Raw genomic sequence first — 127,269 nt, 5'->3', positions numbered from 1 at the left:
CTCTGCAAATGAAGTGGTATACTAATAGTAATGAAATCTTTCCCAAAAGTAAAGCTAACTATGTGATCCTATCCCGATTAGGACAAGCTACCTATGAAACTAATAGCAAACCTACCTAGTAAGTCCTTAATTAGACCAAGCTCCAATCCCTTTTCATGTCATGCCATGTATGTTCCCAAGAAAGATGAAAATGGCAATGAACTAGCAAAGAAAAGGTTAGTTGTAAACTATAAGCCACACAATGTCTACCTTGAGAGCAATTAGCATCCTTTTCCAAGCGAGGACTATATTTGGCAACGAATTTAAGGATGTGATGTTTTTAGCAAGTTTGATTTGACAAAAGGATTCTGGCAAATCCACTTGCAAGAAAAGGATCATTACAAATCATCCTTTTTAGTGCCTCAAGGATTATTTGAATGGAATGTACTCCCTTTTGGAATCAAAACAGCACCATCCATATTTCAAGGTTTTATGGATTAGATTTTTGCACCATATGCAAAATTCATTCAACCATATATTGATAATATTCTTGTCTTTAGCCAAGATCATAAATCCCATATGGAACATCTCAAGAAATTCTTGTCTATTTGCCAAATGCATGGTCTTTGCCTCAATCCCACAAAGCTCAGTTAGTGTACTGGGAGTTTAATCTTTATTGGCACTTGAATTGAGCCAAATGGTAAATTGTATCCCCAAAATCATCTACTTTAGGCCATTCAGAAGGTAAAATTTAAAGATAAGACTAGTTTGCAAAGATTTCTTGGCATGGTTAATTATATTGTAGGATATTTCCAGAATATAGTAGGGGCTAGGAAAGAACTCAATAAGTTGCTAAGGAAAAATGCTCCACCCTAGACAGCTTAGCATAATCTAGAAATAAATCGCATCAAAGAACAATGTTAGAAATTGCCACCTTGTGCATTCTAGGATGAGGTAAAAATATTGTTTAAACCGATGCTAGCCATGAAGTTTGGGGTCTTGTACTTCTTGAGCAAGTCCAAATCAACAGTCAAATAAAAGAAGAAATTGTTAGGTTTGAATCTAGAGCCTTTAAAGGTTCTGAAATAAACTATCACTCTACTCATAAGGAGCTTCTTGCTGTAGTCAATGCCTTTCAGAAATTTCAGTTATTTATAGGTGACCAGAAATTTGTGCTTCGTAGTGATCTACAGAACTTGCCAGGATTCTTCAAGAAAGAGTCTAAGAATAGAGTGGTAAGAGCACGACTACTCAAGTGGGCTCAATTTCTAGATACATTTGAATTTGAGACCAACTACATTGAGGGAACCAAGAAAGTTCTAGCTAATTTCCTCAATAGAGAAGGTTGTACTGAAATTATCCATAATGTAAATAGTTTGAGTCAAATGACTTCAAATGAAACTGAAATTTTGCAACCACATCTTCATAGTTCTCAGATGTATAGCCAGCTTGATATTCTTCAAAACTTACACATCACTATCTATAATGAACTAGGACCAATAGAAGAATATACACAAGAATCCAGAGTAATCCTTGAAGAAAATGCTCAAGGAAATCTGGGTAAAAGATATTAGCAATAGAGGACACATCATCGAGGTCTTAATTAGATTATCACCAGAGAAAATGATAGAAAGTTCGTTCCTTAATGCAATCTTCTGATAGAACAAGAACAGTCTTAGGAGGATGTTATTCACAATCTTAATTGGGTCTTTATGATCTTGCTGGCAATACATGGGCTGAAAAAGATCCTTATGAAGAATGGAGGCATGTTCTTATTAGAGAATGAAATCATGTTCCTCCACCTCCAGAGCATAATGCTTGAATGATTTGTGAAAGAAAAGATGTATATAACTTTGTCAGTCATGTTCCATAGGAGCCTAATCTCTTTACAATGACCCAAAAAAATTATCAAGAATAAAGAGATCGCCATTTTGCAGCTTCCAGGAAGTTACTCACAGATTCCATTATTCAAAAGGAATAATGCCAGCCTATTGAAGAAGAAATTAGGATTTACCTTCATCACACAGCAACCAATGCAACCTCTTTTGAATGGCTTGTGCATATTCTCAGTAGTACTCATATTCCTAACCAATGTAGCTAGTTAATCCATGAGAATCCTATTGAAGACTATTTCCATGGACTATATCCACACTCGCATGCCCTAATGCCTACTACCTTTAATTGTGGATATCTACATAAACTAGTTTTTCATTCCTGTATTTCCAATCCCATTAACTAGTTTATCTTTGATCATTATGGACCTTCTCTTGCACAGGCTAACACCATAGAGTTGCAGAATTTACATCAATTTTCTCATCTCCCTAGTGGCAAACCTCTATGGATCTTTACCAAGTACCACACCTATCAAAGGCCTTTTGGATTTGATGTCCACAATCAACTTGCTTTTGTTTGGCTTGATCGACGAATCCATGGATGAACGGTTGGAAAGAACTCTTCAGGAATGAGACATGTCAGCATCTAGCTCTGAAGAAGGATTTGACTAGGAAGCTCACTCTCCATGTAGTCATCATTACTAGTACTTAATAAGTGGGGTTGTCACTTATCTGAGTTACCTAGCACTTAGTGAGTAAAATTAGGTATGGACCCTACCGTAGTTTAAAGGAGGTTAATTTAAGCCTAAAAGTTACTACAAGTTAACCTTCTCGTGTCAAAAAAGATGCTTTATAATAATTGACCCCTTGTCTCACATTATTTTTCACTCCTTTTCCTTAGTGGAGTTACTATGTGAGATTCCATTGTGATAAGGTTTCTAGAACTCGGACAAGTGTCCTCTTCCTATGGATGGATTTCACGTTACAATGAACTAGTTTGAGTTGCCCAAGACGACGCTTGAACCAGTCATTCACACTCAAACCAAGTTGAGATAAGTTGAGAGTAGTCCATTACTAAGTCCAGAAGTTCTGAATTTCCTTCTTTGTCTGTAATTGTGTCTAGTTCTGTTTTCAGCTAATGACATAGAGAGTATGCTCTCCTCAGACTTTGAAGGATCATAAATCAAACTGTCATCATTGATCTTAGTTGGTCATCTGTTTGTGTCAGTATGAATGTATAAGCACATGATTCAAGTAATGATAAAGGCTAAATTATCATCTCACAACTTTTGTAAAAATTCACCGACCAACTTTGGTAATCGACAATCATGAGTTCAAATCTCTTCCAAACTATATTTTGCCACCCAATGCCCAATGTGCCATGTCAACATGATGATGTCATGTTGATGTCATCAAGATTACCTTTTTTTACCCAAAATTCAAATCGTCATAACTTCCACACGTAGACTTTTTTTTCGACAAAGTGAACGCGTTGGAAAGCTTTTGATGTGCTCTTTAATTTTAGATCCATTATTGATCACTTTTAAGTTCATCAAATTTTCACCTTTTTACAGTCTTTGTTCCTAGTTTGACCAAACTTTGACTGGCCATAACTTGGTCATCTAGACTCTAATTTTGCCCGTTCAAGTTGTGTTGGATTCAGAATTTCAAGATCTTTAACATGGTGCTCATTATTGGAGTTTTGGAGATACTTCAATTTTTGACAAAAATATCCCCCAAATCAAAGGAAGAAGGCAAAGAAGTAAGTGGTAACTTCAACAAGTGTAGAAGAACTCTCCAATAGAATTGAAGATGAGTTTGCACTTATAGCTTGTATGGTGAGCTCAACCTCACAAACTATTTGGTATATAGATAGTGAGGAGTCATTTCATATGAAAGGAATTAGAGAGTACTTATCCAATTATAAGGAGGAGAACACCAATATCCAGATTTCTATGAGAAACTTGTCCAAAATCAACCCAGTTGGGAAAGAGACTGTTTAGTTTCAGAGGAAGAATGCAAAGATAATTCCAGTTCATGATGTGTTGCATGTGTCAGGCTTAGGTATGAGCTTGATTTTTGCATATGTTCTTCAAGATAGGGGGTATAATGTACTCTTTAGAGGGACACATGTGTTGATTAAGCACAAGGATTGGAAATCACCCATAACTATTGGAGTTAGGAGTGGTCACCTTTATAGGTTGCAGTTTGATAGTCCTAAGGCACTCATGAGCAGTTGTAATCCCAGAGATCTTGGAGAGCTATGGCATAGGAGGATAGGCCATATTCATAATGGAGCACTCAAATTGCTTCATGAGATAGTGATAGGGCTATGGCATAGGAGGGTAGGCCATATTCATCATGGAGCACTCAAATTGATTCGTGAGACAGTGATAGGTGTTCCAAAGGTGAGCATCGAGCATGATGATGTATGTAAAGGATAAATGTTGGGGAAGTTTGCTAAAGCATCTTTTCCAAGGAGTGATACCAAATCTGAAGGTGTTCTTGATCTAGTACATTCAGATGTATGTGGACTGATGTCAACAAAGTCTATCAGAGGATATGAGTACTATGTTACTTTTATTGATGATTTCTCTAGGAAGACCTGGATGTAGTTCTTGAAGACCAAGGATGAGGTTTTTAGTCGATTCCAAGAGTTCAAGGCCCTAGTGGAGAACTTGACAAGAAGGAAGATAAAGGTTTTTCAGTCAAACAATGGAGGCAAGTACAAAGAAAATAACTTCCAAGAGTTTTATACTAGGGAAGGAATCAAGAGAGAGTGGATTTTTCCTTATAATCCATAGCAGAATGGAGTTGCCAAGAGGAAGAACCATTCTATATCAGAGACAACAAAAGCTATGCTACATGACCAGGATATGCCCTACTACTTAGGGGCAGAAGCATGTAGTACAACAGTCTACATTCAAAATAGGGTTCCACACAAGGTACTAGGGAGGATGACACCAGAGGAAGCTTTCACAGGAAAGAAGCAAGATGTTAGCCATTTCAAAATATTTGGGAGTTTGGCATGTTGTCATATTCCAGGTGATACGTGTACCAAGTTAGATCAGACTGTAGAGAGGGGGTACTTTTTTGATACAGTAAAACCTCAAAGGCATATAGGATTTGTATTCCGAGACCAGAAGAATTATTATCATACGTGATGTTAAGTTCATGGAGGAAAAGTCATTTAGAAGGTCTAGAGATTTTCTAGTAGATGATCAAAGTGAGCAACCAACAAAAGCTCCAAGGCCTAGTCAAGGGCAACAAAGTACAAGTACAGTTACCAGTACAAGTGTAGGCTTAGGTGGTGAAGATTTATAGAGCATGGAGCTACAGGTGCAACAAGAAATGCATCTAGAAGACTTAGAGGTTGATATCTCATCCTCTATAGTTGGCAATAGGAAAAATGAGGTTCAAGAGACACTAAGGGATACTAAGGCGTTTGTGGGAGCTCCTAAGAAGAGTACTAGAAAATAGAGACAACCAACCCAGTTCAAGGACTATGTGGCATTAGTTATTCAGTTGGTAGATAGTGAACCTTTTAGCTATTAGGAGGTTGCACAACATCAAGTATGGTAGGATGCCATGGTTGAGGAGCATAACTTAATTATGCAGAACGATGTGTGGGAGGTAGTGCCTTGAGCAACACATAAAAAAATTGTTGGATCACGTTGGATCTATAACATAAAGCATGGTGCAGATGGTAGCATCGAGAAATACAAGGCAATATTTGTAGCCAAAGAGTTCTCTCAGAAGAGGGAATAGACTATGAGGATACATTTGCTCCAGTGGCCAAGTATACTTTTATATGGGTTGTGATTTCATTTGTAGCATAGATTAGATGGCAAATCCATTAGATAGATTCCAAGACAACATTCCTTAATGGTGAGTTAAAGGAGGAGGTATACATAGAGCAACTAGAAGGATTTGTAGCACACAACAAAGAGACCCACATGTGCATATTGAAGAGAGCATTGTATAGACTCAAGCAAGCTCCCAGAGCATGGTATGAGCGCATTGACACATACTTGCAAGAAATGGGCTTGGTGAAGAATGAAGTGGATGTTAACCTCTACTACTTGGTGGTTGGTGGTGGGATTCTTATTATTGTTCTTTATGTGGGTGACTTGTTTCTTACAGGTTCACTAGGGCTCATAGAAGACTGCAAGAGGGACCTTGCAAAAGAGTTTGAGATGAAGGACTTAGGACTTATTCACTACTTTCTAGGCATGGAGGTGTGGTAGACAATGGAGAGATTTTCCTTGGTCAAGGGAAATATTGCATTGAAATCTTGAAGAGATTTGGCATGGAGGATTGCAAAGCCATGTCTACACCCATGATCATGAATTGGAGAAAGGTAGATACATCTAGGGAGAAGGATGTAGATCCCACCTTATATAGACAATTGATTAGTTCCCTTATGTATTTGGTCAAAAATAGGCTAGATGTAGCATTTGCAGTAAACTCTCTTATCAATTCATGGTTGAACTAAAGAGAATGCATTGGACAACGACCAATCATGTATTATGTTACTTGTGTGGTACAACTGAGTATAGGATCAAATATGTTTGAGGTGAAGGTATCAGGTTGATGGGCCATACTAACATAAATTGAACAAGAAGTATAACAAACAAAAGGAGCACTTTAGGGTGTTGTTTGAGTTTGGGATCAGGATTTGTATCTTGGTTCAGCAGGAAGCAAATTTTTTTGGCTCTGATTTCATTTGAAGCAGAATACACAGCAACTAGCATGGCAAAATGTGAAGCTATATGGCTTTGGAAGTTTTTTGTAGCCTTGTTTTGTCAGAAGGTTGAGACTATTGTGATACACTGCGACAATTAGAGTTGCATTAAGTTGTCTAAGAATCCAGTGTTTCATGATAGGTCTAAAATATAGACATTAGATATTTTGTACAATAGGGGGTTGTTTAGCTACAGTACATACCTATAGAGGAGCAGGTAGAACACATACTAACTAAGGCGTCAAGGAAGGTGAAATTCATCTTCGTCAAAGATAAGTTGGGTGTCATGCAGAACAACTTCCTCGCTAAGAGGGAGTGCTAGTTTTAGGTAGCTTGGATAGTTGTTTATCCATATGTGATCAATTAACAAATATTTGTTAATCAATTGACTCCTTCTAGAAGCAACTAGTAACCTATTGGTTAGGTCATTATCAAGAAGTGACTAGAAACTTCTTGGTTAGGTTGTTATCAAGAAGCAACTAGAAACTTCTTGGTTAGGTTGTCTTCAAATAGTATAAAAAGGGGGGGGGGTGGTCAAGGGAGGCATTTGGAGAACACAACAGAGGAACACAAGTTGTAGAAGCATTTGCAATGATAACAAATGGTCTTGCAATGTTAGCAAGAACACAGTGATAGTGTTGGGGATGGCAGTGGGGAATATCAGTAAGAGAAATTAGGAGGTTGTTTGAATTCTGCCAGTGAGAGGCAAGGAATTTTGTATCTCTTGATTTGCTAAAGTTACTATATTTTCCATCTGCAGAATTGGTTTTCCCTTAGGGGTTTTTCCAGGGACAATTTGTCCAAAAATATTATGTTCATTGTGTTTTGAATTTCTTTCCGTATTTTATTGGTGAAGTTGCAGTTGTGTTATTTTTTGATATTAGCTGTGAATTTTTTTTCCAGCAGTTTAATAATCATTTACAATAAGAGATTAATAATCAGTGACTACGATAGTGTTAATTTTCACAAAATACAATTAAGCAATTAAGCTCTAGTAACATTTAAATTAGAAATTATATTTTATGATAAATATTTTTTATATTAAAGAATATGTTATTTTAAAATATTTAAATAAGAAATAATTTTAAAACATAGACTTATAAATTTTTAAATATTTCTATGTACAATTAGAATTTTATAAAAACTATTAAAATACTAATTAAACCATGTTAAATATTATCATTACTCTACTTAATTAAATAATTTTAAATATTACTGTTACTCTAGTTTAAATCTTTTTAATAATTAAATTTAATGTGGCACTTGTTTACTTATACTTGCCTACTATTACATTCACTTCTATCAAGTTAGTTAATTTGCACGAATGAAAAGATTTTATTTTTTCCTTACAATAATTAATTATAGTTTTTCTAAAATCTCTATTTAGTTTTTTAAATTTCTTTCAAAAAAAATATAATGATGATTGACTTATACCAATTTATGTTATAAAAGAATTTTTTGGAAGACGTTATTTTGCCTACACTTAACAATAATTTAATTTCTCATAATATTTAATCAACATAAACTATTTGTAATCTTATTAGTTTAAAACTTTGAGTTCATGAAAAAAATAGTAATATTTCATCTATTAAAAATTTAAAGCAATTAATATTAGTTTTTATTATTTTGAAATAATTATAATTATAATTATATATAGTCAAAAAATTATGTATATTTCATATTATGTACTATATTTTGAATCTAAATTTTCAATAGAATATTAAATTTATATTGAAAATAATTCGTTTAATCAATTTTTAAAATTTGATATTAATAAATGACTACATAATTTTTTAATTTAATTATAACATTTATAATTATTATTTTGAAGTAAAAGAGTTGGGAAAACTTCTTTTGTTTTTGAAATTTTCTATAAATGATAATTTTGATTAGAAATAGAATGTGTAAAACTATACAATATGATTATCTTATTAGTTAACTTACTAAAGCATACTAAAATAAATTTTGACAATAAAATTGATGATATAATGGACTCCAAAAAAGATATGTCCTTACATAATGTCTCATACTATAGATGAATAGTATATCTATTCATTCTATAGCTTGTTATAAATTTTTGTTATCTTCTCTTTTCAATCCTTAAAGTTTTAAAATAATATTTCATAATTACAAATTCATACAATATTCATATAGGTATATTTGCATTACAATTTATTATAATGACAAGTACAAGCCACTATGTGGTACTTGTTAAAATTTGTACATACTAAAAGTTGATTATTGTTCAATTATACTTTTCGTTAATTATTCATTTATGTCAATTGTTTGATTTTTATCAATTGTCAATATGTCCCTTTCTTTCATTGATTAGATAATTTTGTTCATTTAATTAATTATTAATTATGTCTTGTGATTTAATCATATCCTATCAATTTGTCCTTGATCACTCTTTTTTGTCGGTCCAATTAAATAATTTTATCATTTATTTAATCATTTCATCCATTTGATGTTGATCTATCCTAGGGCAAATAATTGTTTAACTAGTTTTCTCCCTATCCTAATATCTCTTGTACGAAATAAATATTGTATTTATTTATCCATTTTCTATATAATTAAATAAACAAGAGCTCTGAGAGAACTTAAGTCGTTGCCTTAGAGAAGAGTTGGAAGGTATGGAAAGAGGATAGCAGTTGTCATTGTACAAACTTATTTAGAAGTAAAAATAATTGGGAAATAATATAAAATGATCAATGTATGTGATTTATTTGATAATTTTGTATATGTGATAATTGCTATTGTTGGAAATATTCAAGATAAGGTAGGTTACTGAGAGGGGAGGGGTGAATCAGTAACTTATAAAACTTTTATCCTATTCAACATTTTAACCATTCACCATTCATCTAAACTACTGCATAATTGAAGAAACAAACATTCATTACACATGTATACAGAAATTTGGTGACCCAGAAACCTTCCAAAATAGAAAGTAAAACTGAGGTGGGGATGATACCCACAAAACTTCAATATTGCAGTATAAAGTTGGCCTATTAAGGCTTACAATGATCACTTCTAGTGATCTGCCCTATTAGGAGCAAGTAGGACTGCTAGATCCACCCTGTTAGAGGATTTACAAACATACAGTGAAGTATGCACTCTGTTAGGAGATTTACAAAAAGACTGTTAGGTCCACCTGGTTATAAAGGATTTATGAACTAATTCACCTATTAGGATGAAGCAGTGGATCTGTCTACAACTGTTTGCTAATAAGATCCTTGTTGCATTGATCACCTAATGTGATAGGTATAACTTTTCTACTCCTATGTTGACCTTGTTGTATTCCCTTTTATTTTGCTATTGATTTGCTTTCACTTTTCTCAAAATGCCTTCTTCATATGCGAATATTACTCTTATTTCTACACATCATACCATTCTACAAATGATATCATACATTTCATATATACCATTCCAATATTTACAATTACAAGGTCGGCTAAAACATAAGTGAACAAAACATTACTGAGTCGGCCAGATAGTAGAAAACTCGGGTTCCTCAAGCTAACTTGGTGACCTTCTGATACTCGGCATCTACTATATTACTCGGCATCGTCATGCACTCGGTAGAAGTAGAGGCATAGTTCATACTAGCCACACAATACTGCTTGGGACTCGGTAACCATTGGTGACTTAGTAGATATAGTGTCACTCGGTAAAAGGTAACTTCTTGCTTGTGCTTGATGAACACTGAGTCCTTCATTTACCTTCCTATGTTTGGTGAACACTAAGTTCTTCATTTACCTTTCTTTGCTCAGTGATTACTGAGTTCTTCATTTACCTTGCTTTTCTCAGTGAACACTGAGTTCTTCATTTACCTTGGTTTGCTTGGTGAACACTAAGTTCTTTATTTACCTTGCTTTTCTTGGTGAACATTGAGTTCTTCATTTACCTTGGTTTGCTCGGTGAGCACTAAGTTCTTCATTTACCTTGGTTTTCTCGGTGAACACTAAGTTCTTTATTTACCTTGCTTTTCTCAGTGAACACTGAGTTGTTCATTTACCTTGCTTTTCTCGGTGAACACTGCTGATCTGCCAATTCACTTAGTAACCTTTGGAATGCTCGGTGAGAACTGTTTACTTGCTAAACTTATAAGGTAACTACTGAATGCTTGGTATATACTGTAGACTAAGTGATGAGCTCAATAAGCATTCAGAACCGAATAAGTGTTTGCACTAATGACAAATATATCATAATTCCAACAATCTCCCCCTTTGGCATTAGTGACAAAAACACTTATGAGCCAAAGCTTATGTGCAAAATTTGACATCCTAATTTACATATATCTCCCCCATACAATATGCACATAGTATTTGCAAATATCTTTATCTTTACACATGGCTTCCTTATTTACATATGTCTCTATCTCTTCTTTTGGTACTTTATCTCCCCCTTTTTGACAATAATGCCAAAGTAAACAATATGTATTTACATAGAAACACCAAAATGAGAGATAAACTCATAATGTACCTTGAGAATAAGAGCCAAAGTCTTATCCCAATTTTCTTGCAAAATTCTGCAGGTGGAGAGTGTTATCTGAACTTTAGCTAAAAGTTCAATCACATGATCTGCAACTGAGAAATTGTTGTCATGTACCAATGTTTTGGAGTAGGCAATGTGTTTCTGCATTGTTTCCATGATAGGAAGAATCATATTCTGAATGTCAATCAATGTAGATCTGATCCTTGCTTCCTCTCTCAACAATTCTGCTTGCTTTTCTAACAAAAATCTAATTTTGAGATGATGGGATGAACTTGAATTGGGGTCAAGTTACAGCATTTGGGCACTGACCTTCATATCCTCATCAATTTTATTCAATTTTTCTTTGATTTCCTTGGTGTACTCAGTAACATCACAAATTTTGGCAAAAAGTGAAGTTACATTATTAAAAGAATTTTCAAATTTGACTAAAATTGTGGACAATTCTACCTGTTTTATTGCAATGTGCTGAGCAATGTGCTCAAGCACCTTATTATCAAATTTTATTTCAGCCTTTTCAATCATTTTTTCTTGGCCAGAGGTGTCCTCAATGAATTTATTTACAGTCTCTTCTAATTGAATCAAAATGTGTTGAGTAGAATCTACTTCAACACCTATAGCTTCTGTAATTATATTCCTGGCATTCTCAATTATTTTGTACTCCTTATCCCTTTCAGACCTTAACTGCTTCTGTGTAGCCTTCATCTCTATTAGTTGACTAGCATATCTCATTTCTTCAATGGTAGCATTTTCGTAGTCAATTTTTGGAATCACTATCTCTGTGTCTAAGTCAATATCCTTGGGAATTTCTTTTCCAATGAGCAAAAGTCTTAATGGTTGCTTTTGTTTGGCTTCTATAATGACTTGTTTGACCTTGGGAACAGACACAATAGTGGAGATGGAAGGACTAGCAGTGAAAACTGGGATGCTTGAGGATTGAGTGCCAATAGGAGTATTTATCGGATCAAAAATTGGAACATTTCCCAAAAATGATGGTACACTTGGTAATGCAGTATCTGATCTAACTGGATTTGAAGTAGATGTAGATAATGCAGGCAAAATTGTAGAACAAGCTGGAATATTTATAATGGGAGGACTAACTGGTGCTAATGTAGCTGACAAAATTGTGGAACTTACTGTTATACTGACTGAAGATGATGGAGTTGAGGAAGCTAGCTTGGTAGCTGAAGGAAAGGGCTGCAGCTCGGTAGATGAAGTGGTAGACACTTCCATTGATGATACCTGGAGCTGTGATGAGGCAGGTGCAGATGATAAATATGATGTGGATGTTATCAAACCTGCTGAATCTGACTCCACCCTTGATGATGTGACAGTTTTAGGTGGAGAGTCAGGAAGGGATACAATGACTGTTGCTGCAATTTTTACTGGATCATCTTCCTCCTTATATTCCTCTTCAGCTCCTTCCTCCTTGTCTTCTCCCATTAATGCATGTAGCTCACCTGGTGAAATTGTGATAGATGGAGTGCCATCAATGTCCTCACTGTCACTACTGTCATCATCCTTGATTTCTATTGGGTCTTCACTGGGCTTATGCAGATGATAGATGTTTTTTCACATGTTTGTAGCATCATTTACAACATGCTCAATGTCTTTGATCAAAAGTAAACATGTGTGAAATCTGATCATCATTTTGCCTTCATGGTTTTTCATTGCAGTTTTTACTTCTGCTCCAATGAGACTTGGTTGAAGATTCTTTAGATTTTTCTCATATGTGTCTTTTACTGTTTGGGTTGCTGACTCCCATCTTGGTTGCAATCTCTCCAGTAGTTCCTTTGAGATTTGGGAGGCAAGCTAGTCCGGGGAGTATTTCCATTTGCCCATCTTGCTTAGTACCAATTTCTCTATTTGCATTTTCTCAGCATCTGTTCTAGTTTCAAATTTCAATGCTTTGAAATTTGTGATGCCAACACCTTCTTCCAATTGTTTGAGCCTTTCCTCAAATGTAGGTGCAGGCCTGACCAATATAGGTTCCTGCTTACCTTTTCTAGTCCTTCTGGTAAATACTGCAGTAGGCTTCCTTTTAGGTTTGGTAATTATTACCCTACCTTTCTTCTTCGGAGGTTCTTCTTCAGTTTCTTGTTCTTCTTTTTCTTCTTCTCCTCCTTCTTCTTCATCATCTCCTTCGTCCTCACCTTTTCCTTCTGTTAGCATAAGAGGGCTAGATGCAGTTTTCAATTTTGCTATCTTCCTCTTACCTTTTCTTATGGCTTGTGGTAGCTTGATTTCAAGCTCAATTCTGGCCTTTGCTTCATCATAGGTTCCAAGAATTTGTTGCCTTGGGTCTACTAGCTCATTTACCAGTGCTTCTATGATGTCTCTAGCTTCATCAATATTTACCTCACAGAGAAGAGGTTTTACCCATGCAACTCGGGGTCTGACTGCCTGGATGTGCAACTTATCACAGTCAACCATGAAGCATACATCATCTTTGTAATCTTCAACTAACTTTGGTGGAATCCAGAACCTATTATTCATTCTCTCCTTGAAATCTTCAAAATAGTTGTCCATGATGCTATCAAAATTTTCACCCATCTCTACTATAAAATCATTTATTTGATACAAAATTGGAATGTCTTTTCTCCATACTATAGTTCCTTTAGATGGAAAGAATTTTTGAATGTAGAAAAATAAACAAATCAATAGAGAACTGAATTTGCAAGAGTTATTCTTGGAAGTCCTTATACTATCCATATTTTTATTCAATTGTTTCAGCAATACCTCGGATAGATCAAGTTCAAGGTTTTTCTTTACAACCTTGAGGGCTAAATCCACAGCTTCACAAGGTACACTATTCAATCTACTGGAATTGTATAATTTGTATGCAATTACATGAATGCTGAATCTTAGTTCAATATCAGATACAGTGTTTACGTTTAAACCTCTACCGTCCCATTTGGCTAGGGTTTTCCTTTGTAACTCCTCCCGACTTAGGGTTTTGGTGGTTTTGGATTTGCTGAGCATAGGGAGACCTGTGATTTTGTGAATCATTTTCTTAGTGATTAGCACTAGCTGCTCTAACCATAATTGTCCATTATGTACCCGACTCAAGATATACCTAATCCATTTGGTTTGGAAGTTTCTAGGCATATGCGAGATATGAGTCAATCCTTTGGTTTCAAGATGTTTGAATTCAAGTTTCAAAGAGCCATCTACACTCATTTCACCTAGGGCATTGTCCATTTCTAGGTTTTTGATTTCTTGAATAGAACATTTGAAATGAGTATAAATATCATTGATAAGAAGTACCTTAGGGGGTATTTGTGATTGAGCTCCAGTTGGGTCGAGTGATTCTACAACGGGCAGAACAATCTTGAAATTGGGCGCTTTCCATTCTGTACCCTTTACTAACATTTTTAACCTCTTTTCACCTTGCTACTGCTGGTGCTTGCAGATGCCATAGCTGCTCGATAAATATAAGAAAATCTTGAACAAACTTTTCTCTTGAAATTCGCTTGGAATCGCTTGAGATTTGCTCTGGATTCACTGGAAATCTTTTAGCTCTGAGTATTCTTAAGTCGCGATGAAAAATGAAATTGAATTCTTCCCTTTTGATGAAAATGTTGTCATTAATGCTTGGTACGAAGGTAGATGAGATGAGATAGTGCTTGCCATTCTATCATCGCTCTACTCGGTAAAGCTTTGCAACTTGGTGATCAAACAAAATCTTTGATACTCCCGACCTAGCTCGGTAAAGTCTTTAACCAACCTTGCTCGATAAATGCAACATGATGAATGATAAATTTCCTTTGGTTCTTAAACCTGAGATACTGATTTGATCATTTGCACTCTTTCACTCTAGAACTACTTGAGATATGGCTTAATGATGCAGTTCTTGATTCTTCTTACATCTAATTAGAAATGGTGGAGTCACCCATTTCTTGAGTGACATAACCATCATTTGAACTATCTTGCTTGGTAGATTTAGGAATCCATTGTTGTCTCATCTACTTCTGAATGTTATCAGCTTTAACCTTTTTTTCATATTCAATTCTTTGTGTATTCATGCAATTCTTGGCTATATGACCAAGTTCTATACATGTATAACATCTTATTGTTGTGTCTCTTTTCCTCAAGTGATGCCTTGAGCAGTCTTTGCCAACATGTCCATATTCTCCACAATAATGACATCTGCACCAAGTATTGTAGTCCCATCCTTGGGTGAACCCACAATAGTGGGTTACACTTTTTTGCCTAAACTGACATTGAACTCTGAATTTTTAAGAAAATGTTCACTTTCAAATGCAAATTCCTGTTTAACGGTTGGGAATTTGAAGATGAAGTAAACTAGAGTCTTTTAGGATTTTGTGTCTAGATTCTAAATCTATTTTTTAAATTTTTTTAAAAATTTATTTTATTGAATTATTTTTTCTCCTACGAAAATTGGTATGATATGAAAAACCTGATTTTTAAAGAGTGACACTATTTTTGACACATAACTTTTTTTCTATAATAGATATCAATGTGATTCTTTCAAATTTAGTTTTTTAACATCCATACCTAAACCGTAGAGTTGGTCTTATATCTTTATCGTTAGTATTTCATATTTTATTGTAGTTTAAAGTTGGCATAAAACTAATTTAGACATACGTGGCTTTTGACACATGTAACTTATTATATATTTACCCAATTTTTAAAAAGTAAAATTTGATTGAAAGGTGACTCAAATACGGAGACCGTACTTATTTTTCAAAAAATTTATTTTTATATTTACTATTTTTCCATGAGCGTTGAATATCTTAGTTTATTTTTTATAATAAACCTATATTTAATTCATGTTAAAAAATATATACCTAAAAATTTTGAAAAGCACCAAATTCATAGTCATTAGAAAGCTAGTTCAGAGTACTTCAATCATGTACAATTTTAGGTCTTTAGTGCTCCATTTGGACCTGGTAATTCAGCTCCGAAGAAAGGAAATCATTGAAAAAACTTCAAACTATTCATGGGGGCTTCTAACTAGCTAGTTTCGATAGAAACTTAGTTTCTATCGAAACTATTTTACAAACTTTCGATAGAAACAAAATTTCTTAGTTTCTATCGAAACTATTGGTGGTTTAACCATGCAGTTAGCAAATCACTTACATAGTTTCGATCGAAACTATCCACCTAGTTTCGATCGAAACTAGGAAAGTGGGATAACTCGCTCATGTTGTTGATTCAATTGGTTGATGTCTGTTTGAGATTTCATCATTCTTTCAGTGACTTTCCTTTCAGTGATTAAGTCATTTTCCAAGTTTTCATTGATTTGTCTCTCAAATCTTAGATCACTTTGTAAGCTTGCATTGATTTTTCTTTCAATGATTAAATCATTTCTTAAACTTTCATTCTCAGATCTTAGATTCATAACTTCTTCATTTGTGTTAGATAGTTGACCTACAAGATTTTCATGCTAAAGGAATTGATTATTTCTTACCTCCAGGTCTTCATTTGCCTTGTTTCTCTGTTCCAATTCACATAGCCTGATGGATTGGATTTCTTGTTCTCTTTTAAGCTTCCTTACTTCTTCTTGCAGAGAACCATTTTTAGCTAGGAGTTCCTTGATTGCTTCATTAGCTTCATTTGAATTGCTTGATGGTAAAAGGTCTTCAATCTTTTCTTCAACATACTGATGATCATTCATTTGTCTTGCAAGTTCCTTCCTTCTTTTTAGAGATTGAGAAAGATGCTCCTTTGCTTCTTTGAGTTGAGCCATGGCCATTTCCAGATCTAGCTTTTCATTTTCAATAGATTTGTCAAGTCTGAATATCTCCATTGTTCTTGATCTTTGCTCAAGCTGTCAAACTTTATCCTGAGAACCACAAAGCTCTGATACCAATTGTTGGAAATACTCAAGATAAGGTAGGTTACTGAGAGGGGAGGGGTGAATTAGTAACTTATAAAACTTTTATCCTATTCAGCATTTTAACCATTCACCATTCATTCATCTAAACTACTGCATAACTGAAGAAACAAACATTCATTGCACATGTACACGGAGATTTGGTGATCCAAAAACCTTCCAAAATAGAAAGTAAAACTGGGGTGGGGATGATACCCACAAAACTTCAATACTACAATATAAAGTTGGCCTGTTAAGGCTTACAATGATCACTTCTGGTGATCTTCCCTGTTAGGAGCAAGTAGGACTGCTAGATCCACCCTGTTAGAGGATTTACAAACATACAGTGAAGTATGCACTCTGTTAGGAGATTTACAAAAAGACTGTTAGGTCCACCCAGTTAAAGGATTTATGAACTGATTCACCTGTTAGGATGAAGCAGTGGATCTATCTACAACTATTTGCTAATAAGATCCTTGTTGCATTGATCACCTGATGTGATAGGTATAACTTTTTTGCTCCTATGTTGACCTTGTTGTATTCCCTTTTATTCTGCTGCTGATTTTCTTTCACTTTTCTCAAAATGCCTTCTTCATATGTAAATATTACTCTTATTTCTACACATCATACCATTCTACAAATGATATCATACATTTCATATATACCATTCCAATATTTACAATTACAAGGTTGGCTAAAACATAAGTGAACAAAACATTACTGAGTTCACCAGATAGTAGAAAACTCGTGTTCCTCAAGCTGACTTGGTGACCTTCTTGTTGGGCCCATTTACCGTTGCACCAAAAGCCATGACTGTTAGTGAACATGGAACACCACATAATTAACCACCTGTGGGCAGGGGAGCGCATCGCATCACCCAACAATCTCCCACTCGACGCGCATACCAGGTGCTTACGCGGGTCGGGAAGGCACCGGGGAGATTTGAACCCATGACCAGGCCAAAACCAGGCTCTGATACCAATTTTTGGGCCCATTTACCATTGCACCAAAAGCCATGACTGTTAGTGAACATGGAACACCACATAATTAACCACCTGTGGGCAGGGGAGCGCGTCGCATCACCCAACACTTCTGATACTCGGCATCTACTATATTACTCAACATCATCATGCACTTGGTATAAGTAGAGGCACGGTTCATACTAGCCACACAATACTACTTGGGACTCAGTAACCATTGGTGACTCAGTAGATATAGTGTCACTCGGTAAAAGCTAACTTCTTGCTTGTGCTCGGTGAACACTGAGTCCTTCATTTACCTTCCTGTGTTTGGTGAACACTGAGTTCTTCATTTACCTTTCTTTGCTCGGTGATTATTGAGTTCTTCGTTTACTTTGGTTTGCTCGGTGAACACTGATTTCTTCATTTACCTTGATTTGCTCGGTGAACACTAAGTTCTTTATTTACCTTGCTTTGCTCGGTGAACACTGAGTTCTTCATTTACCTTGGTTTTGTCGGTGAACACTAAGTTCTTCATTTACCTTGGTTTTCTCGGTGAACACTAAGTTCTTTATTTACCTTGCTTTGCTCAGTGAACACTGAGTTCTTCATTTACCTTGCTTTGCTTGGTGAACACTACTGAACTGCCAATTCACTCGGTAACCTCTGGAATGCTCGGTGAGAACTGTTTACCTACTAAACTTATAAGGTAACTACTGAATGCTTGGTATATACTGTAGACTAAGTGATGAGCTCAGTAAGCATTCAGAACTGAATAAGTGTTTGCACTAATGACAAATATATCATAATTCCAACAGCTATACAAAATTAATAAAATTTAATTGTATTTTTGTCATGAAACTAAATGAATACTAAATGAAAGATATTAAAATTTAAAAAATCAAAACAAAAAATATAATGGAAAAGAGTGAAGGTAATTAGTAATAAAAACAAAAAGAGTAAATATATCAGATTTAAGAATATAAGTCATGATCAAATTTAATAAAAAAAAAATTCAAATTGATTTCTATTACAAAATTATTTCAAACTATATCTTTGCATAAATTCAACTAAAATAGAACAAAATCCTTTAAGAAATTTATATACAATTTTCTTTCATTTAAATTATTTATACATATTTTTCTATTAAAAATTTGATAAACAATACATAAATTTTTCATTCTAATTATAATTCAAATTCTCCCAATTTAGAAAAGGGAAATAATTTTTAAACTCTATACTTCAGTTCTAATTAGATTACTCTAGTCCTATACTGATCCCATATTTAGCGTAAATCCTACATTGTCGTTTCAATGTTTTGGCTTTTCGATTTGCAATAAAAGGCCATGGGCTCATTTAAAAAATAATAATTCAACACCATTGTTACATCAGATTTCAGTATGCTGCAAGAATAATCGTCCTTATTAAAAGTGGCCTTGACTAAAAAAAATTGTTCATGCACAAAATAGCAAATTTCGACAAAAATTTCTAGCATCAAATTTTTTTGTGATGGTAAAATCTCAAATTTCCACAGCAAATACCTGGCATCCACATTGAAAGACAACAGAGTTCCGCTCACTTTTGTATTCCTGTCAGTTTTATGCACTGCATTTAATTCATGTCTATTCTTTTTCAATTTCATTTATTAAAATGCTAAAATCCAAGCAAAATCATCATTGACCAATCAAAATTTTGAAATTTCCACAGAAAAATTAATTTTAAAATAAACATACATGAAATTTTATGATTTTTGATTTTTCGAACTCCAAAAATTAATTCAACACGAAAACTAGGAACATTAGTTCCTAAGCAGGGACTAATAATCATAAGAAGTGATCCATAATACAATTTCTAGCTACAGATAAATGCCTTCTTTTGTACTATCTGCAATTGTTATCTCTTCACAAGTTGTAGTTGAGACTGAAGAAGAATACAATTAAAACCAATGTTGATACCATTGTTGTAATTATGAGCCACCCCAAGAAATTCTTCACCCCTAAACTCTTGGGAATCTATGTTATCACTATTATTTGGATAGCCCCAAGAGGAAATCTGCAACCAAGGGATCACTCAAAACTAAGCTATGAAATACAAGTCATTGTGTAAATCTATAAAAAATTAAGAACAATTTGCGTAGCCATGCTGCTCAGAATTCATTAAAATAGCTAAAACTTCTTCTTTGTTTGGACTCTTTGAAAGTGCCTTTGCACATTCCTTTGTTCTTGTATATGCTTTCAGATTTTGTATCTCTATGCTCAAATATTTGAATTTGTTTCTTGTGAAACTGGAGGAATAGCTAGAGGAACAAACCAAACAAAAATAAGAATTCAAGCTGACCTACTCTCAATTTTCATGTCTACAAAGATGGATATATTTAAATTAAATCAAGATTTTTTACTCAGTTAAATCAAGATTTTCTACCATACCCATTTAGGAAAAAAAAGAGTCCACATAATTTATTCACAAATGAATGTTCACACTAATACTGATTATTTCCAGAGAATAAAAATCCAGCTCCTACCATTCAGTGTAAAAACTTGTCTGGTTATTGATTCTAGCAAACAATGATTGAATGTAGCCATATTATGATTTAACTATACAAGTATATTAGTTTCATAGAGCACAAAGGACTAGTGAAAATCCACATTAAAACTCTATAGAACAAAAGAATCCAAAAAATTATAAAATAAATAAATAAGTTAAGACAACATATAATCACATTGTTTCTATAGCAAGACACAGGCGAGAAAAAAACTAGTTTGTGTCAAGTTTGTGTAGCACAATGAAGCTGCATATTGATAACAAACTATCAAATGAAATAAATGACAATGAAAAGCTAGTCCCCTGTGGATTCAATGGTCAGCACTGCTAGTACCGTGACATCATGCTCAACAAGGCACCTGAACAAGTTCTAGCAGAGATGAAGCACACAAATAGAAGAAACATAGAAGAAATATTTGTTTTCTATTTCATTTTATTTCAACTTATACAGAGATTTCAATTTTCTAAGAGAAGCATTATTAGGTTTCCACATAGTTGCCACTATTTAATAGAATAATTAAAAGTAGGTTCTTCAATTTTACACGAATCAATATCCCAACTTCTTCATTTTACTTCCACGCCAACACATGCAAATGAATTCTTTCAAACAAGTTACTTCCTCTGCAATCATTATATAGAACGCAATCATAAATGGACAGGTGGATAAAATGGAGATCCCATGTTATGCATGATGGACATGTTGCTTTGTTGATAAATGTCAGTTGCACTTTTAATAATTTTTGTGAAATTTCTATGAAAAAATAAAAGACTACTTGAGAAAAAAAATAGCTTCAATCAATAGGTAAAATGCAATTTCAATTTAATATCTATATAAAATTACAACATTTCTAAACAACTATAGATTTAAGCAAAAAAAATCATGAGCCCATTTTCTAAGAATTCAACTAATACTAGACAAGATAGTGAAAACTATAGTCTCCTACCTTAAAGGGAGGAACTAATTATTGATGGATTAATAAATCTATTAATTCACTCTACTTCTAACTTCAGATCATCTAATTTCCTTTAATTTCACTTTCACTTCTCATTCCTCTCTATCCACTCTCCTCAATAGTTAACTCCTACTAACTTTAATTTCCCCTTCCACTTGCAAATGGAACTTTCTCACTTTCTTTCAATCAACTCACTCTCTCAAGGGATAATAGTTGTTGATTGTCAATCAAGCTCATTCTTAGAATTGTTATGAAAATCTATAAATTACAATCAACTCCCTTATATTCGAAAACAATTAGTCTTTAATTTTTGTTATGTTATTATCATATCAAATTTTCTTGTGATTCTTGTTGAGTTTACACAACTTCATTTTGAGAGCAACATCAAATCACAGAATAGAAGAAATAATAAAATTATGTCAAATGGATGCTTAGGATTTGGTTGGTTTATTTATTGTATGCATTCTATTTTGAAAATTTTATTGGTTAGGTTAGGTTAATAACACATATCATGACTTTCATGGTTGGATTTTTATTTTGTTTTTTTCACTCCAATTTCTTGATCTACATTTTTTGTGAACCCATCGTGAAACTCTCTAAATGATGAATTTGTGAGCTTTTGTATTTGTAAGAATGTAAGAAGCCATTGATATGTTTCCTAAGCAATTGAACTAGGATAATGTGTAATTTTTCACTATAATTGTGCAATTGAAGTCCAATGTTCAAGAATTACAACTTATTACTATGCAGTCGATTCTATTTTCTATGCAATTGTTTTATTTTATATGAATTTTCCCTTTGTTGGTCCATCTTCGTATGTATGTTTTCTAATATAATTTGTTTTTGATTAATTAAAATAGGTTTTTTATAGGGGTTCCTGAAACCCACCAGTTATCAACATAATAAAGAACTAACAGTTTAGGTCTAGCTACCAAGCAATAGATAAAACAATAGGCCTGACCCAACCAACAAACAAAAACAAAAACCAAAAGGCCAAAAGCTAGGGAACAAGCAAAAACCAGGAGAAGTGATCAGGGGACAAGATCTTTAGCTAGCTCTTGTTTCTTTAACTCCATCTCTTCCTTCACCGCATCCTTGTTGGCCTTCAAGTGAGTATCATCTGGAGAAGCCTCCTCTTCCCTCTTTCTCTTTTCCACTCTCCTTTTTGTGTTTAGGCTCTCCCCCTGCAACGACACCTCCTCCTTGATCACCCCAGTTCTCTCTATGTCCTTATCTTCCTTCCCCTTTTTATTTTCCTCCATCATCCCGTGCAACTAAATGATGTTATCATTTAGACCTTTAATTATGTTAAGGCTCTGATTAGCCAAGCTATGTCTTCTAATCTAATTTGTTAAATCCTGCAAGAATTTTGGTTTTCTACTTTGTGTGCAACGTAGAGATTTCTATTTTGACATGTAATGAATCACATTTTACTTTTACTAAATTATTCAAATTAGTTGATTAAAGTGTTTTTAATGAGCTAAAATTTCATCTAGTCTAATTAAGAGGGTGGATAAATCTTACAAATAAATCCTACAACCTTATTACTATGTAGTTGATTCTATTTTCTATGCAATTATTTTATTTTATATGCATTTTTCCTATGTTGGTTCATCTTTGCATGTGTGTTTTCTAATCTAATTTGTTAAATCATGCAAGAATTTTGGTTTTCTACTTTGTGTGCAGCATAGAGATTTCTATTTTGACATGTAATGAATCCCATTTTATTATTAATAAATTATTCAAATTAGTTTATTAAAGTATTTTTAATGAACTAAAATTGCATATAGTCTAATTAAGAGGGTGTATAAATCCTACAAACTGGACTTAGTCATAAATAGGGTTTAAATCAAAACACATAAATAAAATTTTAGTTATTGATAGTTGCAAAGTTGTTTTAATAATGAAAGCAATTAGTTTGACTTGTTGCACAATTGTCCCCTTTGTTGTTTTAATAATGAATGCAACTAGTTCTATTATGTTAGTGTAAGAGCTCCAACAACCAGTATTGACTTTCCAACCTAGATTGTGCTTCTTATGTAAGAATTTCCAAATGTCATGACTAGTAAATTCAAACATGGGATGAGGTTTGGCCCTAGTTCTTACTCTAACTTTTCATAGTCAAATAGCTATTCTCTTTGATGTGTCTTACATAGCATTTCTAAATAAATGAAAAACTCAATTAGCATTTAGAATAACTTGTCACAACAAACTGATCAAACACATTGAAGACTCAAATTTATTCATTAAAAAACCAAAAGAAAAGTGTTGGACACTTTGAAAGATTTTTTTTGTCAATGAAAAATAAATGTGTCACCTTAGAGCACACTTTGCAGTATTATTTGAATATCATTTTCTAAAGTCTTAAAATTTTCATTCCAAATAGATTTTTCATACTTAAGACTTGAATCTTTCATATGATGGAATTTTTATTCCATAGGGCAATTATTTGGCTTGTATTTATATCCCAAAATCAGATTTTTGAAAATACCCAAAAAATGAGTCTTAGATCACACCTAAGTTATTGATTTCGAGATCTAGACCTTGTCTAACATTTTCTTTATCACCAACAATAAGTTAAAAATCTAGCCCATCAATCTAGTGATGGATGTGACTTCTATCAATTACCATTATTTTATCCCTTTGATCCTTTAAGCTCTTAGTTTATTCTCAGTCTTTTAGTGCTATATCCATAGGTTTGTATTCCTAAGGCTTTCTAAATTTTCAGAATCACAAAACTATAGGTTAATTTTTATATCCTTGGATCTACATTTTTAAATCCTCAAAAAAGGGTTGCATTTGTCATCCTTAGTTGCATTTCATTTCATCCAAAAATTTGACATTTATAATTATATGTGTGTGTCTAAGTTCAATAGGTGACACAATGATCTATAAACTCCTTGTTATGAATCACTTATAATTTTAAGATTCACTAGGATACAGATTTAAAATGAAGATCAATACTGATGTTGCTTGTGAATTGAGAAAATAATACTTCTAAATGTGAAAAATAACCAAGTAGACAAAAACATGCATCAAAAAGAACAAGAGACAAAGGGTTTGATTTCATAGTTCACCAAACTCTGGCTACATCTTCAGATCTACAAACTCACAATATCAATGTCTTTATTATGATGCAAAAATCTTACATCACCATGGTCTTCCATGGAGTCACAATATTCTTTCTGCTTCCACACTGTGATGACAGGAACTTGCTAGCAACATGTTCGTGCCTAGCTCCTTCGCCACTTTTTACAATGCTAACCAATATAAATGTGTTGGTTAACAATTCTTCTTCCTTCGATTTTGGTTTATACCTTGATTCTTAATGTGCCCAATGTAGTGAAAGACAAAGTAGTTAGAAACACAATGGGTCAATGTAGGTGCTCTATCAAGGACCCCTGAATTGAAAGGTACAACTCCCTTGTGTGCAAAGATTTGCAATGAATATTGTTTTTAGTAGATCAACAATATCTAGGGCTATGCTCTTGACTAGAGAGAAGAAGAGGTATGACTAGATTTCTCAACACTTCAAGCAATCCAAGCGAATTTTAGATGATGATTCACAACCTCCATAACTATGAATGTATATGAGTAAATTTTAAGCTCTTCTAATACCTAAAATGTAGTCTATTCTATATGTTGAAGGTGAGATGCCAAAATGAAAGACTAGCTACTGATGCACACTGCATAAGGAGAGAAAGTGTGATTAACTAAACAATACCCAGATTACCCAAGTTACTAAGATTCCACAACAACCGTTTGCTTCCTACTCAACACCTAATATTATCCCAATTCCAAACTTCTCATACAACCATGAAAATGCACATGAAACTAGCTTGCATGGAATAGAGGAAATACAAAAATACTATGAGTGATGGTGATAAGTCATATAACCATTGGAAAGAAAGCAACAAAACCCAGTTTGTGTTAAATCCTACAGTTTCCGTTAATAGCACATTTCATTTCAAAGACCATGCAAGAACTAAAACTAAACTAACATGATTGACATAATCAAAATTTAGGCACAAAGTCTCACGTAGTATTCCTAACTACACAGGTTTTCCCACATAAAATTTTTGCCAATCTTATTTACTTCCCAAAAAGTTACATTTATAGGCCCTTTAGAACTGGCTAGTTATGAATTCATCAGTTACAATTTGATACATGAAAGAAAGAAAGCAAAAGTAGTCAAAAAACCTCAAAACCTTAATAGTCTGGCATCATTACATGGTTTTGGTAATGTTCCTGACTCTGGGTTTGATAGCATGATATTCCTTATTAACCTCTAGCATTCTCCATGGCTTTTGCAATTCACCGTCGTTCTAGAATGTGCTCAAAATGCTTCATTTTCCCTTACTGTTTCAACAAAAGCCTTCGTACCACCTTTTCCATTTCATATTTCTAGCCAATTTTCTAATTTTAAATCTAAGTCACCAATGTACCATCTCCAGTTACCAAATCAATGATCAAGATTGGTCTTTGTGCTTGGACTGGGCCTTTAACTTTATTATTCCTTCCCTAAGAAAATGGATAGCCATGATTAATCCAGATCAATGACCACGATTGAGTCCTCGCATTTTGATTGGAAATTGCATGTTAATAAGCAAGGTCCACACCCCCATGTGGTATTACTCTATTTTCTCTAGGAGCATTTATCTTTTCAACTATTTTGCGACTGTTATTGATTTCCTTAAAATCTACAACCACGATTACACAAGCTCTTTGCCTTTATAATATGAATCTACAGTTTTCGCTCACAAGTAAATTTTTTATCCTTTTAATTTTTGGCCCAAAATGGATTTGAGTGTGGACAAGTGTCATTATTCTATAGACCTTCTCCAAAACTTTTTGTTGTTCAACATTTAGGCTTGAAACATGACAAGGACCATTTGATCTTTGTTGATCAAATGGTGTGTAACACTTTTTAAGGATGTGAATTCCATAATCGGTGTTATGTCAAGTATGCCACATGTCCTCTTTCTAGAGAATATGTGAATACAAGATAGTTGTTGCCCAAAATTGGCCCAATATTTATTTGGAGTGGGACATGTGGAACGTTGTCATTATGTCTCTATAACTAAAAACCTTGCAAGTTTCTATAATGACATAACAATGATCATTGATCTTGAGGTCTATGTGTGGCTGAATTTGTTTTTGAGTGCCACTGTAGCTGCCAAGTACCATTGGACACACATCATAATGTCGCTATGTCTATTTGGCTAAAGGACTTGCAACTTTTCACAATGACATAGCGAGATTCATTGATCAAGGATCCATCTAATAGTGGTCGACTTGATGCCCTGTCTATGCTTAACTGTTAGGCATAATTTTGTGACTTCCTCTTTGACTATGTGGCAAGCGCTAACATTAACTTTTCTAAACAAAAATTGTCCTTCAATATTTAGGCCCAAAATGGACTAGGGTCATTTGATCTTAGCTTTGTTAGATGATTGGAATGAATTGATGATCTAGGCCTACAACTTACTAGGTGGAAGGAGATCTACGGCTCCCGCTACACTGTGAAGATTAAAGAGTTTACATCTGGCTAAAGGGATAAAGTAAGGATCATTAGATTCAATTTCTTATTAACTACTTCACTTGGCTCGCTATGGTTCTACTTCCATGTGGATCTTTATTACTAGAGATTTGACTTCTTCAATGCTTAGTCACACAAATCCTTACTTATATGATATTTGACTTTTTTTCTCCCCACCTACCTGATCACGATTTGATCTAGACCATTTCTCTGATCACATCAATGGCCCAAAATCACCAACATATATCTTTTCTTTTCATGATCTCTTTGTTCAAATGGTTGCTTCTTCATCACTCTGGCTCTGGATCTTCATGGAATCTTTTCCTCTGTTGTACATAGAATTTATTCTTCACTTAAAGAAGGTTTTGAGCATGGATAGATGTATCAATAGAGCTCATTTAGATTTCTTCTCATCGTAGGAAAAGCTTGACACTTGCCCACCCATCCTAGAATCACCTATCTGAATGATAGCGCTTGAATTGCTCCATTTCCTGCATGGGTAGGCTCACAGGGGTAGATGAGAAGAAAAGCCATCCTAATGGAAATATAGACTTGACTTGACATATTTTGCATTGGATTACCATTCACTTAGGAGCTCAAAATTGGGAAGACCTCAAGTACACCAATAGCTAGCTCTATCTTAGGGACTTCGGCATGAGAATGTCTAAGAAGGGACCTAGAATATCTAGTTTTGCATAGCCAAAATGATAAAATATAGGGATAACAACTAAATTAAACACACAATAGAAAGGAAGCTAAACTAGGAAAACAAGAAGCTAAATGAAAGCACTCAGCAAGAAGGAAAACTACCTAGACTAACTCTAACTGTAGGGGTTACCTACTTTCAACTGTGTAAATGATACAATTTTAGGTCCTGGCAATTATAGGAAAGTTGCAGAACCTCACCAGTGGGATAGGAAAGTATGAAAGAATTATTCTGATTCACTTGCATAATTTTGAAGTGACCTTTCCAAAGAGAATCAAATTTATGGTGCTTAGCTTTGGGTTCATGTCTCTTATCCCACAATAAGACTATATCATCTTTCATGAATTTTCTTGGCCTTTCTCTTTTTTTAAAAGAATCTCTTCACATGCTTATGATGCTCTATGATGTGGTCAACCAACTTTTCATGCTCCTCTTCTAGCTTGGTTAGGTACATTATTTGTTTTTCTAGACCACTCTAAAATATAGGGTCTTCAATTGTTTGTTGTAACTTGTCGACTGATAGATCCAATGGAAGGGAAAGATTAGCCTCAACTCCATATACTAGCTCAAATGGGGAAATACGAATGGCCCTCTTAGGTGTTAACCTATCTACCCAAAGAGCTTCATGGAGCTTCTTGTGCCAATTCTTCTGTTTGTCAGAGACAAGCTTTCTCATGGTATTGACTAAATTCTTGTTGCTTGATTCTGCTAGACCATTTCCCCGAGGGAATTAATTTGAAGAGTGACTAAGGTGGATACTATTATAATAGCATAACTCAAAAATTTATGTTGAAGAGAAATATTTAGTGTTGTCCATGACCAACTTCAGTGGGACACCAAATCTTACAAGGATATTTTCTTTCATGAATTCATAGACAACTCGAGAGGTGGTTCTCTTAGTTGGCTTTGCTTCCACCCACTTAGTAAAGTTGTTTGTAGTAGTAATAATATATGAATGTCCAGAAGAGGAGGAGCGATTAATTTGGCCAATAAAATGAATTCCCCACTACTGAAAGGGGCCTTCTATGACTACTAGTCTTAGAGGCAAGGCAACCAACTAAGGTTAATCAGTGAACAACTTGCACTTTTCACATTGGGCTACCCATTTGTAGGAATCCTTATACATACCTATCCAATATTAACATTGCCTCAATCTTATATGTTGTGAATATACAAGAGTAATGCCCACCATAAGCTTCATCATGGAATGCTTTGAGCAACCTTTCCTACTAAGGTTTATCTACACATCTTTGGAATGTGCCACCAATCACCTTTTTTAACAATTGGTCATCATAAATGATATACTTAGTAGACTTGGTTCTAAGATTTCTTCTCTTCTTATAGGTTAGTCCATTGGGGATTCTCCATAAGTAAGGAAATAAGCAATATTTGAAAACCAAGGGTCTTGAAGGCTTACCATTAGGACTCTTGATACTTGTTCCTCTTCACTTACCTCCTAATTTTCTACAATTATTTTGCACAAACCATTTCCATAGACCAACTTGGTAGGTTTTAGCTCAATGTCGTACTCTTGGACTTCAGCTATCTAGGATCCTCTTGAATTGCATCCTATTTCTTACCGAGTCAAGATAATTTTGATTGTTGAATCAGGAACATAAATGATTGAATGTGAATTTAGAACATAGGATTTGAAGTTCTTAAGGGATTTGACTACACCATAGATATGTTTCTCCATTTGGGAGTACCTCAATTCATGCTCCTTGAGAGATATGCTCATAAAAGAAATAGGTACTTGGATGCCTTCCTTGTTTTCTTGCATGAGTATAGGAGACAATGTATGGGTTGATGCATTGTAATATAAAATAAACTCTTTGGTATAATTTGGATGAACTAGGATAGGGGCATGAGCTATAGCAGTTTTGATCTCATCAAAGGCCTTTTTTCCAAAGTCACTTCACTTAAAAGTATGATCACCTTTCATCATGTCTATTATGCATTTTTTAATTTTAGAGAAATTAGGAAAAAAACACCTTAAGAAATTTACTTGACCAAAAAAAGATTTAACTCGAATTTTTCTTGTTGGCAGGTTGAGTTGTTGGATAACTTTAACTCATTCTAGATCAATCTTAATGCCTACTTGAGCCACTATGTGACCTAGCAACTTGCCCTCTATAACACAAAAGACAAACATCTTTTCAACACTTTCTCCAAGTCCTTCAAATATTGTTCTCTTCTCTTGCAGAATACTATCAAATCATCCAAATAGATAATAATTATTTTGTCCTTTAAATCTATAAAGGATGAATTCATGGCTCTTTTAAAGGTGGCTCCAACATTAAATGGCCCAAAGGGCATTTTGTTACATAAGAAAATATTCCCCATGGAGTGGTGAACGTTGTTTTAAGCTGATCATCTAGGTGTTCTTTAATCTGATTAAAGTTGAAGAAACCATCCAACAATGACATCATTTTAGAACCTTCCATTGTTTGAAGTAAGTGATCCATGTTGGGGAGAGCATAGTTGTCTTTGAGAGATGCTTGATTTAGATATCTAAAATCAACACAAATTTTGATCTCCCCATTCTTCTTCCTTATAGGGACAACATTAGCTATCCATGTTGAATGGTGTATAGGATAAATGATCCTAGCTTCTAACATTTTATGAATATATCTGAAGATGGCATCTGAATCATTGAGTTGTAGCTATGTTGCTTTTGCCTAAAGGAACTACATTAGGATTAAGGGGAATCTTATGCTTAAACTCACCATTCCTAAAAGTTTTTAAATCCTCATAATCCCATGCAAAAACATCTTGATATTTAGAAAGAAACGCTTTAGCTCTAGTTCTTTCTTTAGTTGAACAACTATTACCAATGTTAATCATTTTATGCTTAAACTTAGTGCCTACATTTATTCCATCATAATCATCTGAGGTTCCACCTTTCCTACCTCTTTCTCTTCTAATATATGTATCATGTCTATTAAACAATTTTTCTAAAGAGATTAGGTGTCTAGGAATTTTATTACCTTTTAATTATTTTGCATCTAGCTCCAAATATTTCTTGTTATTAGGAGAGAACTCTTGGCAAGGACTTTTAATTCCTTCAAAGTACTAGTCAGTGAAAGGTTTGTCTCCCTCTAAAAAGCACTGGGTCTGCTTGTCATCATTAAAGACTTGTCATGATTCATCATTATCAGGTACATTAGGTTTGAAGAGGACTTCAACCTTGTATTCTTTGTCTTTGAAATTTTGGATGAGGTAATAGAAGGGATGAAGAGGCAGCTAACATATCAGCCCTTACATTTTTCTCCCTCATAACAACTTGTATAGAGAAGGCATCATGGTCTTCTATCTCATCCTAGACTATGTTCCTATTATTCCAAAGTCTTGGGTTTCTCATAGTATATTAACTTCGAACTTGTTTCACTATGAGTTCTGCATCACCTTGGGCTTTTAGAATTTTTACTCCTCTTTGATTTCCAATAGTAACACCTAAAAGTAATGCTTCATATTTAGCAATATTGTTTGTGTTCTTGAGTTGCAGCTTGAATGCCAGTTGTGTCAATTCTTCCTCAGAGAAAATGAGCACCACACTTGCTCCAGATCTAGCAGTTGCACAACTACCATAATACTCTAAGGTCCACATTCTTTGATCATTACGCGGGTCTAACCCTTCTTCTAGATTACTAAAATTAGTGAACATCATATAGTTCCTACACTCCATTTCTTGATACAAGATTTGAGCCTTGGGATCATTAGATTGCATTATAGTAAATTTATCCTTTTCTTCAGGTTCGAGCTTGATATTTTTGTTTCTAATAGGGATAATAGTGTGAGACCAATCTAGTTTAATTTCACCTCCCATATCTCTGAAAAAACTCCTACTTAGTAGCATGCCATAACTAGCAAGATATGAGCCATAAGAATAGTCCACTTCATTCATTTTTTTGTGTGTGTAACTAAGGCTACTTGGGCATCATGTACTTGACCTATTAGGGGAACTTGTTTTGCACCCATAGAGTAAAAAATCCTAAAGGTATTAGTTAAGGGAAAGCCTAAGGCACAAGCAACAATAGAAGGCATGACATTGTCCGATGCACCCGAGTCAATTATACAATAACTCAGTTTATGACCATTGACATACAAGGATACATAAAAGGGATTGGGTTTTTTGGCTAGGGGAGGTAGCTAGGATTAAAGATTCTTCTTCATTAAAAAACACAGATAGGACTAGTTCTTCATCAAGAGGGGGAAAAATATTGGTACTAGGCTTATTATCACTAAGAGAAGCATTAACATTTGAATGATCCCTATTACTAGTTTCTCCTTTATAATAGTTGACTTTGCAATTCAATAGGATTATACTTTAAGTACTCTAGAGGAGAAACTTGAATACAAGCATCTTTACAATATTGAATAATGTCAAATGAGGAATTAGGCTTACCACTTTTCTCTTCTCTGATAGTTCTCTTCTTGAAGTGGAGTGGGTAGAGGTACTAGCCATGGCTAGTGAAGTAGAAGGAGCATTGTTTTGAATAGGGACTGAGCTTTCCATACCTTTGTTCTTCTGGCTTCTTGTTGTTATGGTCATTTGTACTCCATCTAGGGAGGAAAAATAGTCACCTCCTCTTTCTGAATTTGATTCATACTCCAAATAAAATATTCCAAAGTAGTCAGGGGGAGTAGAATCATCTTCAATTTTAGGATATTCCACTGTTATCTCATTATTTCCATTCATCTTCTTATATCTATTCATTTCAAGGAAAGAGTCACCATCATGATCTCCTCTCAAGTGGAATATTCAAATGTTTTGGTTCTTAGGAGTTGCCTCAATGGAAAACTTTTTTTGAGAAGGTGGTAATTGTAAGGCCTTTTCTTCATGTTTTCTTATGGAGATATCATGATAAGATTGTCGAAATAAAGGAGTTGGCTTACCCATTTTCCTTTTCATGGCAATCATCTTATTTGAATTTTTTTGAAGAGTTGCTTCCATGTTGGTGGTAGTGCTAGTAGTAGTGCCTACAAAAGTTCCACTTTGAATGTCTCTCTTCCATTTCTAGGATGCTATCAAATCATCTTCTAATTCTATAGCCAGAGTCTAAGCAGCTAGGAGATTCACCACATGCACTCTTTTGATTTGAAAACTAATACCTAGAGGCATAGACCTAATGAAAAACATCTTATGATTACTTGTAGTTGGTCTACTTGTAGTAGGAATTATGTTAAGTAATGTGTTGAACTTTGCAACAAAATCCCTCATGGGAATACTTGGCTCCTTTTTTTTATCTGAGTGAGTTGAGACAACAATGTATGCTCATCTTCTATGCCTTTTTAGCAAGCTTCAAATTGGTTTCTCATATGATTCCAAGTCATGATGCATCCAATAGGAAGATGCTAGAAGAAATCAACCACATTTTCAACTAGTGTTTCAACAAACATTCTTATGGTTACATCTTCGTGTTGAGGGGAGACAACACTAGATGTTGCAAAGAAAACGACAATATGTTCATCTACAGAAAGATTCCCATCACCATGAAACTTGGAGAAATTCTTCTGGGAGGTTCTTGGTAAATCATTACAAAGGACCAATACCATTACCCTAGGTTACTGTCATTGATGCAGGTAAAATAACTCGGACTAGCTAGAAGATAACAACAGTTGGAGCTACAACTCCATGTAAGGTGAGAGTGTTACACAATGATGGAGTCTATGTTCAAAAAATAAGAGGGGAAGAGGACTGACTACGTCTGATAGCCATTATTTTCACTAAGCTAAATTTTCAAATTTTATGGTGAAAATTTTTTGGAAAGAGTGTTGTGTTGATTAAGGTTCATGTTTTATTTATTGTCATTTTCAAAGGATGACCCTAACAAGGTATTTTTGCCCTAGTCTGATGAAATAATGCTCTAGGATTGTGTTCTCATTTTCTCTCTCACGAAAAATTTCATAAAAATTCACAATTTGGCCGTAACCCTATGTCTTATTTCTAAGTGGGAGATTGTTTGTATTTTGAGCTATCTCTTACGATCTTACAATCAAAGGGGTTGGCAGGTGAGCGTAGGGTTAAAATTTGAGTCTCTTTATTTTACAATACAATGTGGTCATAATATCACAAGTGTAAAGGATGAAATTCTTGATCTTATGATTTTTTTGTGTCGTGCCATCGTAAGTCTGATGTAAAGGTTTTTTATACCATGGTGTGTGATGCTACGACAAATAGGTGATCATGGGATCTTAGAGGCAGAAGATAAGGATCACGACCATATGATAAGTGGCTTATTGTAGGATCGTAGAAATGTGAAAATATAAGGAAGAAGATAAAGAGTTTCGATCCTACAATAAAGGAGTGATTAAGGCATTGTAATAGTCTTTATGAAGCTTTTCAATGTTATGCTAAGGCCCTACTCATAAGATTGGGGGAGAAGAATTTGAAGCTCATTATGCTATAGGGATGATGATCGTAAAGTAACAAATGAAAAAGCAACGTGACAGTTTAGTGTCAGAGAAATGACACATGTTATATCCTGATTGGTCACAACTACAACACATAGAAGGTGAATGCCACGTTGGGCCGGTGGGGCCAAAAATGTCTTTGCATAAGTTTTATGGCAATATGACAAATCTCATTCTCTGATCTTATGATAAACAGTATTTCATAAGGTCTCAAGGGCAGCGATAAAGAGTCACGATGTTACGATAGGCAATGTATCAAGAGATTGTAAAGGTTAAAGTTAATGTCAGTGATGCTACAATGAAGAAAGGTAATGATTTGTTGTAACATCGTAGGGGTGAGAAGGATGATTGCCAAAGTTATGAAATGGTCAACTAAACCACGATCATAGGATTGTAAGGTGAAGGAAAGTGAGATAAAGATGCTATAGTAGTGAATGTAAGCCGCCTCTCATAAGATCATAAAGAATTTAAAGTGAAGTTATGATGTCACAGTAACTAGTGTATTGTGAGATCGTAACAGCTTTTCTCAAGGTTTACAATAGTATGATAAGGGTTTGATTTCAAAGGATCGTAAGATTATAGAACATTTCTTCCCCACCTAAGATTTTACAAAGGGTTTGACTTCTAAGTTGATCGTAAGATCGTAAATCCTAGTTTTGACCTAAAGGTATGCTTTTCGCTTTTCTGAGCTGGAAGCAACAAGCCACTCTTGACCAATAATATTTGAGTAATGTACAAAAAATGTAACACTATATAGTAATGGTGACGCTCCCCTAAGGTGACACAAGAAATTGATTTTAAGGCTCAAGCATGTTGGAAATCAATGCAAAGAAACGTTGATGATGTACATTGAATTATAAAAACATTTTGTCGATCAATTGTAGTTTACCATTCACAAAGAGAAGAAAATCCAAGCAGTTGCAGAATTTCTAGTGCATACAGATTATTACTTTTAGTGCCTAAGTATAGTTTTTCCAAGTGTTTTCCAACATACAATCTGAATGTCTGATAAAGAAGTTGACTCTATTCAGGCGGTGGACATGGAAATTGCAGAGACCTCCACTTCCAAAGGAGGAAAAATAAGACAAAAGAAACCTAATAGGTTTGTTGAGGAATGGATTAAGCTTTTCCCAAGATCCTCAAATGTTAATGTTGCACATGATCATGCTTGTGTGGACCAATATTTCCTATGCAGAGATGCTACATGTCCTAGAGTTACAGGTTATGAACTTTTCATATACTTTTACCACAACAGAGAGAAGAAGATCCCTATGTGCAATCCATGGAAGAAGAACTTGGCAAAATTATATTTTCTAGAGCCTTTCATTGATGTTTGTTTGGTGAAGGCTCTAATGAAGTCGTATAGTTTGGCCACCAAATTATTCCATAGCAGAGATGTAACTATTCTATGTACCTTGGACCATGCCTCATTCATTGAAGCATTTGGATTGGATGGTAACATGGGCCAACTTGTGGACTTGAAGGATCTACAAAGGAAGTTTGAGAGAAACACAAAAGCCTATACATGGAAGTCTATGCTACAACATATTCCTATGGACTTAAATAGTGTGGGTGATTACCCTAAGAAGGTGGAAAAAATGATGCCTTTAGATAAATTTAAGAATTATTTTGTAAAAACAACGTGGATTGTCCACAAGGTGGTTGGAAAGGATGGAATAGATATGGTGTATGGAGTAGATTTTATCATAGCCAAGGATGTGCAAGACCCATACCATGGAGGGGAAAATGATTAAGTTGAGTATGTTCTAGAGGTGATGAAGGAAAACATTGCACTGGCTTAGAGTGGAGAGATGAAAGATTTCAAATTCTATCACTACTCATTGTTGATGCACCTAATCCTATATAAGAATGTAGGGTACATAAGCCTTGATTTCATTGATCACACCTCTAATGCTTATGGAGAGTTTCCAGTTTAGCTGTGGACACAGGTATGGGATTGTTCATATCACTTTTCTAATTTTGTATCTTTTAAAAATAATTTTAGTGTTGTCATAATGCAAATGCTAGACCTAGGTTACTTTAGGGAACCTAAGATCTTGAAGAGTCTTTTGAGACTAGCCATGCTCCTAGAAAGAAAAATATTAGACCATAATTGGGGGGATATCTTTCTATTTCCAATCTTTTCTTTAATGAGAGTGTATGGTTGTCCCTAGCCACCCCACATATTACCAAAATTCATCCCTCCCAGATTGGCTATTATTGAATTTATGTGGCAGTTTTTTATGGTTAAAAGGGAGTATCTAGGGCCTAAGGTACATAGAGGAACATTCCTATGTAGATGTTTCAGGGTGGGGGACTTTTCAATTTGAAAAGAGGCCCTAGATCAGATTCATTCTTTCCTCCACAACTACAACCTGTCAACTAGTCCTTACAAGATATATGATCCTGATAATTGGATGAAGAACACCCTCAAATAAATAAGGAAATATATGTTGCCTAATGCCAAGGAGCTACCCCTTGAAGATGTTATCCCTAATACTATTGCGGAGGGGGAGGCAAAAGACAAACTGGCCAAACTTGATGATGTGTTGAGGGTTGAGAGAGAGATGAAAAGAGTAGATCCAAATCTCAAGGGATTTTCTATGGATGTTCCCTATCATAATAGGATTAGGAAGACGGTCACTAACCATGCTGAAATCATGGCCCAAATGCCAGAGGGACCCATAGGAGAAGAAGAAGACAGGGTATGTCCTGACAATCTTGAACCTGATGTGACTCCAAAAGAAGAAGAAGAAGAAGAAGAAGAAGAGCCTACTGAGGCATCATGCGTCTCCAAGGGGGATCAGAGGAAAAAATTTGTCCATATTCCTACAAAAGTTAAATAGAGGACACAAAAAATACTACCTACTAAGAGTAAGTATTTTTCTAACTTAAGGCAAGGTTATATACAAGATAGGGTCATTGCAGCTAAAAATACACTCACTAACCTAGAACTAGCTACAACAAGGTTGGATGATAGGATCATCCAAGCCCAATAGTTTATAGAGGATGATGAATTCATCAAGTCTGTAGAGTTCAATTTTTTTTTGTACAAGGTAAAACAAAGTGAGTTGGTGCTCAAGATGAAACTAGGAGAATCATATGAACAAAAGCTAGAACTGATTGAGAAATTGCAAGCCTATGATCCTGAGAGTGAAGTCATTACTCTGGAGGAGGCGAGAGATCTTGTACAGAGGAATGGGATGTTGTTGGTGCTTGGGTGGGATTTGGAGCAAGCATTTATTTATTGATCAGATTAGAAGAAAGGAAAATGCCATTTCATATGAGGCATATGGTGCTAATGGACTACAGAGAGGATCCAAATTCAACATTGACACCAAATCTTTGGTAGTATGGAGTATGGCTCCTTCATCAAAAAAACCTAAGCTGATGGATGTGCAAAGTACAAAACAGGGTAACATGGTTGTATGGACTTTGCAAGGTACTTTAGGTATAGAAATCTCAAAAGCCTTGAAGCATTTCTCATTCATGAATGAGGCCAAGGTAGAGGAGATAGAAACAAGACTTGCCAAGTTTGTACATGATTACATTGATGTAATGAAGCTTTATGAGGATGAGCTTAGGATGAGCCATGTCCATAAAGAAAATATTGAAGAACCTGAGGCCAAGGTTCAAGTCTTAGAGGTTGAGGTTGCATCTCTCAGAGAGAAACTATCCAATGCAGAGCAAGTCGCTACTATCGAATAGAGAAAAGAGCAAGATATCCAAGAGCAACTACCTACGGTTACAATTGAAGCCCCAACACAGACAAAAGAGTTGAGGGAAGAGGATAGAACAAAGCCTAGGAGAATGAAAATTGATGCTCCACCAACTTAGTAAGCAGATGAGGTAGGGACATCTATCCTTAGGTGTATGATTAGCCATAGGGTTGAAACTCTAAAGAGTATATCACAATAGGCTCATACATTCTATGTTTCTTTACAAGATGTTGAGTAATTTTGCAATGAAGCACTTTCATGGCTATTACCCACATTCAATTTGTGGGGGACATATACTCAGTTCTTAGAGAGGCTTATTATGTTGATAGCTAAGAACCTTGATTTACCTGATAAGATAATCACAATGAAGGAGAGCCTAGAGATAGTTAAGGAATTAATTGGTTTCTTCACTGGGAGATTACAAGTTATACAAGGCAAACTAAAAGTTTTACCTCGAGGAATTGAGCCCTGTATACCACCAATTTTGGATAATAGCAACATGTTGAAGGAATGGCATGAATGGTCTAATACATTCAATGATTGACTCAAGAGACCACAACGACAATTTTTGAAGTAGCAATGATGCCTCTTTTAATAATTTGATTGACTCCCTGTTTAGAGTTGAAATAGATTTGAATAAATTTTTAGTGGATTCTAAAGCCATAACGGATACTAGGTGGAAAAATCCATGAAGGACCTGGAAGACGTTAAAACCATAGAGTGGCCCACCAAGAGAGAAGTCCATGTTTGGGAAGTGGTAGGAGAAATAAAGGCTCTACCAACATGAAGAAGCTAAAAAAATTGAGATTAAAGGCAATGAGAGACTAAGGATAAGATTAGATACACTAAGAAATTCATCAGAAGGATAAATCTCTCATAAATATGCCTATGAAATTTTGAGACTTTTGAGGAAACAAAGAGCAGAAGAAGACAAAGTGGATTAAAGTTAAAGTTGCCATAGTAAAGTGCTACCTACTAACTTTTCAACTACCTTCTTATTTTTGGATCTCATGCAAGAGAATGTTTTGTGTATATATATATTTATGTCTTGCCTTTTCTCTTCCATTAAGGTAAGGACATGTGTCCTCCTCCCATTTGTAGCTTGTTACAATCATATATAAGGATTTCCATGATGAGGAGTTGAGGTCGGTTGTCTGTAGAATTTTCCTATTTCATGCCTTTTTTATAGTTTGTCTAAGTTTTTGTAATGATATGAATGTAATCAGTCTTGTATACTTGAGAATATAGTGAATACCAAGTATTAATTGTCAAGTTCTTAGTTGTACTTTGAGTTTTATCAGTATTGTATTCATTTTCAAACGAAATCAATATAAAAAGGAAATCTTGCATATCTACGTCTTTGAATTTTGCCTCCTTACTTATGTGTGTGATCTTGAGATTGAAATGAACAATCTTCTTTCAGTTTAATTTAATTTAGATGAATTGTGTATCTCTTGCTAATTACTATTAATTCAAAGAATTAAGTAATTGCTTTCTATAAGTGATAGGGTTTAGGGTTTATGAGAAGGATATAACAAGAATGAAATTTAGAGCTTACTATTGATAAATTCAATTACAAGTTGATTAAATAGGCCCAAGTTGTTGGTTTTGACTCTATTTAACAATGGATAAGACAATGGTCACTTAATTTTAGTTGTAAGTTGATGATTCATGTTGTTCTAGAGCATGTACAAAAATCAAACAATCAATTTAACCTTTTATGTAATGAAGAACTAAAATTGTTGGTTGTTACTTGTTTGCAATATCTTATTAGTTATAGTTAGCTACTATAATAAGGGAGTTATTTGGTGAATTATAGAAGAAAATTGACCACTTTCTACTGTAGGGGATAGTCTTGAAAAGAAGAATATCATAAAATTTATCATATCAATCCCTAAGGTTTGCTCACCTTGGCTCTGTAGAGCCTAAAGTGAAGGGAGTCCTAACGACTCTATTGAAGTTGGCCCAGAACTAAGATTTACCCCTGCTGAGTATAGGATTTTAGTTGATCCTTAGGCTTGTCCTTGTCTTATGCTTCCTAGTATCAGGTCCAAATTGGCCTAGTGTGTTCCTTATAAAAAATAACTCCAACAAAATGGCAACTCTACTGGAGAATGTATAAGCAATATTGTCATAAGAACTATAGTCTCTAGAGCATTACTTGGTGTGTAAAGTTAAAGCTTTCTGATTGGCCTTGTCTTAGATCCATTTTAAAAAGCTTTCCTGTGTTATTTTTCAGTCTTAAAAGTCATTATTTAAAATAATCTCACTTTATAAGATGGTGACTCAAGTCTAACATTTTGTAGCTAGTGCGATAAGTATTTTAAGAAATCCTAACCAATGGCTGATAGGAAGAAAAATACATGTGCTTTTACAAAGGACCACCCAGAAATACCATTATACACCAAATTACCTCTTGGCGGTAGAAAGAACCAAAACAAAAGAAACTTGATTCTAATCCTACGTAGATCCCAGAGGAAGTGTGTCAGTCCAATCACACTACCACCCTACGATAGAAAGGGAGTCATCTTCCAAAGGCTCTGACTCTGAGCATACTACATTATTGGGAGAAGTATTCACCACCCCGTTTAGAGAAGAAAGGATGTATCATGATTAAAAAGTGTTTTCTATGGGGGATGTGCCTTGTAGACCAAATTTGGTGAATGAAATGAACCACAACTGGGTATTTAGGGAAAATATGGATACAAGTTTCAGTCCTAGACAAGGACCACATGTGGCTAACCGTATAGATCTAGACCCAATGGATTCAGAAGACACTATTGCAAACCTTAAGGATTTATTTCCTGATCTAGTCCTTCTTAGGAGGAGGGTTGTAGAGGAGGAAGCCAAACACATCCATTTGGAAAAGGAGAAAGAAAAAATTACTTTGAATACTATGATTGAGAGAGTCAATCTTCTTAGGAGAATAGCTTCCCTACAAGAGCAAAATAAGAGATTAGGGGAGAAATATCCTGAGATGCACTCTGATATATTTGGAGATATGGAGGGTTTAAAATCTAAAGTCCATGAGAAGGAGCACCCTCTTGAAGAGAAGGAGGGTCCTGTTATTTCACAAGTTCAACCTTATAAACCCGTTGAACCTAAAATTATAGATTTGACTATGAAATACCTTGACAAAGGAAAACAAAAGATTGTAGGAGCACAAATCAATGAGCCCTAGGTTCTTCCTAATAAGCCCACTAGCCTTGTCATGTAAAAGCTTCATCAGGACTTTGAGAAGGCTAAAAAGGAAAAGGAAGATTTGGCAAACGAGCTTGAGAAAGTATAGAATGAAGCTCAGGCAGGTGAAACTAGGAGAAAGATCCAATTTATTAAATCTAACTCTACCCTATCTTTTTAGTCAAGCCAATCCTCACAAGTTGCCCCTTTTATCCCTACTCCTGGACCTATGATAATAGGCCAAAGCTCTTCATAGTTAGCCCCTACCTCAACTTCTTCTACTACTAGTCAGATCCCTGTTATTCAACAAATCCAGCAGATTCAAACTCCTGTCCAAAGCTAAAGTGTTGGAGCAAGTACCGAAAATGTTGCAGCTTTCCAAAGGAAACCAATTTATATGGAAAAATACAAACAAATATCCTTCTTAGGAACTCCTAGTTTCCCACATCCCATCTCTAATGACCTTAGAGATAAGGTCATAAAATTTTCTGGAAATAATATAGTCACCAGTGAGGAACACCTTAGGAAGCTCATTGACATGCTCAATGACTATGAGGTGGAACACAAAGATGTGGTGATGAAGCTTTTTGTTCATTCACTAATAGAGGATGCCAGAGATTGGTTTAGAAGATTACCAGATGATAGCTCAACCTCTTAGAGTAACTTAGAAAAAAATTGCAAAGAATAATATGGTGACAACACCAATGCCAACTTTGTGTTGAATGAGTTCAACAACATAAAGAGGGGTGAAAATGAGTCCACTTTTGATTTTAATACTAGATTTCAAAAGGAGTGTATAAAATTTTCCAAGTAATGAGGTTGAATGAGGATGTGTGTCTCACAACCTATTTCAATGATTTTGACCATACATCTCCATCTTTGGACACATCTACACATTAAGAAGGCTTGTTTGAGTGTTCTCCTTTGGTTTGCACACTCTTTGTTTACCTTCTTTGTCTGATCTATATGTGAGAAAATGTCTTAGTTTTGTGAATGTTATATCTTGTTAATGTTCTTTGCATGCTTACTTTCATAGCTCTACAACATGTAAATAACATTCAATGATCATAGAGTTTGTTACGAAGGTTGTTATGCATTTTGACATGGGTCATCGATCCCTATAAGGGATGAGCAACCCATTAGATGAAGAGACAAAAAGGGAAGCATCTAGAAGACTCTATAGATGTCTTAAAATAGGAAGATCTAAACCCTATTGTCATATATATATATATATATATATATATATATATATATATATATATATATATATATATATATATATATATATATAGAGAGAGAGAGAGAGAGAGAGAGAGAGAGAGAGAGAGAGAGAGAATGTGAAGTATGTGAAGTGTGCAAAGGGGTTAAGTTTTGGACGCTACATGCGAAAGTTGTGAAGAAAAGAGTTGGCAACCTAATGAAGTAGTGAAGGGCAGAGTAAAGACATATCAAATTGGAGATCAAATTAGAGATTGGAAGGAGGAGATCCGTAATCAACAATTGTAAGTGCAGACCAAAGGATCAAGTACTAAATTAGTTTTGATAGATTGAATTAGGGAAAATCTCTTAACATAATGGTTTTAATAGACCTTTGTAAATCTCCTAACAGAATCCTTAATTTATTGTAAGTGTAAAATTATTTAGTCAAAGTAGACCGAACAATCTTAAAGCTTTTAATAGAGCATACCCCTCATAGGGTAGATCATCAGAAGTGATCAAATTGTAGTCCTAAAAGGCTAATTTTTTTACTTCAATAATGAAGATTTGTGGGTGTCATCTCCACCCAAGTTTTACCTTCACTTTGGATGGTTTATGGGTTACCAAAATATTTTGTGTTATGTGTTTACATTTCATGAATGTGATGCATAGTTAGATTTATTTCAGCATTTAATTTTTCAAGTTATGTTATGCATAAACCAGATATGAGATGATTAATGCAGTGAATGAAATAAAGTTTTTTAGAAGGATAAAAGTTTTATAGATCCTAATTCAAGCCCCCCCCCTCAGTATCTCAGTTTCCCAATAAACTCCAAACATATATATATACATACACTATCCATCTCAAGTTCAATGGTAGTAGGCAAGTTTGTAAACTAGTCCTCTTTGTCATGTTGTATCCCTATATCATATGTTCCAGTTGATGTTTGGCCTTTGAAATGTGTCAAATTTGCTGCATTGAATATTGGAGAGAGGGATATGTCAAATGATATCAATGGTAAGTCAATCGTGTATGCATTGCTTTTGTATCTAGTGATTATTTTTCAAGGACCTATTTTTATCATCTTTAACTTGTTGTAGCTTTCTTTTGGGAACCTGCCCTTATTTAAATGGACCATAATTAGGCCATCTTCCTTTAGCTATACATCCCTTCTTCTTTGATCAACTTTAGCCTTGATTATTTGTGCATTTTGATGAAGGACCTTTGACCTATTCATGAATCTCCCTCATGTCTTCTGCAAAATATTCAAATGGAAACTCCTATTTTTTTTCCTTTGGAGTTCATTAGCTCCATGCCTCCCCTTGGATGACCCATAAACTATTTCAAAAGGACTCCTTCCTGAGCTTCTATAAGTAGAGTTATTATAGGAAAACTCTGCCTATGGTAGCACCATGTCCCATATTTGTCCCTGTTCTTTAGTCAAGCATCTCAAAAGGTTTCCCAATGATCTATTTACCACTTTATTATTCCCATCAGTTTGATGATAATAGGAAGAGCTAAAAAATAATTGTGTTCCCAACTTTTTCCAAAGGGTCCTCAAAAAAAGGATGACAAAATTTGAATCTATGTCAGTTACTATGGATATAAGCAAATTATAAATCCTCATAGTCTCCTTAAAGAAAAAATTGGATATTTAACTTTCATCATTGGTTTTCTTACAAGGGATAAAATGAACCATTTTACTGAATCTATCAATAACTACAAATATGCTACCAAACATTGACTTTGTTCTTTGTAATCCTAATAGAACATCCATGCTTAAGTACTCCCATGGTTTGTTTGGCACACGTAGGGGTTGATAAAGGCCTGCATTTATGGATACACCATTGCCCTCTGACATATGGCACATGAGTCAACCAACTTTCTAACATCACTATGTAATCTTAGCCAAAAGTAGTACCTACTTACCAAATCCAATGCCTTGTTGAGTCCAAAGTGACCCCCAAGATCTCCACTATTATTTCCTTTGATTATGTTCTCCCTCATGGAGAACTTTGGTACACAACATTGGCTCCCCTTAAACAATAAACTTTCATGCAACTCAAAATTAGAAAATTCTTTTTCCTGGCTAATTGTAAACCTTGTATGCTTCCTTAAAATATTCATTAGTTGAATATATATCCTTTAAGGATTTAATCCCCACTCTTTTCAACTACATCTCTTTAACTATGAGTTTCCTCCTTCTCGAGGCATCTGCTACCTTGTTTTTCATCCCTTTCTTGTGTTTGATAGTAAAGTTGTAGGATTCTTTACTCTCCACCCATTTCATATGTCTATGGTTTAGCCTGTCATATCCATTCAAGAAACTCAAAGCATGGTTGTCAGTAAAAGCAATAAACTCCTTGGGTAGAAAATAATGCCACCATTTTTTCATAGCCTATGCCATAACATAAAGCTCCAAATCATATACATAATATTTCTTCTTACTACCATTCAATTTCTCCCTAAAGAAGGCTATTGGCCTTCCCTCTTGACTCAATACTACTCTAATAGAAACTCCACTAACATTACGTTCAATTGTGAAAACCTTGTTGAAGTTAGATAATACAAGGATTAGGTATTTGGATACCTTTTGTTTCCAGTATTTAAAATTTCTTTCTACTTCATTTGTCCAGACATATTTTACATTCCTACCTCCTTTTATGGTCTCCAAGATAGGGGCACAAACTTCACCATTTTTTTTGACAAAATTTTTATATAATATTGCAAGGCCATAAAAACTTCTCACCTCCCTTGCAGTCCTAGGAGTTGGCCCATTGAGTGTAGCTTCCACATTTGAAGGGTCCATCTTCAAGTCCCCATTAGAAATAAAAGTCCCAAATATGTCAACTCAAGTCTCATAAACTTGCTTTTGTCAAGGTTTATTAACAAAAATTTTTGTTGCAATATTCTAATCACCATTTCAAGGTGTTCAAGGTGCTCTTTATGGTATTATTGTACACTAGAATGTCATCAAGGTATACCACCACAAACTTCCCTATGGAATCTTGCAAAACCTCATTCATCAAGCTCGTTAAGGTAGTAGGGGAATTAAACAAGTGATGCAAGTAATGGGTGTCAATCACTAGGTTATTCCCAATAACATTCCTTGAACTTCTCCTAATTTCAATCAATCCCAAATCACTTCTTTAGGATCTACTCAAGACTAGAGTGGTAGTGAATGGTCTCCTCAACATTCCCACTTCACCTCCCAATACCATCTCTATCTTCAAAGTAGCCTCAAGCCTCCAAAAAGGCACTCAAATATTCTCCACACCTCACTCCCTTGTACCCTCCAGAATCTTAGACTCTACTACACTTCCTCATACTCTTTTCCATCATTTCACCAAGTTTCATAACCCTCTGATAGGTTTTTGGGCTTCTTTCTAAGCTAAATCTGTAAGTTACTCTAGGAGGCCTAATAGGGGCTCTTTCCTAGTAGCCCTGTCCAACCAAAACCATCACCAAACTCCAAAAAATCCCACAAAACTCACCAAACCAGTAACATAATCTTTAATGGTATAAGAAGACCTAAAAAACTCCACAAGATGAGTTCTGGGTTGACTCTCCTGACCCCTTAACTCTCGAGCTCTAGTTTAGGACTAAATAGGGCTAATACCACTGTTTGTCTTAATAAACCTCCAATATTGAAACCCAAACCTGAAATGTCTTCTCCAACACTTAGGGAATCCTTCCATGTTGCCATCTACCAAATCTCAAACACCCATGACCTTCTTATTACTTTATGTAGTTTTCTTCCTGACTGTCTGCATGCTAAGCACATACAAATGCTTAGCTTAATAGCTACCAGTACTCCTCTAGAAGGTGGAAATTTTAAAAAATAAAAGATAAATAAGAATCTTCATCCTATATCCCTTCTATGACCCAAAAACTAGCTATTTCCACCATGGGGATTAGGAAGGAGAATCCATTTCACTCAAAACCCTGAGTACAAATTAGGGTAAACAACATATACAAAAACAAAGCAAATCTACTTCAACTAACGCAATTCACTTAAAACTAATTAGTACACTCACAAGTAAGTCAAAAAATAACTTTTCACAATCAACACATGTACCTACTATAACTCGGCAAGGAAATCCAAAAATAGTACTTGCTGTTTGCACTTGTTTTCCCACCAGAAGTTGCTTTATTGTTTCAAATTCTGTATGTCCAACTCCAACCCCTTCCTAGGTTGAAGAACATACATTTTATAGGCCAAGCCTCTTGAACTCACACATTCACCCTTATGTGTTTGATGAACACAACAACCTGATTGTTGACATTCCATTTTTGCAAGAAAAGTTGCTCAACAACAATTTTTATTGCACAAGCAACTTTTTTGACAACTTTTTGCAATTTTTCCACATTTCAAAACAAATAACCTATAATGTCTACCAAACCTTAACAAATAATGCAAGAATACTAAAAACCATGAAAATGAAGATTTTTGGTCAACTCATAGCATTGACCAATGTTGATTGACCTTTGACTTGCCCATAGGCCTTATTACAACATGTAAGAAATATGCCTAAAAACATTCTAGGAATGCTTGAGATTGCTTTATTGTCTTGTGTCATCTTGGACACTTATTGACCTCCTAATCTATCCAAAATTGGTGTTTGACCACCTTGTTTAGGACCTTAGGCTCCTGCACCAACCCACTCATCCTCTTCTCTGATTCTAATTTGGTGATACCCACTTTTCAAGTCAATTTTTGAGAAATATGAAGCTCCTCCCAAATAATCCATTAAATCTTCTATTCTACAGATATGAAACCTATACCTAATTGTTATGTTATTGATGACCCTAGAGTTAATGCATAACCTCTACTTTCCATCCTTCTTAGAGGCCAAAAGAGTGGACACAACACAAGGGCTCAAACTTTTCCTTGTCAAACCTCTTCCAAGTAATTCTTGTACTTGTTCGAAAACTTCTTCATTTTGTTGCAAGGTTAACTCGTAAGCAACTTTGTTAGGGAGTAATACACCTAGTATGAGGTCTATTTGGTGTCTTATGCCTCTAATAGGGTGTATAGAGTCTAGCACATCTCCTTCTATGGCTTCTTTATATTTCTCCAATAGATGCCTCACCTCCTTGGGACCTATGTCACTAATCTCCCTCTTCCTATCTTCTTTGGAATTCAAGACTCAAGAATACCCTACACCTCTCTCCTTCAAGATGTAGAGGAACTCTTTCTCCCTTACCAACATCACAGTATTGCCCAATTTTTTGGAACTTCCATCTTCTATCATGGACTAGATCTTAGAGGTTGTCCCATCTTTTTGAAATGTATAGGCATTCCTCTCACCATTTAGGTGTGCCTTTCTATCAAATTGCTAAGGCCTGCCAAATAGCTAGTGGAAAGCATCCATAGGGAGTATGTCACACAAGATCCTATCCTTATACCCCCCAATAATGAACTCTACCCAATTTTTATTATTAATAACTACATGTTGCACCTTATTAAGCCCAGATAGCTTGCATGAGTACTAATGGGGTAATATTTCCATCTTCAACTTAATTTGCAACTTCTAAGGATACATTATTATTAGTGGAACCATAATCTATGATAAATTTACATGCCTTTCTTTAAATCTTGTAGTTGATTATGAATAATGCCTTCCTTTGTTATGGCTTTGTCTTCACAAATTCTTTGAGCAAAGTCCTTCTCATCATTAGATTTTTGTGCCAACTTCTGAATCCAATGTGACTTCAGTGGAAGTCACACTCCTTCATCATCATGTACTAATATGTTTCTTCTATCATTTGTTTGGGAAGTTGATTCCTTTTATGGACACCCATATGCAGGGAGCCTAATCTACCCAAAGTTGTATCACTTCATACTAGAGAACTTAGATCCTCTCCCTGGTCCATTTGATCTACCTCCTCCATTTGGTCCCCTTCCTATGTAGCCTCCTCTAGTACTTGAGTCCCCTACTTTCTCTCTAGGAATAGACTCACCTTGAGACCCTTGGCTCTTTCCTCTACCTCCAAATCTACCTCTGCCTCTAAATTTTATTCCACCTCTACCTCTTTTATTTTGCTCACTCTTCCACCTCAACTTCTCTTCCACTCTAAATGCAATTTGAAATCACTTATGCATTGTCTTAGGTGCTAGGAGAATAATCTCCTCTTGGATATTCCTCCTTAGGCTATTAAGGTATCTTGCTACCTTCTCTACCTATGTCTCTTATTTCTTGAATCTAAGCGTCAATTTGTGCAACTCTTCAATATATATGAACTTACATCTAAGTTCCCCTGCCTTAAATTCTGCAACCTATAATACATCTAGACCTCATAATCTAAGGGAAGGAATTGGGCTATTATGTTAGACTACATTACCTCCCATGAGGCTATAATATCCTTGCCTTCTTGTATCCTTTCCCCTTGAATGTAGTTTCACCATGACAGGGATGACCCCTTGAACTTTCCTTTTGCAATCCTCACTCTATCCTTCTTCTACACTTGATTCACCTCAAAGTAAATTGAGGTTGTCTCTAACCACTCAATGACCTCCTTTTCCTTTAGGCCGCCTCCACTTATTAATATTTTATCAGTCTCATCTCCTTTCATTGTTTTTATAGAACCTACAAACATCCTATGTTCTTCTTGTATAGGAGTAATTTCCTGCTCCTCTATTTCAAAGGGTTCTTCCACTTCTTCATCTCCTCCTCCTTTGGCGACATTATTCTCTGCAACTTTCAACTAGTCTCTAAGTCTTTACAATTCCCTTTTTAACCATTTATTGTTTGCTTCCTAATCTTGCACCTTTTTGGGAAGCTCCACACTAGTCACCATATTGGATGTATCTCCTTTAGACTCTTTAAGTGACATAAACCTTTCCTTCTACTAATCCCACAATCAACTATGCTTTAATACTAGCATGATGGGGAGAGGCTAGATAGCTCAACCAATTCAATTTAGGGGTTATGCATAAGCTCAAGTCTAACAAAACACTACATCTTTCTTACTATGCAAATGGTCCAAGGCCTTGGAAAGATCTGTAAAAAGACTCTAAGCCTCTAATGTGAGTAACTCAAGACCCCTTTGAACTTCAAACTCTTCCCATCTATTGAACACTTACTAAAAAACACATTTCCTCCAAGTTTCAAGCCTCAACAAACAAGGAAAACTATCATTATAGTATTGAAAACCATCTACAAGAGTTTGTGTCAAAATGATCTATTTTGTATGGTATTATTACAAAGGCCTATGAAAATTCCTTGAGCTTATTGATTGGTTAATTTAGTTTTTGAGTTCAATGTTCCCTTGGTTGACAAGTGCACACATCTACCTTATGAGAAACACATTCCTTGTCTCTCATCTTGATTTTTTTTAATGGGGCTATATATATATATATATATATATATATATATATATATATATATATATATATATATATATTATGTAGTAGTATAGGGTCTATCCTCCTTTGGTTTATGAGATCAATATTTGAATGATTTTTTTTCTTTGTATCTTTACCCATCACACTTTTCATCAAAACTTAGGGTCTTTACATCTGTGTTTTGGATTCATGGAAGTTAATATTTAGGCTTCTTTGTAAAAGTATACTTAGGAAACAAAGGTCTAAACAAATATAATAGTAAGCTAATTTGATCATGTGGAGATCATAAATCACATGGTTTGTGTTTGAAGAACAATAACATCATAGTTGCAATATAAACTTAAAAAGTGTAAATGGAATTCAATTACTTGGCTTTGAATTATGAATGAAAAATCTACTCTAAAGTAATAATTTGTGGTTAGTCCTAATTTTTTGCTCTTTACGATTTTACCATTTTACTTTTTAATTTTGGTGGGCTTTTAGTAAATAGTAATTAACAAATGCCATGATTTCAAAATAATTACATAACATTTTTTTAATTGGAAGAAGCTTTTATAAACAAAATTACATTATTACAAATTAGACAAAGTGTTGAGCCCAACCGATATGGAAGTAACATGTAAGATTGATTGTAATATTGCTATTAAGATTCAAATATGTATTTTTTTGAGTCAAACTCATTGACTCATATCTTGTGAGTAGTGGTTCACAAGAACCCATCTCTCATGAGAATGAATGGAAGACTTGACACTAATTGCATCTAAGTGATCCACATAAAGGTGAGGCACTAAGACTTCCCTAGAGGGCACCCATCCCATCATCATTCTAACTCAAGTACACAAACAATTATGAAGTTTCCTCCATGATTAAACCCTTCCTTGTTGCAAAAGAACCTATATTTTTCAAGTTGAGTGGTTTACCCATGGAGAAAACTTCACTGTTATGCATACTTGAATTAGAGTAATACTGGGATGGGTGACCTCACAGGAAGTCCTGATGCTTCACTTATGTGAGCATTACCTAATTGTAATGAGTGCTAGGTGTTCCATTCATTATCATGAAAGTCCATTTGCAAGCAAAGTGAGTTTAACCATGGAGGAAACTTCATTGTTAAGAACACTCAAGCTTGAGTAGTATTGAGATGGATGACCTCTCACGAAGAATTCTTGGCACTATATACCTCTATGAGCATTACCTAGATTATTTCTTTAAAACATAATTTTGGTGGGAAAACAATTTTTTACTTATTTTTCTTACACATAACTACTAGTTTCCTTAAGTTAATATTTCAAAAAATAGCAAGCAACTGTTATATCTTTCACATGAAACCCTAAATACTAAACAACTACATACAATCAGATCTAAAAATTCATAAGATAATTGATATACATTTTTTTTTTAAATCAGTAAGATGCCAAAGCCAAGACTCATTATTATCATGTGTGATTAATTATTATTACTTATTAAACTTGTGTAGAGTCGAACCCAAGACTTCTTAAATAAGAGACTTACAATTTACCGTTGTGTTGTAGGCTCTTGCCTAATAATTGATATACATTTATTATAGATCCTCTATACTATTTAAAAAAAAATTCTATTCCTTTCACAACCATTACACTTCCTTTTTTATATTAGATTTAATATTAGACTAAATTGACATTTAAAATTCAAATGAATCGTGTTACCGTTGGAAAAAAGCCCTAAAGTAAGGAAGACCGCCCTCGAAACCCGAAAAATTGTGGCTTTATCTATGATATGATATGATATGATAGATTTTAATGACGTCCACGAGACTAAAGTAGTCTATGGGACCCATGCAATCGCCCTCCCGAGTCAGGAGCCAAACTAGTCAGTTGCAAAGTTTTGGTTAACTTGTCTCTTCTTCTCTGAATTTTGATAATCAACTCCGCTGTTCTCTTCACTTGATCTTCCTCAAATAAATAGTTGAAGTCCTTGTTCTGCAGAATTTTTGTATAATCAGATCTGATGTCGTTGTAAGCCAAGCATTCCATGACAAAGTGTTGCTCTGTCTCCACTGTTCCCATATTGTAAAATAAACATGTTCTGTATGCCCACTCTTCCTTTGGAACTTGCCATCTACCAGTTTCACATCGCAGCTAATGTGAACTAGTTCTAATTTGTGCCATCAACATTTTTGCTTTCCAGTTAATAGGTGCCCTTAATTCATCCATACAAATATTAAATAATAGCGTGGAATATAGGCTATTTTCGTTTCGTTCTTGGCAGTACTTAAACGCAAATACAGATATTGGGAATCGGAAGGAAGATTAGTAATGGCGGACTTAGCAGCAAGACTCAAACCAGTAACTTTTGTCACAGGAAATGCGAAAAAACTCGAAGAAGTCAAAACGATCTTTGGCCAAATTGTTCCACTGCAATCTTTGAAGCTTGACTGTAATTCCCTCTCTTATACTTCATTTCATTTCATCTCGTTTTTACTATTTTTCTCTATTTTTTAACGAGGAACTATACCACCGAGGCAAAGTTTTTATTCATATTGATTTAGTATGTCTTAATGTTTTAGAAAATGTTTTATTTTTTTGTTTTTTGTTTAATACGTGAAGCTAATCCCACTGCCTTATTTTAAAAAAAACTGTTAGATAAATAAAGCCTGTAATAAAAAGGCCATTTTGTCAATCAGATAACAAGGGTTTGTCCAAATTTTCACAAGAAATGTAAAACATTTCGTCCACTAAAATTCTGTTACAGAAATAGAATGATCCCATTTTTTTCGAGAGAAACAACAAAATGGAAGCCCTAGAAACTCTTTTAAGAGACGAGTGAGTACTGAAAAAATTCTTGAGAACTGAAAAATTGAAGTCAGAAGAAAAATTTCGTTCCTGTTATTACATTGTAAGATGACAAAAAGCTCGCATTATGTTATAGCGAATTTTGTTCGAATGATTTGAATTATACATGGTTATGTAACAATGCATTAGGAATGCTCGGGCATTAATCGCGGCAAATGCCTTTACAAAGAATTTTTAATCGATTGCGCGTCTCTTAAATAATGGGACAACCCAAGAATTTGACTTCTAGTAAATAACTAGTACGGAGAGAGCGAAGGGTAGTAATAGCTACTGAAATATCAACAGCCCTGAAGTATGCTGCAGACTGTACCCAGAAGAATTAGAGTACTTTCATGGATAACATTCTTTACGAGTACATAGCATGCCTTTCAAATTACTACAAAAATTTGAGTTTCTAGTTAAAGTACTATTGCCGACAGAGCTAAGACTGTCAAATGGTAGTTGTAGGAGCTACCTGAATATTGATACCCCTGAAGCACGCTGCAGGTTGTACCCAAAAGAAATATAGTACTTTGATGGATAACATTCTTCTGGATTAGATTGCTTGCTATTTTAATCATTGGGTAAACCAACAATTTGGGGCTCTAGAAATAATTAGGATGAGAGATCTAAAACTATAAAAAGGGCAGTGATAACTATGGCTACCTAAATACCGACACCCCTGAAGCATACTGCAGCCGTTCTCTAAAAGAAATAGACTACTTTCATAGATCCTGAATATTGATACCCCTGAAGCACGCTGCAGGTTGCACCGAAAAGAAATATAGTACTTTGATGGATAACATTCTTCGGGATTAGATTGCTTGCTATTTTAATCATTGGGTAAGCCAACAATTTGGGACTCTACAAATAATTAGGATGAGAGAGCTAAGACTATAAAAAGGGCAGTGATAACTATGGCTACCTAAATACTGACACCCCTGAAGCATACTGCAGGCGTTCTCTAAAAGAAATAGACTACTTTCATAGATAACATACTTAAGTATTAGATTTCACACCACTTAAATCACTGGACAAACCAACATTTTGAGTTTCTTGTAAAGAGGATAATTGATAGCTACCTAAATATTGACACCCTTGAAGCCCACTGCAGGCTGTTGCTAGAATAGATTACTTCCAGATAAAATACTGCAGGATTATAATGATGGACTGTAATACAGGTAAAACAATAATCTGTCTTCGGCATAAATTCACAGCCACTATTATGGAGTGTGGATGTTGCTGGGTTTGTTCATCTAAGGTGTTAAAGAGCAACGTGTGAATGATTTATATATGTTTTTAACAAGTTGGAAACCTGAGATAAATATTAGTATTTGTTCATATAAGTCAGTGGTTCCATCGTTTGTAAGTCCTCGACTGGTAATGAATATGAATATCCATTAGAAGACAGTCGATTCTATAGTGCGTGAAAGGGCATTTAAATATACAGGATATTCAAAAGATTTATATATGTTTTGAACCAGTTGGAAACCTGAGGTAGATATTAATATTTGTTCATATAAGTCAGTGGTTCCATCGTTTGTAAGTCCTCAGCCGGTAATGAATATGAATACCCATCAGTGGGCAAAAGGGCAGTAAATATACAGGACATTTAAAAGAAATGCCACAGATTATGGTCCATCTATTGAAGGCATCATGAGAGTTCTTTTGAAGTCAAAATATTTTGTAATATACACATTTTTTAGTTTAATAGGGATCTGGGTGCAACACATATTTAATATGAACTTTTACTTGACTGTCTTTACTTCTACAGACTGCAATTCCCAATAGGGTACTGACACACTCATCCAAGGACATCAAAGGGTACACAAAGAACAATGGAAGCTATCATAAATTCTATTACTCTACCATCCTAAGACCATAGCTTGAAGGTCAAGAACTTAGCAGCAGTTGTCTTTTAAAATCATAATCTAATTTTTTCTGCATGCAAGTAAACTAATCTCAAGGACTTTGTTTGAAAATTCTAAATTGCATCAAGCCACGATTTCATAGAGTTTTTGGCATTTTAAGGGCTAAAATCAAGAAAGAATTGCAAGGGCAGCATGGCTAGAGTTTCAAGAAATTTTGCAGTTATCATTTTAAGAAAATGTTGGCAGCAATGAGCTTTACAAAGCTTTTTGGGGCCGTCAGCCCTCCATGGAGTTGTGATATCTGTTGCAACAAAAACTTTGTCAACTGCACCCATAATTTTTTTCTTTTTCGACTTCAATCTGTATATTTATCTTGTTTTCATTGTTTTTCAAATTATATAATATTTATTAACGTATTATAACAATAATGTTTTTTATAGTTTTTGATTCATAATATGCAACCAAAGTTGTGAGAGTATATATTAATTTAAATAAAAATTTACTTTGATAGTTACATTGCCTTCCAACCAAAAACAATTTGAAAACAGGGAAGACATCAAACAAGGTTCCCAACTTCAGATCCCAAAACCAGAGAAAGATTGTCATAGTTCAAGAAAATTCAACAAAAATCCAAACCTCCATACCCCACCCGTCACAAAAATGACACAAAGAAAGAGGATAGTACAAGTTTCAAAAGTGGCCTCCAAAAGATGGAAACCAAGCTTCAACCAGACCGCAAATCTGATCCAAGAAACTTTTGATGAAATGGGCCTTTGAGAGCCCCAGCCTAAGTTAAAATGCACTAATGCCTCTCTATGAAGAGAAAACTTAGCCACAACATGCAATGGAGGTAAACAAAAAACCAAAATGAAGGCTCTGTTTCCTCATTCCATGTAGTTAAATTGGTCTGAACAAAGCACTTGCACGATCCTATCAATCAATCACAAGCTAAGTTACCTTGAGTTTCTAGGATGGGGGGATGGGGAAATGGTTTTTTTTGTTGGAGCAGTGGATGACAAGGGATGGCAATGGGCAGGGCTATATAAAATGTAGAAAAATTAAAATATATAGGGAAATCTGAAATTTCAATTATATTCATATGATATAATATTGATAAATCTAAAATCGTTCATCATAGAACATAGCAATTTTGTTGAAACTTGAAGCGAGAGTTCAAATTTTAATTTCATACATTCATAATTTCATACCCATTGATATGATTCATTGAATCTAGAATCAAAATGTCCAAAGGCTGCAAGTTTCAACAAAATAGAGAGTATCATATAATATATCAATTAACATTTCATTATAAATTAAAATGTATCTTATAATATCAAAACTCTCAAAAGACTCAAAGTCTCAAAGTCAAAACTCAAAAGTTAAACAAAGATAGTATGTTGCTGCCCCCAATCTTGATCCATATAGTGTTACTGCCATTGTCAGTCTGAGCCTCAAAGGTTACACCATCCAATGGAATGCCAAGCAATCCTTTTGGTGTTGTCCTCATCAACTTGAGTGGCATCTTCAGGAATAAATATCCCACCGTAAAGATATAGTCCGTCGACACATTGGAGTCTGACAATCCCTATGTTGCAAAGTAGTATGCACAACCACTAACTTCTCCGCTTGTCGAGAAGTAATACTATTCCTCTTTATGGAGTGGATAAAGCCATATATAGACCAATCCATCTTTGCAGCAAAAGAATTAGCAACTTGTGAGAGGCGGCGAATGGCAAGTGTTTTGAACTTTGGTGCATTTGTCCCATGTCATTGCCACCTTTTACTAGGTCTTTTTTGTGCCATTACTGCTCTTAGTATGTATAGATGCAATGGAAAAAAATTGATCCTTTGTTGATTCCAAATAGTGTCCTTAAATAGGCATTGTATAGAGACAAAATTGCCAACAATAATAAGTGTTTAAACATATGCAACTTTAAACTATATAACTAAGTCATTAATGAAATATGTGAACATTTCTCCTATTATTACATAATTCAAACAAGAGTGGAACATTGCAAGGGCTTTGGACCCGACCCTTTTGGAAACTCTGATGAAGCACCTTCACCAATCCTCCTCACTGATGCAGAAACCACTGAACTGGTTGCATTGGTGGATCTTCTAACTATAAAGTCTCCAGTAAACACCAAACTAATTATATTAATGGATCTTCTGATTGCAGAACCCACAACCTTTTGCACAACATGAGAGAACATAAAAGTGTTCCCATTCCTCGTGATTCTTCATGCACAATGAGACACATTTCCTCCTGAGATTCTGTATTTCCTCTGAGCGTCTTTAATGTCGCCTCTATTGCTGCCTAATGAGACACATATCCTCCAAGATTCCACATCTCCAAGTGTCTCTAATGTTGAATTTCATGGATCTGCTGCAAATTTATTAAGCACTGCCTTATGTGGTATGTGTTTTTCAAATGCAACAATCACTTTTATTTATATTGAGTATAAGCCATGTTCATTAATTAGGTAATTAATATAATAACAAATTTAATCATATATATTATTTCATTTTTCCTATATAATAATAACCTTATATCTCAAATATAAAGAACACATATAAATCATATCTTATATATAGTAGGTTTATTTGATTGAAGCTACCAAACATCAACACTCCCTCTTAGCTTAGAAGGATAAACACATAAGAATAAATATTATTTCAACGTAATATTACAAATAACAATTTTAAGAATATCTCATTTGATTATTCATTAATCAGGTAATTAATATAATAACAAATCTAATCATATATATATATATATATAATATTACTTTTCTATATAATAATAACCTTATATCTCAAATATAAAGAACACATATATAAATTATATCTCATTTATAATAGGTTTATCTGACTGAAGCTACCAAACATCAACACTCCCTCTCAGGTTAGAAGGATAAACACGTAAGAATAAATATTACTTCAACGTAATATTACAAATAACAATTTTAAGAATATCTCATTTTATATCTCAAAAGATTTCCACCATTTGATATTGCATTCGATATATCATGAGTATTGATTTTCCAAAATATCAACACATAATATTCACCAAGTTAATGTTTGATATCACATTTGATATCAAAAGTATTGACCTCCTAGAATATCAACGATATTCACCAAGTACTCAAAATAAGGGTTGATATCACATTTGATATCAAGAGTATTGGCCTCTTAGAATATCAATAATATTCACCAAATACTCTTTGAGTGATGGCCTTCCAAAATGTTGAGATGCAAGACATTCACCATATACTCAAATTGTTTGATCTCATAATACAAGTTATTGTAAGATCGTTACCTTACGGTAACTTCTGCAAATACAAATGACATCATTTGAAAGTCGTCACTTCCTCATGATGTACATAGGGGCTAGGTCCATTAAAATTATAGTCATGAGGTATATTCATGAATTAAAGTCCTCTTAATTGCTACAATTTATTGATCATTGGAGAATCCATCTCAACATGGTTTACTCCCTCTGAATCAATATGATTGAGATCATTGAAGGTTCACTGAATCGTATCCTATATTTTGCTCCCTCTCTTTCAAAGTTCCCTGAAATGTCAAGCTCCCTCTGAATCTCAATCTCCCTCTTTTTGTAATAACATTCTTGGAGGAAAAGATCAAGGCAAATAATTCTCACGTATAATAAATAAGAGAGAAAATACAATGAATATACAATTGTAATGCTCAAGGAAAATAAATACTTATCAACATCCTTGATTGTTCTTGTCATCCCTGATGTGGTAATTGTACATATAACACCGAATTTCTTTCACCCTTCTTCTAAGATATTATATTGATCTCATAAAATATCAATCATTTCTTAAATTAGCATTATATATAACTTTAAGAAACTCACAATGCTATATAGGGATGGGAACAATCCTTACACTTGTTCTTGATTGATTACTTTCAACAAGAAATCATATCATTTCACTCTATTTACCTTTAATAAACATAATATCATTTTTCTAAATTTAATAGTTTCAAAACTTAAGTACTCTTCCTACACTTCTATCTTTATATGTGTTGCTTAATTTTAACACATGTTAAAATTCTGACATGAAAATTTTATTTTGATAAAATCACATTTCATTTTGATATTTGAAAGAATATAAATGTCCTTGTATTATTCGTCTCTTGAATATACAATTGATATTTTACAAAAATAATGAAATGTTGGAGGCAAAGTATTTCACACAAGTCGTGAAAAAAATTGCTATCTTTCATATGTACTCAAAACAAAAAAAATGAAACATATGAGAGAAAGTCAGAGATAACCAGTCATTGCCTTTCAGACTTTGACTGGTTAGATGTTCCGTTGTTGCATTGTCGCCCGTGGTACAACTCTCGATCTGGTAAAGCTCCTGGTTCATCGTTCCCCTGCAGGTGAAAAAGGTGGGGTTAGATCTTTTTGATCTAAGCAATGACTAATTACCTACAGCTACATTCTTGCACATGTTACATTTCTCCTATTCTGAATACATACAAAAGACGCGAAGCATAATGTTAAAGGGACGTATTATTTTGATACGAAACCTTTCATTATAATCAAACATAGGTATGTTCAGTTTATAAGAAATAACTGCAAAATACAATACGGAATGAATTATGACTGTCACGAGCCCGTGCTCGAACATCATAAAATATTCTATTTATTGTTTGTGCATATGCTGTAAGTAAATAGAAACGACTCTTTAAGCAATACAATGCAAGGGAATGCAGGGAGCTACAGTTGTAGAGAAAATTCTTGCGTGTCTACGTAACAGATACAAGGAATCTATATTGCAGACAATGATATCTTCCAGAAAATTCAACACACCAGTTACCCCAACCAATTCAAGTTCAAGTTCAGCATACTCAGCAAAACCTACATCATGGATATCCTCCGATGAGCTTGATTCAGCAGAGAATGCTTCTGGATATACACATCAAGCACAAGTTCAGGCTTTAATGCTATTGGTGACCAAGGGCAGTACTTGAATAAGTGGGAAGATACAGGTAATGTACATTATAACAATGCAAGATTAGAGAGTCCTGAGGATTTGACAATTCATCAGATAAATACTTTAGATTGGGAGCAGTTGTTAGAACCACAAGGCTCTACTGAAGTGATTTCCACCAAAAACAACACAGAGAGTCATAGAAAGACACATCCAAATGGTCAGTTTGAAACAACTGAAACTTTGAACAACAGTGGGAGTTTCTCAGCTGATCATTTGATTTCTGAATCTATCAAAACAATGAATGGAAATTCTTTTAAAAAACAAGATAGCTTTGGAAGATGGTTGAGTTCTGTTCTTGAGGATTCACCCAAATCGACAGATGAAAGCAAAAAACGTGCTCCTAATACTGAATTTTTAAAACGTATCTGTCATATATAGTCACAGATATTAATATTAAGAGTAAATAAAACGTTGTGACTGAATATAACAGATGCGTGTTTCCAGCACAACAGCAAAACGTTTTTAAGAATAATAATAATAAAAACGTTACCTCCAGCTCAACAGAAAAAGCCAGCCGCAAGAGATCATAGTGACTCTAGCACAACAGAAAAAAGCATTAAAAATCATGCTTCCAGCACTCACCCACGACACAGAATGGATAAAACAGTGCGTTTCCAAGTGCTGCGACAAACAGCTGCACCCAGCAAATGGCGACGAGCAAACATCTTCATAGCTTTCGCTAGGGTTTCCAAAACCCTTTTACCGGCCGCCAAGCTCTCTCTCTAGAGCTTTCTAAATGTGAAATGAAAAAAGATCGCGTTGTTTTAGGTTAAGTTTTTACATTTAACCATTTTTTCATTCCTTTTCAAATCCGCAAAAGATGTGTCGGCATTTCCAAAACTTTGGAAATTTATGTTTTTGTTTTATTCATTTTTAAATAGTGTAATAATGTATTACTATTAGACAAGTAATATGTGATTATATTATTTAACTTTTGATGAGTGATTTTTTAAAAAAATTCAGATTTGCAAATAAATTGTAATTAATAGCAATCAATTGATAAAATTATAAATCAATTGATTGTTATTAAGTTGAGCAAATCATTTTTAGATCAAATAAATCCATTTTCGGATTCAACAGAAAAAGGGGGAATCTGATTTAATCTTTTGATTAACAAGTCATTGTGACATGTGTGTTTCAGACTAAGTCTTAGAAGTTAATTTTTTTCAAAGACTTAGTAGCTTCATTTAAGGTCAAATTTAAGAGCTTATTGAGTCATTTCAGGACTGTGGGTCGAATTTTGACCTTTGTCCTAGCTTTTAGGGCCATGTGTTGATATTTTTGAATTTTTTAAGGGCAGTTAAGGTGAGTCATAGGTTCTTTTATGACTTGGTGCAGTTGTTAAGCTGTGAATCAGCTTTTTGATAGGTGTTAACTCCTTTATTATAGCCTTTTTTCCTGATTTCGACCAGGAGTTTTGGTATTTAGTTTTTCTAAAACTGTAATACCAAAAAAGGATGGATACAGTTTTGGAGGGAGAATAGACTATTGTGACATCTTACCGTCCTTTATATACTCATTTTTTCTGAGTTGTATCTCTAGAGTGATGTTTTGTTTTGACCTTTGAAGGCATAATACAGTTGGCAGAATCTATTTTAGGACTCATTGTTGTGTGCAATACAGGTGATTTGATGTTAATTTTCTGTGTTCTATCAAGAACCTCTAAAATCTATGTCTCATTTTCGCACCTATATGTCTCAGTAAAACCTCTATGCATAGGTCATAAGTCGTGCATTTTAATGAAATTATATTGATTATGATCCATATCTTTTTGATATTATTCATTAAAGCCCTCTCCTGAAACACTTTTATGCAGAGATTTTCATCAAAATAGTATTCTCAACTGCATGTCATTTCATTGTGCTTTTAGACATAAAACCATTTCGTCTTTGGTGTATCACCTTTCTAGTTCAGATAGTACTTTTCCATTTTCATACTTTCTCTTTCCCTTTCCCTCACAAGTTCATACCATAGGTGAAATATCATAACCTCATACAGGAACCGGCCTAGAATCCGGAGGTTCAGTCACCTGAATAGTTTACCCACAAACTCGTGATTGTTCCAATGTTTCACCAGAATTTCTAAGTGTTTAAACGCTTATTTTGAGGGTGCAAATTCTGGTGACAACAATATGCGCGTACACAAATATATATATATATGAGTGAAGTGAGGTTTAATACATATAATAGCAAGGTTTGAAACATATACTATACCACTTGCTTGTCAATATGTATAACATTGCAATCTTTGTTTAAAGCTTGTTCAAATGGGCAAATATTTCTTGATGAACGTGCCAAAAATTTAGAATGGTGATCCATCATGAGTAATCAATGGTCATCTTTGTTTGACCTCATTCCTCTTGCTTATTTAGATTGCTCCCAGTGGCACAGTGAGCTAATATAAATGGTTGCCTTTTCTTGATTACGTGAGCCAATGCAACAAAAGAGACTATATTCCCCATCTTCATGCATGGTGATTCCTTTCCTCCTTATTTTCAACTCCACATGGGCACGATTGCAATGTGAAGAAGTTCTATTCATCTTCTTTCCAAAGATCATATCATATTTCCAAAGACCACACCACCTCTGTCTTAATCGAATATGTTGCGAGGTAATGAAACATCCTTCCAAACTAGAACATGAATACAAATCACCGAGCATTTATCAGGGAAGATACTTGAAGCCAAATCAATATGAATTAACAAAGAATGAGTCTAGACGCCAATAGGAAATTTGTCTGTTTTCTCCATTGAATATTCAAACATGAGTGCAAAGTGTCAACCCAAAGATGTCACGGTAATTCAAGAGTTGGGAGTTTCCCAGTGGTTACCTCCGTTTGCCATGATATTAATCTAATAACGACATGTAGCACTCTAGGATTTTCTCAACATCTTCTCAAATCTTGTTCATGCCATGGCGTCCAGGTTTATGTGTAAGCAAGTTATTGAGTAACATTGATTACATTTGAATCAACATGACATGCATAAGGAAGTTGGACCAAACATTGATGGCATCTGTGTTGGCATTTGAACATTTAGAGTTTGAAGAACAATAACTATCTAGTTGAATAGAGAAAAATGCTTTTGGTACAATGTCTTTCACTTTAAATCTGCCAAGGGTCTCCCTTTCACCTTTTTTTCATTTCCAATTTGGCTTTGATACCATGTTGAATTTCTTGGATTTGCTCCAAATGTATTAAGCACTGCCTTATGTGGTATATGTTTTGTAAATGCAACAATCAAAATTATATTCATATTGAGTATTGACCATGAATAGACATGTCCCTTCATCGAACATGTATATTCATTAATCGGATACTTAATATAATAACAAATTTAATCATATATATATTATATTAATTTTTCTCATATAATAATAACCTTATATCTCAAATATAAAGAACACATAAATTATATCTCATATATAATAGGTTCATTCGATTGAAGCTACCAAACATCAACGATGCCTCCTCTATTTCTGCACAAGACGCCTTTCCTTTGAAAGTTCACATCTCCTCCAAGTGTATCTGATGCCTCCTTAATATTGTGAAAGCAATCTCTCTGCTACACAAATAACCAATTAATGTCTACGCATCAGACAACCTTTCCTCCGAAAGTCCACATTTCCCTTGAGTGTGACTAATATCTCCTCAAGTGCTTGACAAATCATCAACCAAATCTTGCCCCCTTTTCTCTTTGAGGGATAACCATGATGCCAAGCCCCCTCTTTTCTTTAGGGAGACAAATAAGATGCTTCTCATTTAACGAATCATCTTTGAGTGAGAAGCTAACTCAAGATGATAGATGTCCTACGTTTGTTGCCTCCAACCTCTAATAAGATCCTCCAATAATACAAGCATGTGAGTTTTACAACTCTTTTTTATGTACTTACAACAAAAATTACCTGAAAAGCACAACTGATATTTGACACGTGTGCGGCCATTTTCAAATGCTAAAAAAGAAATGATGTTGATTGAAACCAATAATGGACCCAAACACAAAAATAAATATTCATGAATTGTTAATTCTAGTCACTAGCACATCAATGTTGTCACTTTCAACCAAAGTTTGCAACTTCAAATTGTTAGCTCCATGCACCAAGTCACCTTGTACCCCTCGAAATGTAACAATGCCCTAAAAGCATGGGCCTCTACTCTTAACATCAAGTGCATCCAACAAGCTATTTAAACATTTCAAGATTTTGACACAATGAGAATGTGGTATTATTTCCCTTAGGGTGAAGCCACAATCACATCTTAGACTTCCCTTTAGCTATCAACAATTGAATCAAACGATAGGATGAACTTATCCAAAACATAAATGCACAATAACAATACCTTAAATCTGTCAAATGAAAATTTCACTCATGTACTTCTCCATACACTACTAGTCTCAAGCGCTACACACCAATCTTCATTGCTCATACTAGTTTACAAAGTTGTTCTCGAGTCACATTTGCCCCAACCTTCAGAGATAAATATAAATCAATTCTTAATGACTCCACTTCATGAATATTAATTTTTCTCGAATCTCCTGCATAGCTTGCCATCTTTATTGGCAATTACAGGGAAAAAACACAGAATTTCCACAACTTGATAACTTGTTACATCACGTATTTTATTCTAATTTAAAAATGTTTTAAATGTAACTCATAATTGTTGAGATTTCATGTGAGTTGGAAATAGTTGGTTAATTGTTTAATTGTTATAATTTCACGTGAATTGGAAATGGTTGGTTAAGATGGTTGTTTGTTATGATTATATTATTTGCATTAGAATTTCGTGGAAGTGTACTTTCACTATGTTATTTTCTCTTGCAAGTGCACGACGAAGGGGTGGAAGCACTGAGAGAGAGGGACTAGGGCACGAGCACTAACCTACCATTGAGTTTGTCAGGTTTTTATCTAAACCACTTTGGCCAAAGCAGACTAGGGTAGACTAAGTAATACCAAGGTCCATTATGAGCTGACTAGGTTACCTAATTAAATAAAATATTTATATAAATAGCAAATGAAATAAAATTGTTATCTTTAAATTGGAAGCTAGATACTCTACATTATTTGATGTCGGATGTGTTGATGTTTTGGTAGCTTTAGTAGGATAAACTTGTGAGATCAGAGAAAAGTTTATATATAACTTTGATCAAGTTACTAATATATTAATTATATTAATAGACATGTCCCATGAAGGAACATGTCTCTTATCGGTTTAGTCCTCATACAAATAGAGATAAATGCAATTACTTTGCAGCAGATCCTGAGAAACTCAACATGGTATAGAGCCTAGTTGCAAATGATAATTGTCAATGACTATTATTTTGAAGGAAAATAATCCTTTCATTATTTGCATAAACTAAGAGTCACCTGTATAATTATTGTACTCCAAAAGCCTTCCGCTCTCGACCATTCTAATGTATAGAGCTTGTATATGAAGTCGACAATTTTTGAAATTCTGAAGTCTTGCGCAAGAACTCAGGAATGAATGTCCACAAGTTGATTGCAGGATTGAACCTCTCTATAGTGTCTGCAAAGGGAAAACGACTATCAAGATGGGATATTGGCATTATGGGTTTATTTCAGAGATTGGTAATCGGCGATGGTTCTTTTGGATTTTCCAAGCGTTGTTGAGCAGGAAACACCATCAAATTTGTAGGATGTTAGGCTCGACTTGATGAGATGTGATGAGTCATGTCTACAGTGGAGCACCCAATGTTAGAGCTTAACATTTATATCAGGGCAATCTAGAAGTTTGTAGCACAGAGGGTCTTGGGAGCCAACATTAAAGAAAGTGTTGTGCCATTCAAATCCGTGCAGTTTCGACTTGTAGAATACTTGAAAATTATTGACCAAGCAGTGACATTCACAACACAAGCCACAAAACATTAAGCTTAGTAAATGCGTATGTGGAGGAAAGTTGGGAGGTGCAGGGGTTAACGGTAGTACAAAGAAGAGACGATACCTCGTTACTAAAGTTACACCCTTTAGACCAGTGGCGACGTTGTTTTGGAGATTTTGTGTGATCGTGTGTGCGAATTGGTCATTCACATCGGATATGCAAGAATCAATAAAATGTGATCATTTTAACTGACCACAAGCTTCATAGAATTATAAACAAAGCTAAGCACGTGACTTGAGTTCCACTTGGCACATGCTCCACCAAGAATAAAGGTCCTCAAATGAGAAGACTATTGTAGGAAGAATTGAATTATTCAAAAGCATTGTAGATTGATGCGGGCTTTCAATGCCAAGGGTGATCCGGCTCCATTTTCACCAAGGAGGTGACAAATTTGGTTAAGGTATATTGTCATTGTGAATGTCAAGTAATTAATAAATGTATGTAATTCCTCTCATAAGATACTACACGTGATTACCGCTAAAATGGAGGTAAGGGCAATTACAAATTGAGAGTAAGTAAATAAATAATAAAGTAAGTTTATGTTTCTTTCCTCATTTAAATGAAACATTATATGAGATATTATCATTGAATATATATATATATATATATATATATATATATATTCTAAATAAATTTTATGATTATAAGTGAAACTGTTCACTTTAAATTTTTGTGGCATTAATAAGAAATTAATATGTTAAAATATATATTAGAATGACCTTACATAATATAATTATTGAGAATAATTATTAAATGAAATTTTTATTATTATAAAAGCTATATGCCTTGATCTTTTCCTCTGAGAATGTTCTTGCAGAAGAGGGAGATTGAAAGAGAGGGAGCAAATAGAGGATGTAACTCAGTCAATCTTCGGTGATCTCAAACATATTGATTCAGAGGGAGTAAACCACATTCAGATGGATTCTCCAGTGACCAATAAATTGTAGCAGTCAAGAGGACTGAAATTCATGAGTATACCTTGTGATTATGTGATTTTAATGGGCCTACCTCCTATGTACATTATGAGGAAGTGACGACTTCCAAATGATTATCACTTGTATTTGTAAAAGTTATTGAAAGGTGATGATCTTACAATAACTTAATTTTTCTATTATGATGGATATCTTATGATATCTATGAAGATCATGATAGATTATACCTTGCATGATGGATGTTTATATGGTAGCATTATGAGAATGTGTTTGCACATACCTTATAAACATTTTGAGTATATGGTGAATCTTATGCGAATTTGATGTTCTAGAGGCCATTACATAGAGTACATGGTGAATATCATATGACTTGATATTCTGGAGGCCATTACTCAAAGTACTTGGTGAATATCTTACATCTCATTTTGGAGACCACTACTCAAAGAGTATTTGGTGAATATCATACGTTGATATTCTGTAGACCAATACTCAAATATGATATTATAATGGTAATAACATATGTTGATGTTATACAGACCATTACCTTATTGAATACATGGTGAATATCCAGTGTTGATATTCTGGAGACCATTACTTATAGTATTTGGTGATTATCATATGTTGATATTCTGAGGGTCAATACTTATGATATTAAATGTCATACCAAATGATGAAAATCTTTTGAGATATCCTTAAAATTGTTATTTACTCTTTTATTTATCCTCCCTAGCTAAGAGGGAGTGTTGATGTTTTGGTAGCTTTAGTAGGATAAACTTGTGAGATCAGAGAAAAGTTTATATATATATATATATATATAACTTTGATTAAGTTACTAATATATTAATTATATTAATAGACATATCTCATGAAGGAACATGTCTCTTATCGGTTTATTCCTCATACAAATAGAGATAAATGCAATTACATTTGCAGCAGATCCTGAGAAACTCAACAGGATGTATCATAATATATAAGTAATACCCATGGTATTTATGTATATTTGTACATACTACAGTATATAAATATATACGTGTATATTTATAATTTAATATACACATATATAGAGATAAAATAATACGTAGAAGTATATGTAAATAATATGAGTACTTTATATATAATAGTATGGGTGAAATTCAATTCCCATATCAAAATAATTTTTAATCCAAAGAAGTCCATTGACCTTTTATAAATCTTTTTATTTTTTCGGCCTTTTATATTTCTTCCAAATTTACATGTTCATCAACCAAGATTGCAACCTTCAAACACATGTCTCTTCCATTCTTAGTAAAGAATGAGTGGGGATTACACTAGGTTTGTGGTTGGGAGCTTAAGCCTCTGTCAATGCTTGTCCTCTACTTAAAATGCCTAGACTTGCATAGAAATATCAGTTCCTACTTCGTTTGACATGGTGTGATCTAAACCTTGATAGTATTCCATTATTTCCTTCAGTAGCATCTTTATTTCAGTTTGGCTATATATCTTATGCAGTTACTTTCCTGTGTCATATGAAAAGATAGTTAGGAATTGCAATTAGATTTATTTTACTTATCATGTGTATATGATTAGTTAGTCTATTCTGATCGTTCTTTCCAGCTTATCAAAAGATAGTTGAATCTTTTAGTTGGTAGTTAAGATCTTATCATGAAAATGCGGTTAATTAGTTAATTTTTGTTATTCCTTTCGCTTTACTTATATTCGATGAAAGAAAGAGTTTTAAGGTTTTTAGTCTTTAGAAAAATTTAGTTGTTACATATGGTATTAGAGCTTTGGGTTCGACACTAAACCTCAGATTCACAATTAGCTGAAAATTGAAACAAAAATATTTGAAAAAGAGCATGAGGAGGACCCCAATGACGCCTTGAAAAAAACCTTGTTGTTCAGTTAAGGAATTCAAAATGAAATGACTTTATGAAGTTCTCGACTTCTTAATGTCCTGAAATCAAGAACTAGAATCTGCCTAGGGCACAATCTGTAAAAACCTAGGTTAGTCCGCATAAAACTATGTAGAGCACAAAAGTTAAACCAATGTACATAATAATTCCAATACTTCCTAGGGAAAATTAAAACCATGGTTTTAATAATTCTTACCCGCCTAGGGCGCATTTATAAAATCAATGTTCAAATGAGAAAAATTAAATCTAGGCACAATAGCATGAAACGTGTAACATAGTAGTCTCAAGAAGTGGGTGTAACAATGAGCGAGTCACAATTTATCACAAAGAGAATATAGTTGCAAACAATAATGGCACTCAGATTTGCCAGATCCTTGTAAAGTAATACAGAGAACGGAATAGCGTGAGGGAGTCCCACCGAAACTGTGATAGCCAAGTAGGGAAGGTCTTGCACTTTTGAAATGGTGAACAATACCAAACTCCAACAGGAATTCTCAATACAATAAAAATTATCCAAATCGCATACTAATAACTTCCTACATGCCACACATAAATACCCCTTCGGAGAAAACTCTCGGGGGTTTACATAAGAATGCCAACACTGCAAACACCTATGGACCCCTTTATTAATTAAATCAATTAATTAAATAAGTCCTTGTGATATTATTTAATTTTTAGGACCATTTAGTTAATTGACCTAATTAAAATATCTTAAAGAAATTGCGGACATTACAATGCATCCATCACAACGGAACAACCTATCCTCATCCAAGAATACCTCGTGTCTTCTATTACCAAACTCACATTCAATTATGCTTTGTTAAGATGGGGTAGTGCGCAGCTTATGATCTCTAGGGGGGTTTACAAAAGAGGGACCAACATTAGCTACATTTTGGATTATTTTTTGAGATAAAGAGAATGAGCCACATGAAATGGGATGGAGAATGGGCATAAAAAAAAATGAACAATGGAAGTCTCTGTCAATTCCTATGTCTGTACATTGAACAAATTTGAAATTAACCATGGCTGCCCACTATTGCTAGCCTTCCTGTTTCCTTTTTCAAGTTTTTTGGTTTCCACACTATGCATGGCACTACTACTAGATGACATAGATGGCCGTTAGTGCTGATGCATTGGCAAGTGAAAACATTTAGACTTGTTTTCAGCCTCTATATGTAATCTATGATACTCTAACTTCACATCCTTCTCTAGATTTTTACAAATTTTAACTCCTTTGCCTGAAACACCCAAGAAATGGGACCACACCCTTGTGCAGTTCCCTCTGATTCCACTTTTTCAAATTTGACACACACACACCCGACTTCCACCTAATACTTTCTCTATGACATGTATAAGATGAACAAGGCAAAGGAGAGGTTTTTTGGGGTTCAAAGGGCCTTGTGCAAAGTCCATATACAACAACCAAGGGGATCTCAAACTTGTTATCTGCATGGTGCTTCACTCACAACACTTCTACTACCACCCCTAATTGCAACTTCTTGCCCTTGCGATTCTTCATCATTATTACCATTGCTACTGCTGCTCATGTTAAATGAGTGTAACGCAAGCTCAAAATACTGAAATGTAAAGTATGTAATAAAGTATTATTGAAAACATCACCTTTGAGGGGCCATTTATAGAAGTATTCAATGAGGTTGGAAAAAAGGAATATGATTTTAAATAATTTGATTTGCACATGAACAAAATAGAATCAAGTGGGAAAAAATATATGAAGCGTCTTTATGGAAATGATTTCATTATGTGATTGATGAATTTGCTTGTGTTCTTGTGAAGACTTGGGGTTTCCAAGGGTTTCAGCATTTTCTTGAAGAACTGAGAATTCTTCTATGTTATTGCTGCCATTTGAGTTGGTGAAATATCCAGTGATTTTGGCACTCAAGTGAGCTTCATTCAGAAGTTCTATTTGTGCTTTAAAATGAAGTAATTCTTCTAGGGTTTGAAGGATTAGAAGGTATATCTACAACAGACCTGGAGATTCATTCTTGGCAGCCATTCTTCTCAGATTTAACTATTTAATAGAGGCTACAGTACCTGTGAATAGCGATGCTACAATACTTTGAACAGTAGCTGCTATAGTAACTTCCTTTTGGCATGTGGGGTTTCTATCAAGCTATGGTTAAAGTTTGTCAAGTACAGATTGCATACTTGTTGGAGAAATGCCCATTTGTAGTTCCAAAATTTGCTGTTATAAAAGTTTCAGACTTGCAGTTAATTTCAGTTTTTCTCTGTTCTTTATATGTGCAAGTATCTACATTGTTATTACTTGCATCTCTTTCAATTAAAGGAAGTTGGGACTTAACATGTCAAGTGTTCATTAAAATGTCCTTTGGCTGTAGGTTTATTAGATTGCATGCCAAGTGTTTGTGAAAATGCCCTTTGGCTATAGATGCTTATTTTACATGTAGAAATCATATGTTTGCATTCAAAAAATAAAAAAGGATTGAATTTGCATTCTAGTTCTTTGCCTGAACTTCTCAATAATCATTTGCAAACATCTAAACTACATTGGAAACTATTTCAAGCAAGCAAAAACAATCTGAAAATATATGGTGCAAGATAAAGGTTTCACACAAATTGTTTTACAAAATGTTACACATCTAAAAAGTAAAGCAATTTGGTGTTTGTCAGAGTTAGAATCAGCAGGGGTACATACTGTAGAGATTGAAGAAGAAATAAATGCTCAAACGAAAACTAAGTGTCTATGTAGAGAACCTAAGAAGTTTTAGGAGAACTTAGTTGTTATAGATAGTAGAAGTGCCAAATGATGAAGAAAAATTAGAGGATGGAACCCAAACATGATACTTTACATGGTGATGGAAATTTCTCCCACGAGTATCAAGGTTTTATTGTCATCTCTCCTGGTATCAATTGTGGTAGTGGGTGGATCCTCAGAGACAGGTGTTGCATCTCCTACATTTAGGTGCCTAAAAAATTGTTATAAATTGTTATTTCCATTAAGTGATGAGTTCTTTATTCTTCTGCAAATGTTCAAATGTATTCTGGTCAGTTATGAATTCTGAAGGCACTTCCTTTTCCTGACCATCATCTTCATGACTTCAACTGCCAGGGGTTGAAAAGACAAAACATTAAAATTTAACTATGGTGGTGATGTGTGAGCCTAATGTTAAATAGATATTTTTAAGTAATAAGGTTAAAAGGGTTAAAACTATAAGGCTATGAAAGGCTGTGAACTTGCAATGGTTACAATTGTGTAATGTCCCCACTTTAGCAGTAAACCAAGTGTGTGTGCATTAGCCTAGTTCTACATGGTTCCGGGGGCTAACGAAGGGTTTAAAGCTAGGTTGCCGGTTCGTGGTTCGGTTTTGGGTTCGGGTTCAAGAACTGGTTCGCTGGTTCGACGAAATTTTGGAAAGGGGTTTGGGTTCGTTTGGGTTCGTTAGTACAAAAACATGTAAAAATTAAAAAAAAAATATATATATATATACATTTTTATGAAGCATGAGTTAAAATTAGAATATAGCATAGTACCATAAACACATTTAAAACTTTAAAACAGCATAAACAATAACATATCAATGTATAATGGTGAGCATACCATCATATAGTAACATAGTTCAATCAACTTCAACATCAAAGATGAAAGATTCAAAACATTTAAAATGGTGTCATTGTTTCACGTTCAAGTGTCATTGTTTCACGTTCAATGTTTAACAGTAACTAATAGAATGAAAATCTATTAAAATTCTGAATTTCTAGTTCTAAGTTCTTCATTCTTCATCTTCATCTTCTTCATATTCATCTTCTTCTTCTTCATCTTCTTCTTCATCTCCTCCTTCGCCTATGCTATTACTTGCACCAAGGCCAATGGGATCAGCAGTAGAATCAACAATGGTATTGACATCAAAGTCATCAAAATCATCAATTGTAAGCGCAATGGAAGCATCCAAGTCCGCAATCTCTGCATCTACATCCCACTTCTTTGTCTCCCCTTCTTTGTATTCTTGACTCTTGTGCGAAAGAAGGCGCAAGTTGTTATGCACAAATACCAGGTTCTCGGCTCTTTTTGATTGCAACCTATTGCGCTTCACCAAGTGGATGAAAGAATAGGTGCTCCAATTTCTTTCTGATGTAGAAGAACTAGCAACCTATAAAGACAACATAAGGTAGGCAATTAAAAAGGAATTAATTCAATCTTATTAAAAAATTCTTTTGAAGATAAAGTGAGCTAATTAAAAAATAAAATAAAACTTACTTGTGATATAACTTTGATTGCAAGGGGCTGCAATGTTTGGAATTTTTGGCCATGGAGGTACCACCAACCATGAGCATGCTTCTTGAACCGATGACGAAGAGCATCATTACTTAGACCTGTAGCATTGACAAATGCTATGAACTCATCCATGATTAGATCTCTTATATCATCATCAGGAAATATTCTTCTAAATGCTGCCTGGTACCCCTTAGACACTTCCATATCTCTATATGGTGGCAACCTTCCTGGTAGATCACAATATTGTGAGCTATAGTATTTGGGGGTCAAGGCATAGGCAAGCAAATGTAATGGAGTGGTCATTTTGTTCCATCTTTCATTAATAATTTTTTGCACTTGTTTGAAAAATGTCTCTTGCGGATCTTGCTCCTGCTCATTTATAACTTGCCTGATCTTCTCAATCATTGAGTCTATGCCATCATAGATCTCTCCAAGGCAAGGCCTATCCATGTTAGTGTACCTAAGCATGCTCATAATGGGCTCGGTGATCTTAAGGAGATATTCCACACGTTCCCACCATGAGTCAGCCAATAGCCTATCCTTTATTTTGTTTGCCCTTTCAGTGTTCTTTTGCTTCCATACACCCCAATTGTTGCTGATTACCATACCTTGAAGTGCATCTTTCACTTGCACAAGTCGTCTTAAGATGATTATATGTGATGCAAAACGGGTCTCAGCAACCTGTGACATAAATTAGAGCAAAAAACAACTATTAGATACATATTTTAGAAAACTAAGAAAAGTATACACATTGGCAATTGCACAAGTAAAATATGAAAAATCAGAAATTGTCAAATATTAAAAATTAAATTACTAATTTGAGTTCAAGTTCATTTACTTTCAATAGCTCCAATTTTGAGTAGTTCCTGAAAAGAGATTGAGTCATGTGGTGGTTTGTGACAAACATTTGTATGTCCTCAGCCTCTTCATACATTGTCTTGATCCACTCAATTTGGTTCCCAATCTTTTTTAGCATAAGATTGAGTGAATGGACTGCACAAGGTGTCCAAAAGATATGTGGATATCGTGATTCAACCAACAAACCTGCTGCTCTACAATTCTTTGCGTTGTCCGTTATGACTTGGACAACGTTTCTTGCTCCCACTTGTTTCAATGGCCTCAATTAAGATATCAACAATAAATGGCCCATCTTTTACTTTGCCCTCACAATCCACCGCTTTCAGAAACATTGCCCCTTTAGGGGACACCGCAAGGACATTGATCAAGGGACGGTTCCTAGGATCCTTCCAGCCATCTGAAACAATTGTCACCCCTGTCTCAACCCATGAGTCCCTTATGGGCTTCAATTGATTTTCAACCCGTTGGACCTCATCATCCAACAAGGTGGTGCGAACTTTCTCATACCCGGGGCCACAATACCCTTTTGGAGCTTCATTGGCACCCCTCAACATGTCCTTCCAAAATGGAGAGCGGACAACATTAAAAGACAACCCATTTGTATAGAGGCATCTTCCCACCTTAATGTCAGCAATTTCCTGGGCCTTGTTTTGAAAAGAAGTTTCTATTGGCCCCTTTCTTTTGTGTACAATGGGGATAGATTTAGTGCCAGTGTCCATTGTAGTATTGAAGAAGGGGTGGTCTTGTACAATAACATCTGAGGGGGCCTGCATTCCCTTAGCTTTTTTACTTTTATTGCTACTACTACCGAGTTCTATTGCCCTGCGTCCTTCTCTCTCTTCTGCTGCCTCATGCTCTTCAATATATTTTAACACGGTGTGATTTGGTATAGGGACACCATTTTTGCCAGGGCATTTCTTGACTCCTCTTCTAGCATAACCACATAGATGGCCTACCACACGATAATAAGAACTATTTCTTTCTACATCACATCCTCGACATCTCCAACGGAATGCACCACCTCCTGGAATGGGTTTTATAATGTCTACATACTTCCATAGAGGAGAATCGGAGTTGGTTTCCATTCTTTGTTCGGTGTTGCCTATTGATGAAGAGGTAGATGACATTAATTTCGAACCTTTCCCTATGGCAAGAAATTACTAATTAGATATATGTTCATAATCTATATGCTAGAAAATGACGAATTTTGAAATAATGGAAAAGATTCAAGAACTTAGAACATATAAAGATTGAAACAGAAATGAATTTTTTTTGGAAAAACTAGAACAAAACAATAGTAAATAGAATAAGATCTTACCTCTTAGTCCTTTTCCAGCCATTGCAAGTTTGCAAATGTGTATAAATGATGCACAAACACTTCAAGAACACCAACAAGTATTGCTTCAAACTCCTCCTTGCACAACCGGATGCTTGCTCAAAAACTTATGTGCTCTCCTTCAAGGCAAAACAACCTATTTAGAAACATCAAATGACTATGAGAGAGCAAAAAACCAATTCATAACACCTTTTTAGGGTACGTGGACTCCAAAAATTATAAAAAAATGCAAATAAGTCACTTTATTTCCGCGTCCATGGGTGGGTTCTTGGTTGGGTTCGAACCTGGTTCGATTTTCCCAGCCTGGTCCGCCCGGGTTCGAACCATGGTTTGAACCAGGATTCGAAAATTGAACCCTGGTCGAACCCTAGTAGAACCGGACCAGAATCTCGAACCGGTTCGAACCAGTTCGAGGTCCGGAGGGGGGGGAGGGGTACCCGTGTAACTTAGGTTTAAAGGGATCCTAGAGTGTTTTGGCCTAGTTATCTCTAGTTTTGGCCAAAACGGAGTTGATTTACTTAGTCTCAGGCATACTTACTATTTTTAGTAAGTCAACAGGACACAGGGGAGGCTAATTTTGGTGATTGGATTTGATACTCCTCGGTGAGAGCTTTCCAACAAGCTATCACTCGTGTTGTTCAGAGTCCGATAGCTAATATATTTTTATGCATAAAGTATTATTAAAGTAACATTTAATTTAGTTGTAAAATATTAAAGTGTTACTTTAATATTAAATTTTATGGGAATGTGTGCAAATCAAAAGGGGCGCCTAAAGGGAGACATAAGTGAATATTTTAATATATTTCATATTGCACATCTTTTATCCCACATTGCTCATGAGAGTTGAATCGACCCTTGGAGAAAGAATAAAAGAGAGCGTTAGTGGCTTCATTCGGTAGGTTGAATATGAGAAGAAAATTGATGTGTGAGTTGCAGATCCATTCTTGGCATTTGAGGACGTCTATCCTCTTTTGTGACATTCTAGATGTCATTCCCTCAGGGTTTGGCCTTTGAAATTCATTGCTATCAGCTTCATTAATAGGCAGATTGGGCACATTTCCAGCTACAGGCAGATTGGGTGTTTGCTCATATCATCCTCGCTTCTTGTCCGATGCTTATGCCATTATGAAGGGATGATTTTATGAGGATCTTGGACTGATTGAAGATAGATTATATTGTAGTAGCACTGTAGCACAGCACTATTCATGTTATTGTAGCGCAACACTATTTACGTTACTGTAGTGTGACACTATTCACGTAACTGTAGCACGACACTATTCATGTTATTGTAGCAGCAAGATCGGAAGTCATAACTAGAACATTATATTATAATGCTGGAGTAATTAGTGAGTTGAAAAGTCTGTTATGTATTTGATTTTATTAGTTTGAAAAATAATATTATTTTAATAGTAGTTCAATCTTCAGTTTGCATATTATTATAAATTCCTTCTTGTTCATGTTATGTGATTTCAAATCTATGCAAAGACATAAAAACAAAATAATATTTTGCTTCCAGAGCCATTGCTATAAATGGGTTCAAACATTTAACGTAGAAATAAAAGGTTGGATGCAAATTATCTGACTAAATTCCTATCAGCAGTTGATTTAGTTTTTGGGCATTTCTAAGGTGCCCATTACAAATCGAGCAAACGTTATTGGCTATATCCAACAAGAGAATAAGGGAAGACCCTTGTTCTGTGCATGAGTATTTAAGTCATAATGCAAGGGAGTCGACAAAACAATCAGAAGAAACAAAAGAACTGAAATAACAGCTCATTACAGCTGAGAGGCAAGTAGCAACTGAGCCTAAGAACATCTCAACAGAGATAAAATGTGGCCCTAATCAATGATACATTGTCTACATGCTTTTGTTTTGTTTCAATAAAAGGTTTCAGATAATATAATCTTGTTTTGTCTCAAAAGAATTTATATCACGCTAAGACCATACATGCACAGTAGAATTTGGTTGTCTATAGAGGGTTCAATAGTGCTACATTGCCATCATTGGTAAAGAAGCCTGGGTTTTCTGTTTTGGAAGTGTGACAACAATGGGTGTTTCATTCATTGAGCAGTATGTTTATCAATAATGGGTGTTTCATTCATCGAGCAGTATGTTTATTCATTGTGGCTAAGCCTTGGAACAGTTTCCTACCCTGTCTAAATCCCATGTCCATACTTCATAATCTTCACCAGAGTGCTTGGTACTAAACACCTTTTCTTGAGTGTAGTTTGTTTATAATTCAATTTGTTCTCTCTCTCTCTCTCACTGCAAAGATACATTTATTTATTGTTTACACTCTCATTAGTTGTAGATCTGCTCCTAAATATAAGTATCATTGCATATTCACTGTTGTGATTTACTCATATACACCTTAACTTATCCTGTTGTGAAAATGAGCTTATGAATTAGAACATTACTGGGTTAATGATGATGAAACTCTCATTGCTACTCATAATAGAGTTGAATTCAATTTGATTTATGGTCTTTCTACTTGCTTTTACTGTAGTGATGGTTTCTTCTTTTCTAAAGATAATCTCAAAAAATAATGCTCTGTAGTCCTTATTTGATTGGTTAGTCATATTCCTTATGTTAATGAAGACTAAGGCTTTTTCCTGGAGAATGTGTTCAATGAAGGGCCCTTGTATGCCATGGGTGCAGTCTGGTCACTCAAGTTAGAAGCAAGCAATTTTTTTTTGAGCATCATGATTCTTCACTAAACTCAGCAGCACTGAAATTGAAAACAACGAAGCGGCAGCAGTTAATCAGCTTCAGTCTATGGGAGTTTCTGTGCTGTTTGATGTCGCTTGTCCTGTTAGTATTGTTTTTACTTTTTTGTTATTCTCTTGTCTCCGCTTTGCTTGGGTTTGCTGTTTTTATTGCTGCAGCTTGGCTGCTTCTGGACTGTTTTTATGTCATTTATGTTGGCATAGCTTGTAAAAGAGTGGAGGCCCTTTCAGAAATCTCTTTTTTCATCTTTAGTAAAAAAAACGATAATACTTTTTTGAGTTTCAACCTTTTGACAACAGGACATATCTATTTTTTTGGTTATATCACCATCAGACATTATATGCCATTGTCACATGTTCAGTGTACTTTAGTTTCACATCCATTGTTTCTTTATTCCAAATTCTATTAGAAGGATTCATTTAGTTCCTTATATATTTGTTGGCATTCATTCTTAGGACATCAACTTGTTTTGTTCAACATGTTTTAGCTTGGTAATATGGAGATGCATCTCTCACCCGCTTAGGTGCATCTCAGAGGTGGGGACATGTCTTCAATACTGAGATGTCCTCAGAAATGTCTTGACGTGCATGGTTCTTTTGGCCACTGTCTCTCACTCTCTCTTGATCAGAAATTGATGTATCTAGCCTTAAAACTTAGGGCAAAACATGTTAAAAGGCAAAAAGGAGACAAGTAAATAAAATAAACCTGCATAATGTTTCATGCTGATACTTTGGACGATACGAAAATTCATGCAAAGTTATAGTGATCGGAGTTACTGATGATGTAGACTTTTTGAGAGGGGCATAAACTGTTTTATGACTGATTTCTTGTCATAATAGTCTAAACAGATATTGCCTTTACTACTTACCATTCTTGTATGATTGATATACTATTCTTGTTTCAAAGTTCTATTTCATGATATTTTCTCAAAATTATTAAATTGTATTTAAAAAATATGTCACCTCCAAGTAACTTGGTTTCTCAGTTTTGAAAATTGGATACACCATTATGGGTAACAGTCTGTAGTGTATCCAAGTACCTGGTGACCACGCTTCTTAGATACCTCTAAGTTTGGCTTTTCTGTTTCCGACAAGACATTGTGAATTTTCTTTCCGTCTAAAGCAGTGTTACCCCGACGCGGGGGTGCGGGGGGACGTCGGGACGAGTTTCGGGGAGGGAAAAAAAAAGCCTCAATTTGGGGACGGCGGGGGTGCGGCGGTGGGAGAGCGGAGGGGGGGTGGGGGGGGGGGTAGGGGAGGAGGGGGAATGGAGGGAGGGGGTTGCATAATATATATATATAATATATATGACTGAAAATGCTAATTATGAAATGATACTTCAATATATTATATAACATTAACATACCAAATATAGTTGAATACAATGAAAAGAGAAAATTGAAATTTGATTCACAAACCATAAGTTGAAACTTGAAACTTGAAACTTCATAACCATTACTAATGACCATTTAACAAATCAACTTAGTTCAAGATGCAAGATTCAAAATTCATTCTTCAAATATGATTCAATGAATATCATATATCATAAAGATGCTCATGATGACAATGAGCCGAATAGCATGAAACAATGAAATAATAATAATGTATTATAGCCATATCAAAGTGAGTACCCATGAAGCACCCTGCAAGCACTCGGGAATCACCCAGGAAGCACCCCGCGAGCACCCAGGAAGCACCCTGCAAGCACTCGAGAAGCACCCAGGAAGCACCTCGCGAGCACCTAGGAAGCACCCGCGCACCCAAGCACCCAAGCACTGCATCCCCCCCGGGTGCTTGACGGGTGCGGCGGGGGTGCGGCAGCAGAAAAACTCCCGGCGGGGGTACTCGGGTGCGTGACGCACCTGCACCGGGTGCTTACGCGCACCGGGTGCGCCGGGGTTTTGACCTGGGTGCACTCACCCGGGTTACACTGTTTTTGAATGAAGTTCTATTCCTGTTTTATTCATGTCCTGCAGATCATGTTTATTATAATTAATGTGGATTTGACAAGTATCAATAGACACATTGTGACCTGATTTCCACTGTGTGATTTTACTTGCAGTGCCTGAACTCCAGGGTGAACCTGAAAACATTTCAAAGGAAAAGGCTCGCTTGGCATCACGACAGGTTTGCTGTTTCATTGTATTTTAGCTAATCTTCAACTAGTTTATGTGTATAAAATAGTTTTTTAAATATCTAAAATAATAAATAAGTTGTGCTGCATGATGCTCTATTGGTTTCCATACTACAGCTGAGAAACCTGAATTCCTATAAATATGTATATTTTCTTGTGCTTGTTTTTTAGTTTTTGAATTGTTTTAAATGTTTTCGTCATGTTTTCCAAGTTAGCTTGTACATGCATTGCACAACTTGGCTTGACAAATCTTGCTCGACTTTATGAAAGGTAAATGGACCAGTGCTTGTTGAAGACACATGCCTCTGTTTCAATGCTCTGAAAGGTCTTCCAGGTAAGATCACTCTATTTTTTCCATTGTTCATTTGACTCAAAAATAAGCTTGGATTTATTTATAGACTCAGATTTCTGGGATGAATTGGTAATATGTCTTTTATTTAACGACATAGTGATTCTGTCTTACAGGCCCCTACATGTAAGCTCTTTTATAACCATACGAGTTTCAACACCTATATTGGCTGTAAGATAATGTATAAAATCAATTCATAGATTTCCAATTGATTATGATGGATTTGAGTAGTTTGTCTTACTGTCATTAGATGTAACCTTCCTATTTGTCTCTCTATTTTATTCCATAACTCATATGGATCTCCCAACATGCTTTATGTACATTCTTTGAAAATGATTCTGGATCTTTGTATGTGAACAGATCATATATAATATTCTAAGGATTTGATTTCAAGACCTGATTGTTATATATTGTTGTTTTGACTGCAGTTCCTTTTTTGTCCATCAGAAACTCTCTGTCTGATTTTCTCTGAATTACGTTATCATTTGTAGTTGAAAATCTTTATTTAATACTACAACTTCCATGATTGTGTCACTGAATGCAGAAAGTGGTTCCTTGAGAAGATTGGTCATGAAGGTAATCAAGGCTGTGATTAGATTGTGGTCACATTCTGTTTTATCCTCTATTACCAATCCATAAATCTATTATCACTCATTAAACACAAAATTTTTGCAATTGTCATGTTGCAGGATTTCTGAATGTTTTTAATTGCAGGGTTGAACAATTTGCTCCATGCATACGAAGACAAATCTGCTTATGCTTTGTGCATCTTTTCTTTATCACTTAGGCCCGATTCTGAACCTCTAAGTTTTGTTGGAAAAACTGAGGTATGTTTAGCAGTTAGCTTATGCTTCAATAGTTATCAGAAATGTGGAATTAAATTTGTCATCTAAACTGAATTTTCTATGTGTTTTTTTTATGGAGTTACTAGTTAGTCCAATCTGTGTCAAAACTTCCAAGTTTCATGTCAATGAATGGGTTCTGATTTATTGTTGTTTCTACATCAGCAATTTCTGTGAACTTGACATAGTGCATCCAGGTGTAAAATTATTAACTGTGATCCTGCAATTATTTGTATTAATTATATCTGATATTATGTGCATGTTTCGTGAAAGAACCATATCTGGTAAATATTGTTCATTTAATGCCGGCTATAGGCTACATGGAATCTATTGATTTGCATTCTCTTTCCCTCGCAGTGTGTGGATCTTGTTATCTTAATTGGAAAATATTACTACTTCAAAGTTTCTATAGTAGCATCGCATATGCTTTCCAGATACATTTTATTTTGTATATAAAGTAGCCCTCCCATGATGTGCTCATGTATTTTGTTATTTTTCCTCTAGATTCCCTGAACTTCATAGTTTAGATTTGCGGTGATTCATTCATTTATATGTACCACTATCATATTTTTATCTTTAGGTGGTATTTTCACTGTTTGCTACGATGTAACGTGCAAACTGTCTTGCACCACCAAGGAACCCTTGGACAACAAGGCCAAATATGCACTAACAGATGAGCAACAATTTTTTTTGTTTATAAATGTAATCATTATACATCACTTATCATAATTCAGCTATCCAAAAGCAAGATCGTGTCATTAATCACACACACAAGAAGATCACCACAAACACATCCAAGAGCCCAGTGGCTCCAAAGAAAAAATTCCATAACAAGGTCCAAACAAGAATATTCCATGTCTAATATGCATGCTTAGTCCCTCATTCAGCATGTGAGTTCATCTAGGAACATTATGGAAAGATACCTAAACATCTTGGACCTTGCAACTAGCTAATGACACTAACTAGGAGGAGACGCTGTCAATTCGTGAAGGTGTCAATTGTCAGTCAAATTCCTGGACTGAGGTGTCTCAGAATAGTGAGGTGGAGGCAGGGATCCAAGGGTTGCAAACGTTGAATAATGTAGGCGCCGATTGAGTCAAGCATAGATGTTAGTTGACAAATAGGCTGTATGTGATGATTGGAGTGTCTTATTTTAGCGATGCAGACACTAAAATGCAGTCAGAGATGTTCATTGCCAGGTGGAGATGTCAATTAGTGTGATGGAGCCCTAATTTTTGCAAAACATTAGGGCTTTCATTTGTGAAGTAACCAATTTGATTGAAATATTATCATTGATGTCAAAAGCACTAATACATATTATTGATAAAGGCTCCTAGGAGTCACATTTGGCAAAGGTAAGTATGCTAAGCTCAGTCAATTCAGATTCTCCATCAGTAAATGCACACAAGCTTCAGGAGTGTTATACAGATCTCTCTACAGAGTTGAAAATGATCAATCTTCAGCATGAGCAAATTGGAAAAGCTTTTGTATATGGAAATGAAAACCTGGAGTTGCCAGCCCTACCCTGTCAAAGAATAATCACCGTAGGAAGGTAATATCAAAAGAGATTTGTTAGAAGAATTTTGATCTTCTAAAGTCAAACTTTTAGAAGAATGCATTACAAGGGATTGGACCTCGAACTTCTTCCTCATACTAGTTGAATTTTGATCTTCTAAAGTCAAACTTTTAGAAGAATGCATTACAAGGGATTGCAACTTGAACTTTTTCCTCACAGAGAAGAACCCATTAACAAGGGAGTGCAGCTTGAACTTCTCCCTCACAAAGAAGAATTCATTAAGTAGATATCAACCTTTTGAGTTCCTCATCCGAGGTTGCTTCTGATGAACTGTCTGACTCACTCTACATCTGATATCAACTTTCTGTCCCCCTTGTTCAATGTTCCTATCATGGATTGTTAGACTCACTCTGAATCTGATATTAACCTTCTGATACTAGAGAAGCGATCTTGACATGGTCCACTTCCTTGAAGGTCAACTGAAGCAAATCAAGGAAGGATACCCTTCTTACATGAACTCAATCATAGAAGATATCCCACAACAACAGACTTGCATCATCTAGCATGATCCACATAATTACAAATCTCCTCAGTTGTTACCGTCCAATTACAGTTTGTAATTACAGATCTGCGCATTGTACCATACTTTATAGTTATTAGTTGTCTTTAGACTAATCATTATTCATTAGTTTCTAATGAATAACCATTCCTGAAACTCAAACACTGTCAACTTACTTTTATTCACTAAAGTGTATCTTTCATGCTTAATGATTATTTGTCCACCTCTGTTTGAGAGCTGCCATTAATTGCACAAGTTCTCGTCAGTTGTTGCCATCCAATTACAGTTTGAAATTACAGATCTGCATTGTACCATACTTTATGGTTATTAGTTATCTTTAGACTAATAATTATTCATCAGTCTCTATACTCTATTCTGATCAGTCTTGTCGATCTTCTCATGTACTTATAATTGGTCTTGATTTGATCAAACCCAGCAAGGTGTCTTGTTTGGTCTTAAAGTATGATCAAGTTTTAATATGCAGCAATAATAGATCCAAAGCACTCAGATGCTTATGATACCTCCCTTTATTGGATACCAATTCGACTCGATTTTTTAATATATGACTGATATGCTAAATGTTTGTTGTCTGTTCGTACATCATTACCAAGTCTATTTATCTGATTAGGTTGCTGATTGATATTCAAGGATGAGGATGATTATATCATTTGACTTGCTGATGGTAGTAATGACCTGCGTATCCAATGACCCTGGACTGCTTTGCAATGATTGGCTCATTATTATCATTATTACACCTGTTCAATGATAATTATCCTCTAATAAGTTTAGATGCAATTTTCCTCTCTATGATATGTATTCCAAGTTCTCTAGATTGAATCTGAGCATTTCCTTCTTATTCAACTGTAAAAAATCACAAGCTAGTAGCGAATCCGCTCTAATACCATGTTAAACTTTTGTCTGCTTTTAATTCGATATCATGGTTGTGTACTTACAAGATCTCTTATCTCATTATAATATATATGCAAGAGGTGCCCTTTCACCAAGGATACCATTAATATAAAAATTATTAAATTAATTATTTAATCTAATATAACATATTTATAATAATTATATTTATTAATATAATAATATAATCACAGTTATTATAATATTAATATAATATGATAATTATTATATATGTAATATAATAATTTTATACTGTAATTAAACAGTATAATTATAATATCTCAATTAAATAATCACAACCTTTGTAATATCTAGGATGGCTTTGTGGATTTTGACCACAACTACAATAAAATCAACAGTCCCTCTTAGTTAAGGAGGAATCCATTAGGTTGTGTCACAATCCTTGAATAGATTAAATAGATTCTTTAATAATCGAGAGATATTGGATAAGTCATAATAAAATAATTGATTAAATAAATAAATAATCAATTAATTTGTATTATTTGAGACATCACTGTGAATTGGATATGTAAGCCTCTTGAAGCTAACTTCATCATCCTATCCCTTTCATTGTAGTTAAACTGGTCTAAGCTAACTTGGGTTTTGGTTCAACTGGCTATGCAATTAGGCTAAATACCACTATTGCATAAACTCCCAAAATCCAATACTGCCTTATGGTCATTGCACAAAGAATCCAAATGTTGTATCTAGCCAAACATATGAGATTGTAGCTCAAGGCCTAATGACAACTATAATAACCACAACTGGTTATAACTTCACAACCCCAATTCCCTTTACTAATCAGTTGTTTGACATTTTGTCAAACACTTGGCAAGCAAGCTCTGATAGATCTAATATGTTGTTTTTTCAGTGGTGTTGTATTTTATTTAAGAAAATTTCTTTGCACATAAGCATGAAATGAAAATTCTGAATTGAAATAAAAATCTGCAAATGCAATTCAATTCACACCAATTCTGGAAAAACTGAATGTTTACAGTTCACTTAATTAGCAAAAACAAATGCTCATGAGATAAGAAGATCTGCAATCAAAATAGAAGAACCTGTTTACAATCGATTTCCTTCAAATGCACCATCTTCCAATATTGCCGCTTTGGTAAGGTTAAAAATGGACACTCAAAAACCAAACAGCAGGCAGAAACTCACACCAATAAGTTGAAATATTGTGTGCTCACTGACAAAAGTGCTAGCCACTTAAATCACAAATTTAACAAACACCAAATAACATTAATAGCAATGTCGGGTAGAAGATTAAAAGGGCACACACACCAGTACTTCCAACCACCAAAATTCTTGAGCACACAATCTCTTCCTAGCCATAGTAAACACAGTAAAGGAAGATGTCAAATTAATTTCAAGAAAATTCAACTACTTTACCTCAGCAAACTCATTACTTGTCATTCACAGTAGTGACACTATGAGAAGGTGCTAAGAAATTCAATCCAAATCCATTATACTTCAGCAATGGATTGAAATTCATAAACTTAAGAAACCCTCACAAGAGATGAAGAAAAAGCAATAGACAATTGGATGATGAATTGTCATAATGGGAGCCATATTTGTATTCTTTATTGTCATAATGGGAGCACCTGTCTTGCAAAAATGACTTAAGAAGCATCAGAATTGAGATTTGACAACACAGGGTGACTTATTAATAATAGACGCTCCCTCCAAGATTCTTGGAGCTCAAACTAGAAGCGAAAAATAAAAATTGAGAGCATCACTCAACTCCTCTAAATCATCTGAACTCATTAGAACCATTTGATGACTTACTAGAAATAGTAAGTCCCTCAAACAGAGCCAAAACTTACCATAGGCTATTGGAAAGCCTAATAATCCACAATTGAAACCCTCAGATTCCACTGTCAGCTCACAATGGTCGTTTTGATGAACTGACCAAGCCAACTGCAGGCACCTTCTAAAAATGGGGACATTGCAGTCCTCCCTCCCTAAGATTTCTTGTCCCCAAGCAATCCTTGAGCAAAAATGTACACCATAGTCCACGTGTAATAACCTCTTCTGGTACACTATGCCAATTATTTGTTATTGCTAATTTCAAACACAATATTGGAATATGGAAATAATTGATTACAGCTGGTTATATGCAAATTATCACAAATTGCATATAAATCAGGCTATTGAGGTTTCACTAGTCATTTCTTTATTTATTTAGTGAGATTTGGTTAGTTCAATATGAAGACAACATATTAACAATTCCAACTCAAATAAGGCACTTCTACAATAATCCTCTGCTGAGCATGCAAGAAAACTCTATCAAGGAACAAATAAATTTCTCAGCTTGTGCCAACTAGCTGCTATTAATAAACCACTTTATTATTCAAGCAAATTAAATTTGAAGAACTTGGTATAGTCGATTAATCTCCACTTGTGAATGCAAACTGTAAATGCCAAACCGCCCCTTATAATCCCCTCTTAGTATTGATTCCTCTTTCAATGGACAATGCAAGTTGTATGCCAAAAACCAGGCTAAGGAGGTGAAACATAGGCCCAAGCAGCAGACTTGCAGCCTTTGAAATCTCAATTGCAAGCTGGGAAAATGTCGGCCAAACCCCCAACAAACAAACACAACCATTCCCAAACAGAATTGCAGATCCGTAGCTTCTAATCACTGGCTTCAAACTCCTCCAAACCAGGCTAGTTCACTTGCATGAAACGACTTTACTCAGCAGCAATTCTCCTTAGATATAGTTAGAATAGTAGGAGAAATTAGCAAATAGATTTACCTCAACAACTAGTTGTAAAGCAATCCTTCAATAAAATCTCAAATTCAAATCTACAATACTTAAGCTGTAGATCCAATGAAACAACTCAGAATTCAAACCCTTATACTTCAGCAAGGGCATTGAAAATCAGAGTCTTAGAAAAGCCACGAAGGCAACAAAAGAAAATAAATATTCAAGCTTGCATTTCTCAACAAATGGGCTTGTATTTATAACCTCCATATGCCCTTTTTGTTGCCAAAATGTAACTTCACTCAACAAGCTTCACCACACAACATTAATTAGAAGCTTCTATTAGATTCTTTCATTTGACTTGGCTTAACTAATTAATAATTGGCTCTTTCCAATTATAACTCAACTCTCAACTTAAGTGAAATTGTGAATTTAGATTATAACTTTATAATAAGCCATTTAATAAATTAATAATAATTTGACCACTAAAAATCAAAGTTGTACAGGGACGGGGCTACTTTGGGTTCGTAGGGTACTGGTACCGGTACGGGTATGACTATTTTTCATAATAGGGGAAGAAGGTACTTGGTATCAATATTTATTTTTAATTATACTTTTATATTCATAGAAAATCTAAATTATGAGTCATGAAATGGTTTTTTAAAACAAGAATAGTGATAAAGTTTGCTAATGCAATGTATTGTTTTTAGTTTCAGGTTTGCTGTATGTTTGTAATAATAATATATGATAACTATTTAGATGCATAACAGAGAAGTCAAACTTTAAACATGAATAAGAAGATCATAAATCATATGACAATGACTTATTGCAAATGATAAACTTCTGACTTGAATAGTGATAAAGTTTATTGTTAATCAATATTGTATCAAAGTTTCATATTGATTAGGTATTGAATTAAGCTTGATAATCAACATGCTGATACGCAAATAAAAAATTAAAAAAAAAAATCAGAAATCTTAATCAAGGTCCTTAGCTATGATGCTCTCCACTGAGTACCGATACTTAGGATACGTGTACCTAGTACTTGGGTATGTGGGTATGAGTACCAAGGCTGTGGGTACAAGTACCCATGCAACCTTGCTAAAAAATATAATAACTCCCAAAATACTCATCATTTAAATATGCCGTTTGAAATAGGAGTCATACCTATTGTTTCTCCATGTGACCAAATGCACTTTCCAAAAATAGAAAGGGTCCATCTCAACCAACACCCAACTTACTACAAATAGCAAGTACACAAAACTAAGCCCGAGCGAAAGTCCAATCAGAGCCAAACGAAGACCAACGTGTAGCTTATTGAATTGTGGAGAAGACAAGACCCTCCCAAGCCAAGTCACTGCCTCAGAAGACGCTCTATCCACAATAATTAGCCTACGAGGATCACAATGATAGGCTAATCCCTGGAACTCTGATGCTGGCAAAAATAGGGACATTGCAGTCCTCCCTCCTCGAGATTGCTTGTCCTCAAGCAATCCAGCAACACTGTGAACTCCAACCTCCACTTGGATCCCAAATGAAGAAGTGCGTGGCATCCCTATCAACATTGAACCAACTGCATGCCAATATCATTAGGACCATCAACATTGCCTGCAATGTAGCACCCAGTACCTATGCTGATAATGTAAAAGTTAGGGCATTACCAGAAGACAACTCTACGGGAAATCTCAACATACTCTTCTTCTCGATCACCACCCACATAATATATATTGGACTGGAATCCTAATCATGACCAACAATCCCTTCAAATGACATAGCTACAGGAGAGTCATATGTACTAATGCCAATTGTGTCAATAATAAGTGTAGCCATGTCAAAATATGTGGACACAGGAACATCACCAACTACCACAACAAAAAATTGAACCAAATGTGCTGTTGGTGAAAATTGAGTCCAACTCCACTCAGGTGAGTGATAGACATCAATCTCAAATAGTCGATTGTCATAAGACAATGTTGCATCCATGCCAAACATAGGATTGTCCATGAAGCGAACCTCACCATTGTATTGATCTGAACTACAACATGACTATGCCTCGACACCACTTATCTCATCATCAATAACATGTATACTATGATCAGAGCACACATCAACAACTGTATGCATATTGCTAAACTGCTCGCTAGATGGATGGACAGACACAGAAGTGGACAGTATCCTTGCATGCTCCTATTCCCACTATTGTTGCATCGCCATCAAACACATGATCCTGGGAATTCATGCCAACAACTGCATCTAACTCAACCTGATGTGAATTCTTATCACATTCCACCTCAATCGTGCTCAACTCATGTGGTGACTCATAAGAAATGTCCTGCACATCTGTTGCTGCAATTATATCATCACATTTTGCTCTTCGAAAAAGCGATATCATGCTTTGCTCAAATCTCGGATTCGAAATCAGTTGGGTCATCCTTTTGTGATTTTGATTCAGCTCATTCACTAGCACATCCAACTGTTTCACAATACCCCGTATCTCATATTCTCTATCCCTAGGTGGAGAAGTACGCCCTCTATGGGTATAACGAATACCAAACCTCTTGTCACCATCCATAATGCTAAAAATTGAATCACAAAATCAATCTAACAATCATCGAAGTAAGCACGGATCAAAATAATAATTGAGTGTAGTTCCTGTAGGCTGGTAGGAAACCGCTCTAATACCACCGTAATAACCCCTTCTGGTACGCTATGCCAATTATTTGTTATTGCTAATTTCAAACACGATATTGGAATATGGAAATAACTTATTACAGCTGGTCATATATAAATTATAACAAATTGCATATAAATCTGGCTATTGAGATTCACAAGTCATTTCTTTATTTATTTAATGAGATTTGCTTAGTTCAATATGAAGACAACATAATAACAATTCCAACTCAAATAAGGCACTTCTACAATAATCCTCTGCGGAGAATGCAAGAAAACTCGATCAAGGAACAAATGAATTTCTCAGTTCGTGCCAACTAGCTGCTATTAATAAACCACTTTATTATTCAAGCAAATTAAATTTGAAGAACCTGGTACAGTCGATTTATCTCCACTTGTGAATGCAAATTGTAAATGCCAAATCACGCCTTATAATCCCCTCTTAGTACTGACGCCTCTTTCAATGGACAATGCAAGCTGTATGCGAAAAACCAGGCTAAGGAGGCAAAACACAAGCTCAAGCAACAGACTTATGGCCTCTGAAATTGCAATCACAGGCTGGGAAAATGTCAGCGAGACCCCCAACAAACAAACACAGCCATTCCCAAACAAAATAGCAGCTCTGTGGCTTCTAATTGCTGCCTTCAAACCCCTCCAAAACAGTCTAATTCACTTGCATGAAACTAGTTTCCTCAGCAGCAATTCTCCTTAGATACAATTAGAACAGTAGAAGAAATCAGCAAATAGTTTTACCTCAGCAATTATTTGCAAAGCAATCCCTAAATAAAATCTTAGATTCAAATCTACAATACTTCAGTTGTAGATCCAATGGAACAGCTCAGAATTTAGACCCTTATACTACAGCAAAGGCAAAATAAATATTCAAGCATGCTTTTCTCAACAAATGGGCTTGTATTTATAACCTTTGTACTTTTTGTTGCCAAAATGTAACTTCACTCAAGAAGGTTCACCACACAACATTAATTAGAAGCTTGCATTAGATTCTTTCACTTGGCTTAACTTAACTAATTAATAAATGGCTCTTTCCAATGATAACTCAACTCTCAACTTAAGTGAAATTATAATGTTAAATTATAACTTTATAATACGCCATTTAATAAATTAATAATAATTTGGCCACTAAAAATATAAGAACTCCTAAAATACTCATAATTTAAATATGTCGTTTGAAATAGGAGTCATACCTATTATTTCTCCATATGATCAAATGCACTTGCCAAAAATAGAAAGGGTCCATCTCAACGAACACCCAACTTACCAAAAATAGTAAGTACAGAAAACTAAGCCCAAACGAAGACCAATCTGAGCCAAACGAAGACCAACGTGTAGCTTATTAAATTGTGGAGAAGACAAGACCCTCCCAAGCCATGCCACACTGCCTCAGAAGACTCTCTATCCACAATAATTAGCCTACGGGGATCACAATAATAGGCCAATCCCTGAAACTTCGATGATGGCAAAAATGAGGACATTACAACATGGATCCCAAGAGTGAAACTGTGCAATATCTTTGTTACACACAATTGGCTCCCGTTGCACCTGACGAGCATACAATTATACTGAGGGGGGTTGAATCAGTATTATAACAATTTTGCCAATTTCAAACTTCAATCCAAACAGTAACTTCAAATACTAAAATTAATAGTTATGCACATGAACACAATGACAAAATGTTTTACATAGAAACCCGATTTGGGAGAAAACCACGACAAATAAATGCTTTCTTATATAAATTGTTCTTTTACAATGGGTTGTAGGCTCCAACCTACTAGAGGCTATGACCTCTATATTAATGAGCACCAACTCACTAGAAGCTCCAACTCCCACACTTTGCAGGCTCTGACCCACTAAAAGCACCAACCCTCACAGCTGTCTTCGTGAGCACCAACACACTGCACTTGAATCTGATTTTCCACCTATTTCTCTATTTCTTTCTCAACTGATGATGGATAACTTTATCACACAATTTCTCTTATCTATTTATCCTTCTCAATTTACATCTACATATTCTGAGTATGTATCACTTTATATCTGCACCACTCCTCTTTTGCATTTGCATATACTCCTCTTTTGCATTTGCATATATTCCTTTCCTATATCAGATATACCTGTCTGCATTAATTTTGATAGTCATATAATATTATTAAATATGAAGATATGTACGTATGTAAAATTACTCTATTAACCATCAATATCACTCTATTCGAACTTTACATAATTCCTTCTAGCATACTCCTCTGTGCATATATAAATCAGATCAGAAATATGATTATATAGAAATATATCTCTATATTCTTCTTGTACTCATACTTCTTCCACTTCTCTTATTTCTCACCTCACACATTTTCTCATTCAATAAATCATTCCTTATATCTTCAATATATTTAGATGCGACTTTTTCATTTGAAGCGATGCTTCTCTTCAAAACTAAATCACACTTCTTCCAGATAAAATATTAATTATGTGCTAACTTAATCAATATTGGTTATGTTTGACCGCTGCACTTTCTTGGATCATATTTGTCAACCTTTAACTATTTTAAATATTGTTCTCATGGTTGCCATCGACTCTTCCGTCAATTTCATCGCTATCAATTCTTGTTTTATCATGCTGCATATATATTAATCTTCTAAACTTGTTGTCTCTATAACTTCAGAAATTTATGACTAACGCTATGCCTTAGTCTCTTTGTATCCACCGTGTCTTTGGAAATTTGATCGCTCTTTATTAAAATTCAATTTTTATTGACTTGTATTGTGCTGAAGAAAATTGTCTTAACTATACAGCTTATAGTTAAAAACTGGACTCTGTACTCTGTTTATTATCGACATCCACATTAACTCTGTTTATTATCGACATCCACATTAATATTATTTTAATTTCTGAAGACTCCCAACTTGATAACTATTATCACTTGTCCAAGTGTTAATTGTTTCTATGGGAAGCAGCTCCCCATAAGCACTTATTCATCCATTGCTGACCAGAAACTCCCATGTCATAAAATTCATTTTATATCATAGGATGATGGACTATCGAAAGCATAAGTGTTGTGTGCAAACATCAGTCAATTTGTTTTCCAAATCGCTGATCTAACCTCTTGTGTGACTTTCATTTGTCTTGTTTTTATATACCTGATCTTGAACCTTCCGACTCAATAATTTTACCACCTTCGAATGGAATGTTTGACAAGTTCTTTATCATCACTGCTGTTATCCAATACTCCATACGTATCTTTCTGGTGTATATATATACATCAATCTTTCAAGAGATAATCCTCAGCGCTGCCTTCATGTGGCTGCTTGAAGCTGAAGCAGAATCTTCATCGCTATCTAACAATGATACTATTGATTTGAACTTGTCTCTTTTTTATGCTTTCTAAAATGATGTTCTTGTATTCTTCATATTATTGTCGCTTCAATTTGACCCGATAGTGCTTTTAGCAAAATATTATTAGTCTCCAAACTGACATATATTCCATGCTCACTTGTTTGGGCCATTTGTTCCTTCATCCTCTTCTTATGCTGCTTAAGTGTATTACCGCTTTTAATATTTTTGACTATCCATGTCACCGTTGACTTCATCACATTCATATATGGACTTTGTGCTCTGCTGTGTACTCTTTTATGTTTTGTTTGCAATCTCATCGTTGTTTATTTGCATAGCAGATTTATGTCTTCGCTATTCCTATATTGCTGCCAAATTGACTTTGTAAGATCATTGTTGGCAGTCCATAATCTGCTGTCTTTGTATTTAATTGCTCTTTGTATTTCATTTCTTGTTCCTCTATTATGTACCATCGAGACTTGCTTCTAATCATTGTTCTGTAGAATATTATTACAGTATATACTTCTGTTTTTGTGTATTCTGTATAGGTACACATATTGTCTATATTATTATCTGTGCATTTTGTAGAGTTCATCCTTTGTATTTGTCACTGTATATTTTGTTGCTGCATAGTCTATGATGTGGACTCCTTTATCTAATCAAGCTGCCGCTTTTCATAATAGGATCAAACATATTTGACTCTTCATACTAAATCTTCAGATGCACATATTCAATTTGTCATTCCTTACTTTGTTTCTTGTATATGACATGGAACTCCATTTCTGACCCATGATGAATTTATGTCTATATTCCTTTTTTTTGTCCCTATGTCTATGTAAGTGTTATCTTCTTCATACATCTTGATAGCAATCTTAACAAAATGACTTAGACACAAATGACCTTCTGATTGCCTTGTGTTTTGATATACTAGCTTATGAGTCATGATCAGTAATTGATTGTCTTTGTATCATGTTTGCTTCATATATACTTCATTATATAAAAGTTATTTATATCATTTATTTCACACTAAATGTATGTATATTCAACTATATATTATGTGTGGATCTCCTTGCTCTTCTTTTGACATCAATGACAATATCTCATCATCACCAACACCCAAATAAAAAATATCAATAACAAAATCATCTGAAAACTGACTGTAAATGCTAATGGAGGCAACAACCCATCGAAACTCAATCCAATTGAAGCAAAATCACTATCAACACCCAAGCCTGAATATAGCTGACACTCACACCCAACTGCATTGTGGAGATAGTAACAACCATAGGTACTTGAAACACTACCACCAACTCCATCCTCAGCTAAACCATCCTGGGTGTGTCAACACTGCAAGTGATCTACCATGTAGCTGTGGATCCCATTTGCAAAAGATGGTGCTAACCCATTCCATAATGGAATGAAAACAGAGCCAACTTGTATCTGTGTAAAACCAAATCTTCTACTCTGCGTCAAAAGTGAAATGATGAGCACTCCTCACTGTGTAATGCTGGTAAAAAGCTCCAATCTCTGTCAATGGCTCATCAGTACCAAACTGGGAATCATGAGTTGACTTTAATCTCCAACTCCAACTACTAGTCGGGCAGGATCCTGGGCAACCCTCTTAGCAAAACTGACCACAAAATCCCTTTGGGGAAGCATTGCACTCAAGTTCTCCTTTGAATACCACAAGAGCCTTGGATAAGAGTACCCTCAGGCTTTGTATAAATCCTCCCACAGATCCGAACTCTCAAGTAAATACTCTATGAACAACTCAATGTAGTAGAAATTATATGTGAAAGAGTCAACCAGCTCCCCTACTATCCACAGTTGATCCCTTTGAAATCATGGCACTACCAACTATCCAATGCTGTTAACTGAATGAGATGAAATAACCATAGTTACACAACCTTGGGGGACGGGGGGACGGTGAAACGGGGGGACAAGTTTTCGAGATAGAGGGACAGAGTGGCCTTAATTTGGGTACGGTGGGGGATGGTAGGGGGATTGTGGTGGAGAATAGGAGGGGGTGTGTATATATATATACATATGGTACATTAAATGCTAGTTATGAAAAGATGTATTGCACTAGAAGATATAAGGATATAAAAGAGTAAATACTTGAACATTGGATGGAATTGGAACATCAAACATTGAACATAAATAGTCAAATCAGCAAATAGTCAACATCAGGACTTCCCCCATCCTCGGCGGAGGTGGCAGAATTTAGTGGCGCCACTAGGGACGAGGGGACGGAGTCCCCAAGTCCTTGGTGCGTCCAAGTCTCCAGGACGTGGGGCAAAAAGGGGGGGGACGCGTCTCCGTGTTACTATGGAAATAAGAGATTTGCTTCTAGCAGAGGGAAACAAATCTCGATCAAATGGTATACTGCCTAAGTCTTGTGAAGAAGTGGGAATAGTGTCAGGAACTGGCAAATGACTCTCCAAAGGATCCACAACTGTCGTATTAAAACTATCAATAACCTGTTCTGCACCATCTATCAGTGTACTAACTATTGGGGACCCTGGCACAACAGGAATCATTGCACAATCCTCTATTGTTGCTCTCATAACCTCTGCATCTACTGCACTTTCATCCCAGAGGGATACAACCACCTCATTATCATGTTCATCACCGCTATCCGTGGAAGTAAACTCACGACCAACCACCACTATAGGTAAGTGAACTAGGTTTGTGGTTTGTGTAGACTGAATGCTCTCTAACTACACCTCATCCAACTGTGATTGTGACTCCTAGAGAGCCAACTGAGTGAAGAGATTCCATAGTCACCTCAAGCTCACGAATGAGCTCAACTACCTCCTCTTTCCCAAACAATGTCTCATAACAGGTGCTACCCCACTCTAGAAGATAATCCCTATCAACAACTAACTGTGAATAATTATGCTTCAAGATCGTAACAACCTCTTGAAGTGCATGAACCTCTGCTAGGGAAAGACTACTATCACTATGCTTATCTGTCATAGGAACAGCCCAACCTGATGCAACTAACATATGATGAATAACATCTAATGCTCAAGAGTTGAAGAGATGCCACTGTCACTCACCTTCAACTGACTAGTCTCATGATGCCTCTGTAACCCTTGTTTAATGAGCCCTAGTGGTTCTCAAAACATGTTGAAGAATTGATTTTTTTTTTGCTTAAGGTTTTGAAAATTTTGATACAATAATATAGCAGCAAAATAGGAGATATTTCAATAATAATTTCAACTCAAATATTTGGATATTGCATAGGGAATACTGAGTATTTTCACAAAATACTAACAACCCATTTGATAAAATATCCCTTGTTATCTTAATCAACAATATCTTGAAAAATTAGAAGTTACAATCTATGAACTTATAGGTAAGACATGCCTTGAAACCCTCTGAAATGGAGACTATCAACAGCAAAAGAATACTTTAACAAACAAATGCAGTTGTAGATACGGAAATTGTTGCTCCTGAAGTGCAAATAAAAAATAACACCAGCAACAGATATAAATGGGCGCTCAACCAACTTCAAATTAACGAGCACACAACCGCTTCTAAACAACAGTAATAATAGTATGAGGAGATGCCAAAATCAAGTTATCAAAATCAGTATACCTCGGCATCGAATTTGTATAATTAATCCAGCTTCAGACACCAATTAAACTGCTTTAAAACAACAGCAATTGATAAATCATTCAAGAGGAATCAACCCTTAAGAATCTCAGAAAATCACAACTCCAAAACCCTCACTAAGAAATATATCAAAAGTAATAGACAAGAATGATCAATTCTCATAACTGGAGCCATATTTATAATCTCCATTGTGCAACTTAGCTTCAATTACACACCTTTCACTTAAAGGCCTTTTGCTTTATACTTGGGCACATAATATAATTTATTAGTTTCCTTTTTGGCTCCCAAACTGACCTTTTCAACCATAGCATGAAATTATGACACATGGTTATTGCTTCTTGTGCCCAAGATTTAAAACTTTTCAACCCGGTTCTAACAAGCTATGATAGTAGGGCGACAAATATACAATACCATAAAAAATTAGCAACCTCAGCATATTTAGTTGAATAATAATAATGCGCCCATCTTGTGAAACTGACTAAAGAAGCATTAAAATCGAAATCTAATAACACGAGTGATTTCGATGAAGAAAATGCTGAATGAACATGATGATGTGACTTATGAAAACTAGATGCTCCCTCCAAGATTCTTGGAGCCCAAACTAGAAGCCCGAGAAAAAAAATGTGAGCATCACTCAACTCCTCTAATTCAATTGAGCTCATCGGAAACAATTGTTGACTTACTATAAATAGTAAGTCACTCAAAATGAAGCCAAAACACGCCATAAGCCACTGGAAAGCCTAATAACTCCACAACGAAGATCCTCAAATATCACTATCAGCTCATGAAGGTCGCAATGATGAACTGACCAAGACAACTACAATAACCTACGAAAAATGGGGACATTACAGTCCTTCCTCTGATTGCTTGTCCCCAAGCAATCCTAGAGAAAAAAAAGTACACTACAGTCCACCTGGATCCCAAGGGTGAAACTGTACAATGTCATTGTTGCATACAACTAGCTCTTGAAGCACCAACACCCAAACAATGGATATCAATAATTGAATCTTTTGAAAATTGATTGTAGGCATTGATGGAGGTAACATCTCGTTGGAACTTATCCCAATATAAACACCAACTATGTCGACGCCCGAGTCCTTATCCAACTGATAGACACCCAATTGCTTTGAGATGTTGGTAACAACCATTGGTACTTGAAACACTTCCACCAACTCCAACCTTTGCTAAACCGTCCTGGGTGTGTCGATATTGCAAGTGAAACTAGCTTGCACCTGCTGATCCCATCTGCAAGAGACGATGCTAACCCATTCCATAATGGATGGTGTGAATCTAGAGCCAACCCATACTAACGTGAAACCAACTCCTCTTTCTGTGGGTCAAACATGAAATGACAAGCACTCCTCACTATGTAATGCCTGTAAAAAGGCTCAATCTTTGTTTGTGGCTCATCAGTACCAAACTACGAATCAGGAGATGGCTCCAATCTCTGACTTTGAACTATTAGTTGAAGGCAACTCTCTCAGCAAACCCAACCATAACATCCCTGTGGGGAAGCATTGTAGACAAAGTCTCTACAATCATTCCCACTATCCTCCAAATAACATGAGAGCCCCAAATCAGAGTACCCTTAGACACTGTATGAATCCTCCTGCAAATCTGATCTCTCAAGTAAATACTCCATGAACAATTCAGTCCAGTAGAAATTAGATTTGTAAGCATTGACCTACTTCCCCACAATCCACAATTGATCCTTTGAAAATGTGGCACTACCAACTGTCCAATGCTACTAGCTGTAAGAGATGAAGAAATAGATTTGCTTTTAACAAAAGGAAGCAAATCACCATGAGAGCTTGTTTCCATTGATACTCTCACCTCCTCTGTACCTCCTGCACCCATATCCTGGATGGATGCGCTTGCCACATCATCACATCCATCATCCCCAACCATGGAAGCAAACTAACCATCAATCACAATATGCAACTGAACAGGGTCTGGGGCTGGTGTCAACTGTACCTACTTCAACTCCACGGTAGCCTCATCCAACTGTGACTGGGACTCTTGAAGAGCTAACCGAGTATACTGAAGAGAGTCCACAGTCACCTCAAGCTCCTTGGTGAGCTCAATGCCTTATAACAGGTGCTACCCCACTCCATAAGATAATCCTTGTTAGCAACTAACTATGGGTAATTATGCTTCAAGATCTAGGCAGCCTCACGAAGTGCATGAGTCTTTGCTAGGGAAACACTACTATGACCATGCTCATCTGACATAGTAGCACCCCAACTAGATGTAGCCAACATTTGACGAATAGCATCACAATGCTCAAGAGCTGAAGAGATGTCATTATCACTCACCTTGAGATGACTAGACACATGATGCCTATGTAACCCCTACGCTCTATGCAAGCTCACTGACTCACTTTTTGCACTTTGATAGGAAACTAAATCAGGATTGCTTACCACAAGATCGCTCACATGTGTGCTACTGTCCTCGCACACATCCGCAACTAAGATGCAACTAATTGGTATTTCCACCTTTGAAGAAGCAAAAACCCTTGCTGTATCGTACTCCTCGTATGACTTGATTTCCCCCTCAACAGACGTCCCTATAAATCTTGATCCTGGGACTTGTCCAAAACCTCCTTGGAATCATGACCCAATATTTGACAAGGAATATCATACTTGGTGCAGCTCGTAGCATATACCTTAGTGTTGGTCTCCTAAAAGCGGAAACCATATACCTTGCTGCCCTCTCAACCGTCTCTGGATCCGATAGTCTCGCAACGGATCTTTACTGATGAAGCTTAAGTTTTTCCAAACTCTCCCTCAAAGCATTTATTTTCTTGCAATCTTCCTCACTACTTAGCCAGCTCTCAGAACTAATAGGCCTCTTACTCTGTCCATAGCTGGAAAAATCTAGAGTGCAAGTCACTCCCACTACACCAACAGATCTGAAATAAAAATAACTTTCCTACCCCAAAGGATGGTAAGAAAGCACTCTAATACCACTGTATTGAACTCTGTTGGCACTCAAATAATTTGTGTTGAAGAATTGAAATCTTTTTTTTGCTTTAAAGGTTTTGTAATTTTTGATACAACAATATAGTGGCAAAATAGAAAATATTGCAATAATAATTACAACTCAAGTATTTGGATATTACATAGGGAATGTATAGCTAAAAATTCCAGATTTTAATATCAACATAGATTCTGAATATTTTCACAAAATACCAATAACCCATTTGATAAAATATCCCCTATTATTTAAATGAACAACACCCCAAAAAATTAGAAGTTACAATATGTGAACTTACAGGTAAGACATGCGTTGAAACCCTTTGAAATGAAGACTATTAGTAGCAAAAGAATTCTTCAACAAACAAATGCAGTGCCAGATATGGAAAACGTTGCTCCGAAGTGCAGATAAAAAATAATGCCCAACAATAGATATAAATGGGCGCTTAACCAACTCTAAATCAACCAACACACAATCGCTTCTCAACAACAGTAATAATAGTATGAGGAGATGCCAAAGTCAAGTAATCAAATTTAGTATACCTCAGCACTAAATTTGTATAATCGATTCAGCTTTAGACATCAATTCAATTGCTTTACAACAACAATTGATGAATCATTCAAGAGGAATCAGCCCTCAAGAATCTCAAAAAATCACAACTGCAAAACCCTCACCAAGAAATATATCAAAAGCAATAGACAAGAATGATCAATTCTCATAATGGGAGCCATATTTATAATCTCCATTGTGCAGCTTAGCTTCAATTACACACCTCATGAGATATTTAATGCTATGTTCTCTGTTATTATTGATAGATATAAAATGTTCAATATCACATAAAGTGGTACCTAAAGAACATGCCATAATGATAGATATAAAATGTTCAATATTACAAAAAGTGATATCCGAGGAACATACCATAATGACGGATAACTAATGTTCAACATCACATAGTGATATCCAAGGAGCACGTACAAATGATATTTAATGTTCAATATCACTTGAGGTGATAACAGAGAACATAGCATTAAATATGGATATAATTTATTTGTTCATTATATTTGAGATATAAGGTTATTATTATATGAGAGAAATATATATATTAAAATATAATTATGATTAGATTTGTTTTTAATCTAATTATCAAATAAACATGTCACTTCATGAGATATGTCTCTTCATGGCTTATTCTCAATATAAATAAGAGGTTGTCATTTTCAACACACTTACCAAGAAGGCAGTGCTATTACACCTACAAGCAATCCTCATAAAATAACATGTCATGTCCCCTTTTCAAATAATTAAAAAATAATAATCTTTGCTAAGGCAGGCAGGCCCAAGAAAGTGAAGTTTCGGAAAAAGGGGGTTAATCTTTGGAAACCGTTGGACTAATAAATGAAAATTATTATTAAAATATGTTTCATTAACCTCTCTTGGATGTGAGTTACAGTTATGCTCTCTTTTAAGGGGTTTTGGAGGCATTTTGGGCTCATTCCAGAACTTGATTTTTGGCTCATTCTTTGTTATTCTTCAGAGGCTGCCAAACCTGTGGAGAAGGAGACCCAAGAACGGGAGTTTGCAGGTTTCCAGGGAGACCCAAGAACGGGAGTTTGCAGGTTTCCAGGAAGGCTAAGGACGGGAGTTTGAAGCCATTCCATGTGCATGCTCATACAGAGTTTGCCTTTGTGCTGAACAGTGCAGATTTGTGAGTTTCCGGGTGTATTTTTGTGAGAGTTTGGTGTTTCCGGTTGAGTATTTCATATCAGTTTTGGTTGCTGCTGTATTTTATACTTTAAGCTGTTAAAATAGATCTGAATATATATATTGGGACGTGATTAAACTTCTGAGATAGATTATTAGTGTTCTTGTGGTGTTTTCGGGCATATTTTGTGCTATTTCGGGAGCCCGATGAGCATAGTTTTGGTCCTACATTTTCGAGCTGTTGTGTAAAGGCTATACGGATCTGGAAATGTCAATTTGTAGGCTGTTATGCTGCTGAAAGTTCTGTAAAAATTTTCATTTTCAGATTTATTAATAATTGGTGAAGCTGTGAAGCTTTTGGGCACAATTTCTGGCATACCCGATTTGGGGTTTCTTGAGAAATTTGGAGGATCTTTGTGATATTAGTTGTTTGATCTTAAAGATCTGATTAAAGGTTGGAAATATCATGTAAAATCAGAAAAGGGACATTTCATAACAATACCCAATTCTATGCAACCAACACGAATATATAGGATTCTCCTTGCTGATTGTTACGCATATTTTCGATGAATTGATAGTCACAAATGCATTGTCTTTTTTGTTTCATTAATATTGTTGTTACCCATATATTTGATGATCATAAATGTGTTGTCTTTTTGTTTTGTTGAAGCTGCAACCATCAACTGCTCTAGAAAATCACCATATTCACAAGTCACGATACCTACACGACTTTGCACCATGAATAAAAAGAGTCGAAAGTTGAAGAGACATCAACAAAAGTTACAAAGGAAAAAAACTAGCATCCTCCAACGATGCCACATCCATGCGAGCATGAAAGAAAACCACATGTCATTTATTTTGATGTTTGATAGCTTCTGTTAGATAAACATATATATAATTATATGAGATATAATTTACATATATATAATATTATATTAATAATTTGATTAATGAATAGACATGTTCCATCATGGGACATGTCTAATCATTGCCTATTCTCAATATAAATCTAATAGGATGTTGCATTTGGAAGATACATACCAAATACATGGCAATGCTATTACACTTACAGTGATTCTTTCAAAATTCAACATGGTATCAAAGCAAAAGATCTACCTGTGTGCTAAAGATGAACAAATATAAGAATTGATTGCACTGTGGATGATTATTGAATTGTTATTAGTATGGGAAAATTTTCGATCCTTTTAGAGATTCCTTTGCAGTCTTTCTAAATTGTTTATTAGTGACCAAAGATATTGATGAAGATGGACGACCTTCACGCAGAGTGGCAGCCTAGGGTGGATGATCATGTCATGAGAGCATTTCAATTTAGTCTAGAAGCGAATGAATGATTTTGGAAAAAGATATTGATGCAATGGATTGAGAAAGTGAGACATCCTCTACGTCCTATGACCATGAGCTGTATCAAACATGTGAAGATGAGATTGAATCATCTAAGCACAGACAAGAATTTGTTGAAGGATAGTTCCAAGTGTCATATCAGATGGAATTCTTGATGAGAGAGAGGTAACATTTCCTGAATATGGGCTATCTTTGAAACCATCTTGTAAAGAGAAACAATATCTTGAGTACAGGGCAGATAATGTACAAGAAGACACCCAAGCAAAAGAGTTAAATCTAGCTACTTGTGGGCTGATCAAATGCATGGGGATCTTCTATTCAGCAAGGACCACATTGTACCTATTGATCTCTCAAAGCCTAAACGTAATACTGATCCTAAGCAAGTAATGAAGGGAAAGCATACCATCATCTTGAATGGGTGGGGGCGGCCCCTACTATTTTAAAGCTAGCTTGACTATCTCAGTCAAGAATTCCAGCCCTATCCTGCCCCCTGCACATGAAGGCCCCTTTCGACGTGTAATGATTGATTAATAGGTAGGGGTCCAGGGCCCCCGAGCCACCCACTATAGTGGCTGGGCCCTATAATTCATCCCCCGCCTGGACTACCCCCACCCAAAATTTTCATGATCAGAATTGATTGTTTGATAGAAGCAAGGATTGATGTTCACTTTTGAGACAAAGAGGATGTGACTGAAAAATCTATCAATATCGCAGCAAATTACTTGCTCCAGTGATAACAAAGATTGGGTGACACCTCATTATATTTTAATCACTATTTTAAAGTAATTATTTGTTGGCAGAATGATTATATGATTGCAAATTATATAACAAAGTTGGAATGACTAGTTACAAAGAGGTGTGTTTCTTTGGGGAGCGGTAAGCACCTCTCCATAGGTATAAATAAGAGATGTAAACACAAACATTAGGACAAAAGAAACAACAAGACATTTGATAAAAAGAAGCAATACAATAATTATATTCATATTCTTGTGAGGAGGGGTAAGGGCATTAAAATGACTTTAATATGAAGTGATGTATATTATATTTTGATGATAAATAAAAAATCTTTATTTGTTTTATTTCAAGGCAGAGAGTACAAATTACAAATTTGATTCTTTCTTTACGATTAATAAGGCAGTTATTAAATTATTCTGTCAAAGCGTTCTTTGTTTGATAAACAGGGAATAGTGTGAAATATCAAGAATATCATATTGAGATGATATATCTCTATATGCTTGACAACATGATGTGTTCTATAACAATCCTCCCTAGCTAAGAGGGAGTGTTAAGGTTGTAGCTTCAGTTGGATTGGTTAAATCATTGTTATTGGTAAATCATCATATATATATATATATATATGGTTACATATACTATTGTTAATATTAACTAATGATGATTAACCATAGAGACATGTCTCCTCCTCTCATATTTATAAGAGCTTCAAATTTGCATTTGGAACACACCTATAACAATGGCAGTGTTATTACGTTTGCAGAAAACTATCCTTGTTTATTAACACCTCTTCTTTAGAATATGGAGTTCCGTTACTGTTGCTATGTGCTTTTCTTAACTTTTTGCTCCCCTTCAATATTGGTATGTTGTTTTTTATATAATTTTTAGTGGTCCAACTTCTGCCGGTTATGTGTTGAGAGTCGGTCGATAGCAATTTTACAGTGAGTATGCCAACATCCATAACTTTTAAGTCAAAATATTCCAGTAGTCTTTGCATAGCGATATAATTGTTCTGAATTTAAAACTTCATCTTCTGCAATTTAAATGGTATTCTTTACAATAATATTGTGGTCTTCTCATCCACTTCAATATATATATATATATATGCAGTGATTATTTTCTATAGTTGGTATGCATCTCTGATTTTCTTACATTTCCAGCATGGCTCTGATACCATGTTAAGTTTTGTGATCGCCGCAAATATAATAGCACTGCTTATTCGGTATGTGTTTTACAAAGGCAGCAATCTCTTGCTTTTATATTGTGGCTAAGACAAGAAGAGACATATCCCTTCATGGGACATGACTATTAATTGATTTTGTTTTTTATGATCAGTACATATTAGACAATTATTAATTTTATATACATATATATGTATACATCCATGTGTGTGTCTGTGTATTTATACATTAATTGTCTAATGATTACTAATCAGAATGATTAACTAGTAATCATACCAATGTATCTCATGGTTAAAACTTAAACCAATCCAACTGAAGCTACAGCATTAACAGTAAGCATCACACTTCTAACAAATGGTGAATTCACACCCTTAAACTTCTCTAATTCTAGACAGACATCTGCGATAGAATACCTTTAAAACACGCAAAGCTTTTTAGCCCTTCTCAAGACCAGATGCACGAGATTTCTCAATCTGACTCTTATTTGGCTAGTATTAACACTTGCAACCATTTCTCGGAGTGATAAATACATTTTGGAAGAGTAATGGATTCCGTAGCTCCTATTCATGTGTGGGAAAGATTGATATTTGTTTTCAGACCCATAGATATTCTATTTCATTGACCTTTGACAGTGCTGGATAGTGAGGAATGTCTAAAAAATTTAATGCTACAGCTAGGAGGTGTCATACTAATTGTGGAATGTTGAAAGTGTGTCTGCAATTGGCTGCTATTCCTCTTGTTCTGCTGCAGCAGACTTGAAATCACATGTAATTTGCTCTGTTCAAGTGGTGGGTTATCTATAGCAGCTGGTAGCTTGTTTCTGTGACAGTGTTTGCTTGAGCGGGATGCTTATTTTTCCTATCGCCATAGCAAGGAGTCCTGTGCCTGATAGAAGTGTTTAAAGGGAGGTGGTCATTGTTCATAACAGCTGTAAAAACGCTACTGCTTAATTCTTCATTCCAGTTCTGAGTTCTTTCAAGCTATTCTTATGGACATGAGATCCATTTAATGAACTTTCAAATTTAATTTTTGTTCTTCCAAGAAATTTGTAACAGTACTCATTGAACATAGGAATATCAGTTTCAGACCACTCTACTAGCTGAAAATCTATATTTTGCATGTTAATGTTGTGGGTTTCCATTTGACAAAATTGAAAGAACAAAAAATTAGGGGGTACTCTTACAAGTTAGTCAACTGTACAGTGTTTTGTAAATAGAATTTGTAATATAGTTGGCATGATTATATGAACCGGTTCAACTATAAAGTCAGTCTCACACAGCTTCATTGTATGCACGTACTGATCAAAATGAGCGATTTTATCCCATTATTCATCCTATCTGTGAATTGGGAGATGACTATGATTGGCCACACTTATTCTGAACTCTATGCTAGCATTCTTGACATTCAGTTTGAAGTTGCTTTTTCAAGGGTAGTTAACTATAATAAACAATTTCGAATAGTTTCCCTCCAAGTTTGCATGCAGAGAAGAGAATATACTTTTCTTAACGGAGATAATATTTTGTTGTACATACAAAATACTGACATGCTGTACAGTATTAAAGGTCAACATGGTCTTTCCTGTCTTGTTCTTCTCTTGATTGTTTTCGTCAAACCATTTGCAGGGAAAAATAGTTCTGCCAAGGGGTCCACCTAATTTTGGATGGGATCCAATATTTCAACCTGATGGCTACACAGAAACGTAAGACAGAAATAAAATATATTTTGGATATGGAATTCTTGAAAATTGCATTGGTGATATGTGATGAATTTTAATTGCCATGGTGCAGTTATGCAGAGATGCTGAAGGAAGAGAAGAATAAAATCTCTCATCGTAGAAAAGCTTTGGACAAAGTCAAGGCTCATTTTGCTGCTGCTAATTACATGTTTAATACTGATTGAAGGTTATACATTTGAAGTTCATTTTAACCTTCATTTTATTAGTTGGTAACAATAACCAAGTAACAACAAAAATGTCTTGTTAGTCCTTGCAGGGAACTAATGTTTTCAGTGGACTCAACCTATTAACTTTTAAAATCGTAAAAACATCTACGATTCTAAAGTTTGTAAAGTTCTATTTTTAAATTCAATTTCTGTTCACTAATTTTTGTTTTCTCATTGATCAATACTAATTTTACTGGCGTTTAATATTTTTTCAACTCAAGAAAATAACAAAAATAAAAGCTATAGATAAGTATCAATTAATTGCAACTATCAATGATGACAGTGTCCTGAGTATTGGTCATGACATGTGACGTGGCCTTATCTACAGTATTGAATGAAAAAAATGCTGAAAACAAGTCGGTCTTGTTGTATACTGAGGCTGAGCAATAACCTAGGATGAAAGATAACCTCTTTTAGGCTGAAAATGGAGCTTTAACATCGTTTTTGAGCCATGAACGATACGTGTCATAACGCCTCTCAAATCCTCCTGCAAAACTATGCTGCCATAATTAATTAGCTTGCTAAGGAGGAGGAGCGAGGCGTTTAAGTTACCAGCAAAACCACTAGCGCTACCCAAGAAGAGAGCTTGGGGTGCGCAAAATTATCAATCTGCATACTCTTGGAAAGTGCTCAACTGTACTTTAATTGACTCACCTTGATGGGAACCTCTATATATCCATCTCCCACCGCATGTGGTTGGGTGATATTTGATTAAGAAGAGATCCTTATGTGCATGGCAATAGATTTTGCAGCTGGTCAGCCACTTAAAAAATGATCAAACCTTTTGAAAGACGGGTACTCTTCCATCTTTCTTTGCAAGTGGGGAACCTTAGCAGTGTTGTTATTTTTGTGTGTTGCTTAAGAAATGACAAATACTTATTATAAAGGTCTCACTTAATTATTATCAAGGTCTCACTTAATTATTGTCTTCAAATATTATAATTAGAATTAACTTTAGATTATTAAAATAAAATTTTAAAATTCCAAAGGCTATGTAAGAATTATAATAGTAATTTTTTTAAAATTGCAAAATGATTTTTAGTTTCTGCTTATGGCAGGTAACTATTACATTCATTAAATGTAATAATATTTTTGAACAGATCAATTAGAGTTGAAGTTTTTTTTTTTTTCTCAATTTCTATTTACTAAAGTTTGGTAATTTTAGCATATTTAATATATTTAAACAATACTATCTATTTACAGTTTTATTTAAAGAATTTGAAAAAAGCACATGGTTTTGCTATAATGTCGTTTAGTGCAAACTTATTGACAATTGTACAATCATTAAATCAACATAAATGCTAGGGCTCTTTTGTTACTTTGCCTTATGCTCCTTCATTAAATCAAGTAGTAATCCCCAATTTGTCTTATTAGGTGAAAGGTCATGATCTATGGCTGTGCTCAAAAGGCCCCTACTTGCATTGACAATCCCAATTAGGGCTTCAGTTAGGCTACTCTTGCACTTATATTCTATAGCTGATTGCATTCAACGGGCTTCAACTTTGGGTATGTAGCATCATAGATGTCCATAGGATTTTCCAAAAGCACTATGTTGGCTTGCAAGCCTTCATTTAGAAACCCTAGACTAGAAACAAAAACATTTAGTTCAAAACATAAGATGTGTCGATTTTTGCTTCAATTTGTAAACAGGGATTGATATCAATTGTTGCAGATATTGCAATTGTTGATTTAGTCTAATACCTCTCGTTTTGTAGACTTAGTTATTAAAGTTCTATATGACTCTTCTATAGATGCATTAGCCCTTATTTGATATTTAAAATGCAATACTTTGATATATTGAGTAATTGATTATGTCAGGTTATAACAATTTCCTACTTGCAATGATGATGCTTTAATTGCTCTTAGTTAATGTTATGATGATGTCATATAGTGTCTTAGAAAGATGTTTATTATGTACTTATGATGATGATATGTTCATGTTAGAATATGATGTTATTTATATTTAATTTTATTATTATACTTACCCCATACTTGCACGTGTATGGTTTATGCGTGAGTTTTACGTTTATGTTTGACGTGCCTGATATGGTTGAGGAAGTCATAGAATCTTGCTAGTCGGGATCTACACAATGTACCACTCCCTGTCGTTGTCTATTTAACTTAGATATGTATGCACATGTACATCTGCGTATTTTATACAGATTTGCAAGTACTAGACACTGACTTCCCTGATTTGTCGAGATGAGTGTGCCCTATCACAATAACTTTATGGTAAGAATAACGAGATAATATTTAGGTCCAATCTCTGCCATAGCCTAATTACTTGTCTTGAGAAGGATGACATATATCTCACTTTCCACCCTTTTTAAACCCATGAGTTTATCTTTGTTTGTGTTGTTCACTTTTGAATTTTGGTTAGTTTTGGTAATGTTGCTTTTATGTGGATTTGACTATGTGATTTATTTGGTAAATGTTTTAATTATAATATTTGGGTTAATCATATAATATCAAGAATTATTAAATATTATTTGATTAAAAAGAAAATATTAAAATATGAGAATATTTAATTACTTGAAAATAAATTAAATATGTGCTTTAATTTAGTAGTCTAATTAAAAAAATTGGTTAAAGAGAAATTAAAATATGATGATATTTAATTGATTGGAAATTAATTAAATATGTGCTTCAGTTTAAAAGATTTAAATTAAAAGTCTAATTTAAGAAGTTTGATAAAAGGAATTAAAAAATTAAATATTTAATATTTTTTTTTTATAATTATTTAATTAATAATAATCAAATTAGAGTTGTATTTATATAATGAACTTTAATTATTATTATTATTAATTTAAATAATAAACTATGATTTAAATAGTGCCTGCACTACTAATTAATAAAGTGGAGGAAAAGAAAAGAAAAGAATATTTTAATTATAAAGTTATTTAAGTGTGCATGAAATGATTAGACACTTAAAACATTTATATTTTTAATAAAGTTAGTGGCTTTTGAAATATTGGAGAACATAAACCCTAGTTAGGGTTATGGTTTTTTATTAGAGGGTTTGTAGTTCATTTAAAAAACACACTAGTTTTGGGGAGTAAAATTTGAAATTGGAGTAAAGAACTGTTGAAAGTTTCAGAAGGTTTGGATTTGCATGTATTCAGAGATTGTCTTGGATTTTACCTACGGTTTTGAGGTAGGGTCTTGAAACCCATTGTAGTATTTTATAGAAAGATATGTCTACTTCATGTCTTCTTGGGTGCTTGCATAATGCTTATTAATTTATTGTATTGATTTTTGGATAAAGAATTATGTTGTAGATTTTGAAAAGGAAAACTTATTGATTAAGAAAACTTGTAGAAAAGTTCAAAAATTTATTATAGTTGTATTCTTTTAAAAACCTTTCTAATATAGGGATAATTCAATTATAGAAAATTGGAAGATAAAAACAAATTAAACAACTAGGGTTTTAACATTAAATTTTTCATGAGAACCATGTGATTATAATGAATTTTCTAATAAAGATAAATATTCTTCTTATATCTAAAATAATTCGGTTGCAAAATTTATTGGAAAAACAAAAGATTAATTGAGAGGAAAACATGTTGTAACTAAATTTATACATGCATGAGAAAACAAATATACTAAAGATAGAAAATTTTGAAAGATCAAAGACATATGAAAATATTGATTTCATGTTTATTTTTATTTCATAAAAATTTAATTTAATTTTCAGATTAATTTTTTAATTTTTTTCTTTAACACAAACAAACAAACATTTTTTTTTATATAATGATTAATAAGCATGATTAGGTGACCACGCAGTCGGCAGGTAGTGACTTCTTACCATTTGGGTCCTCCTTAGTTTGACAGATGTTGAATGTTCATGGATATAGTTGTACCATTATCATTCTTTATTCTTATCTTATAGATTTATATTCAGTTGATGTATGTACGTTATCATGTATCTCGTATTTTGATGTACTTGTATCTATTCTCGCATACCCTGCAACATGTGTAGTGAATGTTATTCATTGGATGTATTTTCGTTGTATCAGTTGTACTTATGAACTTGCTTATAAGATAATGTATTTGTTATTCCCCTACGATTTATGAATATGTACTGGAGACTTAAACTAATTATTATAAACTTCTTGAACATTACTCAACATGAAGGAACCCTTGAGGAATGGAAAATTATATTTGTAATAACTTATGTGTACTTGATGTATGTGTATGTTGCTTCTGCATTGTTATCTTGTTTTGCTTAAACTTTTCTAAATAATAGCTCAGTAAACATTGAATCATGTTACGTTATTTCTCTTGGGTTCTCGAGCGGGTCATTACATTGGGCTTGACCAATATTCTTGTCTCCAAAATTGAACTGCCTTATCAACTATTTAAGGGTTCAATTTAATATTTAGTAATAATTTAATACCAAACTGTTGGAGGCTTTGTTGGTGTTTTTCTGTCATGTTGCATGGGGTTGTAGTAATAGGTCGTTGTTGATGGGGATGCAAAATCCTCAAGGGTCAACATTGGAAGCTAAAAGATGTGTCATAGTTTTACCAAGTTTTAATGTCATTCTTTCAGAGCATTGCCATATTACAGATTAAGTTGACAGTGGAGTATATGTTAAGATAATCCCCATACAATTTTTTGTTAGTTCGTCTTGGTATAGAGCCATTTTTTTACGAGTACCGACATGTTGCATTTAAATATGTAAATCTTGATATATTAATTAAATTTTAGGTCTTAGACCTTTTATTAAAATAATAATAATATAATAACAATATGTAACAAGATAAATATTATCAATATTTTGAAAAATCTAAAGTCAACGCACAAGTATACATCTGGATAAATTCATGTATTCGTTTAATTGTTCTAAGACAAGTTCTTATGTGCAAATGTGTTGTAAACTTGTGGTTTATAGTATATTTAGTTCTCCATATCCATGTATGTATTTGTTCGCTGTTACTGCACCCACTCGTTGCAAATTAGTCATTCTAATAATTTATTTCCTTCTACTTGCCACAATAGATAGGGACTTGTTCTCGAACATAGCTCTTGTTATTTCTTAAAACTTAAGTCGAAATTAGTCTAAAGTTTGAGGTTTTCATTTGAAATTGAAACAAGAGCTAGGTTTTTTAGTTTCTAAAAATTGACCCCTTCAAAAAATGTCTCTTAAGATTGTTTGTCAAAAAAGTTGAAACAAACATTTGATGTGACTACTACTATTAGTGACTGACAGTTGCATATAAATTTAATATCTAAGTACAAGTCCATTAATTATTATTTGAATTTTTATCAATGTGAAATGGGAATCAAATATCGTAGTGTCAAGACTTGGATCTTGCAAACAATTTTTTTTGCCTTGGTGTAGGATTTAGTGCTTAAAAAGTATGTAGAGTGCAAGAAAGGAGCGACTCTTGATACTTTCTTGGATTCAAAGTGGCTTTAGGTATAAACAAGTAGGATTGATTAGTTAATGTCATAAGTAAACATTATGAGGTAAACAAAATGAACTAACACGCCAAATCTTTAGCATGAGTGGAGCTCTTAAGATAAGATAAGATAAGATAAGATAAATTTATTAATGTCCAATAGGAGACCAATGAGGGTCTAAGGGACTGGAAACAATACAAAGGGCAAATGCCAGTAGGGGGGAGCACCAAACTATGTCCAAAGAAAGAACGTGAAAGAAAAACAACAAAAGAACCAAGAAAAGAAATAACAACTAACTCCTCACAGGTGAGAAGTAGTCCATAATGGAAAGGTGGGCATTAGAGAAATCTGGTACTCTGGAAGGTCGTTGTCGAGTGTGATCTCTACGGGGTCTCACAGATCTGGTGTGAACCAAGATAGTATAGGGAGGCCGCTTCAATCCTCAAGTAGGGATTGTAGGATTGAAGAAAGAGGTGATGAGCTATGTAGGAGTCGATGTCGAGAAAAGCTGGAGCTATATAGTGTGCTTGTAAAGCCACATGGTCTCCTAAAGGTAGAGTGCAAGACAATGTTGGTCAATATATTTGAAGAATGAGGGAAGAGACCGACACTCTCTGAACAAATAGTAGAATCTCCCTTGGATCTCATAGTAAATGGGACAACGAAAAATAAAGTGAGACTTTGTCTCAACCTCCCCAAGGTGACAAAGCCAACATATCTTGTCCTCACTATCTATCTGGTGATCAGTCTGAATACATAGCTGGTGAGATCCCACTCTAAAAGATCCCAAGGAGATGTGAAGAGCACGAGTTCAATGATGGGTGAGGTACCATAGGCATAAGATGATCCCATCCTGGATATCAAGGAAGTGCTTAGCATAAAAGTTCATATGTGAGTATTCCTCTAGATGTCAAGATAACTTGCTCATTCAATTCCTGTTGAGGTGGAAAAAGATGGGCTGGAGCATCTAGAGAAAACTAAAAGGGGGGAAGATGACCTAGACTAATACCAATTGAGCCCAAGAGGGCAGAGAGTTGGGTGTACTAGTAATGAGACCTATGGCCGGAGTCCAAACTTACAACCTCATAGAGGAATAGTAAGCCAAGTAGGAATATTTGTGATGACCATCGAAGGAATCAGTGAAGCTCCGAAGTCGGTGAAGAAGCCAAACTAAATCAAAGATGGTCCACAATCTGAAAGGCGAGCACCAAACTCAGCTAGAACAATGCTGTGTGTTGTGGACTAGTGACATTTGATAATGCACCAAAGGAAAAGAGTTTGGATTCTCTCAACAGAGGCCCAATCAGATTCTAAGAGGGAGGGGCGCCAAACAGTAGAGCCATAGAGGGCATTCAACTTGACCAGGGAGTCAAGAATGGACATCTTAGTCGTGGTGTCGAAAGCAATGTCGTTCATGTTGAAAACATTATCGCTCAAGAATAACGAGGGAGCCAAGCCCCTTGTTGACTCTAGGCTGCATGGCTAGTCTTAGGCTAAACTGAGGTCTAGAAAACTCAACCCCCAAGTAAGTATATGAAGATGCAATCTTGATCTCGGTACCCTAGAAGTAAAAATGGAGGTGTGATGTCCTCAAACAATTGAAGACCATAACTCGAGTCTTGTCCAGATTTACAACTAGCTCACGTGAGTTGCAGAAAGAGGCCAAGCCATCAAGGAGCTGCTGAAGACCATCAAGGTAAGATGCTAGGAGAATCACATCTTCAACAAATAGGAGAATAAAGATCAATACCCGATGTAAGTAACAACCATCGTTTGGGAGCGAGCAATCACGAAGAAATCTCAAGCTTGTTGATGTAGATGCCAAAGAGAGTGGGGGAGAGAGGGTAGCTCTGTTTCACCCTGATAGTGCTTTGGATAAGGTCAGAGAATCCTTGTGGAGTCTTGAGTCTGCCCACAACACACTCGTATAACCTCATAATAGCTGTAAGGAGTATCTTTGAGATCCTGATGTCCCTAAGACGTTGAAAGAGAGCCGCCCGAGGAACAAAGTTGAAGGCTTTGCGAAAGTCAACAAAATAGTAGTAAACTTTTGTTGAGCGGTGGTGAGCCTCCTTAATGATGGCCCATAAGGTCAAAATGTGATCAGTGGTATGAAAATATATACAAAACCCAATCTGACCTCTAGCTTGGCAATGCCATTGATCGAGCTCTCTGGATAGGATACCATTCAACATAGTCACATAGAGTTTGGCGAAGGTATGCCCAACCATGATGGTCCTGTAGTTCTCGAGGTCAGAAGCTATCTTAGATTATTTGGATCAGATAGACAATATGTTGTGACCAAGAGTCGGGAAAGCTAACACAAACCACTTGATCAAAGAGCAATATAAGAAAGGGGCCCAAGACGAAAATACCCAACTTGAAGAATTCAACTTGGAATCCTTCCTCATTTGGAGTCTTTCTACTGTTCATAACTCTAACTACCTCACAAATGTGGTAAAAGGAGAATAGTGACAACGGGTGGGGGGGAGGATGAGATGGAGAGGGGGTTGGCCAGGAATATCATAGAGGGTGGAGGTGTGGGAGGCAAGGGAGTGAAGGTCCAAAGTGGAGGGAGGGGGTGGCGAGGATACATGGTGCACCAAAAGAGCTTTGGAGATTGGAGGAATGTGGCACAAAGAGATCTACACTGCAGTAAAGTAAAATTCTATTTCTTATGGCGAAGAAAGCGGTGATAGTTGAGCCTCAGCTGAGAGTAAAATGAGGAAGAAATGGGTGGAGCAGAGTGAAGCATGCGGTGAAAGGATTTCTAGTCCTCATCGAACCACTGGTTCATGGGGCAAGACCTGCGAGTGGGGTGAGGGGTGAGCAAGTAGGTCCAGTGGGGAATGGAGAGAAGGGAAGACTCCCACAAGGTGGATGCAAGTGAGTAAAACATGGAGGTGACATCCCCAGAGTTGGAGAAGAGGTCCTGGGGGGGAAGTTGTCTAAGGTGATGGATGAAGAACTCCACATCGCCATCGATGAAGCGAAAAGAAGTGCATTGGGGGGGGAGAGGGGGGATGGTGCTAGAAGATGAGGGGCAAAAAGAAGCAGATCAACAAGGGAGAGGAGGTGTTAGGGGTCCCTGAAGGGTGATGCTAAGGAGGGCATGGTCAGCCAGAGGAAGAAAAGAGATAGTAAAGTGACAAATGAGAGGGATGGAGGAGGCTGTAGAGAGAACATAGTCCACAACGCTAGCACCAACACCATGTGGCCAACAAGTGAAGAGTTCGAAGCCAAGAAAGTAAGAGAGCCCATTCAAAATCACTAAGTTAGATGATTAAAAAAGCTGAAGTAAATTTTGACCATACCTAGTGAAGGGCCCCTAATGATCCTTGGAGAGCCGATCCAGACCCACAGAACCAGGATCAGAAGAAGTTGTACACATGGGATCAACCCTACGATCATGGAGGGGAGGTTGTAGGTCTCTGGTCTGCACATTAAAGTCTCCCATAATGATGATGTCCCCCATGGTAGAGAATCTGGTAATGTGCTCAAGAAGGTCCTCATAAGGGTCCCCACCCTCAGTGTTGTGAACTACACAGTATGAAGATGCTGGTAGGAAGTAGTAGACAACGATAAGATATCTCTATAGAGTGAGGTCCCTTGATCAATGCGACTCCACATGAACCTGGCACAGTTGTTGGAGTGAACCAAGGAAATAGTACTGAAAAGGTGGTCTTGAATAAGATAGGTAATCCCACCAGAGCACCGGACCTCGTCTCTAAAAGAGGAGAGCCACTAATAACCAAAAATACTAGGAAGCGGACGCATGGGACTCTCATGTGTCTTTGTAATAAAAAGAAGGTCAACAAAACCAATGACGTCATTAAGTAAGCCAGGCATAGACCAGAGGATACAATTACCATTCTAGCAATTGAGGCACAAAGAGCCTATGCTTAACTTTCGCTGAGCCCATCATTTGGCCTTAGATGCCACCCTCAAAACCCAACCTGTAGGAAAGGTGTTGCAGATTACTACTTTAAGATTACTGATGACTGCATATTTACCCTCTTATTTGGTTGCCACAACGAGGGCATCAGCTTGCTTGAGTTCTGCCACCTGTGATTGGGTGAGGTCCTCATCTAGGTAGATCTTAGGGGAAAGAGAGAATAACTTTCTCTTTTCCCTAAGACCTCATAACCTATCAGAGAGGGAGAGGAACCAAATGAAGAGAGTGCCATCTAGGACTAACCAACACTTGTCAAGAGTGATGTCTGAAATGTCCAGCTGATCCTTGAGGAAAGAGTATCAAGTAGTCGAGGAATCATCAATGGAGGGGAGACCATGGACTCGTAGGTTTAGTTTATGTGTTTGCCTAACCTGACCATCGTCCATCTTCCCTTGTACTAACTTCTCCACAGCTGAAAGGGGAGCCTCATCCGTAGAGTTGCATAAAAAAGACCAAGACTTCACCTTCAATTTAGTCTCCATTGACAGTGAAGAATGCCTATTGACGATCTTCGATTGTTTCTCTTTGATAGTGTCTAACTCCCTAAGTTGCATGGTAGAAGAGTCCAGATTAGCCTTAAGGCCTATATTTTCAATGACTAGAGATTGCACAATATTTCGTAGAGTGTGGTTCTTGGATTCCAACAAAGCCAACTATTCTACGAGTTTAATATAGAGTGAAGTTGACTGAGCAACAATATTTTGTAGGACAACATTAGCAAACTCCACTATAGTCAAGCGATCAGTGAGCTGCTGGAGTGTAATTGGATCAAATAAGGCTACCATAGCTCATAAAGGAAGGTACACCCACAAAAAAAAAGTGCCCCTGGAAATTCACAACTTTACCACAGACCAAACATTCTATCAAACACTTGTCACAATGCCACCAAATGCCTCTGCACAATAGTGAACAGAGGCATAGTTCACCAGTTAGACATTATGTCAAATGGTTCACGTGCAAAGAACCAAACGTTTCCTTCTCCCCCATGTGTTAAAGGTAGCAAGGGCATGACGAGCAGTCTCAGACAGTCGCAGCTCACATCAGGAGATGAATTCCTATACAAAATGATCTGGTTCCTAGAATGAGTGCGTTTGAATTTTTGCGAATACCAATTCTCTAGACTTCTAATTCTCAGATTAATCAGTGGACATGCAACCACTCCTCATAAGAGATCATGAAATTTTAGACTCTTTTAGGACCACAAAAAAGGTCATCAAATGATGGCCTATGATATTGAGTTAGCATACAAAATTTTCATGAGAATGCATGCACCTGTAACACACTCACGGTTGCACCTGACACACTCCCCTTGTCAAACACTTGTGTGTGGGAATTAAGGGCTTGCGGCTAGGTTGATGTCAAGTTGCAGCTCACGGCATTGGCTCAGCTCAGGGAGAATTACGCACCTCTGCTCGACTTAGTTATCAGATGAAGGGAAGTAAGAAGCACCATAGAAGGGAGAATTATGCACCTCGGCTTGGCTCTGATAAAGGTTATATATGGATGTAAAGGACATTAGAGTACATACTACATGAGTTGTTAGTAAATGTTGGTTGGATTATTTTTTGGTTCATTCCACAAGGATGCAACTATCCTCCATACAAAATTGCATTGTTTATCAAATTTCAAAAAATAGAAAACACAACGGATTTTCATAAAATTTTCAGCAGTGTTCTTCACGATCTCTATATTTTGTCGCAGAAAACAATAAAAAAATTGGAAAAAAAAATCGTGTTTTTGCAAATCTGGAAAAAAACGTGACTTGTTTTGTTATTGGTAGATTTTGTCGAGAGACTAGCCAATGCCATCCCACCAAAATGTACATTTCTCTCTCTTTTTTTAAAATATGAATAAATAACATTGTACGATTTATCTCTCTAAATGAACACCATGTCAATTTACTTACACACGTCAAAATCTTTATTAAAAGAAATAGAAATAGGAATCTATACATAACTTTAAATTTAGGTATAAAAGCCTAAGCCAACTTGATTTTGACCATAAAAAAATGTTTTAATCACTCTAAATTTCTCTCAAGATGATGCTTATTAGTTTTGATCCTCACTTGAATTCTTATATTATAAACTTTACTTTAAACGTATTATCATTAATTTTATTAAATTAGAAAAGATCATTGGAACTGTTGATGCAAGCCTCATCCCCTAAGAAAATATGACATTTGATTGTACTTGAAACATAAGTTATAGCAAAAGTAATGTATCAAAACTTATACTAAACCTATAGAAATATCTTGCAAAATTGTAATCTTATATTGAATATTTTGAAAGATTAATTTCACTTATACTTCTAGATCAAATCCCCACAACACTAACTTTAATTTCTCACCGACCAATCTATAATATCAATTAATAGTGAATCTTCATTAATATTTGAACATAAATATGATTATATTGAATAATTAATCACATTACCATCATTTGAAGTTGAATTAGAAGCTCTGTAATTTTATATGAACAATAAAGTGAGAAATTAACCACTAGTACGTTTGGCCTCTATTTTCGATGAAAGTGTTCGATGAGAGGCGAAATTGGCTTGGGAACTTTTTTGTTTTTGTTTATGCTCCTATGTTCGTCAAAATAGCGACGAACACGTGATATCTAAATAGTGATGAAAGCCAAATTGGCTTATGGACTTCTATTTTTCTTTATGCTCCTGAAAACATCAAAATAGCAACGAACATGGGATGTTGAAATAGAAACGAACATGGGATTATATTAGAAAAAAAATGAAAGTTGAAACATGGTTTTCATTGTTTCGTTGTGCCGAAGCGCTTTTAGGCGGGAGGAGGCAGGTTCACATACATATCTTTTGGCATCACAAAGACAGTAAGTTCCACTTAAGTTAATGCATTACAATGCATGAAATATGGGGCACTCCTTGATGTGCAGTGAATTTGGAAAGTATGCCAGAGTAGTGATGCAAGAAGAACAAATTAAGCTCCCATTTGCTTTGCTGTTTCAAATGCCCTTCAATACTACCTCCAATGGACTTACTTAGCTGCTACCGAAACCATAGAGGTTTGTAAAATTAGGGTAAATAGTTCAAATTCGAACCTTGACATTATCTTCCCAAGCCACATCCCAAGTTTGAATCTCGGCATTATTTGCTATCAAATATGGTTAAAAGTAGTAAACTCTCACCAAAGCAGAATCCCCACAGTAAATTACACCGGACTCAAAATTTCAAGGGGGTGAGAATGAGAAAATGGGGGAAATGGGTTTCGCAAGTGAGAATGTGATAACAATTTGTAATAGGATTAGGCAGCCCAAGTGCTTCATACGTGCTACTTTCCTATTTGATTATGCACAAAATTGTTCTTCTCAATCACAACAAGGGTTACAATGTTCTTAGGGAATGATTAATGGTTAATGGTATTTCTACACAGAGTTCTTGTGGTTACAAAGGGGTTTTAGTTCTATAAATAATTACATCATCCACCTTCTTCTCATAGATTTTTGCCCAACCTTATCATTATTGTGGCAACATGTCTACTTGCATTTTTGTCCAATTTTAATTTTGTGAAAAACAATTTTATTTGTAGCAAATTTAGCTTATACCAATAAAAAAATTAGAAATGGCATCCAATAATCAAGAAATACCCTAGAACAAATTGAAAAATTGATTTTTTTTTAAACTAGCGATACAACACACAATAGCTCTGTTGCTTTCTACAGATACTTCATATGTCTAGTAAGACCCGGTCTGCTTTAGACTGTAATCCTCCTGGACATGAATTTGATTTTTTGTTGGCGGAGTTTAAATAATTTGCATAGGGTATTCATAAATCCCTATAGTTTCTAGACCATTCTAGATATGCTGAGGCGAGAGAAGAATTCTCTATAGTTACATATTCAAAATACTCATCAATTGACAAAAGTGGCTGAAATGCTTGTTCAACAAAAATAGTTTCTTTTTAACAATGTTACTAAAGAAATTAAATGTCTAAACTTTGTGGGTGCTCTTGCACCACCCTGAGACGATGTTTTATTTTCATTCTCAATGTTTGTCACCCAATTGTAAGTATTGGTGTACGAGGATGAAGGTGCTACTTTCACCTTTCTGTGCAATGAGACAATAAGCCCCTAATGAACCAATGCTTCATTGGCCTAATGGTTGGTTAGTTTTCAAACTTCATTGATAGTTCTTTGAGCCAATGATTCTAAGATTGTGTGTTCTTGTGTTTTCCTTGTTTGGTATTATTGATCTTTGGCACAATCTCATAGTCATCTCGCAACAATTTGATTTTTGCCTCATGCTTTCTTCAAAGTGTCATAGGAGGCTGTGTTGTCACTTAGGTTTGCACCCTTGTCCAAGGCCTATGCGCGAGGACAACCTAGTGAAACATGGAAACAACCTCCAAGCTGTGGGACTTAAACTGCGAGGTTGAGTCTCCAGAGAAGGCCGGCTTCCTCTTACTGTCAGGGCGCACCTATCTATTCTCAGAAGGGAAAGGGAGAAAGAGAGCATTAAAGAAAATCTACCTAGTCTAATCTAAGGCGGTGATGCACCAAAATAGAGTGTTCAGACTCATTTTTCTGCCCATATATGCACTACGGAACTAGGGTAACATTCAAGGTCATACATTCATTCAGACTTATATCAACCAACAGCCACATGCAGATCAGGAGACCAACTGAATAACACCAAGAACAGAAGATTTCACTTGTATATTATTCAATAGGCCAAAGATAGATACAGTATGCAGAACACTGATCTCAACAATGCATCAACAAGAGGCAAAACGATACACATACACGTTGATGGCTGAAAGAGATGATATAGGATGTTTATCTAGTTCAGAGACAAAGGGATTTTTCACTGCAAGTCTGCAAGCAGCAGCCGAGAAAATCAGGAAGAGTCGACCCTTACAAAATGTACAAAATCTGCCTTTATAGTTCAGGCGTAACTGAGATCTTTTTGGCTGAAAAGACCCTGCAACCACCTGCCATTGAGTACCATGGAAGACAATCATGGAAAAAATCCCCAAAAAATTTGATCTCTTTCACCAATAATGTCTTGAGAAGACTGAAAGCGGTGCCATAACTACGCTCCGACCTGGTAGATGGATCAACGGGTGGGTGGAGTGTCATTCTGTGTTTTACATTTACTCTGGTAGGTTGAGATCGATCATGGAGATCAGATCGCATGACAAAAATCGATTATCCTCGCCTCCTGGTTCATGAATCCGTCGAGGTCAAAAGATCAACCGGGCTCCCCATGCGTCAACTAGGCCGCGCGGGCCAATTGCATTTCTTTATTTCGCCACCTGGAGGTCCTCCTGCGGTCGACCACCCTTTTCGTGAGACTGGGCGCTATGTCGCTATCGAAAAAGTCTTCGAAGATCTCGATAGTGCCATAGCGCCTAAGGGTTTCAACTTGACTGCGCCACCTTTACCATCTAACCGCAACTGCGCGCAATCGCTACGTTGACGCGATGATCGCAATGACCACCACCCGTTAACCATCTTACTTACTGTGCTTCCAAAACCAGGCCCACGAGGACACGTGGTGCACGGGTGCTAACTCGCTATCATAAAATCCACGCGGCTTCTCCATGGCGAGATAGCGCCCGCCGTCGATCCTTTCCAATCCGACAGTCACAAAGCTCTCCCTCCTGCGACCCTCCTTTTTCTCATGATTCGCCGGGCCCGTTGATACGTGGCATCTCCTCGTTGGTCTGTTGGTCACTTAAATCTAACTGCACCAGTAGCATGGAATGTGGCCCCGCCAGGACACGTGGTGCACAGGCGCTATGTCGCCGATGTTAATTCCCGGGTAAGTCTCGATAGCTAGACAACGCCAGTCGTAGATCCCTGCGGATCCGACGATCGTGAAGACTCACCATTCGTGCTGAGACTACTGGGCCCACTGTATGTTGTGCACTGACTCATACACATGGCACTTCCCTATTTGGTTCGACGAAACATCAGCTGGCAACCCAAGACCTAATCCGCAGAGTGACCACGTGTCAGATAGGCGCCATGTCGCTATGCAAAAATTGAGACCAAATTCCCATAGCGCCATAGCGCCCACTGACAGCGTGCCTTGATATTTACACGTGTCCCCATTTGATTCGCTATCTTGACGCCGGGCTGACAAATTGCGTTGCAGAGTACCGATGGGACCCATCTGCCTGATCCTTCCTCGCCACGGTGAACTTTCCGTTTGGGTGCTATGTTGCCATCGAAAAATGCATTGGTTTTCCGTTGGCGCCATAGCGCCTCACCGTGTTTTTGAAACCTCTGGGCCGTGAACCTGCCTGCCCGCCGCCACGAAACCTCTGACCTGTCGTACTCTGTGACCTGCGACCGGACCTTGAATGACACCTGGAAATCCTTGGTGAGACCTGGTCCTGTCGATCCACATGGCGAATGGTTGCCATGTCGCTATGATAAAATCCGCACATCTTCGCCATAGCAAGATGGCGCCATCCGTTGATGTGACCAAATCTAATGATCGTGAGGACTCGTCGTACCTCATGCTTTCGCCCTCCATGTCGATACACCTGACATCGCTTTGAGACACAGCCCCACCTGACACGCATCACCAGGGCGCAATGTCGTTGTCATAACCCTCGCGCAACTCCTCCATAGCGTGATGGCACTTACCGTTGATCTGAGGAGATCCGACGGTGGTGAACGTAAGCCCCGACTGTGTTAGCCGTGTCGACAGGAACTCTGACCTGGCACACGTGGTTTCTCCTGATTCGTAGCTGGAACACCTGATCACGTCGGTCGTTGAAACTTGTTGCCGTGACTATTTCCGCCGGGCGCTATGTCGCTATGGAGATTTTTTGGCCGATATGCGATAGCGACATAGCAGACAAGGCACCGTGGAACTTTTTTGACCCGCCAAACGCTGGACCCACCTCTGCAACGTGTCCTCAGGGCGTCATCACGGTATCATAAATATCATGCATTTTCTTTATAGCGCGATGGCGCCAACCGTCGGTCTGCTCAGATCTAACGGCCAGAAATTTGTAGGTTGTAACATTAAAACACTTACTCTAAGACTAACCGTTGCACGAGCCACGCATTCAAATTTAAATCCTTGGCGGTAAAACCAGAGGTAACACTTCTGGCGACTTGCAGGGGGCATGAGCCTGCTTAATGCATGACCAGTGCCTGAGAATGATCCATTGGGCCATGGAGTCAGAAAAGAGGGCCTGGAAGGTACAGAACCGAGAGCTGCAAGAAACTCTAACCCTTAATGAGGAAATCAAAACATTAAAAAACCCTTGAACTCTGGCTCTGTCCCTGCGACTTGGAAACAAAAAATAGGACCTGCTCAGCAACCTGAGACTTGTCAAAACTTTGAGAACTGGCGACTCAAGAAGTGAGCCATGTGCACGCGCACTTATTGCAATAGGAACGAACAGGAAGTAGCTAGGCTAACTATGTACATGGATTCACAATTTTCAGAAACAGGGCTTCAAATGGATCCCATTGACTGGAATGGGTAGAATTTCACCATTTGGCCTGCTTAGCTGGAACGCATTGGCCTGTTTGCAACTGGAGATCAGATAAGGGCCACTCCATAGTGGATCAAATTTGGAGTGCCTTCCTGGTTTTTCTCTGTTTGAGTCCCACTTGAGAACTAAATCTCCTTCTCTGAAGATTCTGGCCCTTGCCTTCTTATCAAAACTCTTCTTCATCTGCTGTTGGTGTATCTCCAGGGTTTGCATAGCCTTGTTTCTTTTTTCTTCCAGTTCAATCAATTCTGCCATTCTCACTGACATGGGACTATTTTCAACCAACTCCGACTGATGAGCCAACTCCAAGGATGGGAATTCCAACGAGATTGGGAGTCTGGCCTCCCTACCATATACCAGCACAAAAGGTGAATTCCCAATAGATCTCTTGGGTGTTATCCTATCAGCCCACAGAGCAGTCCTTAATTTTTTATGCCAGACCCTCTAATTGTCTTCTATCGTTCTCCTTATGATTCTAATCAGATTCTTATTGGAGGATTCAGCCAAACCATTACCCTGCGGGTAGTAATTTGATGATGTGCTCAGATAGATATTGTGACTCATTGCCCATGCACAAATCTGGGTTCCAATAAAAGATTTGGCATTATCTGAGATGATAGTAGAAGGAGCTCCAAACCTAGATACAATTCCATCAAGGAATTCAACAACTGATGGCTCTGTAGCATCCTTCAAGGCAACTGCCTCTGTCCACCTAGTGAAATAATCGGTAGCAGCCAAGATCCATTTATGACCTGCACTAGATGGAGGATTAATGGGGCCTATAAAATCCAACCCCCACTGGGTGAAGGGCTGATCCACCTGAATGGGGTGAAGAGGAAGAGCTGCAAGTCTTTGTTTGCCTGAGAAAAAAGCACCTCTCACATTTTCTCACATACCTATAACAATCATGGAACAGAGATGGCCAGTAATATCCAGCCCTCATGATCTTCATGGTGGTTGTTCTTGCAGAGAAGTGGCCACCATCAGGGCCATCATGAAGTTCTTTAATCATCCTCTCAACCTGATCTTCTTCAATACATCTCAACAGGGTCCCATTAAAATCCTTCTTGAATAGGATATCATCAATCACAACATAGGGAATGGATTGTAGTCTATATTGTCTTCTTTTAGTTCTGTCCAATCTCTGAGGGTATCCATTCCATGATAAAAAGTTCCTCATGTCATCCATCCAGCTCCTTGGGGCATTAACATTTCTTTCCTCCTGCTGCTCTGCAATTACCATAGCAGTCCCTTCATCTGAATCCTGACCTGATAACATTTCCTTGCATAATCCTCTCCCTCTTACCAACTTGGTAATTTGAATATCAACATCATATTCCATTACCCTAGTGATCCATCCAGCTCTCTTTTCACTGATATCCTTGCTTAACAGGAAGTCTTTTACACTCGCATGGGGTACCAACAAATGGATCCTATTATGGGATAAGAGGTGTCTAAATTTCTTCAAGGCTCTAATGACTGCAAGGGCTTGCTTCTCAACAAAGCTATACTTATCTTCATATTCCTTGAGTCCTTCACTAAAGAAGGTGCTCCTCATTCTTGTCATTTGTCTGAGTCAAGATAGCAGAAACACTTGACTCACCACCTAAAGTGTAGAGGATGAAATCTTTCTCAAAATTTGGGTTCATGAGAGTGGGGCCTGAGGCTATGGCTGCCTTAATTTCTTCAAAACTCTCCTTCCCCTCCTTGATCCATGAGAAGATCATATCTTTCTTAAGCATGGCTGTGAGGGGTTTCACATGATGGCAAGATTAGGAATAAACCTTCTTACAAAATTTATCCTACCAAGGAAAATTTGCAGCCCTTTCTTGTGTTTAGGGAGGGGAAGGGCAAGTATGGCTCTTGTTCTTTCTAGATCAATGGTAAACCCATCCTTAGATACAATGTGTCCCAGTAATTTTCCTTGGCTTGTAGCAAAGACACACTTGGCTGGGTTGAGGGAAACCCCAAACTCTCTACATCTTAGAAATACCTGTCTCAAATGATCAAGGTGATCTTTTAAATTCTTGGAATATACAGTTATATCATCAAGGTATACTAAGACAAACTTGTCGATTAATCTTTTGAAAGCTACCTCCATTGCCTTTTGGAATGTGGCACCTGCATTTGTTAGTCCGAATGGCATCTTGCAATAAGCATAGGTGCCCCATTTAGTAGTAAATGTTGTCTTATATCTATTAGATTCTTTAACCAACACTTGGTTATAACCAGAAAATCCATCAAGAAAAGAGAACTTCCTTGACCCACTGACCTTGGACAGAATTTGCTCCATAGAAGGGAGAGGATGGTGATCCTTAAGGGAAGCCTGATTAAGATCCCTAAAGTCCACACACAATCTGATTTCTCCATTCTTCTTCCTTACAGGGACAAGGTTAGCCACCTATGATGAGTGTTTGATAGGAAAAATTATGTTAGCTTCAATCAACTTGGATAGTTCCTTCCTCATTAAGGGTTCAATCTTGGGATTCACCGGCCTCTATTTTTGCCTTACTGGTTTGACCCTATCAACTAAATCTATGGTATGCTGAAACAAACTAGGGTCAAACCCCTTTAAGTCATCATATGACCAAGCAAACCCATCATTAAATTCTTGACATAGATGAATGAAATTTTTTTGCTCAGCCTCAGAACATACCTTCCCCATGTTAAGAGATTTTCCATCAGCAATAGTAACTGGAGCATGATCATCCTTTTCTGCAACTAGGTTTATTCTTTTGCCCCTTGTCTGATCATCAGGATTAAAGACACTCTCCAAGGTAATGAGACCCTTGGGTAACTTGTTGGAACTGAGGTGACTGATCTGATCACCATACTGATCTTGTAGTCTTGACTGATTTCTTTCTAAAAATTCTGCTTCATTCTGCAAGAAACTCACAATCTTCTCATCAGACTCAAACACCTGCCAATGAGTATTATTATCAGGAACAACAGGCCTTATTACCACCCTTATTTGTTGCTTCTTCTCTTCCTCAAGATTCCCTGGCACATCATAAGATGCACCCACTGCTGCAAGTCTATCAGCATATTTTTTTTCTTTCTTAAGAATGCTTTGGATATTAAATTCTTGGAAACCCTCAAGCAAATCCCAGACTTTGTGTTTGTAAGACTTGAGCAGGCCATTTTTGGTGATATTCTGATTTCTCACTTGGTTCACTACCAACTCACTGTCTCCATATACTTTCAAGGCTTGAATTCCCCTCTTTTGGGCAAGTAAGAGACCTTGGATCAAGGATTCATACTCAGCCACATTATTAGTACAACTGAATTGGAGCCTAAAAGAGAAGTAGTATCTTATTTGTCTAGGGGAGATCAACATAACATCGGCCCCTGCTCCATTTCTATTCCTTGAGCCATCAAAGTACATATTCCATATTCCACTCATGTCATCATTAGCTCCAACAAGATCAGGAACTTGAGCCTCCTTCTCTATTATGCATTATGTACTAAGGCCTGTCTCAAGAGTTTCCGACATAGGCTCAAACTGACATGTATTTGCCCACTCATCTAAGAAGAAATCAGGAATCTCTACTATGGAGGTGGCAGGCTCATTTACTATGTCATTTTCATCCATCTCCAAAATAGGGCAATTCATATTAATGAAGTTGGGGGTGTAGGGTTCAGTGTGATGAAGGGCTTGAGGTTCTGCTCTAATTGAAGCATTGGCCCCATATCTGGTCTTAAATGACATATAAGACCAATCAACAGATATGAATCCACCTATTTGGACAGTTAAGTCTCTTGAAAGACAGATGGCAAAATAGGGCTTGACTTTAGCAACAGATATGTCTTGAATCACAGTACAACCAGGGCATGCATGTAGGGCCATTTTCACACTCCTAAGGATACCTATGATTTTGACAGTACTCCCATCTAGTTGTAACACATCCCTAATAATGGGCTCATATTTCATTCCTAAAGCATCAGCAACACACCTAGGCATTACTGAGCTGCTAGCCCCTGAATCTATCATGCAATTATGGACTAACTTGCCTCCTATAATCAGAGAAACATAGAATGGAGGAGGTCTAACCTTTTTATTTGTCTCCACGTCACCTGATGGTTGTACTAAACTAGTGTCACTCTCCATGGTAGATGACTGATCTTTGGGCTCAATCTTTTCGAATTCTTGCTGCAGCATCCTTTTCTGCATTGGTATGGTGGCAACTGCATCCCACATGGAAATGCTTACATTGGTTTTCTTCATTTTCTCTACCACACTCAAGGGTGCATTAGGAATTTTGGTAGAAACTTTGGGAGCTGTACCCATGAGAGGATGAGATGGAGCAACATAGGGATCACTTGCATCCTCCTTTCTTGGACCTTGCCTTTGCTGTTGTGAAGTGTTTGTCTGCTCATCTGCTTTTTGTGTATGAGGTATAACACTCGAAGTTGAGGCCTGCTCAGGAGAAAGGGGGGCAGTATGTTCCATAGCTCTCCTCTTGCTTCTTGTGTTATGAGCAATAGAATCTTGGTTTACATTACAATGCTCCTCCATTTGGTGATTCATAAAAGAGCAATCACCCTGCCTCTGAACATATGAGGTCTCCTTGGGATGATCTTCCTTGTGTGATTTGCTTTACTGCGGACTCCTGGACAGTTAGGGCCAAATAAGATTCTGCTTTCTGACATAGGCAGTAGGTATAAGAATAGTTACATGAAGGACAAAAGTCTTGATCTTGGGCTAAGTTATTTTGAGGAACTAAAGCTCTACTCTAATTTGAGCTTGAAGCAACAGCATGACTATTTTGCCTATTCTGATCAAAAGAGCTATTCCAATGATTAGGAGGCCTACCACCACTTAGAGCTT

The 127,269-nt window shown here is 35.7% G+C and overlaps 1 protein-coding gene and 2 long non-coding RNA genes across 5 annotated transcripts; 1 reads left to right on the top strand and 2 right to left on the bottom strand.

Moving 5' to 3' along the window:
* Positions 1-19,659: 19,659 nt before the first annotated feature.
* On the bottom strand, positions 19,660-106,430 carry LOC149555615 (uncharacterized). Of its 2 annotated transcripts, XR_016365330.1 has the most exons (3): positions 106,243-106,430; positions 105,997-106,075; positions 19,660-19,896 (listed from the first exon to the last, which is right to left on the bottom strand). It is a non-coding gene; the product is annotated as an uncharacterized LOC149555615 (long non-coding RNA). The 2 variants fall into 2 exon arrangements; XR_016365331.1 differs by lacking the exon at positions 19,660-19,896 and having other exon boundaries at positions 105,814-106,075.
* On the top strand, positions 51,626-105,748 carry LOC149555616 (Inosine triphosphate pyrophosphatase family protein). The gene is made up of 8 exons (XM_089833663.1): positions 51,626-51,857; positions 79,105-79,169; positions 79,447-79,510; positions 79,642-79,651; positions 80,070-80,101; positions 80,240-80,352; positions 105,270-105,346; positions 105,435-105,748. Exons 1-8 carry the CDS (start codon positions 51,737-51,739, stop codon positions 105,544-105,546), a joined length of 594 nt encoding a protein of 197 aa, XP_089689789.1. The 5' UTR covers positions 51,626-51,736; the 3' UTR covers positions 105,547-105,748.
* On the bottom strand, positions 57,453-59,885 carry LOC149555617 (uncharacterized). Of its 2 annotated transcripts, none has more exons than XR_016365328.1 (2): positions 59,644-59,854; positions 57,453-58,530 (listed from the first exon to the last, which is right to left on the bottom strand). It is a non-coding gene; the product is annotated as an uncharacterized LOC149555617 (long non-coding RNA). The 2 variants fall into 2 exon arrangements; XR_016365327.1 differs by having other exon boundaries at positions 58,226-58,530; positions 59,736-59,885.
* Positions 106,431-127,269: the final 20,839 nt, after the last annotated feature.

The sequence above is a fragment of the Cupressus sempervirens genome, chromosome 5 (genome assembly GCF_028749045.1).
Source record: "Cupressus sempervirens isolate cs-2001-9-10 chromosome 5, ASM2874904v1, whole genome shotgun sequence".
In the NCBI taxonomy this organism is placed as follows: Eukaryota; Viridiplantae; Streptophyta; class Pinopsida; order Cupressales; family Cupressaceae; genus Cupressus; species Cupressus sempervirens.
This window is presented reverse-complemented; position numbering and strand designations above follow the sequence as displayed.

What these genes read in the sequence shown, in the direction of transcription:
- LOC149555616 (XM_089833663.1), top strand. Translation starts at nt 51,737, where the DNA reads ATGGCGGACTTAGCAGCAAGACTCAAACCAGTAACTTTTGTCACAGGA. An exon ending in GTTTTGTTGGAAAAACTGAG is followed by an intron (nt 80,353 to 105,269) that starts GTATGTTTAGCA and finishes AACCATTTGCAG; the next exon opens with GGAAAAATAGTTCTGCCAAG. An exon ending in CCTGATGGCTACACAGAAAC is followed by an intron (nt 105,347 to 105,434) that starts GTAAGACAGAAA and finishes GCCATGGTGCAG; the next exon opens with TTATGCAGAGATGCTGAAGG.